This window comes from Hibiscus syriacus, unplaced genomic scaffold (genome assembly GCF_006381635.1).
Source record: "Hibiscus syriacus cultivar Baekdansim isolate YM2019G1 unplaced genomic scaffold, ASM638163v2 tig00001120_pilon, whole genome shotgun sequence".
NCBI lineage: Eukaryota > Viridiplantae > Streptophyta > Magnoliopsida > Malvales > Malvaceae > Hibiscus > Hibiscus syriacus.
The window spans coordinates 567,945-710,277 of NW_024061845.1; the positions used below are offsets into that span (position 1 = coordinate 567,945).

The 142,333-nt window shown below is 35.1% G+C and overlaps 8 protein-coding genes, 1 long non-coding RNA gene and 2 pseudogenes across 12 annotated transcripts; 5 read left to right on the top strand and 6 right to left on the bottom strand.

Annotated features, from left to right (window-relative positions):
• Window positions 1–4,166: 4,166 nt before the first annotated feature.
• LOC120121622 lies at window positions 4,167–32,494 on the top strand (annotated as a pseudogene).
• LOC120121602 (chloride channel protein CLC-f-like) lies at window positions 16,992–28,651 on the top strand. The gene is made up of 9 exons (XM_039140927.1): window positions 16,992–17,687; window positions 18,183–18,582; window positions 19,408–19,602; window positions 26,173–26,627; window positions 26,736–26,840; window positions 27,272–27,457; window positions 27,604–27,816; window positions 27,906–28,138; window positions 28,254–28,651. Exons 1-9 carry the CDS (start codon window positions 17,277–17,279, stop codon window positions 28,339–28,341), a joined length of 2,286 nt encoding a protein of 761 aa, XP_038996858.1. The 5' UTR covers window positions 16,992–17,276; the 3' UTR covers window positions 28,342–28,651.
• Window positions 32,495–33,023: 529 nt separating the features above from the next.
• On the bottom strand, window positions 33,024–35,337 carry LOC120121612 (aspartic proteinase NANA, chloroplast-like). The gene is made up of 2 exons (XM_039140938.1): window positions 34,658–35,337; window positions 33,024–33,864 (listed from the first exon to the last, which is right to left on the bottom strand). Exons 1-2 carry the CDS (start codon window positions 35,263–35,265, stop codon window positions 33,045–33,047), a joined length of 1,428 nt encoding a protein of 475 aa, XP_038996869.1. The 5' UTR covers window positions 35,266–35,337; the 3' UTR covers window positions 33,024–33,044.
• Window positions 35,338–42,155: 6,818 nt separating this feature from the next.
• Window positions 42,156–46,169, bottom strand: LOC120121657 (annotated as a pseudogene).
• Window positions 46,170–48,286: 2,117 nt separating this feature from the next.
• Window positions 48,287–50,085, bottom strand: LOC120121649 (serine/threonine-protein kinase AGC1-7-like). The gene is made up of 3 exons (XM_039140968.1): window positions 50,026–50,085; window positions 49,333–49,949; window positions 48,287–49,232 (listed from the first exon to the last, which is right to left on the bottom strand). Exons 1-3 carry the CDS (start codon window positions 50,068–50,070, stop codon window positions 48,350–48,352), a joined length of 1,545 nt encoding a protein of 514 aa, XP_038996899.1. The 5' UTR covers window positions 50,071–50,085; the 3' UTR covers window positions 48,287–48,349.
• Window positions 50,086–52,090: 2,005 nt separating this feature from the next.
• On the bottom strand, window positions 52,091–56,928 carry LOC120121633 (CTP synthase-like). Of its 2 annotated transcripts, none has more exons than XM_039140959.1 (21): window positions 56,756–56,928; window positions 56,591–56,670; window positions 56,403–56,489; window positions 56,262–56,312; window positions 56,046–56,163; window positions 55,911–55,967; window positions 55,738–55,802; window positions 55,534–55,617; window positions 55,390–55,440; window positions 55,241–55,303; window positions 55,081–55,127; window positions 54,835–54,904; window positions 54,681–54,743; window positions 54,189–54,278; window positions 54,055–54,093; window positions 53,708–53,935; window positions 53,517–53,602; window positions 53,351–53,399; window positions 53,184–53,264; window positions 52,963–53,056; window positions 52,091–52,538 (listed from the first exon to the last, which is right to left on the bottom strand). In XM_039140959.1, exons 1-21 carry the CDS (start codon window positions 56,871–56,873, stop codon window positions 52,348–52,350), a joined length of 1,812 nt encoding a protein of 603 aa, XP_038996890.1. In that variant the 5' UTR covers window positions 56,874–56,928; the 3' UTR covers window positions 52,091–52,347. The 2 variants fall into 2 exon arrangements, with proteins under 2 accessions (XP_038996890.1, XP_038996884.1); XM_039140953.1 differs by having other exon boundaries at window positions 54,681–54,758; window positions 56,756–56,927.
• Window positions 56,929–67,530: 10,602 nt separating this feature from the next.
• Window positions 67,531–75,262, bottom strand: LOC120121669 (zinc finger CCCH domain-containing protein 37-like). 2 transcript variants are annotated; one of them, XM_039140988.1, is made up of 12 exons: window positions 74,972–75,262; window positions 74,000–74,247; window positions 72,371–72,430; window positions 72,198–72,275; window positions 72,051–72,113; window positions 71,776–71,970; window positions 70,277–70,314; window positions 70,139–70,185; window positions 69,880–70,031; window positions 68,505–68,558; window positions 68,105–68,236; window positions 67,531–67,905 (listed from the first exon to the last, which is right to left on the bottom strand). In XM_039140988.1, the coding sequence occupies exons 1-12, from the start codon at window positions 75,123–75,125 to the stop codon at window positions 67,804–67,806; spliced, it is 1,323 nt and encodes a 440-aa protein (XP_038996919.1). In that variant the 5' UTR covers window positions 75,126–75,262; the 3' UTR covers window positions 67,531–67,803. The 2 variants fall into 2 exon arrangements, with proteins under 2 accessions (XP_038996919.1, XP_038996913.1); XM_039140982.1 differs by having other exon boundaries at window positions 67,531–67,935; window positions 74,972–75,224.
• Window positions 75,263–78,585: 3,323 nt separating this feature from the next.
• Window positions 78,586–80,393, top strand: LOC120121687 (metacaspase-4-like). Its single transcript, XM_039140998.1, has 2 exons — window positions 78,586–79,002; window positions 79,438–80,393. The coding sequence occupies exons 1-2, from the start codon at window positions 78,657–78,659 to the stop codon at window positions 80,307–80,309; spliced, it is 1,218 nt and encodes a 405-aa protein (XP_038996929.1). The 5' UTR covers window positions 78,586–78,656; the 3' UTR covers window positions 80,310–80,393.
• A 92-nt stretch (window positions 80,394–80,485) lies between these two features.
• Window positions 80,486–115,123, bottom strand: LOC120121695 (protein FORGETTER 1-like). Its single transcript, XM_039141009.1, is given in 36 exon segments — window positions 80,486–80,510; window positions 83,642–83,999; window positions 84,173–84,284; window positions 84,870–84,998; window positions 85,964–86,066; window positions 86,156–86,209; window positions 86,421–86,539; window positions 86,624–86,701; window positions 86,775–86,898; window positions 86,978–87,089; window positions 87,229–87,349; window positions 87,431–87,518; window positions 94,967–95,062; window positions 95,527–95,633; window positions 95,775–95,910; window positions 95,997–96,094; window positions 96,501–96,594; window positions 96,727–96,899; window positions 96,976–97,046; window positions 97,507–97,638; window positions 97,722–97,821; window positions 97,928–98,071; window positions 98,214–98,342; window positions 98,848–98,929; window positions 99,011–99,071; window positions 101,365–101,497; window positions 110,661–110,738; window positions 110,895–110,970; window positions 110,972–111,074; window positions 112,087–112,163; window positions 112,302–112,432; window positions 112,512–112,668; window positions 112,670–112,683; window positions 112,814–112,879; window positions 114,501–114,862; window positions 114,865–115,123. Coding segments are annotated over 35 exon segments (3,759 nt in total). The 5' UTR covers window positions 114,932–115,123; the 3' UTR covers window positions 80,486–80,510; window positions 83,642–83,967.
• Window positions 115,124–116,438: 1,315 nt separating this feature from the next.
• LOC120120756 lies at window positions 116,439–117,125 on the top strand. The gene is made up of 4 exons (XR_005515931.1): window positions 116,439–116,531; window positions 116,631–116,756; window positions 116,847–116,975; window positions 117,065–117,125. It is a non-coding gene; the product is annotated as an uncharacterized LOC120120756 (long non-coding RNA).
• An 18,197-nt stretch (window positions 117,126–135,322) lies between these two features.
• On the top strand, window positions 135,323–138,038 carry LOC120120763 (NAC domain-containing protein 71-like). 2 transcript variants are annotated; one of them, XM_039140305.1, is made up of 4 exons: window positions 135,323–135,504; window positions 135,605–135,900; window positions 136,745–137,038; window positions 137,799–138,038. In XM_039140305.1, exons 1-4 carry the CDS (start codon window positions 135,351–135,353, stop codon window positions 138,036–138,038), a joined length of 984 nt encoding a protein of 327 aa, XP_038996236.1. In that variant the 5' UTR covers window positions 135,323–135,350. The 2 variants fall into 2 exon arrangements, with proteins under 2 accessions (XP_038996236.1, XP_038996231.1); XM_039140300.1 differs by having other exon boundaries at window positions 135,420–135,506; window positions 135,608–135,900.
• The last annotated feature ends 4,295 nt before the right edge of the window (window positions 138,039–142,333 follow it).

Sequence of the window (142,333 nt, forward strand, 5' to 3'; positions counted from 1 at the left end):
TGTTGAAGCCAAAAAAGACATGTTGAAGGTACACTTTCGCAAAGCGAAAGTCAAATTCGCGTTGCGATTTTCGGTTTGCGATTTCGCGTTTCGAATTTGGCTTTCGCAACAATCGAAATATAATAATCGCATTGCGAATTTGACTTTTGTGTTGCGAATTTGACTATCACAACACAAAAATTGCAATGCGAATTTGACTTTCGCATCAATCGCAACGTGAATTTGACTTTCGCTTTGCGAATTCAAGGAATACACCTTCAAAAAGATAACAAACAACAATCTCATAAGTGATAACAACTAAACAAATCATGGAAATGTTCAAACTCAAGTTACTAATGAATGTCTGTCTAACTGAAAATGTATGCATTCATACATAAAATACACACAATACAACGTTTGCATTTAAAAATCACCTAAGTTAATAAGTCCCAAAAGGTGAAGCCGGTTGTGATTGCGATTTTGATTTTGATTGCGATTTTGATTTCCTTTTGCTTGACACCATATGAGCTTTGGATTTTGATGAGGATCCATATTTTGGTAGAGGAAAAAATGATTGTGATGGCACTGGTGATCCACAGGTCAACCTTGTATGACCACTTTCCTTGCTCCGACTACATGTCGATATCCTCTTCTCTTCACCCTTATACGGTATACGATCGTGATTTTTTGGTCGGCCAGGTAGTCTGATGTCCATGACTGGTGGCAAAACTGTTTGTAAGTCATCTAGTATGTCCCACTCCGAAGGATGTGGAATAGGGTAGACAATCTCGGTATAAGTCTGTCGATATACTTCTATAGTATAGCAATCCATAGCGTATGCGCTTGAATCATCTTGGTTTAGATGAAGAGCAACTTTTATAACACGGTCACACGGATAATCAGATGTTTGCCATTTCATACAACTACACGTCTTTATATTTAGATCGACAAGCCCATTTAAGTTATTATCCAATACTTCAAACAAAGTGTTTGAACATGGTTCAACTCTCCATGATGTTGACTTCACAACACGTTTCGTTATCTTTTTTTTCAATCCATGGTGTAACACGACGTTCCAATGTTTCTGTAAATTTAAATAAATAATACTTAGTAAAATATATGATAAGTTACGAATTTAAAGAAATAATACCAGCATGGTTTCTTTTCTTGTAGTACCACTGTTGAATAGAGGCTCGAAAAAACTCCATTAACATAGTAATGGGTAATTTCCGGGAATGACAACTTAGAGCGTTGATTGATTCTGCACTATTAGACGTCATGAAACCATATCTTGCTCCAAGTTGATGTACTCTTGACCATCTTTCAAACTCGACATCTTCTAGTATTTGAGCACATTGAGGCAAAACACGTCTTAAACAATTTATATGCTTATTAAAATCCACTTCCCGATAAGCTTTTACAGCCTGCCAGTATGTCCATTTGTGATTTTTTATACCAGCAGACCTTGATTTTAGATTTCTGTACAAATAGACACCACAAAGTCCATGAAAAGCATATGTGAAACACCTTCTAACAGCGTTGTCAATTGAGTTTGCCCTATCGAATATGATTTTCAGATTGGTAATAGGACCTATACAATCCCTAAGATGCCCCATAAACCATGTCCATGAATCAGGAGGTTTCAGATTTGCCAACCCCATAAGCTATTGGCAGTATCCCATTGTTAGCATCCATGGCTACTGCTAATAAGTTTACTCCAAGGTATCGACCTTTCAAATGTGCTCCGTCAACTATAATAACTGGGCGCATGCAAGTAATAAACGAACGAATCTACAAAATAATATACACAAGACATATAATCATTTAAATGTGAAATGCATGTAACTAACAAAAATGAGTTAACAAAATTATATTGATTTACTAACCGCAGCACCAATTGCGATAAACAACAACTCAAAGCATCCATCTCTATCTGTTTTGATATGAGTTACCGACCCAGGATTTTTTAGCTTTAAATTGTGACAATAAGCCGTCAGTTGGGCAAACGTTGCTTCTGGAGACCCCCTCAACAATTCCAAGGCATAATATTTGGCTGTCCAAGCTTGAGAATATGAGATACTAATCTTGAACCGAGCATTCATGTCAGTCATAATTTAATGTCCCCGATATACTCTACCATTCAAAAATATTAACTCAGCCAGAAAACCACCCAACACCTTTTTGTTTGCATGTCTATGATGAGGAAAAACTTGGGTTCTTGAACATGTATGTTTATCAATAAAAGTCCTAACTTGAAACATTTCGTAATCTTTTATCCTCTTTGCAATCATACGCCACGTACAGTTTTTTTCAATCATACACTTTGTTTCGAAATGATCTTTGCTTGATTTGTTAACTTTTAGTTGATAGCCATCTTCCACGCATTTCGTATACAAAGTTATCTTCAAGTATTCCTTTGTATCAAAACAGTTATCTTTCTTGATACGAATAACTTTTGTGTAACAATCAACTGATATCTTTACCAATTATTCTTCCGGTATCTGAAGTAATTTTGGCATATTCCAGTTATAATCCCGTGGTATTTTCTTCTTTTTCTTTTCTTCGGGGACTTGTTCTTCTTTTTTTTCTTCTTCAGGGTTATATGAATTACATAATAGATGTTCAACATGTTCATTCATAGTCGTAATTTCCTCCTCATTATCATCAACAACATCTTCCTCAGCAGCGGCTGTTTCATCATCAAAATTCGGGTATTGACCAATATCAAAATCATTACACGCATGGTCTGTTTCTTCTTCTGAAACATCATCAAAATCTGAGTGTTGACCAAGATAAAAGTCCGGGTATTGACCAAGATCAAATTTCGAATACTGACTAGTACTCACAATTTTTTCTGTTGGCTCATAATCGTCTAACTGGTCAATACGAAAACCAGAATTTGGTGCTGAAAGTTGATTGGGATTTGGATTAGGAAAGGGTTGTGGGTTTTGAGATTGTGTTTGATATTGGAAATGTGGTGAAATAAAATTTTCTTGGTGATGAAATTGTGGTGGAACCATTAAATTTTGAGGTTGATAACAACGTTGTACATTGTGAGCACCATAAACTGGGGTTGAAGAACTTAGTTGATTACTACCCGCTACTGACCCAACTTCACTACTTATAGGTTCAACAACATACAATGTAACATCATCTTCTTGCGAAACACTAATGTAAGCAATGAATCATTCAACATCTTCATTGTCGGTTAACAAATAAACTTTACTTTTTCTCTGATAAGATAGCCTAAATCCACTTAGAGGCTCTAAATTCAATTTCTTTGCAACACGTAACATTAGAGTTTCATAAGTTAACTTTTTTAATGACAGTTTTAGTTGAAGATTCATGGGTAAAGGCACATATTGTAAAACACCATGAACATTCTCTCATGACCCTCCAAAACAAAAATCTATCCAAACATGATCAACATTAGATGATTTCATTCTACAAATTGTAAATTAATTTACTAAACAAACGAGCTATAAACTACATATCATCACTAACTTAGAGAAAATCATACCTTTATTAAGTTGATAGTCGATAATTTGGGAGAGAAATCATTGAAAAATTATATAGAAATAAAATTATGTAAAAAAAAAAATTAGAGATGGGGAAGGATGTCGTTGTATATAGGAACGAATGTCACCGGAGAGAGTGATAGATGGAGATGGAATGAGTTGCGATTTAGGGATTTAGGTTATGAGTTGCAGCTGTTGCGTAGTTATATGTTGCGAAACTAAAACCTGTTGCAAAATTAAATTTGTGTTGCGAATTCGAAAATCGAGTTGCGAATTTGAAATTCAGTGTTGCGAATTTGGCAAACGCATTGCGAATTTGACTTCTTTGTTGCGATTTTCTAAATTCGCGTTGCGAATTTGGAAACTGGGTTGCGAAATTGGAGTTCGCGTTGCGAATTTGTTGGTCATTTTCGCAAATCCAAAAAAAATTGGTTAAAATCGTATATTATAAGACATTTTTAGTCACTAAAGTTATTTTCTCTTAAAAATATTTATCAGAGATCTGATCATACAACATAGAATATACAAAGTGTATTTATATATTATATATATTGTTCTATGAGGCTAAATCTTTAGAGACATACATAAAAGTGATAAAAAAACTTATAAAATCTATAAAATAATTTCAACCATTAATTGCTCTTATAACACTATACAACTCATATTTAGTAACAAAGTTAAAAAAAAATCGCAACACATATTATATAAATTTAGATGACCTAATGCATTAAATAACCTAAGCCTTTATACGTATCTCAATATTTGTCGACATAGCCATAGCTATAGAATGTCAAAACTGTTTTCTAATGACCTTGTGGAAAATTTGACTCGTAAGCCAATTTAGTCCTTTCGAAATTGCATATGGTATTGGATGAGACAGGACAAAGCAAATTTGACTTTTATACATCTTTTCTGATCCAAAGGAAGATCCATGATTTTATATACAAAAAGAGACGTGGCATGGCAATACGACACTTCTTGAGTGTAACAAGGATCACTTTGGATCGATCCATAATTAAATAATTGAATCGACCAAACAAGTTAATAAGGATCACTTTGGATTGATCCATTATTTTGTATTAATATTGTTTTCAAAGAAAAGTTAGCTACACTTTAACTAATAATTACATGTTATAATTACATCAGAAGCTAACAGTCCACCTACTTTTTTTCCATACAATCTATCTATTAGTATAAGCTTAATTTAATTATTTACATTTTTATCATTAAAAAAAGATTAGGTTCTTTGCGCTAATCATTGGATTTTGAAATATTTGAATAAAACCATTGAATTAAATTTTAATACTCATCTCAGATTTCTGTTTAACGTGTGATCTATATAATATCATTTTCTAATTTATTATTTTTAAATATTCATAAAACTTGTTAGAATGATGAGTCAGCAACAATGGTGCCCATGCTATTGTGTATGCATACTTAGCTTGCATGGTTTTGTTAGTAAAGCAGTTAGGAGCTTCTTGAAGCTGTTAGTGGCAGTTAGGGTTGTTTAGTATCAGTTGTGAAGTCTGTTAAGCTTGTATTAGACATTAGAAGTTGTATATAAACAACAGAAGTTTTGTATTCCATACACAGTCCTTTACACAATCAATATACAAGTGTTATACTTTTACTGCATACTTGCTGCTATCTCTTCTTCATGCTCACCTTGCCATTGATGGCCCCTTTCTCACATGGTATCATTCACCAAAGATCCTGAGTATATACTGTTGTTACTGATAACTTCGTAAAAAGGTCATATTTGGGACCTTTTCACTTAAGTTATTGATTGTCTAAAAGCTCATTTAGGATCATATAGATGCATTTAGGAGCATATAGTTGCATGTGGTGAAATTTTGTTTGTTGCGATATTTTATTTTGTAATCAGTGTTGCATTATGGGGAAGGTGTTTTGTTTAATGATGTGCAGGATTTGGGAGCAAGGACAAGCAAAAAGGAAATGCCATGACATAAGGAGACTACTGAGCAAAATGCGATTGCCGCGACATCTTGGACGGCATTTCTGGGCAGAAAAAGTCAAAGAATATATTTTTAGTAAGAGTCATCTGTCATGGCATAAAAAGTGCTTTCTGCAATCAGCATTAAAGGAGGGGTCAGTTACCATCTTTGCACCAATTCGCGTATAAAAGGAATGAACTTTAGGGTGCAAGGGTAATTTTAACACAAAACCCTAGGTTCATTCTCCCCTATAAATAGAAGAAGAAGCCTGATTTTTTTATAAAAAAAAGGGATTTGGAGATTTTTAGACAACCGCCAAGAGCCTAAAAATTCGGAGAAAAAGTTCTCTCTTTTTCCCGTCAATCATTTTTGCCGTGGCATTCCTCCGTTGGCAGGCTATAGGGAGTGGCGAACTAGGCGTCCGAGAGGAGCTAGATCGCTGGGACTGTTCGTGGTGGCCGATGGAAGCTCCGGCAGTGCACGTCGAAGGCTTTTCCTCCTTCCTTTTGCTCTTTACTTTCGTTATTTATTATTTGGGTTGTAAGGAACAGATTAACTTGCTTTGTGCTTGCTTATTTCGAACCCCACCATGAACTAATCCTATTTGGTGGGAGTTTATTTTGGATATTTAAGATTTTCTTTAATGAATGATTATTTTTCTATGTTATAATTTGTTTTGCTTATGAATTTTAATGCCTTAAGGTTGTAGGAGCTATGAGAATAGCCATTCCTTAGGTGATTACTTAGTGTTCAAGAGAATGCCTAAGTAACATATCCTTAGTATTCGAGAGAAATTAGGGAGAAACCACATAAGCAAAGGGTTCTAGATAGTAACTAGGCCTAATCCACCTTAGAGATAAGGCTAGGATTTCATTCGACTAAAAGGAGTTGTGCATGAGCGATAGGTTAGATGTTAATGTTGCCGCAAAAAGGTATTGCCGAGACATATCCTATTATCTGGACCAATAGGATCCCTACAGTAGCTAACGCCAATCGATTTTGCCAAGGGCATCTTCAATCTGTCGAGTCTCTTAATTAGAGATAGCATAGGGCACCCTTAGTAAACTCTATCGGGCAGTTAAGGCATAAAAGTAAAACCATTCTGAGAAGTGGACTTATATTTTCCTAGGTAACTCCCATCACTCATTCTCATAGTAGATTGTCGTGTGAGGAGTCTAAAGTTCTTATAAGCAAATCCAGTATTTACAGTTTATTTTGCCTTTACATTTTTATTTGATCGCACTACACACAATCCATTTTGCCACAACATATTCATCTGCTACTACATTGCCATCGTTCCATTTCCATATCATCCATTTATTTTTCCACGACATCATCATTTGTATATATACCATCTCTAACTTTACTTAGGTGACAGAGTAAAGTGCTGTGACAAACTTATTTGATTTCCCCCAATCCCTGTGGAGAACGATACTCACTCATCACTTTATTACTTGTTCGATTGTGTATACTTGCACACATATCCGCACCATTTATAGTACTCACAAACAGCGAACAAGTTTTTGGCGCCGTTGCCGGGGATTGGCAACTGGAAGTTAAATTATTTTGTCATAGCATTATTATTTTACTTGTTTATTTATTTATTTAATTTTTTTAAATAATTTTACTTTTTATTTTCATTATCTTTTTTAGTTTTTTTGCGGTGTATGACCAGAAGATATTTGGACGAGTCATTAGAACCGGTTGAACCTGAGATCGAGAGGCTCTTTAGAAGAAGAAGACGTGATCAACGTGCAAATATGTATCAAATTGGAAATCAAGGAATTGGTCATGAGGATGATCAGAATGTCGAAGGCAATTCCAAATGCTGGGAATGCAGCCATCCCTCGTGTTATTCGTGATCACTTAAACCCGATCTTAGATGATTTAAATCCTGGAATTGTGGCACCAGAAATTCAGGCAGCCCACTTCGAGCTTAAACCTGTTATGTTCAATATATTGAACTCCATAGGGTAATTTGGGGGCATGCCAAATGAAGATGCCTGGCAGCACATTCGTAACTTCTTGGAGGTTTGTGATTCCTTTCGCCAACAAGGAGTGCACGAAGATGTCTTGAAATTAAAGCTATTTCCGTATTCTCTGCATGACCGGGCAAGGTCTTGGTTGAGTGGCGTTCCAGCGGGTTCAATGGAGTCTTGGACTGATCTGTGCAAAAAAAATTGCTGTAGTATAATCCTCCGAACATGAACACCCAATTGAGGAACGACATTGCTTCTTTTCGTCATGCTGATGACGAATCAATGTATGAGTGCTGGGATCGATACAAGGCATTGCTTCGCAAATGTTCAAATCATGGTTTTCAAGATTAGACACAAGTGGTGATGTTCTACAATGGAGTTAATGCACCTACGAGGATGATTCTAGATGCCTCGGCAAATGGGACGTTACTTGACAAATCACCAGCAGAGGCATTTGACATTCTGGATAGGATTGCCACCAACGATTACCAATTTCCATCCACAAGACTTTGACTTGGGCGAAAAACACATGGAGCTTTCGAGCTAGATTCTAAGGATATTGTTTCTTTGTTTACGGATTAATTGTTGATTTTAAGGTTGGGGTTTGACTATTAGATGATAACTAAGCTTAAGGAAAGCTTAAGTTATCTTAAATTCAACGTATGATGGAGTTAGGAGGGATTAAAGATTTGAGGTTCTTGGGTGAAATCTTGAAATACAGTTCATATCTAGAGTTGGAAGTTAAATTTGACTTGTCAAGGGTCTAGTTAAGAAGTTAGAAGCCATAGAATTGGAATCAAAACATATTCCAAAGTTGGTTTAATTCTTGAGTTACATATAAGGAATAGAATTTAAGTTAAAGATTGTCTATATGGATATAAATTGGTTTAAGAATGTGTATATGAGTTGAGAACATGAAAGGGGATGAAAGATGAAGCATTTGAGTTGATTTGAGTAGATTTTTGGGCTTAAAAATGAATTTTGGGTTATGTGCATCGAATGTGCACCGATGCATCAAGGGTAAATCTCCAGAAATTGTTCAGTGTGTATCGATACACAGGAAGTGCATCGATACACCTCTTAAAAATGGAAACATCGAATGCAATTAATGCATCGATGCACACGTTAAGGGATGCATCGATGCACTTCAAGGGGAATTTGAAATAAACCTTTCTTTTGGTCTAAGAAATAATAGATTAGCGTTTATCAATTGAATATTGATATGTAGCAATGTATGATTATATAGATATTGAGCACGAACAAGTTCCAGAACTATTATCAAGTTAAGATTCAATCGAAAGAGATGAAAACATAAAAGTGGATTGAAACTTAGTGAGGCCAATGTGAGTGCATATGCATTAGTATATGATGTGTGTGGAAAAGACTCGCGATGAGTCTACTTACAATATTTGATTACATGATTTTATGAATATTAATATGGGTGATATGATTATTATTTATGCATGAATATGATCATAAGTGTTATATGTGAACATGTAAATTATATGAAAAGTGATATGAATTACATGAAAAGAAGCTATATACGTGAAAGAAGCTATGAGCTTATATGAACAGGTGATATGAAAATGTATATGTGAAATGATATAAGTAAGAATGCCCGTGTTATGTGTAAAGAGAGCTAGAGGTATAGTTGGCATGCCAAGAGTCGAGGGTTCTACGTGGTCCTTCGGGACATATATGTATTCTTTGGAACATTTACAGGGTCTTATGAGACACATATGTGATCCATTGAAATATGTATATGGTTCTTAAGGAGTGGTCCTTCGGGACAAATACAATACATAGGTCCTTCGGGACAAAATTCATAGCCCCTAATGGGACCCCATACGAGTTGTGGTGACAGCATAGTGTATAACCTCAATAGACTCACATATCTACAGTTCTCACGGACATACATGGGCTAACAAAGAGATAATAATAAACATTTATATTACATATAAAGTATATGCTTTTGTGATATGAATTGTATTATATGATGGATATGATGAATGATGTGTATATGTGTACATTTGATTACATGAAATGCTATATTGTTTTGTGTGATAGCATGATATGATATGTTCATGCATGATTAAGTAGTTAGAGTTACTTTAATGTGTTTAATGCCTCACTAATTCATAGACTTAGCGTGTGAGTGTTTCACACGTAGGCTCTAGAAAGCAAAAAGAGAAGTTTAGAGAAGCAAGACAGGTCAGATTCTCCTTTCCACAATTCAGATCAGATATAGATTTAAATTATGTATTTTGTCATATGAAATGTAGTTGGCATGTAAGATAAAAGATTTGTACTGGAAACGCTCTGATCAATTTGTAAAATCATATGTTTTTATATAATATAAATTATTTGGGTTTTAGTGGAAATGTCTAATTGAATTTCATTGAATTTTTTCAAAGTAAACGTTTTGAGCGGTCAATGTGACACCTCGGACTCGTATTCGAGTCGGGTACGGATTGGGGGTGTTACATTTAATGGTATCAGAGCTAAGTTTTAGCCGATTCTAGGCTTAAACCAAAGTTAAATGAGGTTTAAAAATATGTACATACCAACTAAAAGTGAAAATTTCTGATCTGATAGTGTAAGGAGTATGCTATCTTGCTAATAAAATAAGATTTGTATGATGTAGTAGGAATTGATTATAGAAATTGTCAAAGTAAAGTAAATCAATATCTGACAAATCTGATAGTGATAGCAATTTACCTGCCCTGGCCAGGCAGGATGAAGAGCGGAAACCTCATAAAGTGTCTTATAAGATTAAAGGTTGATTTCAGAAAGATGAAATCATTTTAGAATAGTGATAGAAGATCTTTATTGTTTTGAATCAGAAAAGCGATATGGATTAGTTTGTTAGTATGTGAATAAGATAGAATATGGTGAACAAGTGTCACCATAAGAACGTTAAAAATATAAAATGATGTGGTGAGTACATATAAAAGAGCTCAAGAATAAGTGAATAAGTGACAAGCGTATAAGATGTATAAAGTCAGAGCTTATGAGTTTGAAACGAAGTGATAGCATTGAGCATAAAAAATAGTATGTTTATGAAAAGGGTTTGCAGTTAAGATGGAAAAAGTTAGCGTTGGCTAACAAGAATATGTGATATGAATGTACTGGAAGTATAAGATTGTAAGATATTCTCAGGTTATGATAACCAAACATGAAATGGATCTGGATACAGATGTATATTTGAATCATAGTGAGGATTTGTATAATTGAGTAAAGCTAAGGATTGATAAGAAGAGTTTAAGAATGAGTATATCGATGATTAGATTATAAGACAAAGGAAGTCAAAATGTTGAGTTTGAGCAACGGAAATTACATGATGTATATGATTGGTTGATTACGACTTGTGCCCTAGATTGGACAGATGTTATGGACTAGCTGTCATAGTAAAGGTGATAGAGTTATAAGTTTGAAGGAAAATATAAAGTTGAGTTCATTGATTATGATGTGAATCTGAGTATAGTTATGTATTCTGATCAGATAGCTATGATGTAGAAAATGAGATAAGTGTTTGTATGGAACCTTAAGGAAAGAAAATACAAGTATAAGAAATGATAAAGAATGAAGTCCTATATAAGAAATGGGTTATCAAAATTATGAGGATGCAATGAAGATTGGTACATAGAGATGAGTGTAGGTGATAAGATAAGAGTATGTGAACATGAAAGGAAAGATATGATTTGGGTATAAGGAATAAATAAAGGAATAATGGAATAAAGAAATGAAAGGGATGAGTTAAAGGATCAGATACGATAAAGGTTAGATGGAAGTGTATATGATAAGTGACAGTAAATAAATGTATAAAGGAAAAGGTAGTTGAAGAAATAAAGGAAGGAAATATTAAGAAAGGATGTAACATGAGAACAATAGAAGATATGTTCTTATTGATTTGTTCAGTGAAAATTCGAGGACGAATTTTCTTTAAAGGATGGGAGATTTGTAACATCCTAAATACCGGGTTAGTGACCAAATTGTAAAGTTTCAGAAATTGGTGATTAAAGTAGGATAATTGAATAGTTCAATGATTTATTAGAAATATGATGAAGGTTATTTAGTAATGATTGAATGAATTAAAGGGTAAAATGGTCAATTGACAAGTAAGATTTTTATATTCCTTTTATAAGATAAGCAACCACGTGGGAAAGGAGAGAATTATCCAGAGTTTTATTTCTTCTTCTTCCTCCTCCCGTATCTCCAAGCTCAAAGGTGAGTTTCTTTTGTTTATGGATTAATTGTTAATTTTAAGGTTGGGGTTTGATTGTTAGATGATAACTAAGCTTAAGGAAATCTTAAGTTATCTTAAAACCAAAGTATGATGGAGTTATGAGGGATTAAAGATTTGAGGTTCTTGGGTGAAATCTTGAAATAGAGTTCATATCTAGAGTTAGAAGTTAAATTTGAATTGTCAATGGTCTAATTAAGAAGTTAGAAGCCATAGAATTGGAATCAAAACATATTGTAAAGTTGGTTTAATTCTTGAGCTACATATAAGGAATAGAATTTTTAAGTTAAAGATGGTTTATATGGATATAAATTGGTTTAAGCATGTGTATATGAGTTGAGAACATGAAAGGGGATGAAAGATGAAGCATTAGCGTTGATTTGAGTAGATTTTCGGGTTTAAAAATGAATTCTGGGCTATGTCCATCGCTGCACATTCAATGTGCACCGATGCATCAAGGGTAAATCTCTAGAAATTTTTCAGTGTGTATCGATGCACCTCTTAAAAATGGAAATATCGAATGCAATTAATGCATCGATGCACATGTTAAGGGATGCATCGATACACGGTAGGATGTATCAATGCACTTCAAGTGGAAATTGAAATAAACCTTTCTTTTGGTCTAAGAAATAATAGATTAGCTTATATCAATTGAATACTGATATGGATCAATGTATGATTATATAGATATTGAGCACGAACAAGTTCCAGAACGATTATCAAGTTAAGATTCAATCGAAAGAGATGAAAGCATAAAAGTGGATTGAAACTTAGTGAGGCAAAGGTGAGTGCATATGTATTAGTATATGATGTGTGTGGAAAAGACTCGTGATGAGTCTACTTCCAACATTTGATTACATGATTTTATGAATATTAATATGGGTGATATTATTATTATTTATGCATGAATATAATCATAAGTGTTATATGTGAACATGTGAATTATATGAAAAGTGATATGAATTACATGAAAAGAAGCTATATGTCTACATGTATATGTGAAAGAATCTATGAGCTTATATGAACAAGTGGTATGAAAATGTATGTGTGAAATGATATAAGTGAAAATGCCCATGTTATGTGTAAGAAGAGCTAGAGGTATAGTTGGCATGCCAAGATTCGAGGGTTCTACGTGGTTCTTCGGGACATTTATGTATTCTTTGGAACATTTAAAGGGTCTTATGAGACACATATGTGATCCATTGAAATATGTATATGGTTCTTAAAGAGTGGTCCTTCGGAACAAATACAGTACATAGGTCCTTCGGGACAAAATTCATAGCCCCTAGTGGGACCCCATACGAGCTGTGGTGACAGCATAGTGCACAGCCTCAATAGACTCACATATCTACAGTTCTCACATATATACATGGGCTAACAAAGAGATAATAATAAACATTTATATTACATGTAAAGTATATGCTTTTGTGATATGAATTGTATTATATGATGGATATGATGAATGATGTGTATATGTGTACATTTGATTACATGAAATGCTATATTATTTTGTGTGATAGCATGATATGATATGTTCATGCATGATTAAGTAGTTAGAGTTACTTTAATGTGTTTAATGCCTCACTAAGTCATAGACTTAGCGTTAGAGGTGGGTATACGGGCTACCCGCCCGTTTAGCCCGCGGGTTTTGACGGTGCGTGCTTAAACGGAGCGGGCTAAAAAGCCCGCATTCATAAACGGTTTTGAATTTTAAGGCATGCGGCCCGTCCATTTAACCCACGGGCTAAACAGGCTTACCCGCGACCCGTTTAATAAAAATAATTTTAAATGCTTTAAATGCAATAAAAATAATGTTTTAACTTACTACACCTTTAAAAATGATCGAGCAACTTGAAAAGGAAGGTAACACCGCCAAAATAATAAATAATATTTAAATTTTATTTTAAATAGCCGGAAATGATTATAAAATAATATTTTTTTTAATATTTTAATCATTAATATATATATATATATAATGATATAATTACTTAAACTTAAATTAAAAAACAATATTCACTTATATCACCAAATTGAAAAACAAATAAACAATAAACACATTATACTTTTATAAAACACGATTATTCAAGGCTATAATATGAAGACACAGAAGTGTCTGAAAACAGAAATTCAAACATAAAAATTCAACAAAGTTAAACATTATACAAATCTAACAAGAAAGTTGTCAAGTGTTCCTAATAATTGTATTTTATGGATACTTTAGAGAAATACTAAAACATAATATGAAAATATAAAATAAAATACTTACAATATAAGAGTAAATTTGAAAGATACAGTTGAAAAGTATGTTTTCAATTTTTTCTTTTACTTTTCTTTCTTATTTTTAATCCAAATGTTACGTGTCATGTGATATATTATTAGAATATCATGTGACTTTTTATAATTAAAGAACAAAATGGATAACATACTTCACGAAAAAAATAAAGGTCAAAATTAAATAAAAAAATCTTTAAATACCAAAATGATAATGATGTATATTTAAATGAAAAAAATATCAAGCAACGGTAAAATTATGACAAACACCCTAATAAATTTAAGAACTACAATAGTTATAAGTATAATCATATTTATAGATAATTTTTTTTGTTTTTCTATAAAATTCTTTAAGTTTATTTTCTCTAAAATTTTATAAATTTTAAATTAAGCGGGCTTTAGCAGGTTTAACGGGTAGCCCGCGGTTATACCCATTAAACCCGCGGGTTTAACGGTCCGGGCTAAAAAGCCCGCAATTTAAACGATCTTCAATTTTGAGGCCCGAAGCCCGCATGGGTCGCAGGTTAAACGGGTAGCCCGCGGGCCTTAACCCATATACCCAGCTCTACTTAGCGTGTGAGTGTTTCACAGGTAGGTTCTGGAAAGCAAAAAGAGAAGTTTAGAGGAGCAAGACATGTCATATTCTCCTTTCCACAATTCAATCAGATATAGATTTAAATTATGTATTTTGTCATATGAAATGTAGTTGGCATGTAAGATAAAAGATTTGTACTGGAAACGCTCTGATCAATTTGTAAAATCATATGTTTTTATATAATAGAAATTATTTCGGTTTTAGTGGAAATGTCTAACTGAATTTCATTGAATTTTGTCAAAGTAAACGTTTTGAACGGTCAATGTGACACCTCAGACTCGTATTCGAGTCGGGTACGGGTTGGGGGTGTTACTCCTCCAGCACAACATGTGTGAGGACTGTTGTATATTGTTAGTTCCCATCTGTTGTTTTTCCTCTTCCTTTTCGATACACGAACCATCCAACTACATCCGTTTTCGCGTCGGGCACAGTAGCATACATATTTTTCGGTCATGGAGCGGTCGACTCTGGACTGAACAAAATTACAGATATTGTAATTTTTTATAGTCATCATCACTTCTTCCTTGCTTGAAAACTCCATGCCTAAAGATAACTCACCATTATTTATTGATGAGTAATATCTATAGTCACCGAGATGAGGCATATCCGCAAATTTTGGCCCGTACATTGCATCATAATTAGCTTCATACATGTGTGTTGGAGGGTCAGTTTGTGCCACATTTGTTGGAACTTCATCTACATCATCATCATCATCGGAGTTGAATTATGGTGATTCTGGGTGAATGAATAGTCCAGTCTCAGCACCATCCGCACCAGGCTCACGAAGCGGTTCTTCTGGTGGAGATGATGGTTCCTCCATGCTCTCCACATTTAGGTCGAAGAACCTACTACTGGCACGCCTTCCCCTTGAACTAGAAGGCATATCTGGATTTATATCGAAAAAGCTCGCAGTCGAATGCCTCCCCCTGGAGCTTGAAGCCATCATGTCAAATGGAAACTGCACAGATTGTTGCGTCGATGGCATCTTCATATTAAGGTCAAAGAAATTTGCAGATGAATGCATTCCCCTCGAACTGGACGCGATGTTGTCATACAGATTGTTTGTGGACCTACCTCGGTACATATCGTAAGGAGTTGCAGATGAATGTCTCCCCATTGAAGTTGATGTGCCGGCACCATGGTGTGGATTTCCCATTATGCATTAAAATCATTACACATTACTGTATCGGGCTGTCAACTTGTTCAGCCAGCCCATAGTGTGAGCTTAATGGCTGACCCCGAACATCACACACTTGAACAAACTTTGCATACATCTCAATATCGTCGTCTAAATAATTACTTTGAGAATCAACCATCATTTCAACATCATCATTGTTCGATAATTTGAACGTTGTATAAATTAATGGCAACAATGATGTTGGAAATCTGTACTGCAACGACGAGATTCTTCTACTACTTCCAACATGAACCTTCATCGAATCTTCGTTATCAGCTCCTCAAGAGTTATGTTTCTCTTGAATGATATTTTAACACGCTCATTTGATACGAATATAATGCCGGTTTCATCTTCTCGAATTTCTCTATCATAATAAACAATAACTGAAAGTCGCGTCATTCTTAGAGTTTAAAAGTACAACAATATTATATCTGCAAAAAAACAACGGAAACAAATCTGATTAAATAAATAATATATTACCAAAAATATAACAGAATAATTTTTTTACATATAAACGTAAATAATTTAAATAATATAATTTTATATTATTACATGCACCGTAAAAATATTTCGACGTATTCTCTCACTTTCTAATTCTACAAACACATAAATTAATTGAAAACAATTAGTATAATATTTTTTTAAATAATCATATATAAATATAAAATAAATATTATAACAAAATTACCTTATAACGAAAGATCGAACAAACTTCTTAATCAAATATAAGATGATTGTCGGATATTAATTACTTATTCAAATGATTGTTGGTGAGAGAGTTTACGGGAGACGGCTATTTATAGCCGAGAGATGATGCCTCAAAGGCGAGAAGTTTAGGAAAATAATGCAAGGCGTGGTCCTTGCACCGCGCCTTGCATGATGCATGTTTGTTAATTGAGATAATTGAATAGCGCGACTCTTGCCATGCGTTATATCTTACGTGGCATAAGGCACGACCTCTGCCCCGCGCCATACACACATGTATCTATGTCAGCATAGGGCGCACCTTACCCCACGTGACGTCAATTCAACGTATAGCGCGGCACAGGGACGCGCTTTACTGTAAAGGATGTTAGATCAAAAAATATAATATGACCGGTGCCTGATCAAAAATATTAAATCAAAAAGATGATTTTTCGATAAAAACACTTAAACAATGGATTGTAATTATAAAGTTAAACGGCAGGGCAAAGTCAATTTTTTATTTTTCTTTCTTTCTTGAACTATTTATTTTGTTTCTTTTTCTCTTTTGTTTGAAGGTTATATTTTTCTTGAGGTGTACGACCACGACCAGAGTCGTGTTACAGACTATATTTACGACATTGGGCATGTGTATCTGTCTGATCTGGTTCCAAACGCGAACGAGATCTGTTTGGTGCGGAGTCAAACGGCGCGCATATTGATGGTTGAAAATTGGGAATCAAATCAAATGAAATAAAAGGAGTTCCCATTTTCCTTATCAGAAAACACAAATTCGAACCGTGGAAAGGCAGGCCGAGGTTGGGATTCGGACGTAGAATCAGAAATTGGATTAGAAATTGAGAGAATTTGGGGTGGGAATGACGGGAGGAGGAGAATTCGGCGATCAGAGGCATCTCCTCGGATCCAACAGCCATACAGATGAAGAACATGACAATGAAGAAAAAATCGATGACTTGGAATCTCAAGTTACGTACAACAACAGCAATAGTAAGGGCATCAACGATCTGGTGAAGTATTTGGGGAGGGGGTTCTCCGGGAGGCGCCTCAGCTTCAAACGTCTCGATAGAGACAGAGATAGAGGAAGAGAACGCTCATCGCCGTCTTCCTTAGATCATCATCAACAACAACATCTTGGTCACCACCATTCTTACGCTGGAGATGCCGCTGATCCGCTGGGAGATAGCGCCCCTCCCGAATGGGCTTTGTTGCTTATCGGTTGCTTGCTTGGCGTCGCCTCCGGATTCTTCGTGGCAGCCTTTAATAAAGGAGTAAGTTTTTTGTCCTCTCCTCTTGAATTTTCTATCCAAAAGGGCTTAATTTTAGTTTCTGTTTTTCTCATTTACACGCTTAATTTTAGTTTCTGTTTTTCTCATTTACACTTCAATATTATCATTCTACAAATGTAATTCCTTCATTTTCTACCAAATGCATTTTTGGATTCTTATATCTCACCTTTGCAACTTTTGCTGAAATAAAAGCTTTGTCACATCGTCTATGAATTTGTGAAATTTGTATTTTTATTGATAGCTTACTAGGAACCATACTAGTTTTTTTTTTACCATATTGTTGAGAATGACATATATTTTACGTTTCCAACCATATATCTTTTGTTTCTTGAATCCAGCTCCTTCGCTACTTATATCCTTGCTATGTTACTGTAAACTGCCTCCTTTAAAAAGTATGGTATTTGTCAAAGTAGCCAATGCTGCTTCAGTTTTTGTGCTGAAATTGCTGTGTATTGATGTTTACTATTGCTCTACCAGGTTCACGTCATACATGAATGGGCATGGGCTGGGACTCCAAACGAGGGTGCTGCTTGGCTTCGTCTGCAGAGACTGGCTGATACTTGGCATCGGATTCTTTTGGTACCAGTTACTGGAGGTGTCATTGTTGGAATGATGCATGGTTTACTTGAGATATTGAACCAAATCCAGCAATCCAGTTCTCAACAACAAGGTTTCAGTTTGGTTGCTGGGGTATTCCCCACGGTAAAGGCTATCCAGGCTGCCATCACTCTAGGTACAGGTTGTTCTTTGGGTCCAGAAGGCCCCAGTGTAGACATTGGAAAGTCATGTGCCAATGGATTCTCATTATTGATGGAAAACAACCGAGAAAGGAAGATTGCTCTTGTGGCTGCTGGAGCGGCATCTGGGATTGCTTCTGGTACTCTGTGTTATTCAAAGTTTTCAATTTCTAAAGATTTATTTTACCCAGAATTTAGCCTTTTGATGAGAATGCCTTATCACTATGGTTTTTCACATTAGTCAATGGGTTTATTATTATTATTATTATTATTATTATTATTATTATTATTATTATTCAATGTTATTGAACAGTGAATGCTGTTTTCAAGTTTAACAGAACAGCTCAAAGTTATGTTGTGATCAGTCAAATTTGTTTAATTAGATACCTTATTTATGAGGTATGCACACAAGAAATTTATAGAGAAACTGAAATTTATACATATTCTTATGTTCATGTGATTTTCGTATTGTTAGTGCAGGTACTGTATTTCTTTAGTCTGCTGTCTGGAAGAGTTTGGTCCTGCGTACTTAATTATGTATGGCAATGCTTTGGAAGCCAATTAAACAGGAATTAGTTTCTTAATAGTCCAGGGTATCATGTCAATTGAAGGATGACCTAACTGAGTCATACTGTGGTAGAGTGTTGTATAACTCATTTACTGAAGTTTCTTACAGGCTACTGCCATTAGTCAAAGGAAATTTTCTCCTCTAATAATACTCTATGTGATATCAAGCAAAGCTAGATTTGATGACTTGGCCAAATTCATTTATTTTAGCAAAAAATAATATGGTCCATCTAGAGCATGCTAATCCAAACTTTGTTAAACTTCTATTTTTAGTTCTGGATTTGATTGGCATAAGCTTTTAAGCTTCCTTCCTATCTAATAATTTAATTTAGGGCATTTCTAGATTGATTGATAAAATGTTTAACTTTAACCTTTTGATTTTTCTCCCTTCTTTTTAGGTTTTAATGCTGCGGTCGCTGGTTGCTTCTTTGCTATTGAAACTGTATTAAGACCTCTCTGTGCTGAAAACTCGCCTCCTTTTACAACTGCGATGATTATTTTGGCCTCTGTTATCTCATCTACTGTATCAAATGCTTTACTTGGTACAGAATCAGCTTTCACCGTGCCATCATATGATTTGAAATCTGCTGCTGGTATTTCACCTTCCTGAAATGAAAATCTCTTTATTTTCTGGATTGCAGTTTTTTTTATGCTTGTATTATTATTTTTTTTGATAGGAAAGGTAGGCCTCTTTAAAAACCCCCTTCATGATTAAAGGATCACACGGTGCTCCTTAATCAGCGGAAGGAGGAAAAGAGTGCCTCAATAATTCATTGATAACCACAAGTTACAAAGACTTAAAACAACCATACAATCTATCATACAAATAAGCAACCCAAAACCTAATAGAAACCCAACTAAACAAAACAGAGATCTATCCAATACCAGCCTTAGCTAAACTATCAGCCTCAACATTGGTTGACCTAGCAACCCATCTAATACTACTATTCAGTCCACTAACCTTGCCAACAATAGCTGTCACAATGTCTAAGTAAACATAGGGACAACGGTCGATGTTCTTGACCCAATCCACTGCTAATTTACTGTCTGATTCAACAATTAACCTTTCCTTAAACCGCTGCTGAAACGAGTCAAAGAGCCCACCACCGAACCATCATGAACTCTAAGAATGCCCCCAACACCACTCTTCCTCCAATCTGCAGTCACAGCCGCATCCACATTCAGCTTAATAAATCCTTCTGGAGGATTAGACCAGGACACAGTTTTGATAATAGGAGAGCTTAATAAGGAGCAGCAATCCCCAAGTGAAGGGTCACAAATAAGAGAGTCCTTAGGGATAGATACAACCTTGTAGTAAGCTAAGAACCAAGCAGCCAGTCTACACCTTGCCAAAAAGAATAAATCAATCTGATCTACCTTCCCCCCCTCGAACACAATTGCATTCCTACCCTTCCACATTGTCCATAAAACCACCCCCGGAATGAAGGACCAAATTTTCGAATTAGGTACCAATTCATCCCAAGCGACCATAAAGCTGTGAGCATTGTCTTGAAAAACTGAAGAAACTCCCCAGAAAATCAAAAATTTATTCCATAAGGACCACACCACCGAGCAAGAAAAGAATAAATGTGCTGAGGTTTCATCCGCCTCTCCGCAAAAAGGGCAAGCAACATCCACAATAGTTGAAACTCCTTTCCTCTGTAGCTCAACTTTAACTGGCAGTCTTTGGTGCACGACCTGCCACAAGAAGACCTCCACTCTAGGAGGCACCGATCCCCTCCAAACATACTTCTTCCAAAAGGGATCAGTTATACCAACAGGCCTGCATGACTTAACACTCGAACTAACAGTATAGACACCTTCCCCATTGCCATACCAGACCAACCCATCCGATAACTCCTGAGAAAGAGGGATATTGTGGATTAGAGTCATTAAATCAGAGTACTGAACCAATTCCCATTCACTCAAATTCCTTCTCAAATTAACATGCCAAGACCAAACTGAAGATCGAAATTCCCCAAACTCATAAAGCTTCCCATACTTATTTATAGACAGCACATACAACCTCGGAAAAATCACTTTAAGAGGGGAATCATGTGCCCAACTATCCAACCAAAATCTAATGCTCCCTCCATCACCCACTCTGACTTTAAAGTTGCTACGAAACTTTGCTCCAAACTGATCATTTTTGAAATGGTTGAGGACCACCGATTTCCAAATCCAAGAAGCATGTGTAGGAAGTTTCTCGTTAAACAGCAGTAAACTGGGATCCAAATTTTATTTACAGCAAATAACCTTCTTCCACACTGAGTCTTTATCGTTAGCAAACCTCCAAGACCATCTCCCTAAGAGAGCTCTATTCATAAGACTTATATTCATAGCACCAAGACCTCCAACACTTTTATCGGAGCAAACTTTTGTCCAATTAACCCAATGGATTTTCCTAGCCTCCACTCCTCCTCCCCATAAGAATCTGGCCATGATGGAATTCAGCTTAACACTCACCGAAGAAGGCATCTTGAAAAGGGACATGAAATAGATAGGAAGGGAACCCAAAACTGCCTTCAGTAATACCAACCTCCCTGCCATTGATAGAGTCTTCGCCTTCCATCCGGCTAGCTTTGAATGAAACTTTTGAACTACCGGATCCCACAACATCATAGAGTTTCTCTTAGCACCAAGAGGCAGCCCCAAATATTCCGTAGGGAAATGTCCTACAGGACATCCAATAGCATTAGCCCACTGAAGAAGCTCTTCCTCATTAATATTAATCCCAAATAATCTGCTCTTAGACAGATTCAGTTCCAGACCAGTCATAATTTCGAACACCTGAAGGATCCTCTTAACATTAACAATCTGAGTCTTCGAAGCACTACAGAAAATGATTAGGTCGTCTGCAAATTGCAGATGAGATAAGTTGACTGAGGCCTCATCTTTACCAACCACCAGACCACTGAAAAGGCCCGAAGATACTGCTTTACGAAGCAGCAGGTTAAGCAGTTCTCCAACAAGGTTAAACAACAGAGAGGACAGGGAACAACCCTGCCGAAGGCCTCTAGCCATAGGAAATTCATCAGTAGGAACCCCATCTTCGCCATAACTTTAAATAAAATGTCCCAATCTACCGAATCATAAGCCTTTTTAAAGTCTACCTTAAATACACAACCCTTCAAGCCTCTCTTCCTCCATAAATCAATTCCTTCATTAGCAATAAAAGAGCAATCCAAAATTTGTCTCCCAGGAATGAAAGCAAATTGAGACTCACTGATTATATCATTGATGCAACATCTCAATCTTCTCGCGAGGCACTTAGATAGGATCTTATACATCCCACCTACAAGGGAAATAGGTCTGAAATCATCTAAACTCCCAACATTAGAACCTTTCGGGATGAGAGTTAAGAAGGAATGGTTAATAACATGCTCCCACTCCTTACCCAAATAGAAGTTGTGGAAGAATTTCAATATATCACCTTTCAAGCTAAGCCAGAAGTTCTTAAAAAAACCCATGTTCAACCCATCTGGCCCAGGGGCTTTATTACTATCACAAGAATTAATGGTCCCCCAAATCTCATCTTCCGTAAACTCCTTCTCTAGCAATAGGTTATGTTGCAGGGAAACTTTTGCGAAATCTAAGTTAATACCCTCCACTTCCATTGTTGAGCAACAATTAAAAGCTTTAAAGAAATGCTCCCTGACACTAGACTTGATAAGACCTGGATCTTTGGTGATGACACCATCAACATTTAAAGCATACAGAGAGTTCAACCTCCTCCTAATGGAAGCGCAAGTGTGAAAAAACTTTGAATTACGGTCACCACCTTTGACCCACTTCTCTCTAGACTTTTGTACCCAAATTTGCTCTTCGATTCTAAAAAGTCTCCAAAGTTCATTTCTCAAAAGCCTCAACTCTGTCGAAATGACAACATCATTGTAAGGAGGATGATGTTGCATCCCCTTTTCAATCTGATGAATTTTGTCCTCTAACATAGAGATGTCCATTCGAGGAAATTGATTTCTATCTCCAGACCAGCACTTAATGGCAGACTTTGTATTCCTAAGCATACTCAAAATTCCAACTCTTGAATTTTCTTCTTTGAACAGCTTAATAGACTCAACAACTATCTTCTCAAAACCATCCTCAGACAATAGATAATTGAACAGCCTAAAGGGTCTCTTACCCCAATTATCTACCCCCCTCTCCAGGAAAATTGCATTATGATCGGAGATAGATTTAGGCAAAAGAAACTGGTTGATACCGGAAAATTCTGCTGAGAAATTACAGTTCACCAGAAACCTATCTAGTCTTACAACCGTCGGCAAATCCCGATAACTGCTCCATGTGAAATTCCCCCCAACAAGAGGCAAATCAATAAGTCTCGTTTGCTGAATAAAGTGATTAAAAATTTCCAGTGAATTTCTGTTATGACCTCTGCCTAACTTCTCCTCTTCATTCAAATAGGCATTGAAATCCCCACCCACACACAAAGGGATACTGAACCCGTTTAAAAACAATTCCAGTTCATCAAAAAAAGCAACCTTCTCTTCCTCCACAGACGGACCATAAACGTTTATGAAGCCACACCTAAGGTGGTTAGACTTGATCTTTCCAAAAAGCAATAAACCTCCTATGAATAAACTGATCGTCAATCTCAAAAAAATTATCATCCCAACAACTTAACATACCACCAGATGAACCTATTGCTGGAGACTCAACGAACCCCTTCAACCCATTCAAACCACTCCTTAAAAAAGACATTGGTAATTTTTCAAGTTTTGTTTCTTGAAGAAAAAGAAACGACGGTTTTTTCTCAGAAACAAGTTTTTGCACAACTCTATGTTTCTCTTTTTTACCCAAACCCCTAACGTTCCAAGACAAGATACTTAGCTTAGTCATGATACTCAAATAAAAAGAACCCAGAAAGCCCACATACAAATCTCGAGGTCAAATAGCCCCACTCAACCCTTTCTCCAATTCAACAATCTTTTGTATAAAAGCTTCCTTCCCCTCCTTGAAAGATATCCCCAGCATCTTACTAATTTCCCATGTAGCAATTGCTTCCTCAACCAGCAAAGGAAAAGCTGATGAGGAAACAGTATCAACACTAGCATGATCAACAGCTTCCCTAAATAGAGACCTTTTAATTCTCCTGTATGGTCTGCTCACCCAAGAACTGTCCAATTCCTTTATCAAAAAACCAGCAGCCTCGGAAACATCAGAAAGACAACCTCTAGAAATTAAAGCTCTTACTGTCTCACCATTGAACACCCCTCGTGACTTTTCCTTACAATCCTGCACATTATTACAATTTTTCACAACCTGATTCCAGATCTTTCTAGACTTCGACCTACTATAAGTTTTCTTATGACTTCTGATGAATTTCCTTCCAACCGGAGCAGTCTTCATGGATAACGAACTTGCAGAGCAGGTTTGTGAACCATCTCTTAAACTTATCAGCTTTAAACCAACCGGAGCCCCTCCTCCAACTTTAACCCCTACTGAATCCTTAACTGTATCTGATGAAAAAGGACTACGGCCCATAGAGTTTAGGCAATTTTCTTGCTCTAGACCAGCCAACTGATGCCCTCCAAGGCCTGAATTAGGCCCACTCTCCCGGTCAACATTATCAAGCTTAAAAAGATCCCCCCCCATACTTTTCCCGCTTTTATTACTTTCAAAAAGATCTTCCGACTTTTCATGTGGAGAGGAGACAACTCTCTCGGAATCTGTGACATTACCACGTTGTGAGTCTGCAACCCACTCTAGCACCCTATTATGGATTTCTGACATTTCCTGACATCCCACGTGACCTCCATGCTGTGCCTGCCCATCCTCTGTGCTCCATCCGGAGGAGTTCTCCACTGAAGGATCCTCTGGAACAACCTCTTCAGCCAGATCTGAAAAATCAGGAAAGAAATCATCCCCCCCCATCAACCTTAATTTTTATCAGAAATTTCCTTCCATTCGTAGTAACTGAAGTATGATCAGGGATGTCAAAAGGGCTGACTACCCTAAGAAGCATCTGTGCAACTCTGCAGTCCACTCTCTGAGCAGTTTCATCTTTAATCTTCACTAACTTGCCCCACCTGGATACCACCCTAGTGAAGAACGGAACCGACCAGCAATTTAAAGGAACTCCTATCATGGAGATCGTACAAAAAGCTCGGGGAATGCTTTCCTCATCCAATACCGGCTCCAACCTTTCAAACCAGAAGGACAAAGCTTCCCATTTTCCTTCCATTGCTAAATTCTTCTCTTCCACCGATTGGAACACAACCAGGCACGCATTCTTAGAAAAACCCCACCTAACAACCTTTACGTTGATGCCCTCATTCCTTAACGCTTTCTGCACAACATGAAGTTCAAAAATATCTTTGAAGATACCAGTAAGAGACGATCTAAGCCAGACCCTATCCTCCACTGGGATGGAAACATCCTTAGTGTTATTCAGCTCCTTCGAATTAAAATGAATACCCTCTTGCACACCCTCTGGCTCTTTATACACCCCCACCACCGCCTCCTTGTAGGACCTCCCATCATGAAACTTATCCAGCATCTCCATCCTCCTCACCCTGTCAGCTTGAGAAGGCAATCTTCTACCCATTCCCCCACTGATACCAGCACTCTTAACTCCATCAACCCTCCCATCTTTCTGTCTCTTCGACCCATATATTTTCTCATATTTGGCTACAGCCACTGCATTACACAGATCCTCCTTACTTGCAAAATGGACGAAAGCAAACGTGCTTACCTTATACTTCGGTCTATTATTGATAAACGGAATGAACACCTTAATAACCTTACCAAAATGACTAAAACGAGAAGCTTCTGGTAGTCCTTTCAAAAGTAATTTGTTGTCTGGGGAGATTGATGATTGTGCTACTCCATTAAAGCTTTCTTCTTGTATGTGAATTGTCAATTGCTGCTACTTTATGTTTTGATTTCATGTCCTTATTACAATCTAAAATTAAAAAAAGGTCAAAAACCGCACCTGCCTTCAGATATTTGACAGTGAACGACCAATTTAGTGTGTAATTTCACTATGCATTATCATTTCCAGAGGCATGGACTTGTGGCTGTTTGGCTTTTTTACCTGAATAGATAAAACACGCTTCATGTGTGGTACTAGGAAAGATATGATTAGAAATGACTCCATATAAGTGATAAAATGACAATATTATGATAATAATTTTGCTTTGCAGAGCTACCTTTGTATCTGATCTTGGGGATGCTTTGTGGTGTCGTAAGTGTAGTCTTCACTCGCTTGGTTTCTTGGTTCACTGCAGCATTTGAGTATATCAAGGAGAAATTTGGACTTCCTGCTGTAATATGCCCCGCTTTAGGTGGTTTAGGAGCTGGAATAATAGCTCTTAACTATCCTGGAATACTATACTGGGGCTTTACAAACGTCAATGAAATCCTACATACCGGGAAGTCTGCATCAGCTCCTGGAATCTGGTTACTAACCCAACTAGCAGCGGCCAAAGTTGTCGCCACTGCTTTATGTAAGGGGTCTGGGCTTGTAGGTGGCCTTTATGCACCGAGTTTGATGATTGGTGCTGCTGTCGGTGCTGTATTTGGAGGCTCAGCTGCTGAACTTATTAATTCAGCTATTCCAGGCAATGTTGCCGTTGCACAACCACAAGCATATGCACTGGTAAACTTTCCATGGGGAGTTATTGCACAGTTATCTCTTGAACTTGGCAAACTACCTTTCAATTTTATTATCTAAGCTGATTTTGATACATTCAAGTTTCTACTCTAGGTTGGAATGGCTGCCACGTTAGCTTCAGTTTGTTCAGTTCCCTTAACTTCAGTTCTGCTTCTTTTTGAGCTGACAAAAGATTACAGGATCTTACTTCCTCTCATGGTAATGTTATATGTTATCTTGCTTGCTTTTTATATTTTTGTAATAAGCAATATATAGAATAGGGGAGTCCGCGAATATACTTTTTACTATTTTTTTATAGTCAGCCTGATTACTTCTGGCAAAAAGTAAAAGGGTCCAGTTTAACTGCAGTCCAGCTTTATTGGAATTAAGTAATTGTCCAGTTTTGTCTCCAACCAAGAATGTAAACATGTTATGCACTACTGCAAGTGGTTTAACTGAAGTCTGAATTATGGCCTTTGTTTTATGTTCTAATACAAGATTTCTATAGTATTTCCTGTTTTTGTTGGGATTAACTATTAAGGCTTTAAGGCTTTGCGTTATTCTTGAGCAATTTCTTTGGATGCCATGTCATGGGACAATTTCTAAATTTTTTGCACTTAATTTTAGTTCTTTGTCAATTTTTCGTACAGGGGGCTGTAGGATTAGCGATATGGGTTCCTTCTGTGGCTAAACAGCACAAGGAGACTGACACATCTGATTCGAGGAATTCAGCAAGAGGATATTCTTCTGTTTCTGCTGCTGAGGAACTCTCTGTCATAGAAAAGGCTTCTGACCTAGAAGCATTAGATGAAGATATGCTTCTTGAAGATCTTAGGGTATAGTTCTCTCTTATTTTGTTTTAGAGAAGCTTTTTCAAAATGATCAAGTTTCTTGTTTCAATTGATTGTTTGAGCTCCTCATTAGTATTCTCTTATTTTACTTTCCCGACTTGACGAATTCTATATCAATGTTTTTTTGTCAGGTTTCTAGGGCCATGTCAAAGAAGTTTTTGAAGGTGTCAATGGCTGTTACCATAAAAGAAGCAACGAAAAGCATGCATGAGGGTCATCATAGATGTGCGCTTGTGGTCGATGAAGATGATTTTCTGGAGGGGATTCTTACATTTGGTGATATTAGAAGGTGTCTGTCTAAGAAGCCTAGTGATTTCTCCAAGGGTGATTCAACAGCACTTGATGTATGGGGTGCCAAACTTCTTGCTCTTGCTCTCTTGCTTTTTTTCCCTCTCATGTTTTGAATAATAAGTCATTTAAGCCATGTCTACAGGTGAATGCATGTCTTGTTTCCTCTGTATGCACAAAAGGGATAAGCTACTGTGGGCAGGAGCGCGGAGTTCTAACATGCTTTCCAGACACAGACTTAGCAATTGCGAGGGAGTTGATGGAAGCTAGTGGAGTAAAACAATTGCCGGTGGTGAAACGTGGCAGAGAACCCCACAAAGGAAGGAAGCGGAGGGTCATTGCCATTCTTCATTACGACTCAATCTGGAACTGTGTCAGGTTCATATTTATGCTTCAATCTGTTGTACGATATGTAGTTAAATATAGAGAAAGAAGTACGAAAATGATTTCGATTTAAACGTTTATGTTTGTTGTCCGTGCCATTATCATGCAGAGAAGAGATAAATCACAGGAAGGCCATGTATCAACATGCCCACAGGAAGGATGATCAAGAGGAGATTGTAAATGCAAATGGCCATTAACAATGCATCTGTTTCTCTCCCTTGGCCTGCTGCCTGCAAACCTCATATATATATATAGATTAGAGCAAATTAGAAGCAAATTTTTTATGCTGTCATTAGAATTGTAATTAGTAATTATAATTAGCATTGGTTCACCAAATCTGGCACTGAGTGGGGATATTACGGAATGTTTTGCCGTGGATCCTTTTGATGTAATTTGCAGAACAAAATACACACAAACACATATCATCTATATGTGCTTTGTAATTGTGCTCGCAACAACAATCATATGCATTTTGTCTTCTTCACATTACTGAATACAGAGCAAAAATATTCCAATGTTATCTATTATCTACGCAGTGCAAAGAACATTTATATAATTTTTATTTTTTAATCAGTATACTATTTTTTTTTGTATTGAACCATAATACTACTCTATAGCTTACCTCGAGGTGACTCAATAGGTTCTATTCTTCAAAACTAAATATTGCTAATTTCTCTTATTTTTTAGTAATAAAATTGATATTTTAATTACGAAATAGACATGTACTACATCAAAAAGTATTTATAATGAGTTTCTAAAAAATTTGATCCGAAATAATCAATCAATAGATATGATATAGTTGATTAAATAAATATAAAAAAATCAGGTGTTTTCAAATACTCGGACCCATTTTTAGAATTGGTGAAGCCCATTTATATTTGTCGGAATGGGCTGGGGTTAATAGCTTTTAAGCCTGAGGAGAACGCCCATTGTATTAATTAAGTTCAAATCCAAAGCTGACTCCAACTGTATAAAATATAAATTAAGAAACCAAAGCAAAGCAAAGCTAAGCTAAGCAGAGGATAAAGAAACCAACGCATCGACTGAAACTGGTGAAGAATAAAACTTAGAAAGCACAGAATGGCGTCATCGTCGAGCAGCGGCCTAACCTTCAAGCTTCATCCGCTGGTAATCGTAAACATATCGGATCACTACACGCGAGTCAAGTCCCAGATGAACCCTCCGCTCGTCAGCTCCACCTCCGCCACCGTCAACGGTGTCGAACCCCAACAGCAAGCTCCTCGAATCTACGGATGTGTCGTAGGTGTCCAGAGGGGTCGCACCGTCGAGATCTTCAACAGCTTCGAGCTTCTCTATGATCCCTCCACCCACTCCCTCGACCGCCCTTTCCTCGAGAAGAAACAGGAGCTTTGTATGAACAACACTCTATTTCATTATTTTTCTTTCTTGTTTTATTGGTTTTATACTTTCAATTTATAATTTTGGCTATTGAATTTGTTTCCCCAGATAAGAAGGTTTTCCCCCATTTTTATATTCTTGGATGGTACTCCACTGGGAGCGATGCCCAGGAATCTGATATGCACATTCATAAAGCCGTATGTTTTCTCAACCCTCCCCATCCTCTCACAGTTATGTAGTATATATAATTACTTTGTGATCAATGAAAATATAGATATTTGATTTTGTTGCTTCTTGTTAATGTTTGATTGATACGGTTAGGGGTCTGTTTTTCCACTCCCATTTGTAACTTATATCTTCCAAAGGAACCATTATATTGAAATACTTGGTTGCCTCCTCTTTTCTTTGTATAACTCGTTTGGAATTGGATAATAGTTTCTCCTTGTTCATTTGTTGCAGTTGATGGATATTAATGAAAGCCCTCTGTATGTGCTTCTCAATCCTACAATCAATCCCGCCCAAAAGGATCTTCCAGTCACCATTTATGAAAGTGGTTTGTAGCCGTTTCGTCTTTATTTCATTCTTTTATATATTAATCAAATATCTATCCTCTCTTATTCTGTCTCTGAATTTTTGCAACAAGGTATCCTATGTGCCATTATAGGATATTTTTTTGTGTTCTATCTGATTGGTTTCCGTCTAATTTGTTCCTTCATTATTGTCAATGCATGCTTTGCTTTCCAACATAAGATATGCATTTTATATTTGCTAATTTTGTCATTTGTGTTAATGTTTCTTTATTTAAAGAAACCATTTTGGATGCTCAACTTGTTTTCTCGCTTGTAAGTAATTGCTGAGCATTTTTTGGTGATTAAACTGAGAATCTTGTGCAGTTTTACGTAGTTTTTACAACCTTTATAGTTCCTAATTATTCTTTGGTGATAACATTTCTATTTGTCCTCTTGTTGGTCATGTCAACATAAAAGAGCTGCACGTTATAGATGGGATTCCACAACTTATATTTGTCCGTTCAAGCTACACAATTGAGGTTCATAATCATACTTTCCAAGTTCCCATTCTTATCTACAGAGTTTTCTTTTAATTTTCACCAACTGGAATTTCTGAGATGGTTTCTCCCCCCTTTTCTTTTCTTTTCTTTTCTTTTCTTTTTCTGGGTGGGGGGTTGGATTAAAGACTGTTGAAGCTGAGAGGATCTCTGTGGATCATGTTGCCCATCTAAAGCCATCTGATGGTGGTTCAGCGGCAACTCAATGTAAGCCTGCATTCTTCTTTTCCCTGGGTTTTTCTGTGAAATGTGACAATCTTATTTGATGGAAGTCTTCTGTTTTCTCGTTTCTTTAATTGATTAGTACAACTATACTCTTTGTACTTATGATGCAGTGGCTGCTCATCTTACTGGTATACATAGTGCGATCAAGATGTTGAATAGCAGAATCAGTGTGCTTCATCACTATCTTGTCGGAATGCAAAAAGGTATGATCCCTTTCCTTCTGAGATTAATGCAAACTAAATTTATTATAATGCATGTGCATGTTTCAAGGTTGTTGCAGGAAACCTATATGTTTAGTGTAGAGTCTGGATAAAAGTTCAAACATGGAGAATACTTCAAAATAAATTATAAATTTTTATTTCTATTATAAATTTTAGGAAAAAAGTTGACAAGTAGTTATGCATGTAAACAGTTATAAACGCTACCATATTTTATAGTTTTTATGACATTTGATCAGTCATTTCCCATTTTTTTATTGGATGTTGTATATATTACTTGTATAGGATAGGCTGACCAAATCTGACTATTATTATTTGGGCTATTTGTGGATTACATACATGGCCATGAAGTAGTTTTAATATGTTCTCCATTTCAGGTGATATTCCTTGCGAAAATTCACTATTAAGGCAAGTATCAAGCCTCCTTAGAAGGTTACCTGCCATTGAATCAGAAAAATTTCAAGATGACTTTCTGATGGTGAGCTCCCTCTTTCTTATATATATTATAGGTTATTTAAGTTAGTGAAGATCCGTTTGTCACTTTATGTAGCCTAAAGTGGATGGATGTGTAATAGCACAATATACCACTTAAGATACTTAACCTTAAGAACTAAGAAAGTAGTGTTTTTTTCTGTTCTTTTGAGGATGATTTTTTTCTATTATATTTTTCATCGACACAATCAAAAGTTTGTTATTTTGAAATGAGCAACCATCCCCTCAATTTGTTACCTAAGTTTCGGATGTAAAGATTTGAAAACCCAACTTACCTGTAGAAAGTTGGTAAACATTGAGTCATGTTTTGGTAGGGTCTTCTAAAACTTATGATTTCATATTAGCTTGTTAGGAGACTTGAAGAAGATGTTTGTTGCGTGATAATTGTTCTGAGGCAACAGTGAAAATATAAAGATAGCTCCCGTTCTGGTTAGCAAGCATGATGGAAATAAAACCGGAGTAGATCTTGAGTCTGGGTGGTTCAAAATGCACTGATATTAGAATAATCATTGCCTGCTTAAAAAAACAGTGTTCTTTTGGATTTGGCAACCCTGTTTTTGAGGATTTGCCTGTCAATTGTTTAATCTGCTGAATTTTTCATTTTGAAATTATTCACAGGAATATAACGATACCATGTTGGTTACTTATCTTGCAATGTTCACCAACTGCTCGGGGTAAGGGTTATGTTTACTTTTGTTTACATAATATGCCTTCTTTGTCTAAAGTGATCTGATATTATTATTATCATCACGGTGATGACGATGGTGTTTACTTTACAGCACAATGAATGAACTAGTCGACAAATTCAACACTGCTTACGATAGGCATAGTCGAAGGGGGTGGACGGACTGCTTTCATCTAAATACGGTTATTGTTTAGTAGTAGGTTGGATTTTTGTTGGAGAGAATGGTGGTGGTGTTTGCAGTGTTTTAAAGCCTTCTTTGTCTAAGTACTCATATGGTATGAATAGGGATTTCAAATTCCAAGAGAGATGAATGAAAGTACTGCTTTCCCTTAGCTTTACTGGAAAAAAGACTTGATATAGTAACAACATTCTTATACATTCGGTGAAAGTACCTGTCGAGTCCCTCTATTTATAGGGCCTATATCAATTTAGTCCTTCTAGTTCAAATTAGCCCCTCTACTAAATTATCTTATTTAGTAATATAGTGTTATTTTAAAGACTAAATCGCTAAATTTATGATACTGAAACTCTCGGAAACTGGTCCATGAGAATAGGCGGGAAGCAGTGTAACAAAGACTTTCACTAACGTAAGAAGATACAAACCCAAACGGACAATTCACAATTCGGTTGATTCAGTCAGTTTTTCAATTAAACCGACTATAATTTACAAAAAAATTATCCAAGTGAATTTAAGACTTTAAATTGACAAAGTTAGTCGATTTATCGGTTAATCAATTAAATTTAAATATGTAATATTTTGGAATTATATTGAAAATATTTAATTGATTCAACCGAAAAAATCGACTATACAACCAAAAACCAATTAAACCGCTTTAAACGGATTAGTACTCTCACCTAACTGCATGCAGACGGAGCAAAGTTTAATTTTTTACCTATCAAATCGTATTCCCAGAAATAATTTTGTTGCATGATATTTCCAATAACAGAAACTCCGGGAACACGTGCAGGCAAAAACCCTAGGCACTTAACGCCTCCACCAGCAGTAATGACATAGCTATCCCAGTGCGGCTCGAATCGAGCTCCATCTTTGAAGTGAATGATGAATTTCGGCACCGAAATATCGCTGAAACCAGTAGAGTTGAAGCAATAATCCATCGGTACCGTATCCAACTTCACTCTCGGGTACTTTGATACCGACATCGTAAGGACTTCCATCACTGTCTGGTATGCTGGATCCGTCAGATACGTCAAGCTGCTGCCGGAGTCGAGGATCATCCCACCGCCTTGTGTCACATCCCACACTTTCATAGGTATCTCCAACATTTTATCATCAATGGAGATTCCCCTAACATTTACGCCATAAAATGGAACGAGGGAATGGAGTTCAAGCGTGGTGTGGCGAGCATTGCCCGAAAGTTTCACTTGGTTCCGATTCATGCCGAAGGTGACGTAACTAGCGGCACTTATATTGCTCAAATGATCAACGAGACAATAAGAAAATTTCCCACCAAATTTCTCAGCAGCATATGTTGCAAAAGAATGCTCTGTATTGCCCAACCCCAAGAGACCATCGACGTTGTCGAAAATTGTACCTTGGTACGAGTCACTGCACCCAATTAGCACGTTACGGAGCCTCGTTTTTCTACCGTTGGTAAGGCCAACAGTGACGGTCTCGTCAGCAAATACTCCCCTGGTAGCTGACCCATCCGCATAGCTGTTCCATGACAATTAAAATTAAGACAGACAAAAAATAGATAAAATCAAAAACCAATTCGCTAATCCAGATATTATTTATGTTCGGTTTAATTTTTAATTAATAAGTTCAAAAATTACGATTATTCGAATAGAGCAAAAAATCAAACACGTTTGTCCACTGCCACCAGGAATTGCTGGCTTTCCCAAAAGCAGGCCCCACGACAGGACTTAATGTCCTGTTTCGGTACCAAATTATTTTGGGTCATGTGAACTTTACCTACTAATAATAACTACCACTAATATCTTTGTGTTGGATGGAGTTAAGATAGCAATATATGGGTGATTGTATCTGCAGCCACCCAGCCTCATCTGCTAACTCTACCAGTTACCATTTATTCTCGGATCTACAAATAGTTTATATCTTGTATGTCTGTAATAACGATAAATACGATTTCAGCTACAAACGTGCTCCAAAGATCTCAATTTCCGAATCCATATTAATTATAGGTGGGGTTTAGCCTTGTCTAATGGTTGGTGCTCTGCATTTAAGCCAAACTACAAAAGAAGCCATAGACATAAATACCAGTGAGCCCTAAATGCAAGCTATTAACTCCCCCCAATAGCATTTACCTTCACCCATTTTGGAGGTTGTATTATTGTAAACCCAATATTCGAAATGTCCGGAAACATATACTTATATTCAGACACTCACCGGAATTAGGTGAATTATTACCAACATTGTATTCACTAATTCCATTTAATATGCATACAAAATCGGAAATTAATTTGACTTAAGATGAGAGATTAGGTACCCGTAATCATAAGCACAAGGAGTAAGTGGAGTAGGGCATATTGAAAGTGAGAAGAGAGTCATGAGCTCAACTTTACACCTCTCCGAGCTGCAAGGAACCGGGCTAAAGGAAGAAGATAAAGGAGCATGGAACACCCTCTTTCTGTTTATCCTCCCCTTTTTGGTACAATCACCGGAGCGTTTCGAGCATCGATACCGACATCGGACCGACGTCAAATCGCTTCCAGTGTCGACGATCACCCGGAACATCTGCGACGGTGTCCCGACTCTAAGCGTTGTAATGTACTGTCCAATCCCGAGATCACTACCAGCTTTAAGCGGCATTTCGACGGAAGCCGCGGGCGAAACGGCTTCTTCGGCGGCTCGTCTCCGGGTTCGCAGTCTGTGGGAGGTGATGTTGTGGCGGATAATGTCATGGTGGAGAAGGTCCTTGAGGCGTTCGTGCTGAGCTTTAGGCTTCCTGTCGTTGTTGAACTGATAAGCATGCCTGTGTATTAACTCCAATGAGAAGGAATTGGAATAGTGCTGCATTTCCTCCGCATAATGTTGAGCTTCAACAATGGCGACCAATACGATCAAAGGGAGCAAAATGATGAGTTTCCCCTTCATGACTTTATGCCGACTGAGAAACGGAAGGAAACAAACGAAAAGGAAAGATCGAGAGAGAAGGGAATAAAATTACAAAACAAAGGCTATTTTGATTCTCATTCATACATAATATATATATATATACACTAACAAACAAAAGAAGGCTATATATATTTGAGCCTCATATGGTTTAAATCTGGCATTAGGAGATTGATTAGGTTGTGCTTGCTTCTTGTAATAAATAACATATATATTGTTGTTGCTCGAAGCCTTCAGCCACACAGACATCCCATCCCACTTCTCGTTTCTATGTGGATTTTTCTCTCTAATTAATAATTGGTCAGTTTTTAGTTTTGGTCACTCTAGTACGTTAAAAATTATAATTTAATCTTTGTATTTTAATTTGACATAGTTTAATCCTCAATTCTTATAATTTTGCCACCGTTAACTATTCCTATTAATGAACTAGTTATGGATGGTATAGGGTCAAGTTTTACAGATGAAATTTGGATTTTGAGTGGAGTTAGGTTCGAGATTACGGAGAATTTACCCCATCATGAAGTAATTATGAAGATATCCCTTGTATGTATTTACATATTATTAGTCAGATTTTGGTAGAAGTATATGTAAAATATTAACATATTAGGTACTAGAATTTTGATATTAAATTACACTTTTACTTTAATTTTATATTATTAATTAATTAAATGATTATTTTATTTAATTGTTTTTTTCTTTTTTGATAAAATTTTATGTGAAAAATTAAAAATTATGTTAAATTACGTCGATTTAGAATTAAATTTCTAAATAAATTGTTAGTTTATATCTAGATAAATAAAAATGATTTTAAATTTGGGTCGAGGTCTAGTGTTATTATTATAATACCAAACTAAAGTCGACTAAAATTCTACACGAGTATCTGTTTAGAACTTTCTTAACCAATTGAAAACACGCAAACACATTAAACGCAATTGCTATGATCCAAGACCTTTAGGGAAAACAACATTTTCTTTTACAACTAAGGCTACTTGATGAGTTTAGTAACAAATGATTTTAAAAAAAATCATATGAGCAATTTAATTAGAATAATCTATGGTGATTACAAAGTAATATATGTTTAAAACTTTCTTAATCATTGATGACACACACTCGTAAAAGCAACTGTTTAAATTTATGATATTTAGGAAGAATAATATTCTTTTTAATCACCGAGGCCATTTGATGAATTTTAATTATAATAATTAATATGTTAATAATTTGAATCTACTAATAATATTATAAGCATATAGAATCAAACTAAATTAAATTAGAGTAAAAAGCAAAAACCTTAAATTTTAACATAATATAGGATCAAATTCAGAAAATTGAGCATTAGTTATTATGTAAATTATTCTGGCAAACTAACTAATTTCGAAAAGTTGAATTTATCTCATTATATACGCAACTACGCCGCCTGCCTGCCTTGTCTCGTTTATTATTGGTTGGATTCCAACGGCTGTCTCAAAATTCAACCCCCTCGCTGTTTACAGTAAATTATTGTATATTATGCTCAGATAATGGGATCATGGACAAGATCATAGAACAAGATAAATAAATAATTCTAAGATGACATGAAAAGGAAAATTGTAAATAAATAAAATAGAGTAAAAAGTCAGTAACGCGGCGGACTTTGCGAACGCACCGAGCTAGCTGGCTGCATTTGGACGGTTGCTCTTTCATTTACACCTCTTCCCTAATATAAAATTATTATTTCTGTCAAATTAAGTGTAACAAAATAATTGGATTATTTTAAGCTATCATTGTGATATAGTACATATATAAAAATTAGTAGACCATTATTCTCATATGTAATATGATAAGAAGAGGTAAGATAGTAGGATTCCCTTAACGTCAGGTTGAGAGTAGTTTCTGTGGGAGACCTCCAAATTATAAAATGCCCTTCGTGGAACTCGATCCCACGATCTCAAGGTTAAAAATTTTATGCTCTACCAACTAAACTAGATGGCCATTTTATGATATAGTACATATATGTGTATAATTAATCTCTTTACTATATGATTGAGTAATTTAAATTTCAGATGTCATTGCCCAAATATATGCATTCCTATGAGGGATTGCCATGTATATAACCTTAGAGTGTGTAATATTCAACTCGATTTGAAAATCTATCTTTTCAATTCGGTTCGATTTAATTCAAAAAAAATTGATTATAATTAATTTTTAGTTGTAATTTCATAAATTTGATTCGTTTTTTTTTAATTTGAGTCGAGTTATAAAATAGAACTCAAATAACTCAAACAATAATTTGAATAACTCAAAATTTATGGTAATTAATTGATTGATTTTCAAGTTTGAATTGAGTCCCTCGACTCTGAATGATATATATATTGCATATGGAAAATCTTTAACTGAATTAAAATAATGATTTCAGTAACAAAGTATGATATATTTCAAGGGACTCAAGTTCGAGTAATATTATTTGTAATATGTGTAAATTGTATTCAGATTTACACATATTATCATATAATAACATTAAAATGTTAAAAATGTTTTGTCTTCAATTAATCAATAAAATTAACAACTTTGTAACGTCTTTCGTTATAGGCGTATTACATTTGAAGAATGGATGTTAGAAGATTGTGCTAAATTAGGGACCTTTTTGAATGCGAGTGAATATTGGAAATTAATTATGAGAAATTTGAACTTTTACAGGGATGTATTATGTAAATTTCTCATTTGGAGTTAAGTTGTCCTTGTGCGTGTTGAGCCTTTCCTTTGTCATCTCTCCTGCAGCTCAATTTTGTGAAGAAAATAATGATCGAATGAGTTTTGAGTTTAAGTAAAACCCCAAAGTATATAAACACAAGAGAACAACAACAACAACAACAACAACAAAACCCAATTCCTATATGTATGGGGTAAGGGGAGGTAGGGTAGTAGGCTGCCCCCAACGCCAGGTTGAGAATAGCTTCCGTGAAAGACCTCCGGCAGTCAGAAAATTAAAAATATAGATAAAATGCAATGCATGTATAAATAATTACATAAATACATAGCTAAACAGTATTCATATGCAATCATTAATATCATATGTGCTTCTGTAATGGGGAGTAATCCCTGCAAAATAATCCCTGCGAAAGAATCTCTGCATATAGACAGAAACATAAGACCGACTAAATTTAACAGAGGAAACATGACGAGAATGATACACAGAAGACAATTATAGCAAGCCCAGTTCTAATCTTTCATAAATACCAATAACAGAAAAGTATAAAAAGTAAAAGTCATGGAAATTACTACAAATGCATTTAAAAGAAGACAAAGATGATACACCCTATAGATGTGACCCACACTACTCGTCTACCCTAGTCTTAAGCCTCCATAATTTCCTATCATAGGTCATGTATTCGGTAAGGCCTAAATCCATCAAATCAGATCTCAAGCAGTCTTCCCACTTCCGCCTTGGTCGTCCTTTCCTTCTGGCACCGTCGACTGTAATCGACTCTACCCTCCTGACCGCATCCGACGGTAGTCGCCTAAGGACATGCCCAAACCACCGTAGTCTTCCCTCCCTCAATTTTTCGGAAACAGACACCACCCCTAAGGACATCCTAATAGCAGAGTTTGTCGTCATATCCCACAGAGTCCTACCACATGTCCATCGAAGCATTCTCATTTCTGCGGCCTCTATCCTCCTTACGTGATCCTTCTTGGTTGCCCAACATTCTGATCCATACAACAGCGCTGGTCTTATTGCCATTCTATAAAATTTTCCCTTAAGTTTTAGAGGCACCTTCTTGTCACACAAAACTCCAGTAGCGGCTCTCCACTTTAGCCATCCCGCCTTTATACGGTGTGTAACGTCATCATCTACACCCCCATCTTTATGTATCATAGACCCTAAGTACTTGAAACAATCCTTTGAGGGAAGAACGTGTCCTTCTATGCATACTTCTACATCTTCATCGTTTTGGTTCCCATTGAAGTTTGAACATAAATACTCTGTCTTTTCAATATTGATCCTTAAACCTTTTTCTTCCAAAGCAGTCTTCCAGTGCGGATTTAGCGTAAGAGGTTTTGAGTTTAGGGATTCGTGTTTAATCTAATTGAGTTAAAAAATTAAATTTATAAAATTTAAGTCTAATTGAGTTATTTGAGTTTTATTTAAATTTAATTATAAATATTTAAAATATTATAATACTGTTTGATTCTAATTTAAACGATTTTGTATAATTATATACAATATATATATATATATCTTTGTTTTTTAAAAAAAAATTATGTTTAATTTTGTATAAAATATTATTTTTTACGTAAAAATCATTGAAGATCATCCAATATCAATTATAAATATCTAATATCATTGTCAAGATTAAATCAATAGTTTTGACAGTCTAGAGAGTTGATAACGTGGACACATGTGATTGAAGAGAGACAGAAGCAGAGAAAAAAAAGGAATATATATATTTCTAGTCTTTGGATTCCTTTATTTTTCTCTCAGTCTACAAATTTTGACAACGATGGTGATTACATTTAATATTATGCAGTTTCTTACCCCAACTAGAATGATATCATATCTGCTTATCATAAAAAACTGGTCGCATATATTTTGATTTATATAAATATTTTTTATCATTATTTTGTTACTTAACTTTTTTGGTTTAATTTATTTTCTGAAAATTTTGAATCGTGATATATATTATTTTAATTTATTTTTTTATTATAAAAATTTAGTGATACTTAAAAAACATACAACATGACATATAATATATAATTTTAAAAATATAAAAAACTCATATTTTTAATTTAATAAATGGATAATTCTTTTTCATTTTTAAGGTTTTCTTTTTTGAAAAAAATTCAAATTTAATATATATATATATTAAATGATAGTTTCATATAATGTCACATGAATTTTTTGTAGTATATATATATATATATATATATTGAAGTATCGTACATTATGATTAGAAGTTTTAGGGTCAAACTAAATTAAAAATTTCTTTAAATACTAAAATAATAAAAAAATACAACTGGATCAAAATATCATTTAACCTTAAACAATAAAAATAAAGCAATAAGATAATTTACGATATAATTATTTAATTTGATAATTATATTTTATACTCTATTGATATGGATCAAGAATGTTAAGTTTTCAGTAAAGTAAATACATTTGTTCTGTTCAATGTAAAAGTACTTTTTAATATTAAATATTTATTAAAAATATAACATGTATATAATATTAAGTTGATTTAAAATTTTAAATGAAAAACTTACAAGCAACCATATGTATATGGCAGAGTGCAAAGCTTGGAAGCAACTATAGGGAAAGCGTTCACCTAGAGTTCTCTTCATTACAAAACACCTGATTTATTTATTTATTTTTCGATTCGTTTCCTTGAATTATAAAATTAGATTTAAGTAGCAACTTTCTTCAGTATACATTTTTTTTATTTTACACCTTTTTCAGTTTATCTGTTAAAGAATCATTTTTATTTAATTTATATTAAAAATATCAACAAGAATATGATTAGAGATGCACAGAAGCCGGATTTCAATCCGATCCGGATCGGATAAAAACCGATCCGGTTTTTTCTCCCAATCCAAAAACCGGATTTTAAAAAAATCGGTTCGGATCCTAACCGGTTTGGAGGGTCGGATGGTGTAACCGGTGTAACCGGTTTCGGTTTGTAAAAAACCGGTTTTAAAAAAAAACCGGATTTTTTCGGTTAAAAAACCGGTTTTTTATCCGGTTTGAAAAAAACCGATTTTTAATCCGGTAAAAAAACCGGTCATTCAATTTTTTCTCAAACCGGTTATACTATCCGGTTTTTAAATATCTGATCCGGTTTTAAAAAAAAACCGGTTTTTTCAAAATCCGGTTTCGGATATTTTTTACCCAAAATCGGATATTCGGATTTTTTGTGCACCTCTAAATATGATACATAACATATATTTATTAAATGTTAATAACTTATAAAGATAAGATGAGATAAAATTAATAATTTAAAGGATAAATTGAGAAAAAAAAAGTAAGATATGAAATGAGAAAAAAATATGTTGAAGGAAAAATCATAAAATAAGTCATACAATTATTTTAAAAAATCAATATAGAAATGTAATCCAGTGATAATACAAATCAAGAAATTGGTATAAAAACTTAACTATAAGTTGCACAATAAAAATGCAATTTCAGTGACAAAATAATCATGCTAGTTCACTGTTAAAAAGAATTGGCAAACCTTTCATAATCTGAAGATTAATTATAGTGGAATAAAATTTATTACACAATCTGAATTACAGTTGATTAATTTTGGTGGAATAAAATTTATTACATAAATGTTCAGAATCTGAATTGATGGATACTTTAAAGTGCATGTTTTAGATTATCAATCCGCTGGGTGGTTGGGGACAAAAACTCGAGAGTACGGACCCCTTTTTGTTTATTTGGTTACCGAAATTTGATATTAAATTGGATAAAATCGTTATTATTATTTTTCTTTCATCCTTATCAAAATTTCTTTTATGGAATGTCGTTGTAAAGGACTTGCATTGCATTCACTCAAATCACATGAGATGATGAGAACTGGTTGAGCATATGCAACTCAACTAAAAACATGGAAAAGCATGATATGTCCCCCCCCCAAAGAAAAACAATACAAAACAGATGATTACACGAACCAACTAAAATGTAATAGTAGGGGATTTAATATTATTAATAAAAAACCGGTTAAAATTATGAATAGAATAAATTGAGTTAAAAGATTCATCTCCATAATAAGTCCTATAGTATGTGAATCTGGATTAGTCGATCAATGAGTTGAATATCAAATGATAATAATAAAAAACGTTATTAATCAAAAGCATTGGAATTTAAACAGATGATTTAGTTAAGTAATGCAAAGTCAAAAGATAGATCCAGCTGTTCAATCACCCTTAATTTTCTCAATATTCAAACTGCACCCAACCTAAAGTAAGGGAATTACCAACTCTTCTTCAGCATAAGTTATTGTTTGTCACGAAGTTTTTAGCAACGGTTTTCTTTTTTTAATTTATGAGAAAGTTGGACTTGTTTTAAAGTCAACATTTAATGAGTTGGCCCTCAATACACAATGATCAAGTTTCTAAGCAGGGAGTCTGACTTGGCCACTACAATGCAATATTTTGTAGCCAAAACAAGCTGCCTCCAGTCTGGACTGGAACCAGATGGTTTACTAATATTAAATACACAATAGTTTGATTCAGTCCAATGAAATGAGAAGTACTTAACTTTGAAGTTCTATGGCAGCTTCTTGAGCACAGCTTTAAGATGTGGCTGAAGAGCGGTAAGATTGGTAGCCATTTGAACAACATAATGTAGTTCTCCATTAACCATCTCGTAAACTCGACTTATATCCCTCACCTGCGATCAGCAAAAAGAAATGTTGAACTGCTTTTGGATTATTAGTTACGGTATTTTCTCTGCTTTGGATTGCAGTGGGTCCCACATGCAAACATGCACGCCTTTAACCGATGAAACCAAAGAGATAGGGCCGAATGAGATAATGCTTGAAATTTGAAGGGGGGGGAAGCAGTAACTTTAGTTTGTTCCATCACAGAAAACAAACACAGAGAAGAATCAAAAGGTGATAACAAAAAGGTGGGGCTGAATCAGATAATGTAACATGATCTGTCTAAACCTGAGAATGTTGAATCTATCCATTTGGAAACTAAATGGTCTAGTGAAGAGCTACCTTGTAAGGGTTCCGCCGATTTAATCTTCCTAATCTAACTAAGCTCATATCTATCACAGCAAATGAGGAATTTGGTGAAACGTTTTCAGTCAACTTCATTATTTGACATGTTTTCAAGAATTTAATGCCATCAGAAATTTACTATTGTTGATGCCATAGTTGCACCTTATGTATACTTGTTTATCCTCCACATCTTTGAGGTTTTCTCCATTGACATTCTCCAAGTCTAGCTTTCTCTATGTATCATAAGTCCTTCACCTCAACCATCCAAGTGTTTGAAAATTTCAATTTCCACTTGTTTGGGGCTGTCATTTACATTATTTCTCCATGTCTTTGAGCAATAGCATTTTCTATGTCTTGGAGGTCTTACCATTGTCCCTCTCCAAGTGTTCAAACAGTTTTGACAACTCCTTATTTTAGGATCCTATCATTGATTCCCCAAGTCTTCAAGATTATTTTGATAACCTTCTCTATGGATCAGAGGTCTTCGTATCATCCCTTCAAATGCTTAAAGTCTTTCAATAATGACCAGTTATCGTAAATGCTTAACGTCTTTCATAATGACTAATTATCGTTGATCCTCTCAACCTTTGAGGTTGTTTTGACAATTTCTTTCTGTATTGGGGGTCTTCACATCATCTCTCCAAGAGTTTGAAATGTTTTAGTACCTTTCTCCACTTGAAGGTCTTTTATATCATCTCTCAGGTGTTCAAGATGTTCTAGTAACATCCTCCAATTGATAAAACTTTATGTCATCCCTCAGTTGTTTAAGATATTTTAGTAACATCTTCCACTTAGAGGTTCTAGCGTCCTTAGGAATCTGTGTGGCTTCTTTGGGCCTTTCTTTTGCGTTATTACTCTCGTCAAAGTGGTTAAAGACTTAAAGTGTGTGCTTTCTTCCTCTTATGATGCAACGGCTAATGGCTTGCACTCTTTTCTCTGTGTGGTATTTTTGGCATCAATTTTGCAAGCCTTATGACATCAGGGACCTTACTCCTTCCTTCACAACATCAAATAAAGTCTTACAGCGGATTTGGCAGATGTTTCATGTAAGGATAGTGTCATCCCTCAGGCTTTTACTATTTGACTTGGTCGTCAATCCCCTTGCGTGGTGGAGTTGGTGTGCCACTTCATGTTTGCTACGGAGGAATTTACTTCATTTCATGTCTTTGCTCTTTTTATGACTTGGCACTTATTTGGTATAGACATGTAAGAGAATGCCTGATTTGTTGACATTTTCTAACATATCTTCTCTTTCCTCCCCATAGGATAAATGTGGTGGTCCAATGTGAAAAGATAAGTTTTTGCTTTCACCTTTTCTCTTTCTTCCTCGTGCAGAAGAGTAGGCTTGGTTGATTTAACTTTCTCTTTCGTCTTTATGTTGAATAGTTCAAGTCAATCAAAAGTAGCAACTTGAGCTTAGGCCCTGATCGTTACTATTAGAATCATAGCATGTGTCAGCATGATGCATGCTTCTGCACCATGCAGATTAGATCTTGGTCCAAAGAAATGGGCCTTGTTTGTGATCCGTGACACTTATAAGACTGTCTAAATTTTGGGTAGCAGGTATTTGAAATGCCAGCCTGCATCTGATATGAGTGTATGCAATAGAAGGGAATCCCCAAACGTGTGGCCCTCTAAATCTCTAGTCTCCCGATTTTCTACCCTTCTTCAACATTAATTTAAACAGCAAGTAACTCAAGATGAAGCAAAACAAGAAATTTAGAAGGAGAATTATTTGGGATAGAAGGGAATCCCCAAGTGTGTGGAATGTGCAGCAACATTCTCTAGAGAACAAAGTAAATTTCATCTGAATAAGTTCATCAAGATTAATTCCAAGTAAATGTAAATCATAGGCTGCAAGAAAAGAAAGAAAAAAAAAAGAGAGAGAAAATTGGTGGAACTAATAAATCCAAAGAGAAAGGACAAAGTTGCTTCTTGCATCAAGTACAAGTATATGGAAATGCAGATAACAAAACATGTAAAACATGGTGAAGACTCACGCATTATCGTGAAGCATATGTAAGAAATTACAACCTGAAATTTGAATAAGAAAAGGGAAGCTACCTTCAGATTCGATTATATTCTATCAAAGTTGTTATATCAGAAAATGAACCAACAAAGAATATTTAGCTACTATTTCTGTTAAGTAATTACATCACATCACAGCACATCATCTAATTTTCTGTATTCATGCCTTATCAACAATTTGCTATTCGCAAGCGCATAGATGGTTCAAGTTAGACCTAGCTTCAACAAGAACTCAAACCGCATAACTTCAACAGTCAAATTACTTGGATTATTCATGCAGAAAAGGAAAAAGAATTGGTATTCTAAGCTCAACACTCAAACATTCCAAATGCCTCGTACTATTGACAATGCATCTAGTCCAACAAAATAAGAGCGTCAGTAGAAAATATTTAAAGATATGAAAGCTTCACAAAGGAAAATCCCCTACTATCAACAGTTCCTATATCTAACTTACCACTCACTAGCAAATATCATAAATTCATTACTAGGACTGACAGCTTTGACCGAAATCTACAGATAAAAATGGAAAAAGGAAATCAACATGATAACAGAACATGCAGCTAGGAATTGACCAAAAACAGAAAATATTGGGTTTGGTTACAAAATTTACCTTGGAAGCGTTGGCAACAACTTCACTTTGAAGCTTGACGACTTTGTCCTCTGTGCTGTATGTTCCCTGCTGAGATGGAAAAAAGAAAACATTCGTTAAGTAAAAGAAGATAAAGGAAGGTTAGATACAGGAAAAGAGAGAAAGGGCAAGGATATTACGAGAACTTCAGCAAGGCCAGTGCTCTGAGCAATAACAACTTCAATGGAGGCATCAGGTTTAGGGCGCCAATAGCCAGACTCAGAGTGCATAGGCATGCCAGAATCGAGTTTCCAGGTCTTGTGAGAGTAGGCTATGACGGGCTTCCCAGACGCAGGATGGGAGAAGTTAAGCTCTTCGCCATAGCGGAAGGAGTTGATGATGGGTATCCTCCTTCGCCTTCGCCTTTCCATTTTCCCAACAAGAAGGACAGTGGCGCAACCGCTGGGTGAATTGCGCTACTCTCTTCCTTCTTCTCATTCTCCTTATCCATGGCTTTTCAAACTCTTTCACTGTAATTCTCGATGGGTGGGGATTGAGGATGATGAATTTGGCCCACCGCTCTGTTTTACCCGCCCTCTTTTTTTGTCTCACACGCGTCTCCATTTTTCTCTCTTTCTTTGGTAAACTCCACTATATCAAGAAATTAAACCATTCAATTAAAAATACTGTAAAATAAATTATTAAACTTTTAATTTAATTTTAATCAAATTATTTAGGAAAGGAAAATTATATAACGCACCTCACATATTAAAATGTATTACTAAAGCACCGTACCGAATATACTACAAATAAATTTGTCCTTATTATATAAATATTAAAAATATAAAGATTTATTTATAATTAATTTATTTAAAATTAATCATTTATTAAAATTAATTATAATTTAAACTTATATAACTTTAAAATCCTAATTCTAAACAAAATAAATTATAATTTTTTTTTATTAATTTAAGTAATTTAATTTGTTTAGAATTAGGATTTTTAAGCTATATAAGTTAGAACTGGCTATCAGTATCAGTCATCATCGGTGACCACCTTAACTCGTTGAAAAACTAACTGCAACAACATCCAGCGCTTCCGTTTGTTGTCGCCCAACATTCGATCATCTCGAAGGAGAAGCTTTTCTATTTGGATCATCCGTTTTTTCCTTTTTTTATGCATGATGACCTTCGAAGAATCATCCCCGACCGTCGCCCATTCTAGCCAGACCAACCACGACTGTTGGCTCTCGTTCATCTATAATTGTATTGCAAGTTTTAAAAGTTGGGGACCCAAATGCAAGTGTCTGAAAAGTTCAGTGACCATATTGCAAACGTACTAACGACAGTGTAACGACGTCAAACGACCGGTTATGTCTGGGACCATATTGCAAACGGACTAAATGTTGGAGGATTGTATTACAAGTTTTAAAAGTTAGGGGACCTAAATGAAAGCTTTAGAAAAGTTCAGTGACCATTACTATATTTTACCTGTTTTTATTATAAAAAAGATAGAGGACACAAACGATCCCTAAATTATATAGATTATTATTTTATTGAGTCACCGACTATTAAAAATTATAAAATAGTTCCTCAATTATAGGGAGTTATTTAGTTGAGTTCGTCAACTATTAAAAGTCACAAAATGGTCACTTAACTATATAGTATCTTCCAAACTCATTTTTTTCCATTAAAAAATTAAGGGTCGTCTAAGTTGAATATGATAATCGTTTGAGATTATGAGATTATATTTTGTCATATCTTAGTCAATAAGTTAACGTCCAACTCAGACTGCTATTAATTATTTAAATAAAAAGAACTAGTTTGAAACATAATTAATAGTCAGATGACCATTTTATAATTTTTAATAATTGAATGATTCAACAAAATAACTCTCTAGAATTAAAGGAACATTTTATAATTTTTAAAATCAAATCACGACTCGATAAAATAATAGTCTATAATCAAGGGATTATTTGCATACTTTACCTATAAATATCACTAATAGAATAATTATTCACTAAACTAACTATTAACCCATGTAAGACAAATGTTGGATGTGTCTTCTGCTGTACACGACACGTTTCGTCAATATATTAATTTTATTTTGTTTATTAAAACGAAAGTCACTAAAATTTTAAATTTAAATCGAATTTTAAATACAAATTAAAATTTACACCATACGTCCCGTCAATATATGTTAATATATTTATTTATACCAAATTATTCATTCAAATATTAGAATTAAATGATCTTTGCGGTAAAAGAATTATTGTTATTTATTAAAATCTTATATTCGAACACCATATATGTTAATAATGTGAACGTTTAATATCAAATGGTTAAAAATTATTTTTAAACATATATTATTTTATATTTAACCAAATTAATAAAAGAAATTCATTGTACCGTCCGACAAAATAAAACATATTCTATGCAGACCGGTTATTATTATCATAATTCATCAAACCTTATTTGATTTTAAATAAAATAAATAAATTACAGAAGACAAATTTCCAAGTATTTCAAGTTTTTGAAAGAATCACATATTTAGAATGTGAGAAATTTTACACATTTCTAGTATAATGATAACAGGAGAGCTTGAAACAAAATCTAAAATCCTAAGCATACAACAATCTATATGTATGTATAGACTATATTATAATAATAATAATTAATTATCATAATTATAATTATAATCGCACATCGTAATCCATCGCATTTAGAATTAATTTTTGCAGTAGTGAAGTTAAAGGGAAGATATTAGTGCAGTGCTAAAAGTATTCAAATTGTATGTAGTCAGATGAATTGGATTTTTGAGCTGCTTGATTTCCAACAAGTTCGTTATGAAGATGATGATGACCGCCATGGCTGTTCTTCTTCTCTTCCTTCGCGACCAACTGCGAGAAATCCACCGGTTCCGGTACGTGTGGCGGCATTGCGCTCCTCACCAGTGCCCAATTCACTCCTTCGAAGAACGGGTGTTGCTTTATCTCCGTTGCTCCCCTTTTGCACGCGATGCGTTTGCTCGGTTCTTTGACCAGCAGACCTCGTATGAGGTCTCGAGCCACGAAGCTCACTTGTGGGGTTTCTGGGAATCTCAATGGCTGTCCTACTACGTTGAACAATGTGGCTCGGTTGCCTTGGCCTTTGAATGGGGTCGTCCCATGCAAGAGTTCGTATAAGAAGATGCCGAACGTCCACCAGTCAACTGCGCTGCCGTGCCCCTCGCCGCGGATGATTTCTGGCGCTAGATATTCGTGCGTACCGACGAACGACATCGACCGGACGTTGGTCGGTTCGGCCATTAACTCCGGCATGGAGCCTCCAACGCAGAGGCCAAAATCCGATTTGGATTTACGGTTCTTTTTGCCATGCAAGATGCGGGGGAAGAACGTGGAGGGCTGCATGCAACCTTGCCCGGGCACTTGCTCATTATCCAAGATGCCACCGTTACCGCCGCCGTTGCTTGCTTGATGCGTGGATGAAGATTTCACCAGGGTCGGATTGACGAAGCAACGGAGGGATAGGTCGAAATCCGAGAGCATTATATGACCTTCATCTCGTACCAAAACATTTTCTGGCTTCAAGTCCCTGTATACAATACCTAGCATATGCAAATACTCTAGTGCCAGCAACACCTCTGATGCAAAGAACCTAAAACCCCAAAAATGAATCATCAACATATATATTAACAAGATGAAAAGGAAAATTAATGCCGGATTGAATGATAAAGAGTTGGACAAAGTATACGAACCTTGCAGCTTCCTCAGTGAAATGCTTGTTGGGTTGCTTTTGGCGCAAGGAATGAAGATTGCCTCCACTGCAGAATTCCATGATTAGACAATAGAATTTTTCAGTCTCAAAGTAGGAATAAAGAGTAGGCAAGAAAGGGTGGTCGAGAAGGCCAAGAATCTCTCGTTCCGTTTGAGCTCTCAATAACTTGTTTCTACTCGCCAAAGATGCCTTGTCCATCACCTTCATAGCGAAAAAAGCATTGGTTCCTCTGAGCTCGACGAGGTACACACTCCCGATATCTCCATATCCGATGCGCTTGAGAAGCCGAAAGTTGCTGAGACTGATGGGGCCTTTAGCACTCACCGAATTAATAGCGTCCCACCGCACGTCGCCACCGGTGTGCGGCCTAAGCGGCGCGGTGGTGCTCTCCATGCTATCACTTCGACTGCTGTTTCTACTCCCCGAAAGATTTGTGTTCTTTGCATCAATTGGTTTCATGTCAGCTTCCAATGGCGTCCTGGGCATATTTGCAGGAGCCATGATTTTGGGGTCGTTTTCATTCACTGGATTGTTATGTTTATTGTTCTTTTTCTTGGATTGTGAATCTGTTGCTCCTCCCGATGACTTATCACCCACCTTCATCACCAGAACAAGATTTAAGAGCAATCATCATCGAAATTCAATTCAAAACAAAACCAAACAAAAATCCAACCTCTTTTTCAGAAGAGTTGACCATCTTATTAGTTTTTGACGACATAGACCTAATCCGAAAACCTCGACTGTTTTCCTAATCATCACATAAAAAGAAAATCACCATGTTGCATGCATATCTGTGTACGTATATATATATGAATGCAGGAAACAAAAACGGAAGGGTGAGGACTAAACAGAAAGAAATAGGGAATTAATGACTGTAAATTAGATTGTAAAAGAAGTTAAGGAAGCAGCCGGCTAAGAGGAGTTTGGTAGGAAATGAAGATGGAGGAGCAGCGGCAGCACCACCCATGATAGAGATGTAAAGAGGGTGAATTAGTGTGTTAATGATGCATGTTTTATTATTGTAATGGTGATGGGGAGAGAATTGGAGGGGATTAAACTAATTATAAGAGATAACTAAAAGCCTGAACAAACCCATCAGCTAATTCAAGTGTTTGAGGATTTATTGAATGATTCACCGTTTAACCCTCACTTTTGTAATGAAATACAAAATTTGTGGTTTAGTTCATGCCAGCACTGTTTCTCTGTTATCTATTGCTATTTGTAAACAACAAATGAAGTTGGTTTTGTTCTATTATCTATATTAATTTTTTAACTAATAACAACACTTGAATAAAAATATAATAATATTACAAAAATAATATATAAAATTAGAGTAAACATCTACATGAAAGAAATAAAAAAAATTAACCAAACAAAGTAGAAAAATGATGGATGCAAATAGACTTCATCAACACTAACATGAAAATACATATAAAAATGACGACATATTGATAAATTGATTTTATCACAATTCAATCGTAATCAATCTTTGATGATTGTGAAGGTGTACCGGTAAAAGAGAATAAGCTTAATGATCTAAAGCATGAGATAATCAAATAATTGTACAATACCATATCTAATTTTGGTAAAATAGAAGACATTACAAAGAACAAACAAATAGCATGCTTCAAGAGTAAATAAATAAATAAATAGAACATTCATCGTTTCATATAAAATTAATAAAATAAAATAATTTACTTCAATATACAAAATAAAAGTATGACAAATACTATGACAAAATCGATAGAATGAAAATAGAAAGAAGAGGAAAAATCAACAATCAACCATAAAATTAAAATTGATATATCATTATCGACAATAAAAGAGAAAAAGAGAGCAACAAATCTTAGGTTAAGATTCTTCGAAATAAATAGGGATGAGTGTTCGGTCGAGTCGAGTTAATTTTTATTTTATTCAAGTTGACAAATCTTGTTTTATAACTCAAACTTCATTTGTAAACTTTTTTAGTCGAATCAATTCGAGTTATTCGAGTTTCTGTTTAAATATAATTGTAAATATTATGTTACTATTTGATTTCAATTTCTATAACCATAAATACAATACAATACACATATATTAAAATTTTCATATATCATACAAAGCCCAAGAATTCAACTCAAACTTAAAAATCAATTCACTAATTACTAAAATTTTCGAGTTATTAGACCTATTATTAAAGTTATTTGAGTTCTATTTTATAACTCAATTTGAATTTAAATTTTTTTAAGTCGAATCATATTTATCAAATTACAACTCAAAATCAACTCAAATCGAGTTGAAAAGATCAATTTTTCTAGTCAATTTTTACTCCACCCTCCTCCAAAACTACTTTCAACATCACATACTGTGACCTTATATATTTATAATAATTAATGTAAACAAACATTAATTAATTATAATATACCAATCATTTTGATAATTCAAATATTACTGTATCAGAATAAATTCTGATCATAATTAAAATGTTTATACACTATTAATAAATAATGTATTATAAGCTAATATCCTTCCCTAAAAAATTGAGGTAAATAACTTGCATTCTTTTAACAAAAAATATAAAATTCCATGATAATAATAATACGAGAAATTTAAAGTCTTTAATCTAATATGCATCATCATCATCAGGCCAGTTTCTTTTACTGAAAACATAAAATGGCTTTTGCAGAGGAATGCTAGGTCTTCAATTGTTCACATAGGGCATTCTCTTCTTGCAATCAAAATGAATTAAAGCTAAAATCAAGTTCAACTTTGCTCCATATTTCTCTTAACCTGCTGCTGCTTCATGTATATCATTAAGCACAAAAAAACCTTCCTGGAAAACTATTGCCTGTCTCTCAATTGCTAAGCAACCCTACTCATACTCGACCACTGTACAGACAGATCCGAGTTCTATGAAAACTCTTGGAGAAACTTAAACCCAGTAATATATAGAGTTGTCCATCTAATGCTCTTGGAGACACTTAAAACGCAACACCGAAACGAGTTCTATCGAGGCTTAATGGTGCACACCGTTACCATTGCTGTACACACCGTTTAATGAACCGTTCGCGGACTTTAAACAGTTACCGTTTTGCCAGACCTTTGGAAGTGCTTTTCCGGTATTTATCCCGTTTGTCACTCCGTTGCTTACATGATCGGACTTGTTTAAAAGCAAATCCAATTGCCCACATGATGCTGCAATGAGTCCTGGAGATTTACAAGAACATATAAAGTGAATTCAACTGCCAAGGTTAAACGGGTTATTTTTCAGGCGTTACTTCATGAAATAAAAGGATCGTCATGAGATATAAAACAAGCATAAGTTATATGCTCATTTATAGCTGCTACCAAATGCGCAATGTTCCAAAATATTGTGGAAACATTTTTGTATTGAATGAGAATTAGTAGCAACAAGAACAGAAACACCATCACCTTCAATTATTGCAATTTACAAAATGATCTACATGCAGTAGCATCCTTAAATTTTAACTACCAGTTATAGTGGATTTTGAAGAAAATGCATCATTAAGCAAACTAGGCACATCATCGATTGAGATAGAATAATTTAATTACCAACCAACTATGCTGCAACCAATATACACACTTTATGCCAGATTTTATGGACAAGCACCTGAGAAAAGTGCAGAAGGTTTTCCTGGCCTCGACTTGAATTCAGGATGGAACTGAACACCGATAAAATATGGGTGGCTTGGTAGTTCTACAATCTGTACAAGCCAACATACAATGCTCATAACTATAAGTAACTAAATATAAGATTAATGATCAATGCAAATGTCGCGCAAAGTCTGGGTTTTCATAGTGATATGCTATGCTATACTGTATGTAACTTACCTCCATCCTCCTACCACTTTCATCTCTGCCAACAAATGAGAGACCAGCTGCTTCAAGTTTTGATATCATATCAGGGTTGACCTACAAAGGACAGACATCATTAAGAACTTGAAATAAACCATCATCATTATCATGACATCTAATAATCTCATGCATGAGTAGACTACCTCATATCTATGCCGATGCCGTTCATCAACAAAGGTTGCATCACCATACCTAGAATAAACAACTATTAAGATAAAGAAATGATGCATCTAATATTAACCCCGAACAATCTCAAGAAGTTTGTAACATTGCATTTATGGATAAAGTTTAAGAGAGCAGTGTTCTTACAACTTGGCAGATTTGCAGTCAGGAACCTTGAAGTAAGTCCTCCTTGATCCCAGGCGCATTGTTCCTCCCATATGAGTTTTCGAACCCTGTAAAATAAATCAAACAATACGTACTATTCACTTAATGGGACAAGACACGGATTATTTATTTATTTATTGGTTGGGGGATTCAAACATAATATGCTAACAAACCTCCGGCATAAATATAACGCAAGGATTTGATGTTTGAGGATCAAACTCTTCAGTGTTCGCATCATGCAAACCAAGAACTGAGCGTGCATACTCTATGACAGCTATCTGCATCCCGAGGCAGATGCCCAGGAAAGGAACTTTGCTTTCACGAGCATATTTTGCAGCAAGAATTTTCCCTTGTACTCCCCTGTCACCAAAACCTCCAGGAACTAAGATACCATCAGCACCCTACATTAGAAGACTTTTTAGAGGTTCTTTCGAAGGAAATAGCTCAAGAGAAACTGCAGGATACAAACACAAAGAGAAAAATAGATCATTCCACATCAAGAATGGTGGTGTGAAAAAACCTTCAAACGATTCCATGCTGCTTTGTAAGCGTCAGGATCCTGTAAGGTGTAAATTATAGACATTGTGAGCATTAACTACAAAAACTACCATTAAAAAATCCATGAAAAATAGTGCCAAAAAATTTAAAACCAACCTCTTTAGCAGTAATGTCTTCAAGGTGACTTGCTTCAACCCACTCTACAATTAGCTTCCTGCGGCAGCCAACAGATGCATGCAAAAGTGCCTATCACAATAAACCTAAAATATTAGAAGCCAATTTCACTACACGCCTATTTGCCTTCTAACTTTTAGAATTTCTTTCCAATTAGGGCCTTTATAGGATAGAGTGGGTACAAGTTGTTAGGAATTTACATAAAGCAACCCTAGTTGAAATGACTTGGTAGAAAAGGCAGAAATAAATAAATGAAGAATACAGAACGAGTTGTTACGAAATGTTAGGTATTTACATGTATAATGCATACCTAGTTTAAATGACTTGCTAAAAGAGGAAGAAATAAATAAATGAATAATACAGAGATTGCATTAACTGATTGAAATGACTTGGTAAAAGGGGCAGAAGTAAATAAATGAGTAACAATGCAACAACAAGATTTCTCATATTTTTCAGAACTAATAAAGCTTTTACCTTTAAAACAGAGAGGTAAGAATCTTTAAGCCCAATGTACTTTCCAACCATGGCAATTTTAACCTGAAATGTAAATGACTGCAAAGGAATTATAATTTCCACCATATGCAAAAAACGCAGACTACTCAACAATTTAGTGATTCTTGGCACCTACAGGTTCATGAAGCTTGTCATAAACTTTGGTCCTAGTAGTCCACTCTGTTAAATCAGGCTTCTTTGCAATCCTGTAATTCAGACAAGTGTAAATATACATACCAGAAAACTACAGCCAGAACTTGATACATAAATAAGTACTCACATCAGAGCCAAAACATAAAGAAAACACGGACAACAAAATGGAGACAGATCAACTAGATAAGAAAAAAATTAAAGGGTGGATTAGAGAGTTAATAGAGCAAACCCTAGAAGGTTCAGTCCTTTCAAGATTGCTTCATGTGCCTTTTGATCCTATTCGTGATCAGAAAAATAAACAAATGAATCAGATAACAGAAATTTTCATTTCTATCTTTGAACTAAGAATGTTAGACAAAAAACCAAACTCAAAAAAGTGAACTACTTACTCTTAGTAGTAAAGGAATGTGCCAAATATTTGGAACGTCATATAGAGTGACAATATTTTGAGCCTGGAAAAAGTCATATTGCTTAATAACAGTAGTAAATAATTTAGGAGACGAAGAGAAGTCAACTAAAAGCATTCATGTGTCATTACCGGAACATGACAAAACTGAGAGAGCTTTTGCTTGACATTATCATCAAGTGCCTGATGCAAAAAAAAAAATGGGTAAGTGAATGAATAAGAAATGCCAAATCAGCATTGGTAAATACAATTGAAAAAGAGAAATAAGGGTCGAACCATTGTACTGCGACAAGCAAGAATATTTGGTGTCAAGCCAAGTCCTCTAAGTCCCCGAACACTATGCTGGGTAGGCTTTGTTTTCTGTTATTTGACTCATCAAAGCAGAAAAGTTTATTTCATGCATCATGCTTCTCTCAGTTTCATGCATATTTGCTATGGAATACTGTACACAAGACAATATAATGAAGTATCAAGAGGTACCGGTTCACCAACAACATTGAGAACAGGAACAAGGCTGACATGAACCAAACAGAAATTGCCAGTGCCTAAGAAAATAAACAAAAAGAAGTGAAATTACCATCACACAAAAAGAACAATCGAAAAGAAATTAGCATAAACTAATTAGATAAGGAGGCACAAAAGAATATTCTTACCTACACGGTAGGAGAATTGACCAAGTGCCTCAATAAATGGCATAGATTCAATGTCTCCTGGATCCAGAAGAGTTACGAGTGAGAAACAGGGGGGAAAATAACGAATACAAACACAGACTGTTGGAGTGAATGTACCTATAGTTCCACCCAATTCAATGACACAAATATCAGCCGGACCTTCCTTTCCATCAACAGGTATCTTTGCTGCACGCTCTATCCACTCTTGTATCGCATCAGTGATGTGAGGAACAACCTAGAGCAAGAGAAAAAACATAAAATTTGGAAAATGTAAGTAGCATAACACATTTAGGGAATCTTTGTTGAGAGTATAACATAACTTTTAAAACAAACCTGAACAGTCTTTCCAAGATAATCTCCCCTTCTCTCCTTGTTAATAACAGACTATACAAATCAAAAGCATGAGGTTGAACAGAGCGTTCCAAAAGCTAAAAAAACGTGGACTGAAAGAAGAAAATGATATAAGAATCAGACCTGATAAATCTTTCCTGTTGTTATATTATTGTCACTGGTTAATGTAATGTCAAGAAACCGTTCATAGTTTCCAAGGTCCAGGTCCACCTTCAAATGCATAACAAGGTCAATTTACACCATCATTAACATTTGACCATGGATGCTTTGCTTTGATTATAAAGCACGAAAAAATAAACAAAAGATATTACCTCGCCGCCATCATTGAGGACAAAGACCTCACCATGCTCAAAAGGGGACATTGTACCAGCATCAGTGTTGAGATAAGGATCTGCAAACGACATCATAACAAAAAAAAAAGTTTATTCCAAAAGTGAAAGCATTGGGAATATGAGATTTCAAAAAAGAACAAGTACCAATTTTGATGGAAGTGACACGAAAGCCACAAGATTTAAGAAGAAGACCGATGCTGCTAGCGGTAACCCCTTTTCCCAACCCGCTAACAACGCCTCCGGTAACAAGAACGTACTTCATTTTTCTCTCCCGGTTTGCCTTCTTTGAAACTAAACGAAAATGGGGAAAGGAATGAGAAAAGAGAGACGTTATTTATAGCAGTAAAACAAAAAGCAGGAAAGCAGAAGGGGCAGGGTAGCAGTGAGCTTTGGTCTTGCTCTGATAAAACCAAAGTCCAAAGCCAAAGCCAAATCCAAGGCCAAACCCAAAGCCACGAATCAAAATAAATAAATAAAAAAGGACTGGTGACGGTGTTTACTATAAATTTCGCAGAATCAAAATGAGAATCTGAAAGTTGAGCGAATGTGGATAAGGGCAGCTGGCTCCCCTCTCTGTGTGCTTATGCGTCAATGCTTGGCCTTCAACTGGAAATTTTTAACTTCAACTTCAAGGCGGCGGGTGAGGGAAAGGGATGGGAGGAAAGGGTTTTCATATTTATTATATATATACACGCGCGCTGAAGACGAAGTCACAGTTATGGATCATAATAACAACACACTATTTAGGGTTGCATGTGGATTAACAACGATATTGTTATTTGATTCCATGCTCCTGAGATTTCAAACCAGAGGCCTACGGATCTCTTATGTTAAACCATAATCATTTATACAGTTTTTTTATTCAACAACAACAACAACAACAACAACAACAAAATCCAATTCCCATATATATGGGGCAAGGGGAGGTAGGGTAATAGGCTGCCCCCAACGTCAGGTTGAGGATAGCTTCCGTGAAAGACCTCCGACAGTCAGAAAATTAAAAATATAGATAAAATGCAATGCATGTATAAATAATTACATAAATACATAGCTAAACAGTATTCATATGCAGTCATTAATATCATATGTGCTTCTGTAATGGGGAGTAATCCCTGCAAAATAATCCCTGCGAAAGAATCTCTGCATATAGACAGAAACATAAGACCGGCTAAATTTAACAGAGGAAACATGACGAGAATGATACACAGAAGACAATTATAGCAAGCCCAGTTCTAATCTTTCATAAATACCAATAACAGAAAAGTATAAAAAGTAAAAGTCATGGAAATTACTACAAATGCATTTAAAAGAAGACAAAGATGATACACCCTATAGATGTGACCCACACTACTCGACTACCCTAATCTTAAGCCTCCATAATTTCCTATCATAGGTCATGTCTTCGGTAAGGCCTAAATCCATCAAATCAGATCTCAAGCAGTCTTCCCACTTCCGCCTTGGTCGTCCTTTCCTTCTGGCACCGTCGACTGTAATCGACTCTACCCTCCTGACCGCATCCGACGGTAGTCGCCTAAGGACATGCCCAAACCACCGTAGTCTTCCTCCCTCAATTTTCGGAAACAGGCACCACCCCTAAGGACATCCTAATAGCAGAGTTTGTCGTCATATCCCACAGAGTCCTACCACATGTCCATCGAAGCATTCTTATTTCTGCGGCCTCTATCCTCCTTACGTGATCCTTCTTGGTTGCCCAACATTCTGATCCATACAACAGCGCTGGTCTTATTGCCATTCTATAAAATTTTCCCTTAAGTTTTAGAGGCACCTTATTGTCACACAAAACTCCAGTAGCAGCCCTCCACTTTAGCCATCCCGCCTTTATACGGTGTGTAACGTCATCATCTACACCCCCATCTTTATGTATCATAGACCCTAAGTACTTGAAACAATCCTTTGAGGGAAGGACGTGTCCTTCTATGCATACTTCTACATCTTCATCGTTTTGGTTCCCATTGAAGTTTGAACATAAATACTCTGTCTTTTCAATATTGATCCTTAAACCTTTTTCTTCCAAAGCAGTCTTCCAGGTAGCCAGTCTACTATTCAACTCAGATTTTGTTTCAGCAACTAGAACAATGTCGTCAGCGAAAAACATACACCAAGGTACACCGTATGGTGTCGCACAATAGATGTCGTCCATAATCAAGGCGAAGATGTAAGGGCTAAGAGCCGACCCCCTGGTGGAGTCCGATTTCCACCGGGAATGCCTCGGTGTCGCCAACTGTAGTCCTGACGTAAGTAGTAGATCTACAGTACATATCACGAATCGCCCGGATATAAGCAGTTGGTATCCGTCTCGTTTCCAAAGTCTTCCAGATCGTATCGCGAGGAACGCTATCATAAGCCTTCTCAAGGTCAATGAACGCCATGTGAAGATCTCTAGACTTTTCCCTATATTTCTCCATAAGCCGTCGAAGTAGATGAATCGCTTATATTATGTTTGTGTTTAAGTTAATAACTAATAATTACAACTCAACTGATTTTTTTTAATTAATATCAATTTAAATCATCTTATATACCTAAATATTTTGAAACTATACGAACCGATTAACTCCCGAAATTTTTAGATTTTATTATTTTTAAGGTCTTTATTAAAATTTAATTAAATAAATTAATGTCCTCTATTTTTTCAGTTTAAATATTTGTTAAATTCCTATCGATTCTTATACTAGACAAAATAAGCAACATTCTCATCGTTCTCATTTAAAAATTTCTTAAATGCTGTCAATTTTAAATTAAATACAACCAACCTTAATTTTTATTTTAACTTAACTATTTTTGTTACTTCATCCCTATTATGAATGAAGTAGAATTTATAACATCAAAATCTTTTATTTGAAAAGATGGTTAAATCGAACTTATTTCATTTGCAGAATGTATGTATTATCAATTGATTAAGAATATTTTAAACAAATATCACTTTTTTATTCATAAAAAAAACTTTCCTAAAAAATTTAAACCACCTTAAATTATTTTATCAAGATATGTTGAAAAAAATTAGCCTGTGGATATGTATGATTTGAATAATTTTTTCCCAGCGCCACGATGCAGGGCATGAGGGGTGTGTGGATAAATTAGAGAGGTCGAAGGGTCATCATCTCAAAGGAATCTTTAAAGCCTGCCGTTGGTAGTTTCAATGAAACCAACTTTTTGGACTGTTTTTGAATAACCAAATTCAAACATAATAACCGAAAAAACCGAGTCATCATCCACCCCTCATTTTAGGCTTAGTATTACAAACAAACAAGAACAAGGAAGAAAAACGCAGCTAATCACTGACTAATCTAAAAGATAAGCCTAAGCCCTAAGCCATTGTCGTTGTCCTTGTCTTTGCTGTGCTCTCTTCGTGTTTTGTAATTAAATCAGTCATTTTTTACATTATCCCTTTCTTCGGTTACGCCTTTCCCTCCTTTTTTTTAACTTTACGCTGTTGACATCTTCCCCCGCATTTGCGCCTCTCGTGTAGGGTTTACTTTGGCCAGTAATTCAAATTAGATTCGGATCATAATGGAAAAGGCGGGAGACTCAATTACTCTGTTTATTTTATTCGTCCAATTCATTTCTCTTTTACCCAATGTTGGTGGTTATGTTATAACCGTTTACTTTTACATTACATTTATTCTATGTTAGCTTCATCCCACTTCTTTTTTTATTAATGCTTTTTCTAAATTTCTATTAAAACAAAAATAATGATTTTCTAAATTTAATACGGTGAATATAAATTTAAATATATATAATTTGTATATATGGAATGTTAAGTTCATGTTATTTCTATTTACATTTTAAATATGTTGATGGGTGAGATTACGGTAGATTCTGAGGGTTTATCTCTTTTGATTTAAACGAAAAGTTATAAATTATTGTTCGGAAAAATAGAGAATAGACAAGTTGACAAAGATTATAACCGTCGAGAAAGAGTGAGAGAGCATCCTTTCCTTTTTTTTCCAGCCTTGCATGATAATTTATATGTATATACTTATTGGTGTGATGACTATAATTATTTATAGTCGGCTAAAATAAATAGATATGATTGTCCTATAGTATATTTGATTGGTAAATTATGTAAATCTATCAATAGTCATGTCAATAGACTATAGATGACCGAATGACATAGAACTTTCGAAGGTTAGAAAAAATATGAGGTTCGTTAGGCAAAAGAAAAATAACGAAAATGTGATTTATCGAGTAGATCTAACAAAATAAATGCATAAAAGAGTATTGTATAAGAATTTTAATCAAATATTTTAATATTTATTATAATATTTTTATCCTTCTAAAACTTATTTTAAACTATCACGTTTGGACGGGACAAACAGTAATAAAACTCAACATTATTAATTGAGATATTTAAAAAGTTTTAAAGACCAATAATAAATTATATAATTATGTATTTTTTTAAGGAAATAAAGAACCGTTTTACCATTATTTTAACTTAAAATTTCTTAAATTTTAAATATTTTTGGGACCATCACCCCACAGATACCTTCTGCCTTCTGCCATTGGCTAAATAATATCTTTTCAGAAGGAAAAAATATCACCTAACCTCTTTCAGGGCAAATGGAAGTGAAATATTAAATAAAAGGTAAAATGGGACGAATGAGATGAGATTGTGTAGACCCCATTGCTGCCATGTTACCAACACATGGTTGTTAATGTGGTTGGGGGGAAAATGGTGGTACCCAATCGCACCAAAGTGCCATTTTCAATATTTGCTGTGGTAGTTGCTTAATTACATTGTGACCCTACCCTCGCAATTCATGTCAAAGTCATAAACATCTTTAGCACAAGTTTTTCAAACTATTATCGAGCGACACATGCCCTAATCAAAAGTACGTTTAGCTGCAGTTAAATTCATAAGAATTGAAGAATATAATCAAAACGTATAAATTATATACGAATGAAATTGATTGTCGGATTTCAAACACAGAGACAATGAATTACTGTATTCTTGGTAGTGCAAGGTTCTCCTGTGTGGATTCACGTTCCTGCTTAAATGGCAGTGAAAATAATGGTTTTTATTTGTTGTATTGAGGTGAAGTTAAGAATGACTGAAAACGATACATTTGAATGAAGCGGTGCATGTGAGTTGGTGATTGGGTATTGTGCAGTCCTGCAATTTTGAAGGCACATGGTTTTGCACCCCAAACTGCAATGGTAAGTTTAGCCTAACATGGACTTTGTCGGCTACTATCATGCCAATGTTTCTCTTTTTCTTTTTTCTTTTCCCTTGACAATATATTAGCGAGCTTTGTACGCCAATTTTGTTTGACTATGGTCGGGGTGCACAGATTTAACTAGAGGAAACTCGAATGGCACACTCTAGATATACGATATCTTTCGAGAGTTATATATATATATATATATATTATATAATGTAAAATTCTTTTAATTTATATATATTTAAGATAATTAAATGAGTAAAGATAATAAGCTATATACATATTAACTTGAATAAATAAATATTAAACAATATCTGTTAGATTTGTTTAAATTCTCATAATCGTCATTTACAATCACTTTACAGCTATTATCTCAAAACTAAAAGGATAATCTTTCTCTTCCTCCGACATAAAAGTTCTGTGATTTGTTCTCAACAAATCTAGAGGATTATATTGACTCTCCTTCTTCCATACTTAAGTACCTATATCGGCTCTCAAAATCTCATATATGAGTCTTTAAATTGTCATGACTAACATATTTCCATCCACTGTAGAAGGGTTAAATCGTCGATGACCACTATCATCTCTTGTAGCATCTCATTGATGTGATGAGTATAAAAACACTTCGATTTTCATATTATTCTGAAAAGCTTACTCATGAAGCAATCTTTTAAGATATAGATTTTTCAATTTCTTTCTAAAATATGATTTTTTTTCTTTTCAAAATGAATTGTCTTGTTCTTCTAAAATATGAAAGAAAAATGTTGTGAATATATATCATTGCATCACATGCACTTTGATCGATGTATTGGTGTATCTGAAAATACATTCGATAAGCCTATGTATATATATATATATATATATTATATAAGGTTAGAATCTACTTATATTTAGTGTAAAACTTTTTGTTTTATACCTTTATAGAATCGTTAGAGGAGAGAAAATCAAAGACTAATATTAATTCGATTTTTTTCGGTGAATATCTTCTTGTTTCCTATTGTTAATCTCAACCTTTGATTTCCCTCATCCAAAGGTCCTAAAAAATGTAAAATTAAAAGTTTTACACTAAATGTAATTGAATCATGTCCCATACATATATATATAATATAGAAGACAATATAAAAACCCAAACAAAGTATAACCATCATCCTCTGCGGGCATATGCACTGAAGTTGACATCAAATTTGGAACTCCAAAACAGTAAACTTTTGATTAAGGATTAAGTCCAGAGTCAATCTTCACTAAGTGAGGCCAATGTGTCAATTTTCACATAATGATTCCTGTAACCCCCTCAGACCGATGCAGGTAACCCGATCCGATCTGGGTTGTCACATTAGGGTCATCGGAGCGACCCACTGTAAAAATAGCAGAAAATTTAAAACTTTTTATCAGAACATGTAAACTTATAAAATCATTTGTCACTATTTAAAAATTAAACAGATTTTTAGACTCGTATATAAAACAAAATACAATTACATGCCCCCTAATCACATGTATCATACTCTGCAACAACGCCGGAAAAACTCCCTTACTGATGTCGATAGCTGCACTAGTACAATTCTTTTAACCTGCAATGTTGAGTAATAGAGTGAGCTTCGGAAAGCTCAGTAATACAGAACTACCAGATGATGCTGAAGAACTTGCAGATACAGATAAACATACATTTCCTTATTGGTTCAGATATCTACATATTTTTAGGCTGAGTTGAGGTCCATTGATATCGCAGGTAGTAACAGATAATATTCATTTCAGATGGAAATATTTCGGATGTTTAGGTTCAGGAGATCAGAATAGGTTTTCTAATGTGTTCCCGTAAAACTAGTAAGAAGATACAGATCTTTTAAAACATATATATATATATACTCCCATCCGTTCACATCATAAATGTGTAGGTTCCCCAGAACCATACACCTAACCGCACATGCCATTTAGACCCTGAGCACAAAGCCGAGGAGTCTGCAAATAATCTTCCTCCAACAATAAACCCCCAGATAAAACATTTTTCCGTCGGTAAACGGAGATATCAAAAACCAAAACATAATTAGATCATATATCAGAACAGAATCCATGTTAGGAATCAGAACAAATTTCAGATCAGATGTCAAAACAGAATTCAAATCAGAAATCAGATAAAATATTCATATAAGTAGGGAACACACTAGAGTTTCCAGATATTATTTAGAGATACAAGTTAATCTTATCGGGCAGAGAAACACAAATATTCAGTTTACCGATAGAATGCCGGAAATTAGAATCACTATTAGAAGAGTTTGTTAACTGACAAAATCATCAGTTATTCATAATATGCTTATCATGATCATCTTATTCAAACATTTATCGGAAGCTCTACGTAATAAGAAGGGTATTCAAAATTCTTTACATATGAGTTACTTATGTTTTCATACATGACCAGAGTGATTTGAGTTGATAAGGAATAACGAAGATTCAGGACCTTTAAAATCTATGTCGATTGATCAAATTATCGAACAACTCTAGATAAATAACTCACAGAACTAATACTTGTCAATTTGTCAAATTCATTAACCTTCCAGGGTATTTACTCTTTAATACCAAATATTCTTATCCATATATCACATTCTGAGTCATCAATGAACATATCTTAAGGTGACTAACAGATATTCTAATGGTCTTTATTTCATTTCCATGTGTCAACTATATCAGGAAATGCCGACGTACTTTATTTGTGGTTCATAATCCATAGGGGTAATACATCACGTAAGTTCATCAGAATTTTCATGCTTATTCCAATCTCTTACTTAATCCTCAGTCCTTGAGGTTACCTAGTTCATTTAGCAGTCAAGTCTATTCCAGCTACTTCAGAATTTTCCAGAGTAATTCCGGACATTTCTGAATTTTGGATACATATTGTACTTCCTTTCAGTTTAGTTCGGTATTCGTAGTTGATTTGTCGAACAAATATAAAATTCTTAGTATTGAATGCGATCTAGAGTTTTTGAGCTGAATATTTCCAAAATTATCATCGAACCAAACTTGAGAAGATGAACACGCGTTCGAATAATATCTATGTCGTTCAGGTACTGACATATCATTAAGGTTGATCAGCTCACTTAAGTTGTGATCCATAACTTTTAAAGGTAGTCCCACACCTCTGCTTATTTGGATTCCTTAATGAATCCAAGACATTTACTTAGTATATGCTATAAGGGCATTTTGGTAATTTTGGTATTTCGTTTTATTCCATTCATTTCAGAGCTCAAGGATATCCAATCATTCCTGAGCTTGGTGATATTCTTGGGTCATTTCCATTGCAGGGGTATTATGGTCATTCTACAGATCCGATGTATTTCAATAATTTCCTTCCATCCTATCTTATTATTTAATTCCAATTTATCATATATTTCAGTCCCTTCGAACAATTCTGATAAAAGAGCACCCTCCGATAAATTGTTCTTCATGTATTTACTCATAACTCGTATATTTTCGGGTCAAGTGCCTTCTCAGATTTTTACCAACGGAATATCAAGAATTCTTCTGCACTAAGTCGGATCTTAACAATCAAATTCGTACTTAATCAAATTAAGTACAAATCCTCAAAGTACTTTCTCATTCAGGGTCAACTCAGACTATTTTACCTCTCAAGGGCATTTTCATAATTTCTTAACCAGTTAATTTCGATATTAGCTCTTAACGAAAATAATTATAATTTAAAGATCCTATGGTCAATTGCTTTCCCGAACATTCTCTGATCTTGAAATTATTACTTAACAAACTTCTAACATCTTGCACAAACCCTTTTTTGGCGTTAAAAATCAGTTATCCAAATTTTCTAAACAAAACTATCATTTCTTATGCACATATGTAATTATATTATATCAATATGTCCTTTCAGAGTTATTAACCAACTTCCAGGGATAATTCTTGTAATCCTACAACATAAGGATATTTTCGTAATTTTACTCTACTAGAGTATTATCATAATTTCTCATCCAAGTACCTTTAACATTTAACCTTTGATGATATAAAATATAAGTTACAAATCCAGGCTGATTTCTTTATCAATAATAACAAATTTGTAATTTAATTCTAAAAATTCCTCAATCTCTTATATTAGTCATTCGATCTGTATTCAATTACAAAATTTCTACCACATTCATATTCAGTGTATAAATTATTCAACTCCACAAAAGTGACAAACATTATCTTATTCATGCATTTACCAATATCAACATATTCCATAAAGCATAAAGAGGTGGTAAAGTATTACATCGATTTCTGTGCCATACTGATCGACCATAAAAATTCCATTCGAATACCCTCAATCTTGAAATCATCTTCCAATATTTCCTCAGATCCATATCAATAGAAATTACATCAAAAACGGTGATTAATTATGAAAAACAGATCGAATCAGATGATAAATCAGTGAAAAACAGCTTATCGGATTCGAATTTGGCGAAACGGACTTCGGATTCGGATTCAGGACGTCAAAAGCATAAAATATGACTTTTCGAAAATTTGGAATTTTTCGGTCAAAATCAAAGTCAACGGGTTTGACTGGCAATTTCGAGGCCTTCGGGTCCGAATTTTGAAAAACGGACTACGAAACCGGATTTGGAACGTCGAAAAACGTCAGGATAGGTATATTCGGTCGAAGTCAAAGGTCGTTTAATGCCCGGTCAAAGTCGGTCAAAGTTCTGGTCAATTGCGGTCAAAGCCGACCAACGATCAACGGTCGACCATTTTACACAAATAACACCCTAACAGAAATTAATTACCAAATTAGCCACATTCTGCAAATATTTATTAAACTAACACCCAAATTTTACACAAATAGCACCCAAACAGAAATTAATTACAAAGTTATCACCCAGACGATGACCACTCTCGGGGGTGGCGCGTGCATCGCGTGAACAGTAATCCGGTGTCGGAAAATTCCTAAAAATTATTTTAAACGATTTTGAGGTACTTACAAAGCTCGGTTCACAATTTTGAACGACGGAGAGCTTGATTTCAAAACGTCGGAAACTTTGACGGTCTCACCCCTCCACGCGCCGGTGATAACGGAGAAACAGAGAACATCGGTGGACTCGGAACGATGCAAGGAACACGATGGTGCAGGAGGTGTCGTAAACGGATGACCGGATCGTCGTGAATCGACAAAAACCCAACTAAAACCGAGTTATTACCGACGATACTTCCGACTGAAATTAACGACGAACGACGACGATTCACAACGAAAGGTGTGAGGGGTTTTGTTCCTCGATCGACAACGAACACGATGGTGGTTTCGGTTCGTCGATCGGAGGTCGGACGACGAGTAAATCAGAGTTGAAAGAAGGGTTGTTGGGGAATAGAAAACTGAAAAATGCGGGGAATGGTTTATAATTCAACTCATAATAAAAATGAATAAACCAAGTGTTTAGTAACTGAACTTCCTGCACTTCTTAAAACGATCTACCAACTTTAAAATTTTATAATTTAATCCACCGTTTCTTTCAAAATACCAATTAAATCCTCCACTTTATAATTTCTTAAATTTAGCCAAAAATTGGGATGTTACAATTCCAATTGACACAATCAAAGGACAATTGGAATAAACTATATCCGACCATAACAAAATTTTAAAATCCAAACTCAGTAAGGTGATTGGCCAGCACCCTGTTCAATCGACTCAAAAGCAACCTACTACTATAAACCAAAATGGAATATCCCTAACTTTTCAAATGCAAGAAAACCCCAAAAAATCTGAAACTTTTACTCTGATAAAAATGACCCAACACCATTTTGATGATGGAGCACTCAATTTGTCTTTCAATCCAATACCTGAATTACAAACTGGAACAGAGAATTTTACCAAACTGCAATACAATTGCAAGCAACAATCCAACTACTAACATGGCTATGTCTTCTTGAAACTTAATCAACAGTCATACATTAAATTGACAAAATCCACCCTAGTAACATTCATGTTGCCCATCTAACTGATTATTTAAACATGCTTCTCCTAGCTGTGTTCTCACGTCATGTTTCTCATCCTGATGATGTTGCAGATGTTCCTTGTAATGAAGTCATGACCTCCCCAGGGGGAGGGTGATCAAATTTGCACGTTGCACCATACTTGCATGTCCCGGTCTTCATGTAGTACGGACAATGCACGGATCCCTGTCAATGTATCCCACGATTATTTCAATAGCATCGGCCAAAAACTACAATTTTATTCTTGAAGATGTATCCTAGACAAATATTAATTCTATGTACACATATATAAACAAAGAAAAAGAAAAAGATTATAATTAGTAGTAAAGATATTAGTAAATAAAATAAAATAAACCTCTCTCCTAGGTAATCCTGCAAGCGTGAGCTTAATAGCCTGCTGAGAAGCTTCATTGGTTGCTAACCTATCAACGGGGTGATGAAATCTGCATCTCTCTCCAAATTTACATTCTCCAGTTTTCATATAGTACTGCAATGTTAATAAATAAAATGGGGAGAAGTCATCAATAAGCATATGGATTCCTGCGATGCTTATCATCAAAAAGTGAGCCAAAAGTCTGTCCAAGGTAACTTGGATGCTTTATGTCACGAAAGAATTGTGCGGCTCTAATCCAAGATCAAATCATGTGTAAAATCTTGATAGTCATAAGAATATTGGGTAACAACTAGGAATTCAAAATAACAATTAAAAAACAAATATATGTTGAAACTTGGAACATAAATGGATTGATGCGCACATCACATTCAGTTTGTCCAGGTCTCTGAGGATACACAGTTGGAGTGCCTGCCAACTGCAATATGTAAACAAACAATATGCATCAACACTTAGGGAAACAATAAAAATTCAGAAACATCAAACAAAATACCTTCCCAGAGAAAAAAGCTCTTGCGTTATTGTACAGGATATTTTGGCAAACATGGGAAGAAAAGTTGAAGCTGAAAAGTAAAGATTACTCTAGATTTTGCAAAAAGGTATCTAAAAGCAGTCTGTCCAATGTGATCAAAGTGGCTACAGGAACTCATAACCACAGGCTGAGTGAAGCTTGGGAGATATGAATTTGAACAAAAGAATGTAGCATATGAGTGACTTAATAGCCCTTGGAAAAGAATGTAGCAATGAGATTGCCAAATCAAGCGGAATTGCTGTAAGATTGAAATTATCAACGGCCCCAATATGTCATAGAAAATAGAAACACTTGCAAACAAGTGACAATGTAGTTGGAAAATGACCTGACCCTCAAGAAAATATTACCTAAAATGTTGATTAATAAAATATTTACAAGTTTATTTTTCATCTTTTTGTTATTTGAAATCTTTGAAAAAATAAGATATGTTATTAGAATTAGCAAAGGTCTTTACTCAACAAAATTTAACCTGATCATTCGACCCAATGGTAAATGCAAGTATCCATTGCTCAAATAGCTGGCTTCAAGTCACCCCCTCCTCCAAATAGAAAAAAGACTAAGAAAATTATACTCGCTATTTCAAATTGAATAATTATGTTTAATTTCGTATGAAGGTTAAACAAAAAGTTCTTCAACTTTTTTCTAGCCACCCAAACTGATTTAAATTGCATAGGCTTAGAACATGCAACCATATTTGAATTAGACCAATGCCAATCTAGCTGGCCAAGGCTGAATCTAGTCATAGCAAGCCAAATTGCAATATGTAAGGCTGAATTTGGACTAAGATAGCTAGATGAGGGTTGTAGGTTTGGAGGTATGATAGAGAAGTAAAAAGAAAGGAGAAAAAAAGAAAAAAGAAAATAATAATTCCTTTTATTGTTTTAAATGAAAATTAGATTTTTGAAGATAAAATAAACAAAATTGTCAGAATTAATTTCATATTCAACAAAATTTTATAAGGAAAAAGCTTCTTGGGCAGGTTGGGCCTCTCCCATAAAAATGGGCAAAAAGTGGTTGGACATGCAACTAGAAATTCAATGGGCATTTACAGCCCTATCCATTTAAAAATTGACATACTAGCTCCAGGTCACCCATGTACCACTAATCATGCAGTTTGACATATGATAGGGACAGAAGAAGGAAGAGAGGTGGAGGGCTATCGTGAAACATAAAATTTTCCATGCAGAAACATAAAAACTCTCATTACCGTTGACAATGTTTGCTGTGCAAGAAGAGTTGTCTGACTTAATCTAGGGTCAAGAGTTTGATATATAGAAGCAGCTGGATTAACAACTCCAATGTTCATATTACTTGCAGATGCTACAAGCGAATGGCCTAATGCTGCAGGAGGAATAAATGCTGCACAAAAGCTCAACAGTAAAGTGTGAGGTGCAAATACTGAATGCAACATTTATAAACTTAAATGAATTATATCTTCAAAATTATAAACATCAAATTTGACATACCATTCCTATCAGGATGATTGTAGCGGCATGTAGAACCATACTTGCAACTAAAATTGAAAAGTTAGAAAATTTAGAAGTTTGAATCATACACCATAATTATTTGATTATAAATCAATTTGACAGATTACTAACATATACCTGCCAGTTTTCAGGTAGAATGGGCAATCTACTTCATCCTGTCAAAAACAAATATACATTATCTATGACCTTCATAAACTTGCTCTTAAGCTCATGGAAAATAAAGTACCTAACAACCAAGTAAAGTGAATACACAGACAAAGAAAACAATTATAAAGTTGATTAAATACTTTTGTCTAATATATCTATGAATAAACATTCTTATAAAGCTTGAAAAAAATGTCCAACATATATTTGGCACTCATAATTCGAAATGAAAGTTTAATCTGCCAACAGCCGAAAACATCCAGTTACCTAGCAGTTTACTGAAACATATAAAAGAGCATAACTTTGATCTAGATCTATGGTTGTCCCATTGTCAAAAAGAACAGAACACCTTTAATCAGTTATGTGGATGAAGCTCTAAAGAGGAGACTAGGAACCAACAATTGCCTAGTCCAAATTCAGTAAATGAAGCTTACTATTGACCTTTAGTTGCAGAGAGATTACTAGGACTATTTCCTAACGTTGGACTTACTTTCCATTAGACAGGCATGATCAATCTAGAGAAGTCTTTATTCCCATTACTTGAAAATAATAGCAGTACACTGAATATTAAACTTTCTTCATTTAATCCAGCAGCTGGTCATAAAGCATTGCAGCAGCTCCTCAATTCAGTGTTCTAGAGCTCATTGTAAAGGCCACACAGCTTAGAACGACAGGAAGACCACAATGAATACCACAGACCAAGACTTTGAGGAACCTTTAGATAGAAATGTTCAGACAGTGGATCCCATTTAATATCTAAGGATGCACTTCACCTTGTAAAGCATAGTATAGTTCATCAAATTACTATGGTAAGTTATTTGGATGCTAAAGATAGCTTAGAGGGTCATAATGGGAATGAGATCATCATCAACAATGATGTTGTGCCTACTTACTGTACACGTTAATTGCATTTAGAGTGTTATTAATCAACTATGAGATTGGCAATTGTGATTTGAAGCTGATTGTGGTAGGGTTGATCCTACGTTTAACCACAAATTTCCTGACAAGAGTTCACTGCCCTGCCTCCTCGAAATCAATACCAGATGCCTCTTGATTTTATACTTCTCACAACACTTTTCATTTTAATCTATTCAGATTCTTTCCCAACACATATTTACATTATGGGATTAGATAAAATAAATAAATGCAAATTTATACGGATTTAATTTTACCAAGACAAGAGTGATAGTACTAAAACATTTCACGTCACTGATGGAGTTATACTTGACCGGTTCACTAAATTGAGTGCCAGTCCATTTACCCACATTTCTTCCTCCCATTACTTAAACTTAATGCCTATATATTGCCCCTTATAACTTGAATGTTAAGTCAATTTTTTCATGTCAAAAGTACAGTTGCTTATTAGGATGCCATACTTCCCTACTTATTCTAAGTCACTTACTTATTCTAAGTCACTGACGCACCAACTATTTATTAAAAAGGAAAAACAAATGCATGCACAGATACATTACCGGTCTCATTGGAAGTCCTTTGGAATTGTGATATAGTGCCGGCTTAATGTCTCCTGTTATTCCACCAATATTCGAGACTGTATCATTCTGCTCGTAGTTGGCATTGTTTTGTATGGATAACTGTATTTGGATATCTTTTGGGTGGTTGAATTTGCAAGTAGCCCCAAACTTACAGTTTCCAGTCTTCATGTAGAACTGCAAAAGTTATAAGATCAAAGATCACAAATTTAAAGTCACATTTGGTACTAGTCAACCATAGGAGGTAAATATCTTACAGCACAAGGGGGTTCAGAGGGCCTTTCTGGTAAACCAGATGCCTGTACATTCTTGGAATCACCCTGAGAAAAGAATCATGACGTTACCATAAAGAGTCAAATGAAAATAACTGCAAAGTAAGGGAACCCTGGATGAATGGACCATACAGAAGGATCCAGTTCATCTTTTGGGTGATTGAACTTGCACTTCGAACCAAATTTGCATCTCTGAGTTTTCATAAAATACTGCAAAATCAATCAGGCAATAGAATGGAATATTTTAAGAACTAGTCTTCAACTTATCAAATAAACTAAAAGCATAAAAATAAATCATAGCTTACAGGACAATCTGGCTCTCCCGGTCTCTCAGGGAGGGATTCACCAGCAGGAACCACTGGAGCCTAAAGGAAAGAAGCAAATCAAACTGTATCATAATACAGTAGCCTAACTTTCTGTTTTGGCAATAACAGTGTAAAATTTCTAATATAGAAAACAAATATGAGTAATAAGCACATTCTTGTGTCCTCATGAGAAATAAACAGCTTTTAAAAAATGTAGAACAGATTGCAATGTATCTTTAATTGGAACAACCATGTAATTCTTGTCCAGACAGTGTGCAAGTCAAACAAAAATAACAATTTGATGATCCCAATTATTACATATGCACAGAGGGGGGAAATGAAGTAACAAAAGTAGATATTAATGCGATCCTTTCAGAAATTAAGAACCACAAGCTATGACAAAATAGACCATCAAACTTAGCCAAACAACTGAGAGAAGAAATGTTATTAACCCTAGGGTGTATCATTTTCACCCTCCACTGCATTGAAACCGTCTAGCAGGAGAAACTGACAGCAATACACATTCCTAGAAAGGCACTGACATGCACCAATTGTAGGAGATTGGAGAGCTGCCCCTTTTACCACATTTTTCTCAGGCTGAAGTCAGACAATGTCTCAGCTTCCTTAAAGAAGATGCCAGAAATTCTTGAGGCAAGGCCTTAAGGAGAAACCCGTGTTCTGCATACCATCATTCTAGGTTGCTCTTATTAGCAGTTACCCCCAAACACCAACTCCTATACGCATGCCCTAGAAGAGCCACCAAAAGTAGACATATTGCTTTCTTCTATCCTCATTTTTTGCAAAGGTTGAGAGAGAGAAAATACTCTTGCGTAGTTGTGTCCCTCTTTTGACTCCAGAAAGGGGGGAATTCCATTAGGAATATAAGTTCATTGCGATAGAAGGGTGAAATTTTAGACATACTTTAGAATTTGTAAACTTTAAGTAAATAATGGAACTCCCAAATTCCTTTCTATTAAAACTATTATATTAAAAAAAAATTCTAAACAACTATTATGAAGATATATATACATAAGCATGGAATTTGAATCTTACAAAACAAGACCATCATCTAACAAAAGCATACATCTAGGCCTGAAGAATGTTCAGGAACTTGGGTGTTCCAAAGAAATAACAAGAAATCGGATTAATATGATATTAATTAAATGGTATCTATATATAAATAATATTAATAATTATTATACAATAATAACAGGAACATAAAATTCAAAGAGAGGGTGAATTTTGGGAACCACTATAGAAAATGGACCATTTCTCTATTTCCTAGTTACTAGATATCATTTAGAATAGTAATTGGGTTTCATAAAATATTCAAGCATAATGCTATAGTAGTACAAATTAAAAAATCTTTTGAATACCAATAAAATTATAGAATAACCAGACAAGCCTCGCAAATATGCTTATCCATGCAGAAAAGCAGCAATCATATACTTTATAGGCCACAAATAGTATTTAGATAATAGTACTTCTTAAAATAAAATTTATGCATTTGAAAATAAAATTCCATTTGGATAGTAATGCTTATATTTTACCCAAGGAAAAGTAATTTCTATAGGCATAGTCTAATAAGATTCATTATCATTTGCGCAAAAGATGGCAATAAACGGTCACCTCTTTCCAATATGGGATTCCACCTTCGGGAACCCAAATAGGATGGTCAAACTTGCAGCTATCTCCAAACTTACAGGTTCTTGTGAGCATATAATGAGCACAATCCTTTTCTCCTGGCCTCTGAGGATATATAGGTAAATTGCTCGCACTCTCCAATCTAGGTCGCTTGACTAAAGAGCTAGCGGAGTACCAAGCTTCAAGCTGCCCAAGTGTGTTTTGGGTATCCAAAACATTCTGATGATAGAGAACTATAGTACATAGTAGTTATATGCAACAAAAACAGGAAATATATATGTTAATAATATAAGTTCGACATAAAATGTGCTTTTATATAAAGAAGATATAATGGCTTGGGAATTATACATCAAATAACTGTGTCAAAAAATTACAAATACTTTAAATTTTTAATTTAAAAATATGACTGAATTCTAGATATATAGTTAGACTAGATACAAAGCTAATTACCGTCATAGGGAGATACCCAAAGTTGCTAACAGTTAAATAAGGATCAAGATGACTTACAATACTAGTACAAAAAATATACATACACAAAATGGGGTCAAATTTTGAACAAGCTGATCCCAGGTTGCATTAAACCTCAATGTTAGTACAGAATAAGCTCAATAACAATATCATCACTGCACTGACGATGAAAAACCCCACAAGCATGAAGACATCAGAATTAAGTTGTTTGGTCTGATAATAACGGCATCATAACCATTTACTATAAAGAACAAGAGTTGATCTAAAAGTTCGAAAGGCAGCAAGTAAAGGTTAATGCTAAAGCTCACCCTTAGCATCAATATTTAGATCAAATAGCGAGCATCTAAGACGGCAGTTTCGTAACAAGAAAAAAACGTTCAAAACACAATAAAGAAGAAATAAATAAAAATGGTAATCTGATTTGTATATGGAATCCTTGAAACTAAAAGAAGCAGTTGATATAATATGTTATGAGGGTAGCTCGCTTACCTTGAGAGGGGCGTTTGATGAGTGCGGCGGCGGATGGGTGGAACTGATGAAGCAAATGAGACTGAGACTGAGTGGTGGTATCGGCGTCGATATAGCGTTGGAGAGTGGAGGCGGAAGGTGATGGGGAAGAGTAACCGTAAAATTGGTTGGCCATTTTGGCCACTGCTACTAACCCTAATTCACGAAAATTTTAATTATGCCCTTCTCTCTCTCTCTCGCTGCTAAATTAGATGTCTGAAGAAGTAATATTTTCTTGGTTTTTTAGATTCTTTTCATTTTTATTGATTATCGAAGCCAACCCCGGAACCAGCAGTGGCGCCGCTCGGTAGGTCAGGTACCACTACAATGCTCTCAACAAATTATTTATCAGAAACCAAATAAATTTTACAACTCTTTTCTTGGAATTAGAAAAATAATATTTGTATGTAAATATTGATTTTAAATACTAAATTTTAAATAAATTATAATTGTGGTTCATGACTGGATTGTTTGTCTTCAAATGTTCAATTTATCTATAGAGACGTAATAAATAAAGCATTCAATAAATTTACCCAAAAAATAAAGCATTTGCTAAAATGTTTATAAATTGTTTGTATAAGGTTTGTTTATTAAATTAAATAAACGAGTATGAATATAATTTTTTATGTTTATTTAATAAATGAGAAAACACGAACAAACATGTATTCAGTTCGATCATGTTTGCGTTCTGATTCGTTTGAAAACTCATTTATTGATTTGTGTATTTTATTTTTTTTATTTTTTACATTTTAAATATTGATAAATGTATGAACTAAATTGAATACATAATCGCCCATTGTGAAGGGTTGCAACATGATCAACATCGAAAACATGATTACCACATACAATAAAAAAAATCACAAAACTCCTTAATAGATGAAATGTATGCTCGCACGACCATCTGACCTTTACTAATAGATGTAAATTTATAGTGAACATAATGGACCTACTATTATTGACGAATTTTCAAATCACACATGACGTTTAAACATCTATAAAACTGTGGAAGCAAGTGATGAGCGATAATAGACAAGAGCCATAGGGTTATGGTATTGTCTTGAGCAACATAGAGCTCATACTCTTGGTTTTCGATCTCAACACAAACATCAAATATGACTGTTGAAGATGGAGTAGAGACATTGCTTTCAAGAAACTTTTCAATGCGATAACTACAAGGAGACTACAAGATGGGTTGTTTCCATAATAAAGAATTGATATCATCAAGAATAATACTTATTCATAAACGTCGTCATCATCAGACGAAGATGATTAAGGTTCGATCGTTGGACCTTTTTATGGCCCAATAGTCCTTAACAGAAAGAGAACTGCATAAGTTCAACATGTTATACAAAGATAACATGCTTAACTAATCAAAATTGAATTCAGATACAACCACCACATATCACATGGCTTAGTGAACGTTAGTTACAATAACTATAACAACCAAAACAACATCCTAAACTAATGTTGAGTTAATCGATCGACGGAATCGGCCAAGAGGGGGTGAATTGGCAATTAAAATTTTGGTGGAAGCTTTTGCAGAAAATTGAAAGTAATTGTACGGCGATTTAGAGTGGTTCGACTTTCTCAATCAAAGTCTACGTCCACTACCTTAGCTATTCACACTAAGATTTTCCAACAAATTCACTAATTTGTTTTTCTTTTGAGGCCAAAGAGATAACCTTACAACTCCCTCAAGAATATACCCCAATTCTTGAGAACACTCTTTCTCAAAGAGAAGATTACAAATTTGCAAACTTACAAGGAAATTCTCACAAGGTAGATTGTTTGCACAATTCTAGAACAAAGAAAAGAATACTCAAAAAATGAATACAATTGAGTACGAGTAGTGTTCTTGAAATCAAAATGAATATTGAATGAAAAATAGGCTTGAAATGCTCAAACTTGAGGTTTGATGCTTTCTCTTTGATTCTCTCTTGATTCTTGTTGATTGTTGTTTCTTGTTTTTATCAATAGCTTCTAAGCTTGTTTAAATACACCTTCAAATGATTATGAACGTTGGGGATGCTTAGTGGAGTTAATAGAGCCGTTTAAGTGTGAAAACAATTAATTAAAGCAGTTGGGAGCGTCAGTGCATCGATTCATACCCATGGTGCATCGGTGCATCAGTGTAAAATTCAAATATTGTGACTGTTGGACCCTTAGTGCATCAGTGCACTAAGAGTGCATCAATGCATCAAGTGCATTCGATGTTTCAAAATAGCCAGAGTGCATCGATGCATCAAATGTATTCGATGTTTTCATAAAATCCTCAGTGCATCGATGCATGGTATGTTCATCGATGCATGAAATGCATTCGATGTTCAATTTAATTCATGGTGCATCAATGCATGGATTGGTGCATCGGTGCATCACTTTGATAAATTGATTTTAGGCATGATTTTGGTTCAAAATACTTTATGAAAATTGTTTCAAAAATAGTTTAAGTATAAAACAATTTTACACATTTAGTAAGGTTTGAATTTGAACTTGAAAGACTTGGAGTAATAATTTGATATTCGATTAATTAAATCAAATATACTTAGAAAATCATTTGTAAAATCTTAAAATTCATTTAAACTTAATTTATTATATCGAAACACAAAAATGTTTTCAACAACTAATATTATAGACAACCCAACAATTAACAAATTAATAATTTATAAATGATACAGACGTCAAAATATAATTAAAATATGTCAACCTAATATAATAATAAATAAATATCCTTAAATATGCTAATAAAGAAAACACTAGAAAAAATAAGCTTTCTACATACTACATCGTCAAAAAAATTTTTTATCTATAACAAAAAAAGAGAGAAACTTCATGGAAGTCGAAATATGAAGAAATATATGCCTATATATTTTATTTTATAGATAAAGGTCTAATTTATGAAAGAAGCATCGTAAATATCAATTAACGAGGTTTTGAACCGATACAATGAATAAAAACTACTTATTTATATCATGATATGAAATAAAAATTAAAAATTAACTTATGTAATAAAATTGATCCCCCAAGTTATTGAATCATCTACCATCTACAAAAAGACAAAACTACCCTCAAACAAATTAACTCTTGGTTAAACAACTTTTTTTTTTAAATGCAATAGTTAAAATTTAAGAATAAGCATTATAACCTCTAAGAAAATTAAAAGTTACAAAATAAAAAATCATATGAAATAAATTCAAAGTGCAGTAATATTTTAATTGTATTTTTTATTCTAAATAATATTTTATAATTTACTTTCAATATTTTAATATTACTCAATCATATATAAAAAATAATAATTTCACCTTAAAATCAATACAAATATTATGAATTGTAATAATGCAAACCGAGTTATATAGTTTTAGACCAATCTTCCTGTATATGCCAACCAAGACTGCAAAAATATATTATATTATTTCAATAAATTAAAAAATAAATATATAAAATCATTATTTGCACATGTGAGATTAGCAATAAAATAACCATAAAAAGAGAAGGGATTTAATTAATTAATTAATTAATAATTTATAAATGATACAAACAGCAAAAATAATTAAATTTTGTCAGCCATTAGTCTGTGGTTTACCATCTACAAAAACACAATTGATTTGCCATCATTCTGATCAGAGCTAAAACAACCAGAATTCTGCGAAGAAATTAGAGATTTGATTCAATGGGGAAGAAGGCGGTGTTGATAGGAATCAACTACCCAGGCACAAAGGCGGAGCTGAAAGGGTGCATAAACGATGTGAAGAGAATGTACAAATGCCTTTTAGAACGCTACGGATTCTCCAATGAGGACATAAAGGTGTTGATAGACACCGATGATAGTTATGCTCGGCCCACGGGGAAGAACATCAGAAGGGCTTTGAATAGCCTGGTGAGATCGGCTAATCCTGGGGATTATCTGTTTGTGCATTACAGTGGGCATGGGACAAGGCTTCCTGCTGAGACTGGGGACGATGATGATACTGGCTACGATGAGTGCATTGTGCCCTGCGATATGAATCTCATCACCGGTTCTTCTTCCCTTTCACTTTTTGTTTCTTTTGATCCGTTGCTATATATGCTATAGATTATAGACATGCGTTTCTCATGATCGGATTTAGTTTTGTTCTCGGGAATTCAATTCTACTGTGATAACGTATTCTGAAAGTTTCTATATGGTCCGTACTTTTTGCAGTCACGGCTGAAATCTGATTTTGTTATCTGAAATCTGAATGGATGGCTTCTATACTGATTTGATTGATGCCAGATAATCTTTTTTTATTTACATGGTTTGTTTATAGTTGTAGATGTGATTTGGCATGGTTTAACAGGAAAATTTTAAATTCTTACATAATTTATATATATTTTTATATTTTTTATTGATAATTTTATTAGTTGGTCCTTAGAATTGTATAAGCCCTTGACATAAAATCATGCCCGTAATTTATGTGTTTGATTGTGCACAGATGATGATTTCAGAGACTTGGTGGATAAAGTCCCAGCAGGTTGCCGCTTAACAATCGTTTCGGATTCATGCCACAGTGGGGGGCTAATTGATGAGGCCAAAGAGCAAATTGGTGAGAGCTTCAAGGATTCAGAATCAGGATCTGGGTTCATGAACTTCTTCCACCGAACTGTGGAAGGCGTTGAGTCTCGTGGAATTCATATCCCTTCTAAATTTCGCCACCACCATAACGAGGACAAGGTGGATGACGAAATAGAGGTGGACTACGATGATGGTGCCTATGTGACAAGCAGATCTTTGCCCCTCCCGACTCTAATTGAAATGCTCAAGCAGAAAACTGGCCAAGATGACATTGATGTCGGGAAGCTGAGGCCAACTCTTTTCGATGCATTTGGGGAAGATGCAACCCCTAAAGTGAAAAAGTTCATGAAGATCATTATGACCAAACTACAAGGTAATGATGATGGTGAGAGTGGTGGGTTCATGGGGAAGGTTGGTGGTGCACTACAGTTCCTTAAAACAAAGATGGATCATGACGAAGGATACGGAAAACCGGCACTCGAGACCAAAGTGAGAAGTGCGAAAGATGCGTATGCAGGAGCATCTAAACACTCTCTTCCCGACAGTGGGATTCTTATCAGCGGCTGCCAGACTGACCAAACTTCGGCAGACGCCACCCCGTCGGGAAATCCAAGCCAAGCTTATGGAGCACTTAGCAATGCCATTCAAGTCATAATTGCAGCTTCAGATGGCAGAGTTACTAATAAAGAGCTTGTGCTGAAGGCAAGGCAGATGCTTAAAAAACAGGGTTTCACTCAGCGCCCTGGCCTTTACTGCAGCGACCATTATGTTGAAGCTCCATTTGTCTGCTGATAGTTTTAAAAATAATCTTCTGTTGCTATTGCTACAGATACAAATAATTCCCATGGTTTGCTCAGATAATCGTGGTTGATGAAATTGAATTGACTGTCTTGCACTGTTTGATTTATCAATCTTTTATCAATTTATTTACCGTTTGTGTTTTTCAGTTCAATGAATGAATTTTAAACAAAAAAAATGAATAATGTATTGCAGCTATAATGTAACATCCTTAATACCGGATTAGTGACTAAATTGTAAAATTTTAGAATTTAGTGATAAAAGTAGAATAGTTCAATGATTTATTTGGAAATATTTCCTGAAAGTTATTAGTAATTATCAAATGAATTAAAGGGCAAAATGATCTTTTTATCTAAAAGATAATTATCTTATCTCTTTATTAAGAGATAAGCATGTGGGGAGAGTTATCTGGAAAACTCTTCTCCTTTCTTCTTCCTCCTCCCGTGAAAGCTTAAGGCAAAGTTAATATTTTTTTGTTGTTGATTATTAGCTGAAATTTAAGTTGGGTTTTGATCATTAAGTGATACTTAAGCTTAAGGAAAGCTTAAGTTGTCTTAAAATCAAAAGATGAAGAAGTTATGAAAGATTAAAGAGAATGAGTTTTTAAGTGAATTCTGGAAAATAGTTGATAAGTTGAATTTGAAACTAAATTTGACTTGTCATCAACCTAATTAAGGAATATGGAGTGATAGAATTGGATTTAGAACATCTTGGAAATTTGGTATGATTATTGATTTCTATATGGAGAATGAAAATTTTGAAGTTTAAGATGTAATACATGAGTATAAGTTGGTTTAAGTATATGTATGTGAGTTAAGAATATAAAAGGGGATGAAACATGAAGAATTGAAGCTGGAAATAGTGAATTTTTGTGTTTGAATAGTGATTTATAGGCAAAATTTACATATTTAAACAAGGGTATCGATACCCTAAGAAGGGAATCGATACCTCAGTTAGGGGTGTACCGATACCTCAATTAGGGGTGTACCGGTACCCTATAAAGGGTACCGATACCTACGTTAAACAAGAATGAAAGTAATATTTCCTTTAGTTTAAGAAAGGAAAGATTAGAGTATATCAATTGGAATATTGATATGGATCTATGTATTGTTATGTAGATATAGAATGTAAGCTTATCCCGGAACAATCAAAGAATTAGGATCGAATCAAAGCAAGACCAAGGTGAGTGCAAATTTAATTTGTACTTATATTATCGAATAAACATTGGCTTGCGATGAGCTAGTGACGGAGTTACTATAATAAGAAGTGACTCCGAAAATGTTATTTGATTTACAATGCATGCATAAGTTATATGTGTTTACATGATTCGATAAATGATACATGATTTATATGTATGAATGAGTATATGTGTTAACATATTATTATATATGTGATTTGTATAAGTATATGTTAGTGTGATAAGTCATGTGAAACAATACAAATGATCTATATGATGGTATAAGAATATGAAATAAGTTATGTGATAAAGGCATAAGGAATGAAATGAACATGTGAATATAAGATGACCAGGTATAATTTATACTATATGGTATAAGTGAGTACACGAGAAAGGTTATGAAATTCTAGGAGAACAATATTTAAGTTAGGAGACATAGACATAAGTGATTATATGAATATGTAAGATAAGTTATATGGTAAAATTTATGTGCTTAAATGAAACAACGATATGAGATAGATGGTAAATATCTATGAAGACTTATGAAAAAAATATATGAGCTATGTGTAACTGAACTAAGTAAATGAATTATATATATATAAAAGAAATAATATAAGTGATATGTGTTTATAAGTATGACATAGGTTACATGATTTAGGTGAGTATAAAAGAAGAAAGCATAAGCTATATAAAATGATATGAGTTAGTATATACCTATATGATATATGTTATTAAATATGATATATTTGATTATGAGAAGAAGATTATAAATCATGTGAATGTAAGTTTATAAAATAATATATATGTCTATGATAAGTCATAAGAATAAAATATGAATCAAATGATATGAGTTATATGAGAAATATATGTGAACGAGATATGATATATATGTTCATGTGAAACCATGCAAAGTGATATAAGCTATGTGACATATGAATAAGAAATCATATGAAAAGTGACATGAATTACATGAAAGTAAACTACATGATTATATGCACATGTGATATGTGACAAAGAGAAGAAATATGTGATCATAAGAGCAATGATATGAGTACATGAATATATGAAGCATAAGAAAAAATGCCCATGTTATATGATACGAGAGCTATAGATATAATTGTCATGCCAAGAGTCGAGGGTCTACGCGGTCCTTCGGGACATATACAGTATACAGTGGTCATTCGGGACAAATACATAGGTCCTCGGGACAAATTTCACATGCCCCTAATAGAACCCCATACGAGCTGTGGTGACAACATATGTGCACAACCTCTATGTACTCACATATATTTAGTTCTCATAAGTGTACCATGGGCTCATAAAAAGATAATAACAAATACAATATATGTGATGGATATACTTTTGGTGATATTAAATGTGTTATATGAATTATATGATGTTATGTATGCATTGATTATACAATGGGAGATATGCTTTTATATGATATGATAATATTAATTGTTTATGTAATGATATGAGTAGAGTAATATCATATGTTTTCATGTCTCACTAAGTCAACAACTTAGCGTGTGATTGTTTCACACGTAGGTTCCGAGAAGAGGAAGACTGATAAAAGTTAAGCAAGACATGTCAGTTTCTCCTTTCCAAAAATCAGATCAGAAAAGAAATGAATAGTTTGTTTTTGTAATACTAATTGTGGTTGGCATGTAAATAAAAGTTTGAATCCGATATGTTATAATCGGTTTTGTAAAATCATATGATCGAGTTTTGTAATGTTTTAAAACGTATATATGTAAATGGTAATCTTTATGGTGATGAAAGTTTAATTTTTATGAGTTTTATATAAGTGGACCGAAATTACTGTAACAAGGGTATCGATAAACTGTAGCAGGATATCGATAACCCTGCATCATTTTAAAAAATTTAGCATTCGGTACTGTTCACGGTACTGTTCACTACTGTTCATGGTATTGTACATTAATGTTTACAATACTGTTCATACCGTATAATAGTATTCATAAAAACGTTTCTTTCCTTAAATTTGTTATGACTAACATAATTCAACAGTATATTATCGTATTTTTTAATATAAGTCCAAACGTTTTGTTTTTTGTAAGAATATTGTATGAATAAGTAAATATAATATCTCAGACTCGTATCTGGGTCGGATACGGGTTGGGGGTGTTACATATAACTTGAATAAGCATTTGGTTACAGGTTAGTATTCAAGTTATTTCAGGTTTTGCTACAATGAATACACAACCTAGGGATCTATTTAGTCTGTTTGCCCTTTCAGAAAATATTGATATACAAAATTATAGCAAAAAAAAAAATCAGTATGAATAAGGCTGCACGATCCCAAATTATGGTGCATGGCAAATTTTTCTTCTTCCACTATGAAGCTTAGCAAAGGATAACACTGATTTCTCAGTCTCTTTGACTATGCTCCTTTCGTTCTTCAAAAAGTTGTCACAAAACTCAAAAACCTTGGAGAAGAACGACCGCTACTAGCTCTTAATCTTCAATATCTTGAACCCATGTCAAATCTGCATCCAAAGAGTTCAGAAATCGTGGTTTTGTATATTCACGTTATTTAAAAGATGGGGTGGATCTAGATTTGAAGATTTGTCAATTCAATTTGCTTGATCAAAAGAACTGAGAGTTTTCAACAGTGAAGTAAACGAATAATATCCACAAAGGTGAGAGATTGAGAAAGAACCTTGCAGTACAGTTTCGACCGCCGCATTTGGAACAAGAAGGCCAACAATTCGCTGGTTATCAGCAGTGGTTTCTAGCCGTACAACACGAAGTCGCCTATGGCTGAGACGGGCCTGAAAATATAACGGTAAGTTTGGTTCACGGAAAGTAATTAATATAATGATAAATAAACGATCATCATAAAGCTTTCAAGTCATACATAGGAAAAAAAGGGTCACAAAACAAGCTGGGAATGACAGATATTCACGCACCAGCTTGAGAGGAAGTATCAGAAGGAACCGTGTAGTAGTAATAGTAATCTCATTTGATTAGGAGTCTTTTATGATAAGAAAGATGAGTCTTTGTAATCTATATAGAAGTTTATCTTTAAAGTCCTATCAGAAGTCAGCTACTCCTAATAAAATTTTAAATAAAAAATCAATAGAAAAAAGAATTCTAATCGACTTCTTTCTACAATTGCCTTTGCAAGCAATGATAGAATGTTATAGTTATCCCAGCAATGCAATGCCATGAAACATAAATTGTGAAGTACATCAGAATAAGATACCTTTTACATCATGTCATTAAAAAAAGACAAAATTCAGATTTTAGAAGCGGATTAGGTTTGGAAAAGAAATTTCCTCATGAACACTTTGGTACTACAGATTATCCAACTGCCAAGGAATTATTACTAAACAGCAGACCGCTCATAAAGTCACCTGCTTAGAAAGGGCCTTCTCAATCGTGCCCCAAACTGGAAGAATGAGACCGCCCAGAACATTTACTTCCTGTATTCTTCTACCGACTGTACAGAAATTACCAAGCTTACAATTGGGGCCATGCATGCACTGCACATAGAGAAACAATAATCCATGGGAAAATCATGATGTCAGCAAAACAGAGTTTAACAATATAACTAAAAGAACAGGTTGGTCGATAAAGATGGATATAAAATTAGATTTTATCCATGAAGGAAAGAAGGAAATTAATATTAGGTATTGTAAGCAAAACACTCTATCCTTCAAAAGAGACCATCTCGGAAGCATCGACATACATGCAATACAGGTGATATGATGACATAATTCTATTTTGGACTTTAGTATGCAAATCAGATGATAAAAGAATCTTTTTTATATTGATTTATTTTACAAAATATTCAATATAATGTAAACATTGATAATTTTCATTACCATACTATCAATTTTTTCACATTTCTTATCATTAAATTTTTTACCACCAAAAGGAGTTTCAATTAATGAGTCCTATGTTGTAAAAAAATAAGAGGTCAAACGCCCTATCCAAAGCGGAGCCCAAATTATCTCAATCTGTATTCAGAAGCTTGCAATGCACGATTATAACGTGCCAGTGCTTATAAAACTTTACACAAGCCAGAGGATAATTTTAAAAGTTAACACATTCAAGGAAAAAAACTACAAAGAGGAACTTCTAAGTAGATCTTAATAAGGAAAGTTGAAACTGATTTAATGTGTCATTGGGTTTTAAAATATTGATTTTAATGATGGGTTGTCAGGGTTTTTGTGCTCATTGTGGGTTCCTTTTTCTTTTTAGCCGAAACTGTACATTCCATATTTAGAAGACCAAAAGAAAAAACCTCCAGCCATATCCCTTCCGTGCTGGGGACCTGTTGACCTTATCCAAACTTATTTTTCTATTTTTGCAGCATCCATGCATATCATTATCATACATGTTCTGTGACACCAATACAAAGTGGAAAATGCCAAACCAATGCTTCATAGCACACCATTGAATTGCATTTGTTTCTTTTTCTAATTACGACATTTTTTAAGTGTACCTGTTTAGATGAAACTTCATATTCATCTTCCCATCCACAACGAGCTTTCTCTAGCAATGAAATTCTTCTGTATTTGTTTTTCAGTTCTGCCAAAGACATTTCCCTGAAGTTGAAGTCAAAGTGGTTAAGTGCACAAATTCTAGTACAAAGTTTGATTTGAGACTCAGGTTCAATTTAGCTTTAAAGGAATACCTTACTGACTCTCCAACAGCTGGACGGACTATCTTAAACATTCCAGAAGCAGAACTGAAACAGAATTTAGTGAGAAAAATATAGTAGTAACTGAAGTGGGAAAGTTCAACCAATGTTTACAACATACTACAATTAAAAGAACCATCTACTGAATAATGATAATACTATTTTTGAATACCTGTGCATTATCCCTATGACTTTTGTTATTAATACTCATAACTCTAAATGTTACATGAGTAAGTCTTGCAAGAAGGAAGACAAGTACCTTTCAAATGCTAGAACAAAATGCCGTCTCCCTAACCATTCCCTTTTTGATTCATAGAATCCATCACTGGCTGAACCAAGTCCATCCTTCTTCTTCTCATCAAGCATGGTACTTGCAGACTATCACAATTAAATCGCAGTGCTATGAACATCGGAATTGTCGAAACAAACCAGTCATGAACCAAGTGCAAGAAAGAAAAGTACCTCCCACATGATTCCACGATCCAAAGTGAAAGTAAAAAGCACTGTTGATGCCCCAGACATTTGATCAACATGGACAGTCTGTTGGAAGACGATAGTTAGCTTAATCTAATTACATGAAGTAAATCACTAAATCTGGCAAAAAAAAATTAACCTTTGGGTTTCCTTGTAATTCAATGATGTTAGCTTTCATGTCAACAATCCCAGAATCAAGATTTCCTTCGATTCTTGCATTCTGAATCAGGAGATCCAAGATACTTATGAACAACTCGAAAAGCCTGCATTTCAATTGCATGTATTCAGCATACTAAATGTAACCTAACAACAACAAGAATGTGTATTTAGCCAACAAGATACCTATTCTGAATATCAGGTGGCAGTCCTAACAGGCGATTTAGGAAACGACCAACATCATGCATGTCGGAATCAACTATTCGGCCAGAGAATTTTCCAATATCCTTCCCATTACCTATAACAAATAAATGTTAAAAAGTATAAATAACACAGATGAAGTCAATCATTGACTGTATTTTTTGTAGAGGTCAACAGAAAGTGAGATAAATGATTAACAAATGTTTTACTCATTTCAGCTGTGAAAAGATTATTACCAAGAACTGTATCCCTAACAATTCCAACAGAAACAAGAGCGGCTTTTGCCTTCGTGATAAAATCCTGAATTGTTTCTGGTTTTTCTGATGAACATCCAGGAGGCACAACAGGCAGATTATCCTGGAAACCACAACAATAGTTATTCCCCCCTGATTATTTTTCTTTGTACATGAAATACTACAGAAAAAAAATTACAAGAACCTGCTCCATAATCCCTCTATACATAACCATCAATGCCTTTTTACCATAAGCACTATCATAGTTGTAAGCACTCAAAGAAAGCCCAGCCCTGCAAATCATCAGTCATATCATAAGAAAAAAAATCAAGGAGACCATAATATTATAAAAGTTGCATTTCATATCCTAAAGACCAAAGGCTGAAGCCAGCAGACATATTTAGGTTATAGAATGATTTAAGGAGCTTCATACCATAGAGCAGGAAGAACTTAAAAAAAGAAGTGCATGTTGATAAAGCACTGAAAATGAGAATTTCCAAGTGTCAATTATAAAATGTTTACAATCTTTAGCTGAAAGATTCATAATAAATTCAATCAATCTTATCAAGGAAAATTGCTATTTAATTACACTATTATATTCTTTCTTTAACTTTTTTTCTTTTTTCAGTTTAACTTTTATTTATGTTAAAATATTTGATTAAAAAATCAACAAAACACCAATTAAAATACTCAAGTAAAATAGTTAATTTTCAGTAGAATACCAAACATTTTTTTCCAAAAATAAAAATCAAATACTTAAGATGTTGAACTCTTGTCCTTTGTGTAAAAGAGAGATTGAATCTATTCCTCATCTATTTTTCTCTTGCACGGCGGCATGGTCCCTATGGAATAAGTTTTTGAATTTTGGAATATTAGTTCGGTCCTTCATGGAAATGCACAAGGCTTTTTGCTTGCTTGGAATGACATGATGTTTTCTTCTTCTATTTGGTCCTTAATTCCGGGGGTGGTGCTTTGGACCATTTGGAAATTTAGGAATGCCGTGGTGTTTGAAGGAAGGTCCTTGGATCACATTGAGTTATTTTTCATGGCTAGGCTAAGGCTTGTGTTATGTTTTTAGGATAAAATGGTAGAAGAATTTAGAGATTTCAGAGAATAGAAGAAAAGCAATAGATACAAAAAACGTGTATTCTTCTTTCATAAGATCCCTTACAGATTTCTGGTACAATTATATATCTAACAAATACCAGCTGTCTAACAAAATAACTGCTTAGGTGCTGACTCACCAACCCAACCTCTGTCCAGATATTATCTTAACAGACTCAAGCCCAAACGAAAAGCCCACATGTGAATTAAAAGGGTTAAGTCTGGATAAGCCCAACTATTTTACTCCATCCGCCTGCCTTCCTTTCATTCCCAATTCCTCATATGATTTCTCAATCCCTAAATTCGCACGATCCTCCCCCATTTCTGCTGATTCATCCCCAATCCCTCTCTTCGATATTTTCCCCAAATCAATACCTTCAAAACCCTAACCCACCTTCCATCGTAACAATACCCCCTCCATCAGACGATCCTTGTCCCCAAGGATCAAAATCGGGAAACTGATTCTTCAGTACTGCTACATCCTCCCAAGTGGCATCGGAGGAAACCATGTTCGTCCATTGGATAAGAAACTGTTGGACTGTCTGATTGTTTCGTTTCACTACTCGTCGATTCAAAACCATGGCTGGGTAAACTTTTAGTTGGCCATCCGATGTAACCTCTGGAGGATTTATCAAGGTAAACCCCTGTGTCCCTACTTTTTTCTTAAGTAAACTGACATGAAACACTGGATGCAACTTTGACTCTGGTGGTAGTTCAAGTTTATATGCAACTTGACCTATTCTTTTCTGTATCTTGTAAGGACCAAAAAACCGAGCAGTCAGTTTGAGATTCTTCCTCAATGCCAGAGATGTTTGTCTATAAGGTTGAAGTTTCAGGTAAACCTCATCTCCTACCTGAAATTCCCTGTCAGTGCGATTTTTGTCCACCATTTGCTTCATTCGATTGCTTGCTTTGAGTAATTGGTCTCGTAGAAATAGATTCAATTGATCCCTATGTTGCATCATATTCTGTACTGCATCTACCCGTGACTCACCTGACCAGTTCAGACTAGGAGGTTTATATCCATATAATGCCTCAAATGGAGTCATCTGTAAAGCTGTGTGGTAATTAGTGTTATACCACAACTCAGCCTGTGGTAGCAACTTTGACCAAGAATTTGGCTTTAGAAAACACATACTCCTTAGATATTGCTCCAAACACTGGTTGAGTCTTTCAGTCTGACCATCTGTTTCTGGATGATAGGCATACTAAAATAAGTAGTTGTCCCCAGTTGCTTCAGTAACTCTTGCCAAAATAAACTGGTGAAAGACTTATCTCTGTCAGAAATAGCAACCTTAGGAGGACAATGCAATTTATAAACCTGATCAAGATACTCTCTAGCAACCTCCACCACTGTGTAGGGATGAGATAAAGGCAAAAAATGAGCATATTTAGTAAATTTGTCAATTACCACCAGGATACACTTGTACTTTGTTGAAGGTGATAACCCTTAATAAAGTCCATTGTTATCACCTCCCAAGCATTATTTGGAACTGGAATAGGCTGTAATAGCCCAGGTTTAGGAATATGCTCAATTTTAGTCCTTTGACAAATATCACACTGCTTAATATGTTCTTGAGTCATAATCTTCATTCTTGGCCAGAAAAAATAAGATTTAATTCTCTAATATGTAGCTTGAATACCTGAATGTCCTTTGTGGGGAATCATATAAAGCCAAAATTATCTTCTGTCTAAGGTCTCCTGTGCTGCCAACATAAATCCTGTGTTTAAAATATAAAACTCCTTTAGTTAACTTCCAATCTCCTATACTGTCTGGTTGAAGAACCAGAATGGGAATTTTTTCTTGAGCTATGACATCAGCTTCATAACTTTCTTCAATTTCATTTACCCAAGTAGGAGTGATAATTGTGACCCCCAGCTGTAAAAATTCTCCAGAATCAATCTGCTACCTAGAAAGTGCATCTGCCACCTTATTAGATTTACCCTTCCTTTACTGAATGGTATAATCAAGCCCAAGTACCTTTGTAAGACCCTTCTTCTGTATAGCTGTAGTTAATTTCTGCTCTAGAAGATGTTTTAAGGGTTCATGATCTGTTTTGATTACAAAAGACCCACTCTCCAAATAATGTCTCCAGTGTGATACTGCCATTAGGATAGCCAAATATTCCTTTTCATAAATAGAAAGATCTGCATGTTTAGGGCCCAAAGCCTTACTCAAGTAAGCTATAGGTCTGCCTGCCTGAGATAGGACAGCCCCAATTCCCTTTGAACTAGCATCAGTCTCCAAAAAAAATTTTTGTTCAAAATTGGGCAAAGCCAAAACTGGAGCTTCACACATAACAGCCTTTAATTTCTCAAAAGCTATTTTGGCTTCAGTAGACCAATGAAATCCTTCTTTTTTCAGCATGTTTGTTAAGGGTTTACTCAATTCTCCATACCCTTCTATAAATTTTCTATAGTACCCTGTGAGACCCAAAAATCCTCTCAAAGCTTTTAGGTTCTTAGGAAGAGGCCATTGTTGCATAGCTTTAATTTTAGTAGGATCAGTTGCCACTCCTTTAACTGAAATGAGATGCCCCAAATACTCCACTTGTTGCTACCCAAAAAAACATTTACTCTTTTTGGCATATAACTGATTCTTCAACAAAATCTCTAACACAATTCTCAAATGTTGTTTGTGTTCTGCCATACTAGCACTGTAAACCAGAATATCATCAAAAAATACAAGAACAAACCTCCTTAAATAAGATCCAAATAGATCATTCATCAAAGTTTGAAAAGTAGCTGGAGCATTAGTAAGTCCAAAAGGCATAACCTTAAATTCATAATGCCCTTGGTGAGTCCTAAAAGCAGTTTTAGGAATATCCTCATCTTTAATCCTGATTTGCCAATAACCAGATCTCAAATCAATCTTTGAAAAGAAAGTAGCTCCATGTAGCTCATCTAATAGCTCCTCTACTATAGGAATAGGAAATTTATTTTTAACTGTAGCAGAATTAAGTTGTCTATAGTCTACACAGAATCTCCAAGTTCCATCCTTCTTTTTAATAAGCAGGCAAGGAGAAGCAAAAGGACTTTTACTTACTTGTATGATAGAAGAGGATAACATCTCAGCAATCTGCTTTTCCACTTCAGTTTTATGATGATAAGGAAATCTATAGGGTCTTAAATTGACTGGTTGTGTTCCTTGTTTCAAAACAATTGCATGATCATGTTTTCTCCTAGGAGGCATCCCTTTTGGTTCCTCAAATACCTTCTTAAACTCTGCCAATAATTCTTGCAAAGGTAGAGGAATTAGACTATCTTGTATTTCAGCACTTAACAAATACATTTCTCTAGTCAATTCAACATCTTTTTCCACCAATTTCTGAAATTTTTCACATGTTATGGGTCTGATTAGTGGTAATTTTTGAGTACCTCTAATCACAACAGACTTCCCATCCTTCTCAAAACTAATAGTTTTTGCCTTAAAATCCATCAGTATAGGGCTAAACTCCTCCATCCAGTCCACCCCCAATACCATATCACTGCCTCCCAATGACAATACTCTGAAATCATGCTGAAATTCATATCCTTGCATCTTCCAACTCACCTTATTGCTTCTGGCAGTACTAAACAATTTTTCACCATTAGCTACTGTAATAACTAGTGGCTGAGTATTAACTACCTCTATTCCTTCTTTAGCCCATTTAGGAGTCACAAAACTGTGAGTGCTGCCACTGTCAATCAACACACTAATAGGTTTGCCTCTGATGGAACCTTGAATTCTCAAAGTAGTATGCCCCACATTTCCTGTAATAGCATTAATAGAAATTTCCAAGGCTTCCTTTGTGCTTCTTCCACTTCCCCAGATTCTCCTTCAATCAATTCCTGTTCAGCAAATTCTTCTGCTTCTTCAATACAGTTCAATTGTCTATCCTTGCACTGGTGCCCAGGAATAAACTTTTCCCCACATTTGAAACACAAATTATGTGCCCTCCTATATTCCACCAAACTCTGCTTTGTATTGATATTAGGAGGAATTGTCCTGGGTAGGAAACCTCTATTTCCACTGCCTTGTTGACTACTTGAAGGGGTGTAAAAAAAATTTTGTTAGAAATTTTATACTTCTTCCCTTCAATCTCATTGGCTAGCTCATACAATTTTGCTTGTCTGTAGGCTTCAGATAGTTTCTTGGGCTCTAACACCTTCACTTTATGTTTTAATTCTTCTTTGAGACCACTGATGAAACTGGAAACAAAGTAATCTTCTCCCAAATGCATATTCTGTTGCAGTAAGTAGGGTCTTAGCTCCTCAAACTTTTCTTGATATTCCTCTACACTTCCCTTCTGCATCAACTTATTAAATTCTTCAATGATATCTGAATAGTTTCTGTCACAAAATCTATGACACAAATCAGCTTCAAATTCATGCCAAGTTACTCTATGCTTTTGCATAATATAGCCATCAAACCAGACCTCAGCCTTTCCCATTAAATACATTGCAGCCACATCTAATTTTTGTTCTTCAGGAACTCCCAAAAGATTAAAATATTTTTGGCATTTTCTAACCCATCCTCTAGGATTACTGCCATCAAACATCTGCATCTCTAATTTAGGTCGAGGTAAAATAGGCCCTGAACTTCCAAATAAACCCTTACTGTCCACTTTAACCTCACTAGAACTGCCCATAACATTTTCTTCTTGCAATTTCTGATTAAAAGTTAAAGGACCAGTAAACCCTACAGGTTTAGAGGCTAATATCCCCGTTTCATTAGGTTGAAAAGTATACTTCTCACGCTCACTAAGAACCGTAATCAAACATGGTTGTTTACCTCCATTTTTGTTCTGTTTTTCAGCTACTGTTGGTTGACTCTTCACTGACTGAGGTGAATCTTTCTCCTCAACTGCTTGATTGACCAACTGTAGGATCCTCTGTAAATACCCCATGTTTTCAGTCATTCCATCCTCCAATGCTTGAATCCTCCCTTCCAGCTCTTCTTTCTGCCCCACCCACCAAGAAGGTAACGTCTCCTCCTTAACCTCCACTGCTGATTGTTCTGGTACTTCTGTGATTCCAGTTTTTTTTCATTTTTCTCGTCTTTCCCAGCGTGAAAATTGATTTTGGATCACTAAAACTCAGCTCTGATTACCAATTTGTTATGTTTTTAGGATAAAATGGTAGAAGAATTTAGAGATTTCAGAGAATAGAAGAAAAGCAATAGATACAGAAAACGTGTATTCTTCTTTCATAAGATCCCTTACAGATTTATGGTACAATTATATATCTAACAAATACCAGCTGTCTAACAAAATAACTGCTTAGGTGCTGACTCACCAACCCAACTCTGTCCAGATATTATCTTAACAGACTCAAGCCCAAACGAAAAGCCCACATGTGAATTAAAAGGGTTAAGTCTGGATAAGCCCAACTATTTTACTCCATCCACCTGCCTTCCTTTCATTCCCAATTCCTCATATGATTTCTCAATCCCTAACCTCCTTGCAATCCCTAAATTCGCACGATCCTCCCCCATTTCTGCTGATTCATCCCCAATCCCTCTCTTCGATATTTTCCCCAAATCAATACCTTCAAACCCTAACCCACCTTCCATCGTAACAGCTTGCTTATTGGTTGTTAGCTATGTTCAATGAGGTTACTATTTCTAAAGATTCCCTGATAAGTGACCCTTCTATTGCAGATTTCTAGTCTTCTTCCAGAAATTCGGCTACTAATATTGTGTCATGGATTCCTCCTCCAAAGGGTTATCTAAAACTGAATGTAGATGCAGCAGTTTGCAATGATTGGCGAAAGAGTGGTGTGGGTGGTCTACTAAGAGATGAGGCTGGTAAGATTTTGGGTTCTTTTAAAGAATCTGCAGATCCTGGACCTCCAACTTTGCTGGAGCTTGTTGCCATCAAGAGGGGTGTACTCTTCTTTGAGCATGACCTTCAGAGGTTTAAGAATCGGTGGATTGTTGAATCTGATAGCAAGCTTGCTGTGGATTGGGTTAAGAATTTAGATAGTTGTCCTAGTGTTTTCCTTCATATTGTTAAAGATATTGTTGCCATGATAAGAGTTTGGGAAGGAGCTATCAAATGGATTGACAGAACGACAAACATAGAAGCCGATAGCTTAGCTAAGGCTGGTATTGGATAGTTATTGTTTGATGGGTTGGGATTTGTTTTATTGAGCGTAAGAGGTGTTCTTGTTGTGTTTCGGGTTTTTTGTAAGGGGCTTGTTAGTTTTAAAAATTACGTATTTTTCTACTTATTAATGAATTATGAGGAACTCTTTTCCTCCTTCCGCTGATTAAGGAACACCAATCGGTGTTCCGTTAATCATGAAGGGGGTTTTTAACGAGGCCTTAACTTCCTATAAAAAAAAAAAGATGTTGAACTCTTCCAGTTTGTCAAACGTCGCCAAAATTAAAATTCTCCTACTGAAAATTGAAAAACTAGTTAATTTTTCCATAAGTTCACGGATTATTGAAATGCGACTTGAATATTAAAGTGGAAGAATTTGGCATATCAATTTATTCCAAGACAGTATTTGACCAATAATGAACCTTAACAAGTAACAGGGACTTAAGGGGAAGCCAAACCGCAGAGCATCTATTCCCATGACTTGAGTTATTCTAATGAAAAATACCTCAAAGAACATGTCAGCAAAAAAAATTTAAAAAAATTGAACTCACCTGCGATCTCCCTGTGTCAAGGCTCCAAGAGATTCTAATCTCTTGGCAACAATTGATGCAAAACGCCGTTCTCCACCAAGATTGGTAAAAAGTAGTCTGCAGAGCAAATTAGAACAAATCTAGTCAAACAATAGTAACAAATATATACCTTTTGACTTGTCGAGATGACAGAATTTAAGAGTGTCATCAAAGATTAATCCAACAGATCAGTTCATGGAATTAAAAGCAAAGGTACTAAATTTCAAAAGTTTGAAGAGTACAGGGAGTGGAGGCATAATTAAACCGGATTTCATGGTCATTCATCTTTTACATATCTACACTCAAATTTCTTGACATCATTTTGACATGCCTCAATTTAACGATGTGATTCTAGATTGCACAAAAAACCATCAAGAAAAAGATGATACTAAGTAAATTTAGATTTACATATTAAGAGATTAAAGAATTAAAATACAACGTTAAAGTCAAAAAAAAAAGCTGATACTATCATAGGCTACTTTTCACATTCAACGGAGATAAATATTTTTCCATTCTTATCGAAGGCAAAATTCCTAGCCCACCTGTATTCAGGTGCAGAAGCTTGATTAGAACGATGAGTTCTTCCAAACTGTTGAATTGCTCGGTCAGCACTCCAAGGAAGTTCCAACGTTAAATGAACCCTTCTTTTCTGTAGAAACGTGTCACTTAAGCGGCAACAAGACTAGGAGACTAAACCAAACTGTACATGCTCTTTAAAGATCACTCTAGTCTACAAATCAAGTGCAGTACGGCATGAAAACAAAAGTGAGAATTTTTTTACTAAAAATACCTGATTCACTGCTCTTCTATCTGCCTGCAATGATACACCAGCTGATCCAGCCTCAGATATGATGGCAACCAACTTCTTCCCATCCATAAAGAGCTGCTTCTCATGCATATTGACCATTTCCATTGTAACTTCCTTTCTAAAAATACGTGGGAGAAACGGCACGTTAGATAACCTTCAGTATAAGTGAACTAAAGCAGAGAAGTAAAGAAATACTAAACTCACGTGTTTCGTGCCTGGTAAGTCACACCTTTCCCACTTGAAGCCCTTACAAGCATGCCTCGCCTCCCTGTCATCTCCGCAACTTTATCAGGACCTCCAAGCTGCAAACTCATTGAAGACATAGTTAAAAAGGACAGAAATATCAGAGGAAAAGGCGTAGACACAATAGTTTTATGACAAATTATCACAAACGAATACATATCACGGAACAAAAGCAGGCAATCAGAACAATAATAATATGCAAAAGCAACAACTGAGACTATCGCTTGGACATTTTGCAAAGAGAAAGTACAAGAAAATAATGCTAACAGAAAATGTTCAAAGAATTTTGGAAGCAAAAACATAAATCACGCGAGAAAGGAGGCTATGCCTTGGCTTTAAACTTTCATCTGACATAGTAAATGATGAGCAATGTAAACTAGAATTCTCAAAGGCAAAAGCAGCCCAAAATGATATAAATTATTAGCGTATCTTAAACACCATTTGACTTTTGAGAAGAGAACCAACCTGATCAATAATGTCATCCAAGGGATTGTTTGGAAGATCCAAAGAGCGAATTATATCCAAAATTTTTGACTTGCGCTGCAAAGCTTGTTCATACCTGAGCTAAAGTTTATAGGAAATTTGTTAATTCATCTCTAAAGAAACTGCAACCTCATCCACACTACTTAGAGAATATCAAATGAGACTAAAAGAAAATTATTCAAGAAAGAAACATTCAAAATACAAAAACCTCTTTAAAAGTTCTTCTATATAGGCACGCCTTGCTTGCATGTATTCATCTGTTTTCTCCTTGCATGAGTAACATGACCACTTTTCAGGGACTAAATCTGTAATAGGTGGAACTAAACAAGCCGGATGCACAAGTTTCCCACAACAGGAACACTGGAGCAATTTCTTCCTCCCCTGGATTAATGATAGCACAACAGATGTGAAGAATTGCAGATAGTCAAAGCATAATCGAGTAAAAAAAAGAAATTACCTCTTCATTACTGCATATCTCACAAATCTGAAACTCATCATCAGATTCAGTAGACTCAGGCCCAGAATCAGCTGCATTGATGAAGCCGAGACTTAGCTATCAGAACACATAATTAGCAGTTTTTCGTAATATTGAGGTACAAATATTTAAATACAGATAGCTTGGAAAAAATTTGACCGAACGAGTAGAGGAACATTTTCCGATGTCGTTTCCATACAAGTAAAGAAATTACAACTACAAATCACATCATAGTTTCAAAAAGAAAGCGCATCTAGTTATGCTCTAAAGAACATTAAAGATCTGTACTGCGAGAGCAACTATAAGTGAAATAGGAAGTAATGACTAAAAAGAGATAAGAGATCTAAATTGCAAGCAAATATATATAAAAAATGTAAACAGAAATCAATAAATCTTCTCCTTCACTTGTTCTTTTCTCCTTCGGTCTAGTAGTGGTGTTTGTTATTTACAACACAAGGTCCCTAAATTGCAGATTCAATACTATTCACTTTATGTTGGTTTAGAAAATTTTACTATCGGATTCTTCATCGCTTTCACCATCACTGGCAGGTTCCCATTTTGCAACTTTCCTAACTCTTCCTTTTAGTGAAACACCAGGTGTTGCAGAGTGCCTCTTTCGTTGAAGTTCCTTCACACTTTCATCTCCTAATAGAAGATTAGCAAATAATCAATGATTCAATCAGCAACGAGAGTGAAACAGCCAGCCTAGAAACACAGACACATCATACCTTGAAGAGGTTCGGGCTTTTCAGGTAACGGATAGTTTTCTTCAACAAATTTCAGCAACAATTCTCGGGGTCCCGAAACAAAATCATCAAGTTCAAGACCCTATTTTCAGGGGGTGAATAACTTTTTTTAAAAAAAAAAACATAACTGAAACAGAAAGAAGAACACATATAAACATAGATCATTGGATAGAAACTAGAATACATACATATTTTGTCACAGCTTCCTCAGTCCGTGCTTCCCCAGTACTCTGAAGGCCTATAACCACACACTTATCTTCTTTTAGTGCTTGCTTAGCAAGCCTCACCGTATCAGGCACCTTAGCTGACATACACATATGTCTAAAAAAACGCTACAACACCAAATGGGGAACAATTGCAACCGTATGAATGAAAAATAAATGAATAAATATGAAAGATCACAATTGACAAAGAATACAGAAAATGAGACAACACTTGGCATGCTCAACACAGAAACCCAGAAAATTCTTATACCTGATGGTTTGACCAATACATTCTCCACAACTGACTGGGGTTAGGCTTATCATTACTATGAAAAGCACTTGCTGACAGTAATTCCACTCGAAGCTCTGCCCAAAGCTCTGCTGCTTTTTTATACATTGCCTAAGAAAAAATATATGATCAGATATTGGCAAGACTATCAGACATTTTTCAAGTCCAGGTGGGCAAGACAAGATTCTAGTAGCAAATAGGTAGGAGATTCTAGTTGATAGCAGTAGCAGCTTTACAACAATACTAGCTCAAAAGGCAGCAAGAAACAAAAAAGCAGAAAATATTTAGAACAGCATAAAAAATAAGAACCAGTAGTTCTGACTTTTCTCATAAACACCATTAGTCTTTTACCATCAATAATGACGATGTGGCCCTTATGTGAATGTTTTCAAAGGAAAAAAATTGGAATTAGATGTTCAAAACTACATTAAGTAAGTTGAATCGAATTCAATATTATTTTTCCAATAATTAAAAATTGATAGGTATGACACTTTTTTTGGGGGGGTTGGGGGGGAGGGATTGACCTAGAAAGGATAGCAGACATAGGCTTGATATTAAACATCCAGGAAAGAGAGAGAGAGAGTTATTAAAGGAGTGTTTCAATAAACTTACATACCTCCATTTCAGCTTCTAATGGTGCTTCAATAACCTCAAATTCTACTCCCTTATAACTCAGGGTGCGACATAAATACATTCCCCTGAAATGCGGAAGAAGATTGCATATGAAACAAAGAATATATCTAGTAACTATTTTATAGAGATATTGCAACTATTTTTACCTTGCTTTCATTTCCATTGCAACAAGTTCCAATGCCCCAACGCCTCCCTTCTCTAAAGCAACTGTGAAAATATTCATTTTACAAAAAAGTTCAGCAAAAATTCTAACCAGTGGGAAACATCTCAAGCAGGCAGATATGATGTGATAAATCATCAACTGAGGTTGGAGATAACTAGAGGTTTACAATGACCAAGAAATACATATACAAGTATTGATTTGTTATTCAGTTGCAGCCTATAATTAAACAATGCCAAAAACTTATTTCTACGTTTAAATACGCTATATGTTCATAGTATAACCTTCTATGTAGGTTATATGGAGTAATAGTGATTTTAGATTGCAGCAGGCAATTTTTTTCTTATCATAAATAAGTTGAGATAAACTACTTCCAGAAAATGTGCATATGATAATATCTGTTTAAATGATGCAGAAATAATAAACACAATCATCAATACAATCATTCAAGAAAAAGTTAAAAAATTAAGGATAAAAACTAAAAATTTAAAATTCACAAGGAATTCAGAAATAGAAGAAAAAAGAATGTGTGTGACAGTACATATTCAAAATAATAACCGCAAACTCAAGAGAAAAAGAGAGAGGACAGAAAGATTGGAAATCCAAAACATCATATGCAAAAACAGGTCAAAGTAATATAAGAGATTTGTGTGGGAAAACTTCATCAGTAAATTATTGGTAGGGCTGTAAATGAACCAAGCTTGAACAAACTTACCTCTACTCATGTTTGTGTGTTCATTTTTAAGCCTGTTCGTGTTCACTTCATGTTCATTTAAAATTTCAAAATTGTGTTCATGTTTGTTTATTTAAAATTATATGTGTTTTTGTCTGTTTATTTAATGTTCGTGAAAATTTTCGCAAATATGTTCATGAACATATAACTGAACATGTACACGAACAATTAAAAATCAATTTATGAATAATAAACAATCAAACCGTAAATAAAAATGTTTTTTATTTTTTAATTTGATAATCAAACATAAACATTAATAATTATATCAGAAATTAACAAAATAAACATAAATAGTTTTTAGTATCGTTAATAGGAAAAATATAAACTTTAAATAAACGAATTTTTTCGTGAAAATAAACAAACTTGTTTGTAAACATAACGAACAGAACAAACCTCTACTCAAACTTGTTTGTTTAATAAACAAACATATTTCTTTCTTCATACTTTTTTTATTTAGCTTAACAAAAGAACATAAACAAACAATAGAGAAACAGTTAATAAGTAGCTCGTCGAACATTCTATTCATTTACAGCCCTAAGTATTGCTTGAACTATGCTGGCAGAATTGTGGTAAAGCAACTAGCATTCAATAAAATCTTTGATTATTGTGTCTAATTGCAATGTTACATAAGATATTTATTTAACTGATTTTCTAGTGCTTAAAATTTGATGTTCAGCAATGTACATGGACTCTTGCCTTTAGCCCCGTTTTGATCAACAAAATTGCTGACATTGATCATACATGTGTGACAAAGACTCTTGAGGACTTCAATATCATACAGGTGTGACATTGATCAACAAAATTAAGGGTGAAAATCATAAACCCCCTCTCAAGAACACTAAAAGACACTAACCACCTGGGTGCCTCAAATTGCTGACTTTTCCAACCTGACTTGCCTCAAAATACCTTGATCAAATTTCTCAATGTATCTACTACACTCAGACAATCAATTTGCAATTATCAAAGACAACTAAAATTAATTCAGGAAAAAAAGAGCAGGGATAACTGATTCGAATATCATGAATCAATTGACAAGTTCAAAGACACTGTAACAGAGATATCATAAGGCATTTGCATAGGTACGATGAAGTCCATAATTTCTCTTGCTTTATAGACATAAGCAATGGCTTTGCAATGCTAAAATGTATATATTGTATTACTTAATATTGAATAATATCAGTGACAGGTGAAGTGGAGTGGAGTTTCCAAAACTGAAAGTATTCGATAAGCTAAGGTTCAATAGTTTAATATTTGGCTGGCCCTCAAGGCTTAAAATTTACAGGTTCCCTATAGCTACTTCTGAATTTTATTTATAAAAAAATTATGAAATTTTAGAACTACATCAGAAATATCATGAAAAGATACAGAATAAGCGATAAATTATTTCCCAACAGACCTAGATTTAGAGCGACCGAAAAACAATCACCTTTCCTAGCCTTCATTTTATTTTATTCCTCACCATCACCCTTCTATTGTTTCTGACACACCATAACCTTAATTAATAGTACTAATTTTCGTGGTTGTAGAACGTATATGACTGCAAGATGAAAATGTATAAAAAATGGAAGAGGGAACAAAATTGTCACTGTAGGGGACAAAGATTAAACCTAAAAAATTCTGGAAATCAGGAAAACATGTTCCAGCTCCCCAAAGACCAAGCCTGATCATATATCCCATATTGCGTGGTTCAGATGCACCAGTTGCAGAGCAATAAATAACCCGTGCTTCAGGAAGTCGAGCCTGTAATTTTAGCAAATGGAAAGCAACAGTTAAGGAATTTTCAGGAAGACAATTTTCCATTGTTAGAAGCTAGAGCTATCCTACATAACAGGATTTCAAAAGTTCTAGCTAATATGGAACTACTCCACATCACAATCACATTACGATGATATGCACAATGTTCTATAGCTGTTCATTCTTCATAATAATCATCCAATACTAAACTAATTGCTCCTAGTTAAGACAATTAATTATCCAACATAAACGAGTTGGATAAATGTAATGAACCACAACTTGAAATAAAGCTACAACAGATCTTAATTAGACTGCATCACTTACCACAACCCTTTATGTACAAACCAAATATGAACTAAAACATACCTATCAATGTGGCAAGTGATTATGGACTACAAGCCTAAAAAAACTAATAATATAAATTAACACATGTTAACCTAAAAGGAATGGGTAATAATGCCAACTAAAGACCTAATGCAAGTTTAAGGTCACAACTAACTCTAAACTTAGTGAAGATGATATACACAACTAAGCCACAACCACTACTCCCCCCCCCAAAAAAAAACCAACATTTTTTTACGTACTTTTTTTCCTCTGTTTAAAATTGTGGAATCACAATCTGAACAATTGCTTCTCCTACCTAATCAAAATAACCAAAAATTTAATTATATAGCTAGACATAACTTCGAATATTTCCACTAGCCCATCCATTGGTAGTACTAAAGTAATATGACAAAAGCATCCTCTGAATTCTTCTTTATAAGATTCCCTTCCATTAAAGTGGAGCATAAAACTTCCCCTGTAGTTGTTTTATAGGGGTTTCATACCAATAGCTGCCTCCAAGCTTTTTCAATAAGGTAATATTTAGTACGTTTTTTTCGTTCAGAAAAGGATTCTTGGTGGAAGAGGGTGGTGTGTTGTGTACAACTTGGATCCGAACTCCAAAATGATTGGGAATACTTGGACAGCACGTGCCTCTTGGATTTGGAGAGGAGTTGTTAAAAACTTCTTTTCTACTGATGGTTTTGGGGATTGTCTTAGGAAAAATATGCATTTGAAAACTGGAAATGGAGTATCTGTGGAGTTTTGGCATAATGTATGGTTGGGAGAAGTTCCCCTTAAAGATCAGTTTCCAAGACTCTTTGCTCTTTCAAATAATAAAATGGGTAAAGTTGTAGAGTTTAGGGTGAACAATGCTTCAGGCTGGGTGTGGGATATTCAAATGAGAAGAAATTTGGTGGATTGGGAGGTTGAACAATGGCTATAGCTGATTTCTCTGTTGAATAATATCACTCTGTCACTTTATGAGGAAGATTGTTGGATATGGTTAAGGAATGGAGAGGGTTGTTTTTCAGCCAAATCATATATCAAGAATTTCTTTGATCAGACTGGTATTGAGGGGAAGGAAGACATATTTGGTAGGGTTGGCACCTCCCCGTGTGGAAACTTTTGTTTGGCAAGTTGCACATCAGAGAGTGGCGGCTAAGGAGGAATTGTTGAAGCGAGGAGTGGCTGGGATTGATGATCCCTTATGTCCGCTGTGTGGTAGGTATGTGGAAACAATTTCACATCTTTTTTTGCATTGTGAGGTAGTATGGGGTATGTGGTCTAGATTTTTGAATTTTTGGAATGTTTCTTTTGTGACTCCAAAGAACATCATTGATTTTATCATTTTGTGGGATGATCTACTTTCGAAATCCATTATTTGGAAATTTATTCCAAGGGCAGTGTTGTGGACGGTTTGGAAATGCAGGAATGAGGTTATTTTTCAGAAAGGGAAGGTGGATGTGGTGATGTTGTTCTTTATTGTCCGATTTAGAATAGCTTCTTGGTTTGCTGCTAGATTTAATGATGTGCATATCCCTTTCGACTCCCTAATGGGTGATTTAAAACTAGTTGATTCGGTGGGAAGACAGAAAAAGGGTGATTCTAGAATCGGATTCAAGTAATGCACTGAAGTGGATTAAAAATATGGATTTATGCACCCCTATGTTTCAGTCCTTGGTGAAGGATATTGTCTCTAGTATGGAAGGAAAGGATATTACTACAAGGCATATCTTGTGGGTTGCCACTGGGAAGCGGACAAATTAGCTAAAGATGGTATAGGTTGATTAATAGGCTATGTGTTTGGTGTGTTAAGGTGTAGGAAATGTTTCCATTAATGTAGGGAGTTTGTTTTCAGTCTTATGTAATTAGTGTTATGGTGTAACACAGACGTTTGGTACTGTTAGTGTATTATTGTTCAGATTAATAAAGTCATAGGCACTCTTTTCCTCCTTCCAATGTCTTTCATGTTACTAACGTAACATGGAGGGTATGAAGGGTTTTTTAATGAGGCCTAATATTCTATAAAAATATATATATATTAGTACTTTGCAATTTGTTGCACATTTGGATTTAGTTATAGATTTTTTTTTGGATAGAAATGTAAGGCCTCATTAAAACCCCCTTCTTGATTTAAGGAACTTGAAGAAAGCTCCTTAGTCAGCGGAAGGAGGAAAAGAGTGCCTTCGAACTTTTATAAATAAAGAAGAATTACATAATATTTAACAAAAAACACTAAAATGCATTACATAGACTTAAACACTCCTCCCGTCATAAAAACCTACACACTGGACCAGAAAAACCACAATAGAACTCTTACAATCAACCTATCCTTTGCTTTGCTAAACTATCTGCCTCGCCATTACACTCCCTTGGAATCCACCTTAGTAAATGAACCTTGTCTGAGATAAGACTCGAAATCTGATAAACAATTGGCGAGAAAAAAATGGTGCCAAACCTGACTGGATCCAATCCACTGCGGACGAACAATCACATTCAACGATCAACCTACCTACTGATACCCACCGTGATGACAAAAAAATTTCAATGCCTCTTTTTATAGCTTTTAATTCAGCAAGTGGAGAAATTCCTTGACCAATATTCTCTGAAAAAGTCAAAAGGGTGCAACCATTCCAATCTCTTAATATACCTCCAATTCCTCCCCCCGAACCGTTAGCCTAACAGCTCCATCGGCATTCATCTTTAGGAAATCTACTGGGGGGTATCCATCGAATGACAAGATGATCTTTAACTTTACAAGGTGAAAAACCATCTGCAAGAGATGGATTACCAATCAACACATCCTCTTGTATAGCAATTTTAGGGAATTTGGCATGGAACCATTTAGCAAGCCTGAATCTAACAATGAAGAACAAAGACAATCTGTCTAAAGGAGTTCCTTCAAAAACCATCGCGTTCCTAACTTTCCAGATTGGCCAAAAGATGACTCCCGGTATAAACTTCCAAATCGTCGAGTTTACCCTTAACTCACCCCAGGAACAAAAAGCGAAGGGGATCTTGTGGTAAAACCAAAGAAATCCCCAGAAACTTGCTACTTTATTCCATAGTTCCCAAAAACATAACAAGAAATGAATAGATGCTACACTGATTCCTCATGTTTCTTACAAAAAGGACATAGGATATCGTCTCCTAGTGATAAACCTCTTTTAACCAACTCAGCTTTGACTGCTACTTTCTGATGAGTAAGCTGCCAAAGGAAAGCTTCTACCCGAGGTGGAGTATAACCCAGCCAGACCCCTTTAGTCCACACAGCAGTACCCCCAAACTCATTACCAAGAGACTTTCTGCAAGATTTAATTGAAAACAGTCCATCTCCACTAGCAGTCCACGAAAGATAATCGTCCACCAGATCTGATAGTTGAATATCCTTCAATTTAGACATCAACTCCATCCATTGAACCAATTCTCAATCACACAAATTCCTCCTAGTCTGGACATTCCACACCCAACCGCTCGGTTCAGATCTGCCAAACAACGCAACCTTCCCCTCTTTATTATTAGAGAGCACAAAGATTCTAGGGAAAAGGAATTTTAAAGAACACTCATCAGCCCAAACGTCATTCCAAAAAGAAATGGATTTGCCATTTCCCACTTTCAATTTCGAATTTTATCTGAGACAATCTCCATCAGAATCATTCTTCAGGTAGTTATTAGATATTCCTCTCAAAATCCAAGAAGATTGAGGAAAGAAACCTCCCCAATAGACATTGAATTACAACTAACCTTATGTTTACTGCACAACACGCATTTCCATAGGAAATTTTTATCATTGGCAAATTTCCACACCCATTTGCTCAGTAGAGCCCGGTTAGTGAGATTCAGATCAAGAACACCTAGACCACCTCAATTCAATGGCTTGCAAACTGTACTCCAGTTCACCCATGGATTCTCCTCTTTTCCTCTTTATCGCCCCATAGAAATTAGCCATTAAAGAATTTAACTTCTTACCAATTTTGCATGGCATTTTGAACATAGATAAGAAAAATTTGGTAAGGAAGTTAACATCGACTTCAATAATACTGTTGATGAGACAACTTCGTAAATTTTCAGTTTTCCAAACAAACCCTTGGAACACCCTTGTCAACTGCTTTAGTAAGCATCAAATGGAGTAACTCGCCAACCATGTTGAACAGGAGCGGAGAGAGGCTACAACCTTGTCTAAACCCTTGGCCATAGGAAACTCTTCCAAAGGAGACCCGTTCACAAGAATCGAAATCGACTTAGATCCACATGGACCATTTTTACCAAAACCCATCTCTGACATCGCTCTAAATAAAATAGGCCATTCCACAGAATCGTAGGCTCTACGAAAATCAACTTTTAGAACAACTCCACGCAACCCTTGTTTTCTCCAGTAGTCAATTCCTTCATTCGCAATAAAGGCGCAATCCAACAACTGTCTCCCCGGTATAAAAGCAAACTGGATTGACTGATGATATTTCCTACACAGCAGCTCAATCTCTTAGATAAAACTTTAGATAGGATCTTGTAAAGACTGCCCACAAGACTAATTGGTCTAAAGTCGTCCACACTATCCGGATTTAGCTTCTTCGGAATGAGCGTAATAACGCATGATTAACCCCATGTTCCCAATCCCTGCCAAGTAAAAATCCTGAAAAAATCTCATTACATTCCTTCAAGACGGCCAGCATTTCTGAAGAAGCCCATTGTGAAGCCATCCGGGCCAGAGCTTTAGAACTATCCGATGAGGCTATCGCTTGCCAGATTTCCTGATAAAAAAACTGCTCCTCTAGTTTTGTAGCTTGGCCTCTGTTAGCTTAGCAAAATCCAAAGATAAAACATCCACCTCCATAGTAACTTATAATTGTAGGCATTCTTAAATTTGCAATATGCACCTTTATCGAATGCGATCTGAAACAACAGAGCCATTGATCTTCAACTTGTAATTTCATTTCTTTTACTCGTTTAGCGCAGACAGATGAAAGAATCTTATATTTCTATCCCATCCTTAATCCATTTTGCCCTTGACTTCTGGAACCAAATGCTTTCTTCAACCCTATACAGCCTCCAAAGATTCGATCTGAACTGTGACAACTGTTCCCACTCCTGTTGGAGAGAACACCACCTGTGCTTTAAATTCAATGGCATGAATATTCAATTCCAAATCGAAATAGACTCAGAAATCCCTTGAAACTTACTGCCAGACCAATTTCTGATTGATTTTTTTTGTTCCTTGTAAAAAACTGAAGAAACCCCTTCTTCCTACTCACCCTCCAATTTCCAATGACGATTTAGCCAACTCAAATCCTTCCTCTAAAAGATATTAAAAAATCTGAACGGTTTAAGACCCCAATCTACTGATTTTTCTCCAATGAAACATGATTGTGATCAGATAAAGACCTAGGTAGTAAGCTCTGCACAATATTCGGAAAACATATCAAAAACTCCCAGAAATAAGGAACCTATCAAGTCTGACCCAAGTAGAAGTTTCTCTATTGTTACACCATGTAAACCTTCCCCTACCATAGGAAGACGATTAAGTTGTTTGATTCAGGAAATTTCTCAAAATATCAATAGAGCCAATTTTGAGACCTTCCCAATTTCTCAGTGGATCAAGGTTCACATTTAAATCACCTCCAATACAAACTGGCCCGGTTTGAGCAGCAACAAAATCCGATAACTCCCTGAAAAATTCAGCCTTTTCAGAATCAATGGAAGGACCGTACACATTAATGATCACGCAGTCTTCAGTTGAGTTCTTAAACTTCCCAAACACTGCAATGAATCTGCCACTTAAGTGGCAATTGGAGACTTCAAATCCTTATCATCCACAAAAACCATTAATCACCTGCAGACCCCACCACTGGAACCAAAGTTCCTCCATTAAGAATACTACCTCCTAACCTCCTCTAAGAGCCTGAGAACAGGATTCCAGCTTGTTTCCTGAATGAGAAGAATGTACGGTTTGAACTTCTTAACCATATTGATATAGCTCTGATTTCTCTTTTTTCCCCAAACCCCTTACATTCCATGAGATAATCTTAATCTTTATCATGAAGACTTGTCTAAAACCAAACCTCAAGACTAAAGAACTATCAGCAATCTAAACTCCCGAGTCCAGCACCTCCCTACTATCCACCAAACCCTCCTCAAAATTTATAATTTTTTCCAAAATGGCCTTCTTCCCCTCCTTGAAAGAAATCCCCAAAATATTACTTACATCCCATGTAGCCACTCTAAGAGCCTGAGAACAGGATTCCAGCTTTGTTTCCTGAATGAGAAGACTGTACGGTTTGAACTTCTTAACCATATTTGATATCTCTTGATTTCTCTTTTTTTTCCCCAAACCCCTTACATTCCATGAGATAATCTTAATCTTTATCATGAAGACTTGTCTAAAACCAAAACCTCAAGACTAAAGAACTATCACAATCTAAACTCCCGAGTCCAGCACCTCCCTACTATCCACCAAACCTCCTCAAAATTTAATTTTTTCCAAAATGGCCTTCTTCCCCTCCTTGAAAGAAATCCCCAAATATTACTTACATCCCATGTAGCCAACGCCTCTTCCAAAAATACCGAGAAATTTGAAGAAGACACAGTAGGAAAACTGACTAGATCTTCTACACTCTAGAAGTAGAGCCTTTTTTCCACCTTCCTATCGATGCATTTCTGAAATACAAGCTTCTGGATAAATGATCCGATGGACACCAACTCCTAAAACCCTTTGCAAGAGACTTCTTATTAGGTCCTAGCCCCTGGTAACTACCCATATGAACTTGCCTTGCTTCCTTTTCCACCTCTGTTGCAACCGCACTGCAAACTTCTTTATCCATGACAAAAACTTCCTCTGACCTTTCCTCATTTGACTTATTTGAATACCCTCTATCTAGGCCCCACCAGGCAACGCAATGGAGTTTAAATCTGACGAAACAGAAGCCAAATTCTGCCTTTTTGATTCCTCCGAACCAGGTTGCTGCTGAACTCCTTCCATCTCCACTCCACCGACTCCAAACGGTTACCATAACCCAAATTTAATAAATTGACAGCTGGCCCAGACGGGGAAATTCTATTAATATTTGAGTTGGGCTCACTCAAGTCCTCTTGGTGGGCTTTATCACATTCATTAATAAAACATTCCTTAGACCAAGGCCCCTGCAATCCTCTTTAAAATTCAAATCTTCTTCAGGAAAATCTGACACCTTAGCACTACTAGGTTGACCTTCTCCTTTCTTTAGCATTAAATGCTTACTTCCACTGCCGCCTGCCACTGTTTTACAGACCTCCCTACCAACCATCTGTCTACTGTGTCCCTAGAGTCCTCAGCTAGCAATTGTGGGCTGCCTACCCCGCCTGAACTTCGGTCTTGTTCTCCGCTGATGAAACTTCATCTAAACTCACCCTCTCCGGCCACCGTAAAATTTTCTACATAAGAGTTTTCTGTTTTGTACTAACCGAACCCACACTGATTTTTACCTTATAGGATCTCCATATGAACCCAATATAACAGTTTCCTGTATATCAAAAGGACTTGTCACCCTCAACAAAGCCCTTGCCACCGCCAAATCCTCTCTTCTGACCGTGGAAACACACCAGTTTCCCCCACCTTGAGAAAGCTTTTCCAGAAAAGGAACATTCCAACATAGTAAGGGGATTCCAACCAACTCCACCGAGCAAAATGCCATCGGGACTCCATCTACACTCATAAGTGGATCAAGCCAATTAAACCAAAAGGACACTTCCTCCCTTCTGCTCGCCCACACCTCCTCGAACTCTTCCTTCGAACCAAAAGATATGATACAAGAATTCCATGAATATCCACATTTAGCTCCCTTCACCTTGATCCCTTCACTAGCCAGCCCCTTCACTACTAACTCCAAATCGAACTAGGATTTGATGATCCCAGTTAATGATATTTCACCCAATCATATTCATTTGAGGGAATATGCATTTCCCACAAATTCCTCAGCCCTGCATCCTTGTTTTGATGTCCCTCCCGAATCTCTTAGTCGCCGGACCTTCCCTCCGCCCATCATAAGAAGTTAGCACAACCTTATAAGATCTCTCATCCCTCAATCGACTATATGACTCAGGACCACCTCTTGTACTCCGATTCACATCCTTTTTCCACTCTTCATCCCTTCTGCCGTTGCTACTAACAGCTTGCTTGAATCTCTGCTTCTGGTACTTAGCAACTCCTACTGAGATTTTCTTGCCATCTATCCAATACCATTGACATTTGCTATCGCTTTCTTCAGCCCATCCTCCTTTGCGAACTGAACGAAAGCAAAAGTATAATTTCTATAGTTCGGCTTGTTAGATTTACTCTGAATGTAAACACGTAGAACATTCCCCTGTTGTTGAAAATTTCCTTGACTTTTTTCTAAGATACCCTTTTACTCAGATTATCAACGAAGACCGTCCAATCCTCGCCGGAGGACTGACCACCTAAAACCCTCTCTCTCTCTCTCCGCTCTCTCTCTGACACTCTCTCTCATCACAGGTGAATAGTTTAGTTTCAATTAGCTTTTGGATTGCGCATTAGTATTTTTCTCCCTTTCTTCTTTTCTTTCTTTATTTCTTCCTTCTTTTTTTCTTTTCTTTTCTACTTTTCTCTACCAACTCTTCAGCTTCTTCCCTCATTTCCTCATCTACCCTAATTCTTTATTGTCAATCTCTAATTTTAACTTTAAATTTTTTTTCCATCTCTTTCTTCTACTTGTTTCAAGTAAGAAATGTTCCTCAAATGCAATGTTCCTCAAATGCTCATTTTACTAACATGTGAAAGAACATGACTGCAATGAAAAAGGGGTAGGACCTCAAAAGAAGAATAAAAAAGGCAAGAACGGAGAAAAGCAGCAACCTGAATTTCTAGAACTGCTTCACCTGTGCGAGTTGGCTGACTTCCAGCTTCAGGCACTAAGTTTTTGGCTTTGTGGCACTACAATGAAGCCATTGGCCCTTAGCAATAAAAAATAGAAAAATATATTGAAACCAAAGAACACTATCTTATGATGTAATGGTAAAAAGAATTTTTTTTAAAGAAACTAATGAAGCAACAACGGAGGTTTCATAAGTTTCAAGAAGAATAGTGTACCTCATCAAATATGATAAGCCCATCAAATCCTGATCCACACCACTGCACAAGCTGCTGCAGACGAGAACGTCCTTTCAGAAGACGCAATGAGACTACTATATGTCAAAAATACAACTCCCTGATTGATCCCAACTGACTTTGAATCAAGCTTTGAATAAGGCAACTTGTTCAAAGCATGAACTGCATAAAGAAACAAATATTTACATATCTCACATAAATCCAACCCATACAACAACATAGCTATTTTTTTCTTCTTTTTCTTAACAATCAAATTTTGAAACACAACATTAACTTAAGTAGACATTGCGGATTCTCCTGACACGGTACAATTGCTCTTTCTTGGTATAAGAATGATGTGTCCTCTCCAAATGATGAATGCATAAACAAACTCAATTCGTGCAGCCTTAATTACAAACTACCTAATGCATTTCGACCAAAAGAACTTGCAACCAGAGAGCAGACAGCCAGAGAAGATATACTCATAATATTGATTGATGGAAAAGAATAACTCAATTTATAAAGTTAATAAATCATAGCACTGGAGACTACAATAATTTCATATAACTTTGCTGATATGTTTGAGAGAGAGTTAAGGTAAGTCCCCCACCAAGGTTAAACCTCAGAACTTCCATATAGCATTGATCTCGAGTATTGATAGCTATAATGACTTTTAAGTAGTAAACATTTATGGGGGAGAAGATAATTTTAGTTTCAAACGAGTTCTACATAATCACCTTTGTGTAGATAAACAAATGTTCTAGATCTTCCACTAAATAACCCCACAACATTAAAATAACTTCACCGTCGAAAGTGGTGTTTTTGTAATTATATACCTTTTTTTCCAATAGATGTGCTAGGATCATGATTACCCACCATTTTTGTAAGTTTGCAAATCAAATTGATTAATAAGAGGTTATTAGAAAATTTTTTAAATACTGAAACATAGCATGCGCACAGAAGCCTAACAATTATCTAAAAGGGGAAAATATAAGTAATTTTTCCAAACTCCAAAGTAAGAAAAATCAATAACAGTAAAAAAAACTTTTGCATATGTTAAACCCATCCCTTCATTTCGTATTTTTGTCATAAGCAGTAGTGCAAATGAGCACCCAAACTTTTTAGAAGATACATTCAAGGAGGAGCAACTTTAGCATGCATTAGCTTATAATATTTCAGCATTTTAGCTATTTACCTTCAACGCAAGCAGCTCCAACATCATCCAAGTCTCTTCTTGAATCGAACTTCAAATCAGAACCAACAGAAATCCATCTGTATAAAATCATCATAGAGAGAACAAGAAAGAAATATGTTAGTGTACGTGAAATAAATTACAATATATCCAGCATACAGTAAAAACTATCTTGGAAGCAAACTGCGTGTCTACACATGCTGCAACCTAAAACTTACACTGCTTTTCTCCTTGCATGGTGCCAATTCTCCCATATTAACCCTGCAATTGTTCGACCTTTACCAACACCTGCTCCATCTCCAACAAAGAATCCTGCCCTAGCACCACTTGGCAGGTGCTGCAGATGTCTCTGTGAAGAGATCAAAATGAGGTTACAACAGATACAACAGATTTACAATTGTTAACCATATTTCTGTCATAAAAGATACCTGACAAGCATAGACCAATGTCTCAATCTGCAAACAGGACAAGGCATTTGAACTTTCCAAATCATCCTTGATTCTTAGATCATATGAGGGCTCAGGTGGCTGCACTGCAGATAAAGAAGATGTCTCCACAACAGGATCCGGGTGAGGCGGGCCGATACAGTTTTGGAGGGCGCTGCCACATAAATTTCGTATGAGTTAACAATTCCAGAGGGTTCAAATGAAAAGTCATGAAAATAAATAAATTAAATGGAAAGATGATAATAGAAAACTTGTGAAATGCAGTCCTCTAAAATGAAACTTACATAGTCGGTAAAAGTTTCTCCTACTGACCCACCTTCATCTTCTTCTCGCTCCACTTCAATTGCTACCTGAAAAGTTTCAATAACATATGGAAAACAGAGAGCAGAGAATAAGAACAGAAAATCTTCTCACGAGTACAATACATACTAACAGAAGAACCACTAGAAGAGGAAAGTACTACAGTTTCCTTTTAGTCTGAAGATATGGGATGGTAAAGAAGGTTGGCATATCCATTTGTAAAAGCTGAAGGAAATGGTTTGGGCATGGATGCTCCAATCCCACAATGGAGACCAACTAAAAGCTGATCTCCTGGCATTGAAAAAGACATGGTAATCTACTATGATATCCAATTCGTTCTACATAGTTTCTTTCAATCAAGATAATTTTTTTAAAACACTTTATAGTTCTTTTATCTTCATGAAGGAGTTCTCTTCCTATGTTAACATCATTTCTATCAATTATTTAGTCTTACTAAAAGTAGATGCCCTCAATATACTTTACCCTATTGGGATTGGACTAAAAACAGGGAAAAGGAAAAGGAAAGGAAAGTAGAGGAAAGTAAGTACCTTTCCCTTATTTGGATAAACATTTTTTTATTAAGAAAGGGAAAGTAATGGACATCAAATATCCCTTGGTTTCCCTTTAAACACTCCATTTTTACATACCCCAAACTTATGGCCAACAGATACGAAAGAATATTGACATCCCCTCATCTTCATTGACTCCAAAACCCCTACTCATCCATGCTATGAGTAGGATGCCAATACCATTATTTCTAGTAGGCATTTGGATGACATGGAACTGCTCATGCTTACCAATTTGCATTAATGCGACAATTAGAACCTAAAAGCACTGTGTATGACAATTTGTTCAAGACCAATCTCCTATAAATGGAAAGAATTTTTGGTTTTTATGTTATGAATACTCGTCACTATGTATCCTAAGAATATAAGACAATGTATTCCTAACAGAAACAATTATTTAATTCTCTAAACTAAAAATTCAGCCAATGAATTGCTCACATCGAGGGGTATATTTCATGAAAGCTTCACTAACTTGGTCATGTTTTCACATGTCAAATTATAATTAACAGCACTAGTTGCAAAAATATCAACATAGTCATTATAATTCAGACCTCACATACTTACAATAGCTAGAACATTCCTCTATGGCACAGTAAAAGTTAGCATTTGATAACATATATAAACTGTAAGTACATAACCACAAAGAAAGGGGAAAAATAGCAGTCAAACAATTATTACATTAACAAACACGATTAATTGTCATAGATCACTAAGTTTCTGTCTTTTCTTTTCTTTTCTGTTTAGATTTCGCTTCCTGAAAACAATTTGATAAAAAGCACAAGTAAATACTAAAAAGCAATGTTGTAACTTGTAACTAAATTAAAAACGATGAATTGACCAACTTGCTATACTAATTCTAATATAATTGTTCTAAACAAGAGTATGACCATATAGTTCAAAACAGAAAATCACATTTCACTTTTTTAAATACTCAAAAGTGCCATTCATTTTGCATTGGAAGCACTGTGAGACTTCTATTTCCACGAGCTAAAATAAAGAAGCAAAAGTAGCAATCAAACTCAACTTAGCTTGTATAATTCAATAAGCAACCGTGAACAATTGTGTTAAAACAACATTTTAAAATTATAAATAAATAAAATAAAACCTCGTTGACTTCCTCAGGAGGAAGAGGTGGACGGGGCAGCGGAGGCGGAAATAGTTGTTTCATCTTGTTCAAATCGACAGCCAAGTCGACTCCACACTGAGGGCAAGAAAACCTAGCCAGTCCATACGGCACGTTGAGGATAGCCTTGCAATTAGCGCATGGGAGCTGGATCTTGGTCGGATCGATTCCATGTGCCGGCACCGATGACTGATTAGGCGGCGGATTGTTAATGCGAGCCCTAGTCATGAGCTCCGGCGGTAGCATTTGGGGCAGCTGGCAAGTGGGACAAACGAATTCGGTGACGCCAGGGCCCACAGTGAGGATCATTCGACATCCGGCGCAGCGCACCTGGACACCCGGAACGGCTGAGCGGCGGAGGCCGGGGCTGGTTGTTGAACGAGAGGCGGTGGAGGGATTGAAGGTTGGGGCATGATGATGTGTTGGAGAATTGTTTGATGGAACGAGAGATATAAAGTGATTGAGAGTTTGGGTTTTGAGAGAGAAAATTGAAATTAGGGCGCCAACAGCCAACAACAGCCGAAGAGCCCAGCTACTTCACTCGAACCAACCCGACTAGGGATTGGAGTTTTTGGGAATTTTCTGTTTTAAGTAGCTTTTATTTTTTGATGAATTTTAATTTTAATTTCACTTAAAAACTCAACTTCAAAGCCTCGTCGAGCCGTCGTCTCGCCGCTTCCAATTTTATTGGGTTACATTGGCTCTTAGGCGCGTCATACACTTCGTTTACAATGCCCGCCAGTCATAGACAGTTCCGATATTTGGACAATAACCATAGCTTTACCGCGTTATTATTATATTTAATTAATAATATGTTTCATGTACGCATTTTTTTATTGATCCAGATAATTATAATACGATCTATTAGGATCATCTATATACTTTTTTATAAGTGAATTTTAATACTATTATACATTTATTTAATATTAAAGTTTAGAGTTGTCAATTTTTGGTTTAAAATTTCTTAAGGGGTTAAAATTTAATATTAAAGATTATAATCTTAAATAAACACATCATTATTAAAATTTTTGTTTTTGAAAGAAACACCGTCAATACATAAAATAATCTTTTAATTAATAGATCAATTTAATTTAATTTTATTAATTTTTTTTTTTACTTATGATATTTGAATGTGTTGTTTAGATTGAAAATCAGTTTATATTATTTTATCAATAATTTTTAATGTATTAATTATTATTGTATATTGTGTATGACTTATTTATAAATTAAGTATTATTATGAATAGTGATTAATGAAAATCAAGTAGATATTAAACAATAATAGTGAGAAAAAACAATAAATAAAAACTATTATTTAAGTTGTAGAATTTTGAGGGCTCAAATTTGAGTCTCACAATGTGTATATACCATTTATGAATTTTGTCTGTAAGTTTAGCATTATATTAATATGTTTCCAACTTGTTTGGTATAATAGATATTTATATTTTTGGATATAATTAGATATTTAATTTTAAAATGCTGTTGATATCGTGGAAAACAGTAGTGGCCAATTCCATGTGTTAGTTATCGTTGCAGATGGCCAGGCCCTCTATCTCATGCCTGTTTTTTCTCCTGTATGAGCAATTTTGCCTTTATTTTTCATTCTCCCTCACTCGCACTCAATGTATCTCCGAATTCGTTTTCTTTTGGTGTCGATGATGGTCACACAAAGTATCAATACAAGTGACAGAGATCTGAGTCCACAAGAAGAGACCATCGGTACAACTGTTAATGCAAGGTAGGATAAACGGTGCAAACTTCTATCCCTGCAAATGCTAGACCATAAGAATACAAACAATTAAGGCGTAGTCAATAATTATTGCTTGTTGAAGAAGGCATAGATTCAATTGTGTGAAACAAGAGGATTTGTTTTTTGTTTTTGTTTTCATTCACGCATTCCAGCTTATACCCACTGTCGATTGTTTTGGTTGGTGTTGGTGATGGTGATGGACCTTGGGATAATATGAAGAAATTCGATGATATGATTCCGTCGCGTGACGTCGACAACTTCCAGGTTTCAATCGTGCTAGAGGCAAAACTTGTCTGATAATCCATCAAACTAATTTATCTGATGACATCCGAGTTGGTTTTTATCTCTAATATTTATGTGCAGTTTGTTAACTTCACTGGGATTATGACAAAGAAATCAAGTCAAAAGAGAAGGAAACTGCCTTTGCTCTTGCTGCTCTCATGGAGATCCCTTACAGTACACAGCATACATGGAACTTGGCATTCTTGGGTGAGTTAATCTTCGGTAATCAACTTAGTTCATTCTCATATTTGTAGTCACGCATTAATTACTTTATGAATTTGCATTGAACAAATCAAGACAACGGACCGGAAAAGCGAAGAAAGTAGTTCCACGGCCTCCTCCGGTTTCCTACCGTAGACCTGCTCTGCCTGAACGCTACCAAGCAATGCCTCGGCATCACCGGCGATTGCATCAGATGATCAGCAGGTATGTGTGTATTTATGTAAGTATGATCAAATGAAATGTGCATGCTTTCCTCGTTACTAATTTTGTTTGCCATTGCAATATAAATGTAGTCTGTATGCCCAATATGCCTTACGAATACAAAGGACTTGGCCTTTAATTGTGGGCATATGGTGAGTAATTCTTTTATAAAAAATGTTCTTTTTTTTAATTGAAAGAGTTAAAATAATTAAAAATGTATTATGATATCATACTTGCAGGTAATGTGGGCAGAGAGTGTCTAATTGTCCAATCTGCTGCCAAGGATTACTAATCGCCTTAGGCTGTTCACTTAATCCCCATATTACAATCTTTCAAGGGTTGATTTCAGAGTCGTCTTCTGTTGAGTTTGGTAATTTCTTTGCCCTCGTACAATTTCAGAATGTTAATTTCTACAAAATTATTAATATAAATGTATGTATATTAGTAGTTTGTTTTCAATAATCGATAGTAATTACTTTGATTTCTTCTTGATTCTTGAAAACTCTAATTGTTTTCCTAATTTTGCAGTTGGTTAACCACAATAAATCATAATTATTATTGATGGGATTGGTTTTAATTTATTTATTCGTTTAAATTGAGTTGATTATTTAATTTAATTATTATAATGATTAATCTTGTTTGAAATTGTTGATATATTATACCTTTAACTTATTTTTGTATTATATTTAGTATTGGACTTAAAAGAGAAAAAATTATTGAAGATTCGTTAATTTCATTTTCAATTTTACTATATATAAACATAGTAAGTATATAGACATAGACCCTAAAAGTTGAAAGTTCATAAAGCTCCCTTTAAATCTTTTTAAAAATCTACTTATAATAGAATTCGTTAAGCGGTCTCTTTGGTAAAAGAAAATATTATTTTCTTTAGAGATTTCGAGTTCGAACACTTATGTTTATTTGTCATTTGACAAATAAATTTTAAATATACTACCTTATAATCATCTCATACTAATAAAAAATAATCTACATATAATAATTGATATTTTCATCAAATATTTTAATATTGTGTGAGTGTAGTGCAATGTATATTTATTTTATCGAGGTTTATTTAAAAATAAAAATTTAATTATAAAATTTGTAGTGCTTAATTTTTTCTAATTAAAGTAAGTAATTTTTTTCATTTCGTAACCATTTTATTGATGGGTTCCTCAAGTTCTATATTTTTTTTTACCTAATTCACCGTTAAAAGTGAAATCAAATTGTTTTGAAAGTAAATTTTTAGAATTGAAGTTTTTATTTCACAATCAAAGTGTTATTGAATATATTTTTTTGGAATTGGGTTTTGATTCCGCAAAGATAAAAAATGAAAAGATATGAGTCAAAATTGATGTACTAGAAAAACATAAATTTTCAAGATCAAATGTAGGGGACTTGAGATTGTTCTATTTTTCAATAACAAATCATTTTTTATCTGAAAAATAAAGGGACAAGAAGAAGTTAAACAGATATCACACATCGTATATTCATTGGACTTTCTTTTATAAAGGGACTTGAGATTGAAAAATAGTTAATGGAATAAACGTTAGATTTGACAAAAAAAAATACAAATTATTATTCATTATTTATTTATGAAGGATAACTGTTGGGAAATAACGAGTAACAAGTAATTTTCCTATAACCAGATGAGAATGTGAATATAAGCGGAAAAATAATACCCGAATTTGATAACGGAGTTTAGCCAATTGTGCCTACGTCTCCGGACTGCTGCAGATCTTTTACTAAGAGAAAATTTACAGGTGTTTACAAAACACTCACTACTCACAAGAAAATTCTCTAGTAATAGGAGAAAGAAAATGATTTTTGGGATTTTGGATGATTTTGAAGCTAAATGAACTAGAGTATTTATAGTTGAAGCTTAGGGACTAATCTTGTAATTACCCTAAAAATACAATGGCTAAATGTATGATTTATCCATTACCATTTTCAACAATGTTGGCTGCCCACTTTGAATTTAAATTGTCGTCCAATTTGAAGAAATTCAGCTGGCCATCTAGAAAGCCAACAACATGTCAACTTTCAACAATCTCCCACTTGAAGATTGATTTTAATCTGTCTTCACACTCGATCAATGCAACAGCTTTTCAAGTCTTGTTACTCTAGCATGCCAACTGAAGTTGAACACAACTTCAGTTTTTCCGTGGTCACCGTCTTTGTCAACATGTCTGCCGGATTTTGAGCTCCACTGATCTTTTCAAGTTTCAAAATTCTATCTTCTAGAAGAGATCGGATAAAATGATATTGTAATTGTATGTGTTTCGTCCTGGAATGAAAAGGCGGATTCTTCGCTAGATATATAGCACTTTGACTGTCGCAATACAAAACATTGTTCTCTTGTTTCTTGCGTAACTTCCAAGAAACTTTGGAACTAGACTATCTCCTTGCTGGCTTCTGTAACAGCGATATATTCTGTTTCAGTTGTGGAGAGAGCAACTATCTTCTGTAGTTGAGAAACTCAACTCACTGCAATACCTCCTAGAGTATAGACATACCAGTAATGCTCCTTCTGATATTAACATTTTCGGCTAAGTCAACATATATAGTCTGTCAGTATCGTATCTCTACCTTTGAAACAAAATGATTTGTTTGTAGTACCCCAGATATCTGAGGATCCATTTGACTGCTTCCCAGTGTACCTTGCCGGATTATTCATGTACCTACTAACAGCTCCTATTGCATGAGCAATATCTGGTCTAGTACAAACCATGGCATACATCAGACTTCCAATTGCTGAGGCATACGACACCTTCACCATGTGTGCACGTTTTCCTCCGTCTTTGGGACTGTTCTTTGGAGAGTCTAAGATGAACACCTAAAGGTGTACTTACTGGTTAGCATCTTGCATGTTAAACCTGGATAGTACTTTGTTGATATACTCAACCTGTGATAACATCAAAGTCCCCCTTTGTGTCTCTCTTAATCATTATCCAAGAATCTGCTTTGCAGTGCCCAGATCTTTCATTGCAAACTGTTTCGACAATTTTGCTTCAAGTTTATAATCTCTTGCATGTTTGACCCTGCACGAGCATGTCATCAACGTACAATAATAAAATAATGAAGTTGTTGTCGAACCTCTTGATGTAGCAACAATGATCTGCTTGGCAACTAGTAAAACCATGCTATTCATGAAACTATCGAACTTTTTGTACCACTGTCTAGGAGCTTGTTTTAAACCATACAACTCTTCTTCAACTTGCATACCAGATTTTTCTTGTATGCTCTATGAAGCTTTTGGCTGCCTCATATAGATTTCTTCCTCCAAATCACCATGAAGGAAAGTTGTCTTTACATCTAACTGCTCAATATGTAAATTCTCTGCAACTATAATTTTCAACACCAGTCTGATTGTAGACAATTTTACGACTGGAGAGAAAATTTCATTGTAGTCAATACATTCTTTTTGTTGAAAACCTTTGAGAACCAATCTTGCTTTGTAGAGTTTGCTCCCATCATGCTCTTCTTTGATCCTGTAAATCCACTTGTTGTGGAGCACTTTCTTGTCTAGTGGTAATTCAGCTAATTCCCACGTCTGATTTGACATAAGCGAGTCCATCTCATCTTTCATGGAAGGCTTCCACTTGACTGAATCCTCAACTTGCATTGCTTCATCATAGCATTCTGGTTCACCATTGTCAGTCAGCAACAAGTAGTGCAAGAATGAGAATATCGTTGGGTTGGTTTAGGAATTATGGAGGAGCGTCTTAGTTCTGGTGTGCCTGGCTCTTTTTGAACTGCTTCAGGATTGATTTAAACATCATTTCTAGAAATCTCCTCAAACTCAGCAATTCCTTTGTTTCAGCTTTAGTATTGGAGCTACTTGATTATATGGTTGCTATGTCTTTGTACATCACATTCTCATTGAAAATGACATCTTTGCTTCTGATGATCTTCCGATTTTCATAGTCCCAAAATCGGTAACCAAACTCATCACCACCATAACCAACAAGACACATTTGTTGGACTTGGCATCAAGTTTACTTATTTCAGCAGAATCTATGTGTACATAAGAAATACAACCAAACACTCTTAAGTGTGAAAGGTTTATTTCTTTCTTGCTCCAACTTTCTATGTATTATGCCATCTAAAGGAACTGAGGGGCCACGGTTGATCAAGTAAGTGCATTGTTGATAACTTCATCCCATAGAAATTTGGGTAATCCGACATGTATCCTCATGCTTCTGACACGTTCATTTAGAGTTCTGTTCATGCGCTCTGCTAATGTCTTTGTACATCACATTCTCATTGAAAATGACATCTTTGCTTCTGATGATCTTCCGATTTTTATAGTCCCAAAATCGGTAACCAAACTCATCACCACCATAACCAACAAAGACACATTTGTTGGACTTGGCATCAAGTTTACTTATTTCAGCAGAATCTATGTGTACATAAGAAATACAACCAACACTCTTAAGTGTGAAAGGTTTATTTCTTTCTTGCTCTAAACTTCCTATGTATTCTGCCATCTAAAGGAACTGAGGGGCCACGGTTGATCAAGTAAGCTGCATTGTTGATAACTTCATCCCATAGAAATTTGGGTAATCCGACATGTATCCTCATGCTTCTGACACGTTCATTTAGAGTTATGTTCATGCGCTCTGCTACGCCATTCTGCTACGGTGTCATGAGAACTATTGTCTCCATCTTGATCCCATTGTTTGCGCAGAAATCTCTGAATCTATGATTTCTGTACTCTCTTCCATTGTCAGACCTCAACCGCTTGACTTTCAGACCAGCCTCATTTTCCACCATGGCCTTCCATTTCTAAATGTATCAAAGACTTCTGATTTTTCTTCAGAAAATAAAAGACTTCTGATTTTTTCTTCAGAAAATAAACCCACACCTTCCTTGTAGAATCATCGATGAACGTGACATAATATAATGAGCCATAGGTTTGATTTTCCATCAGCATCTGCTGCAGCAATGATATTCTCTAAGTTTGAGGTTACATAGAGAGTACCAGTCTTCTTACCATGAGCAATGACGAGTGCTCCTTTGTAATCTTCCATTCACAGTCTGAAAAAGTTGTACTATAACCTTCTCCATCAAGCTATCATGCAGAAATCAGATTTTTTTTAGGCCATGAATATGTCTCACTCCTTTCAGCGTCCAGGTGGTCTGGTTTGGAAACTTTAGTCGGATGTCTCCTTTTTCGACGATCTTCAAGGTTTCATCATCAGCTAGATGAACCTTCCCAAAATCACCAGTTCTTCATGATTTCTCGGCATGGGGTGGAGTGGAAAGATGCCCCTGAATCCAAGATCTATGATTCAATCGGACTGTTAACGCTTAGAATCATAACATCACCTGTCTCATCTGTCACGTTTGCAGATTCCTGTGTGCTGGTATCTTTCTTCGGTGCTCGACAATCTCTTTTAAAGTGACCCTTTTTGCCACAATTATAACAGGTATAATCTTTCTTTCCCGTTCTGGATTTTCACCGTCTTGATTTTGATCTACCATGATTTGAATTTCTTTCTGAAGTTCTTCCTCTAGACTCTGTGTGTAAGGCTGAGGAGGTTGATGCTTCACCCGATTCTATCCGTCGAATTTCTTCACTAAATACCAGATCCCGAACATCGTCGAATTTCAATTTGCTATTTCTCGATGAGCTGCTAACTGCTGTAACAGTAGCATCCCAACTGTCTGGTAGACATGATAAGAGAATTAAAGCTCGAACTTCATCATCGAATTTAATTTCCACGGAACTCAACTAGGTTGTGATTGTGTTGAGTTCATTCAAGTCTTGAGCCACTGATGCCCCTTCTGCCATCCGTAAATTGAATAATCGCCTCATCAAGTGCATTTTGTTTGAGGTCGATGGCTTTTCATACATACTGGAGAGAGCCGCCATAAGATCCGTTGTGGTCTTTTCCTTTGCTATGTTGAAAGCAACATTGCGGGATAACGTCAGTCGGATAACTCCGAGGGCTTGTCTGTCGAGAAAAGCCCAGTCTTCATTCTTCATGCCCTCTGGTTGCTTTCCTGAGAGAGGTTGATATAGATTTTTCTGGTACAAAAAATCTTCAATCTGCATCTTCCAAAACCCAAAGTCTGCACCATCGAACTTTTCAATTTTCACCTTCCCTTCGTCTGCAGCCATCGCTCCCACTCGAATCTGGCTTCGTTTGGATCGTTTCTGACAATTCTTGTGAATCACCGTGTATTAGAACACCTCCGTCGATAAATTCATATCGCCGACAAAATTTTACTATTCACGTAATTCACTATTCATGTGAATAGTAATGAATAGTAACCTCGCAAAAAAATTAACAAAATTCACAACCAAAAGATCTGATTACCAGTTGTTGGGAAATAAACGAGTAATAAATAATTTCCCTATAACCAGATTAGTGAGAATGCAAAATAAAGCGGAAAAATAATACCCGAAATTGATAACGGAGTTCAGCCAATTGTGCCTACGTCTCCAGACTGCTGCAGATCTTTTACTAAGAGAGAAAATGTACATGTGTTTACAAAACACTCACTACTCACAAGAAAGCTCTCTAGTAATGGGAGAATAAATGATTTTTGGAATTTTGGGATGATTTTGAAGCTAAATGAGCTAGGGTATTTATAGTTGAAGCTTAGAGACTAATATGTAATTATCCTAAAATACAATGGCTAAATGTATGATTTATCCATTACCATTTTCAACAAATGTTGGCTGCCCACTTTGAATTCAAAATTGCCGTCCAATTTACAATCCAATTTGAAGAAATTCAGCCGGCCATCTAGAAAGCCAGCAACAATTGTCAACTTTCAACAATAACAATTTTATTTATGAAACACAATATCATTATAAGTATAGTTAGAAGTAATCTTAGAATCCAAGTATACTTTTGTTTGGATCCGATTAGGGAAAAAGAAAAGAAGAGGTTATGCTTTAAATCACTTTATTCTATGTTAAACATTGCGCAAGACGATTGCTAAAAGATAATAATAAAAGGGGTCTTTCGACAAAGCTAACTACGTCTCTTATCCAATTCCATAATTTTTTTGAAATAAATATAATACAAGTGCAACAGGATTATACCATATAAATAAATAATATTTTAAATATGATTACTATATGTAAAAGTACATAAATATAGTTTAAGGATACTGATTACTGCACAAGCTCAGCCTCGTAACTTACGGTGCAAAAGCCATGCACGTAAAGGAATCCATCCACTAACTGAAAACCAAGAAACTATGCCTGAATATACTGGTTTATGCGGTGATCAACTGCATATATAATTTAATCTGAAAAGTCAGATACTCTAATCATATATACATACATATATATATATAAAAGATCGCAAGATTTTATTTTAAGAATGTTATTCTTTCTTGAAATCCTAACTCGAGCAGTTGTGTCTATATGGTGTGTTTATGTTGTCAATGATTAAAAAAATCTTATATTAACTCTAATATAAAGTTGTGTCTACGTGATGTGTCTGTGATGTATAAGATAATATTCATTCATAATTTTTTTAATCATTGACAACATAAACACATCATGTAGACACAACTACTCGAATTCAAATCTCAAGAGAGATAACATTCATTTTAACTAATTTTAACTACTAAATTACTTGATAAGTTTAATACTTCTAACATATTTGTGTTTATAATTTTAAAATGATTAATAATTTATTTGTTTGTGTTTGCTCTTATATTCATACTATGCATATAACAAAAGAGCGTTAAGATAGTGAAGCCTGTAAGCACTGGCAGAGCCAGTGTATTACAAGGGTGTGAAATGACACCCCACAATTTTTTGAAAATTGATTTTTTTTATAAATTTAATATGAAAATATTTAAAAATAAAATTAAATAATATATTTTTAGAAAAAATATGGGCTCCTTTAAATATAAACTGACACCTATTATTTATTTTTATCCATTTTAATTTTTTTATATAATTTATAATTTTGACACCTTAAAACAAATTTCCTATTTCTGCTCCGACCTGTAAAGTTTCAAAAAAATTAAGATAGAATATTTTTAATAAAAAATAATTAAATCTCCTGCTGACATAATGGTTAGGTTGGATATTAGATAATTTCCATGGGGGCACCGAGGGCGTTAGTGGAGGTTTGGAGAGATTGGGAGAGAGTCTGACAAGATAATTAAAAATTGTGGAGAGTTTTGGGCCTTTTTTACTATTGGAGGGATCATGTTTTATGTGCATCCTGAAATATTATAGTCAAACGTAAGATTTCTTATTATACGAGTAAATTTATAGAATTCTAAATAAAAATAAATTTTAAAATTTTCAGTAGATAATTACTCTCATTCATCATTATATGTCCATCGTTATGAATATTATCATGTATGTAATGTGTATATTATTACGAGTCGGACTAGGTTAGATTTAAGTTAAAATTATATATACAATATTTAGATTAATTTAAATTTAATATAATTTCAAATATTAATATTAAATTATATAAATATAATATACCTTTTAAAAAATAATTAACTAAAGCTTGTTTTACCTCACTCATATTATATTATTATCTAAAAGTGTTTATATCTTCTAATTTAATATTCAATTATTATTTTTTTTCTTATTTTATTTTTTTATTTTAAACATATACAACTTAATGTATTTCTTAATGTTTACATTCTAATTTTATTTATTATTGATGATTTATATAATTAATTATTTATAATTTACATAAATTATGTCTTTTTGAGTATTCTAAATATGTCTTTTTTTCTTTCAAGGTCACTTTCATTCATGTTATATTTTTTTTTGACTTTTTCTCTAAACTATAATTTTATCGTTATTCTTTCACTTACTGGATTTTGAACCTTTTGAAATTCTTCGAAATTTTTAGAGTTTTATATCCTTTCATTATATACAATCCTTTAGTATGACAACTGATAGATTATATGATTATGATATATCAACTAAATTTATTATTTAACAATAAGATTTATTCACCGTACCAACTTATAAATAATCGTCATCATCCTAGACCTGACACTAGTACTAAAAGTTTGTATATAAATTATCATACAAAGTTAAAGAATGAATGACACTCTTTCTCTCTATATATATTATTAATCATTTTCTCTAGTTCGTCCACTCTCCCTTTCTATTCCATTGAACAATTGTGTGCGACTCTCAATTTAAATTAGGTGGGACAAATCGCAAAAAATTACAACACTATTTTCCAATCAACAGTTGGTACATTTAACGTGAACCATCTCCCAACCAAAAAGAACTAGTCAAGTTGAATCTCCAAGTGTAAAATTATCGCTCATATTCTTCTCTAATATCTTTTGATGTCCTTATTTTTCTGTCCGATAACAATAAATTATGTACTACTCGACCTTCTCTATATATTTTAATTAAATTTTAATAATATATATATATTAGCATTTGAAGAACTAAAATTATGATATTAGATTAAATTAAAATTTAATTTTATGTTATTAAATTAAATGAATTATTATTTTATTATACAAATAAACTATATTTAAATTCGGATGGAGTGAATAAAAAATCCATCCCATTATTATTCCTATGCGACGGTAACATATTTTGATGGAATGTCCCATGAGAGAAAAATCGGACGACATAACAAAAACATGAGTCGAAGGATTTTGACGGTGAAAAGTTGATATTGAATATCGTTAACAAATACATTAAATGAGTTAATGAATTTAAGCCTTAAAAGCTTCATTGAATTTTTTAATCTGTTGTTAAAATATTCTAAAGTCCTCCCCAAGGTAAAAACAGTGGCCAAGATGTTTATAATAGAGAATCAAATTATATATTTAAACTGTACTTATCTCATTCTCCTAAAATATAGGATATTCAGTTCATATCTAAACAATATTGATATATTCTTATTATTCTTTAGTTATTAGTTTAGTATATCTTTCTGTTGTAACAAACTGATTCTCTGTAAGCTTATTTATATCTCCTAACATTAATGAAAAGATTATGTCATTATTCATTCACTCTTACTTTTCTATATGGTATCACGTTGAAGTCGGTCTCAACCTTCTCACCACTCTTCCGCCAATCCTACCAACATCACCATGGCTACTGAACCTCAACTTATTACCATCCCCAACCCAGAAAATCCTACCCAAACTATTCAACTCATAAACATCTCCCATCCATCCATCATCAAATTAACCTCCTCAAATTATCTTGCTTGGAAACTCCAGATTGAAGCCATTCTCATCGGCTATGACCTCTATAAATATATTGACAACACTCATCCATGTCCTCCTCGCACCATCACTACCAACAATGTTGAAGCTCCCAACCTGGCTTTCCTCCCATGGATTCGACAAGACAAATTGTTGTTTGGTGCACTTGTCGATTCTATCTCATCATCTCTCATTCCACTCATCCAACAATCGGCCACCTCCCGCGAAGCATGGCAAATTCTAGCCAACACTTATGCCTGCCCGACTCGTGGTCACATAAAGTAAATCAAGGACCAGATCAAGAGAACCATGAAGGGATCTCAGTCCATCTCAGACTACATGCAGAATATCAAGTGCGAACTGATCAACTTACTGCACTCGGCAACCGATGGACCATGAAGAAATCATTGAAAGATCTTAGAGGGTCTCGATGATGACTATAATCACATTACAGATATAGTGGAAGGTAGGGACACTCCCATCTCAATTGATGAGCTTCATGAGAAACTCATCAACAGGGAACTGACTATTCAGCAATCGCAATTTGCTTCCTTCCCGCATCCCGTCACAGCAAATGCTGCCTCGACCAGGTCCAATCGTTCACACCGCTTTTCGTCGAACCGGACGCAACCTTCACACTCTACTCCTCGACAACAACCATCTCAGCCTCCGCAGGCCACGACTCGCCAGCCAAGGCCATACCTCGGCAAGTGTTAAGGATGTCGCCAACAGGGTCACACTGTTGCTCAGTGTTCCCTCTTTCAATTAGTACCAGCCCCCTCGTACAGTGCTACTCGTTCCTAACCCACTGGATCTCAGTGGCACCCAAGGACGCATGTCGCCACAACCTCAGGTGTCGAAACCCCAGCCTGGCTTCTCAATAGTGGTGCCTCTCACCATGTCACGGCTGACCTCGGCAACCTCTCGCTTCATACTCCTTACGACGGGTTTAATGACATCGAAATCGATGATGGCACTGGGTTACACGTTTCCAAAACTGGTTATACTTCTATTAAAACACCCTCTCACACTTTTCAATTACATGATGTTTTATTTGTTCCTGCCATGAAAAGAAACCTGATCTCCATATCTCAGTTTTGCAAAACCAATAATACTTCGATTGAGTTCTTAGTTTCTTACCATATTCTTTTCGTGTGAAGGATCTACTAACATGGGCCACATTGGTGGAAGGACAACCTAAAGGTGGTGTGTATGAATTACCGATTTCGCACCTAACTTCTCGTCCTTCAGTCTTCACCAGTACCAAAGTGTCCTCTTGTGCCTGGCATCGTCGTCTTGATCACCCATCCAAGTCAATCCAACGTCATATCATCTCTAAGTTTGGTTTACCTTCCGATTTCTCTAGCTCTAAGCATTTACATTGTAAAGATTGTTTCTGCAATAAAAGTCACAAATTACCTTTTTCTCAGTCATCTATTGTCTACCTCTCCAACATATTTATTCTTATGTGTGGACCTCGCCTATTTGTTTTGTTGATGGTTACAAATACTATGCCATTTTTGTGGATCACTTCACGCACTACATATGGCTTTACCCCCTCAAACGTAAATATGATGTTGCCACTATTTTTCCTCATTTTAAAGCACTTGTTGAAAATTTCTTCCAAAAGAAAATAGTCACATTTTACTCTTATAATGGGGGGGAATACATGGGTCTCGCCAAATCCACTGGTCTTGCCACATACCTATCCACACATGGCATTTCGCACCTCACATCGCCACCTCACACTCCAGAACATAATGGTTTCTCGGAACGTAGACATCGTCATATTGTTGAAACATGTATTTATCTTCTCTCTCAAGCTTCCTTACCACTAACCTTCTGGTCATATGCCTTCTCCACCGTCGCCTATCTCATAAATCGCCTTTCAACACCCATTCTTCATATGATCTCTCCCTATCATAAACTCTTTGAGTCGCCACCTAACTATTCCAAGCTTCAAGCATTTGGCTGTCTGTGATATCCTTGGCTTCGTCCTTATTCTCCCCACAAACTTGCCAGTTGCTCCACACCTTGTGTCTTTCTTGGTTTTTCTCTCACTCAGAGTGTTTATCTATGTCTTGATCCAAGTACTCAAAAGGTCTACATCTCACATCATGTTCGATTTGTTGAATCTGAGTTTCCCATGTCTAAAGTTGATCCACATCTTCCTCGTCCTGATGAGTTGACATGTGACACATGGCTTCCTCGACATGTTATTCTCCTGGTTTCATATACATCATCCGAAGTTAGTTTCATTGGCTCTTTGTCAGTCGACTCCAACACACAAACGGATATGGTAGATCAACAAGACTTGCCTCTACCCCTCTATCTTCCCTCTCCAGACCCACCTCACACTTCACCTACTTCTCCAAACACCGTACCACCCCTACTACCCACCCCAACACCTGCACATACACCTGCTCCTAACATGTCTCTACCTGTCCCTTTGGCTTTACCCCCACCTGTTCCTAATCAAATCTCAAAAATCCCATCACTCCCACCCTTCGTCCGCACCTCACCTATCGTCACCCGTTCCCGAAATAATATCCACAAACCAATCACCAAACTCAGTCTCTCGGCCCAACTTACCTCCGAAATTGAACCCACATGTATAACTCAGTCTCTCGGAGGAATTTGATGCCTTGGTTCGAAATGGCACTTGGGAACTGGTTCCTCCCAATGGTGTGCAAAATATTGTGGGATGCAAATGGATTTTTTTGAATTAAACGTTTACCTGATGGTTCTATTGCTAGGTATAAGGCTCGCCTAGTGACAAAGGGGTTTCACCAACGGCTCGGAGTGGACTACCATGAGACGTTTAGTACAGTTGTAAAACCAACCACAGTTCGTGTTGTCCTCTCACTTGTTGTCAGCCAAGGTTGGGTTCTTCGACAACTCGATGTCAACAATGTCTTTCTCCAAGGCACACTCACTGAAGATGTCTTCATGACCCAACCTCAAGGTTTTGTTGATGCTGATCATCCACACCATGTCTGCAAATTACGGAAGGCAATATATGGTTTCAAACAAGCTCCTAGAGTTTGGTATAATGAATTTCGCCAGTTTATACTTGAATCTCACTTCTTGAACTCAGTTGCCGACACCTCTTTGTTCATTCTTAATGACAAAGGTATAACTATCATGTTACTTGTTTATGTTGACGACATCATCATCACAGGTAACAATGCCACATCATTCCAGGACTTCATCTCGGTCCTTGCTCGTCGCTTCTTGCTTAAAGACCTCAGCACTCTTCACTACTTTCTTGGTGTTGAAGTTGTTCCTCGCCCTTAGGGTCTTCTTCTCTCACAACGAAGATACATTTCCGACTTGCTGGCTCGAACAAAGATGACTGATGCTCGACCAGTCGCCACTCCGCTTTCCACCTCTCCCATCCTCACTCTTCAGTCTGAGACAACACTTACTAACCCAACTGAATTTCGAGTTATATAGTCTTCAATATCTCTCACTTACTCGTCCAGACATTGCCTATGTAGTCAACAAACTATCTCAATACATGCATCGTCCAACTACCGAACACTGGAATGCTGTCAAGCGACTTCTTCGATATTTGTGCGGCACCATTGATCATGGCATCATGTTACATTGCCAGTCGCCTCTAGCCCTACATGCTTATTCAGATGCGGACTGGGCTATTAACAAAGATGACTTCACCTCCACCAGTGCTTATATTGTCTACATAGGACGAAACTCGATATCCTGGAGTTCAAAGAAGCAACGAACCGTAGCTCGCTCCTCGACTAAAGCCGAGTATCGATCTGTTGCATCAACAGCTGCTGAGGTGAGATTGATAACATCTCTTCTTAGTGAACTTGGATTTTCATCCTCACAACAACCGGTAATCTATTGTGATAATGTGGGTGCAACAAACCTCTGCTCCAATCCGGTCTTCCATTATCGCATGAAACATGTGGCTCTTGACTTTCACTTCATTCGCGAACAAGTTCAAGATGGCATCTTACGAGTCACTCATGTCTCTTCAATGGATCAACTTGCCGATGCACTCACCAAACCATTACCCCGCACGCGTTTTCATGACTTATTGAACAAGATTGGTCTCACCTCAAGGTGCTCCAACTTGCGGGGGCATAATAGAGAATCAAATTAATATATTTAAAACTGTACTTATCTCATTCTCCTAAAATATAGGATATTCAATTCATATCTAAACAATATTGATATATTCTTATTATTCTTTAGTTAGTTTAATATAGAAATATTTTTGTTGTAACAAACTGATTCTCTGTAAGCTTATTTATATATCCTAACATTAATGAAAAGATTATGCTATTATTCATTCACTCTTACTTTTCTATAGTTTAAACAGTATGGGGAAAGCAATTATGATGAAAAGGGTTAGTATATCATTACCCATATGAAAATCATATTTTAAGTAAAGTAAAGGGCACCATCAAACACAGTAAAGATAAAGTTGTACAAGTCATTGCAAAGTGAATGACAATGCCACTCTCTAGACCAAAGAAAAAGCACAGCGTGACGGTGTTCCAGGTAGATTTGTTTTTTTCAGATGGCTGGTGGGTCCTTTCCTTTAACTCCTCTTTAATCGCTAAATTCCTTTAACAGTTTCCATTTTATATAAAATTTGTGGGACCATATCAAGCTTCCGTTTATTTTATATATATGCGACCGATTTAATTACTAATTTTACATTACATATTTACTGTTGATTTAAATGGGTTCAAAATATAACTATTTTTAGTAACAAAAAAGGTTATATACATATTTTAATTATCAGCTTGATTGTATATAGTAAATACTCTGATTTTATGGCTAATTATAATCAAAACTTCGTAAAGGGGAAATTTTAGCCTACAAGTTCAAACATCTGGTAAAGGTTGATTTTACCATCTGGGGTTCCTTTTGCTTGGGAAAATCTTCTCAAAAATTTTGAACATTGTAGGTTTTTTAGAGCTAGGATTTTGTTCTTTTTTCAATGATACATCTCTAAGACGGAAATTTGGACTGCTTTGGGAAAGGATTTATGGAGTTTAGTGCTTCAAATCCCTTTCCCTTTTAGTCATAAAACAACCATTCATCTTTATATTATTCTTAATTTCAACATCATAATTGAATCCAATGAGTGCCTCGTTAATAAAGAAGATATATTTTTATTATATTTCGAATAATATTATTGATAAATATAGATTATTTAGACTAAAAACAAATATCGATACTATTATATAATTCCATTAGAATGCTAAACAAATTACTATAATTAAATGATATAAATATCAGGTTTAATTTAATAGCTATGAACCACCGGATTTAGTAGATAATAAAATAATATATATAGTTTATTTGCAATAAAAGAAAAAAGCGGGTGCCTCAATAACCCTAGTCTTGAAATGTACGTAGAAGCATAGGAGGGGGCACATGGTATACGCCAGCGTCAAGGAAAAGTAAAACATCACAATCTTAATTATATGCCCTAAATTCTTAAAGTGCAATCCCATGCATTGTTTAAGCCACCAATTATTATTATTATTATTATAATACAAATCGGATAACATTTGTTTATGTTTTAATTTATTTAATTAATCGTGTCTGAACGTATACTTTAATACCCTTTCATCGTTATATATACTTGCTATTCTTATAGAATACAAGTTGGCTTTATCGATACCCCTGACATAAAGCTTTATTTTATTTTAATTACAACAGTAATCTTGCGATTTGAGTCAGATTAATCTCAGCTACTCATCACTTTGTTTCTCCTTTTTTTACATTAAAGCTGTAACTGTCAATAACTGAAATGTCCACATGCTTAAAATTGCGTACATATTATTAGTTTAATTTTCAAATTCAGAATTTATCTGTTGCATATTATAAATGGAAATTTTTATTGCATAAACAATTGAAAATTAATCTGCTGAATTATACAATGACATATATATATTATGTAATTTATGATTATCCATGACATATATTAACAAAATGATCATATATCGTTATTTTTTTAATTACTAAGATTGCATTACTTTTCCATCAAAGATTTGCTAAATCATACATCAATAAAACATGATAGAGTGGGTCTCGTTTTGTCCTATTGTTTAATGTGAAAAAACATCACATGTCGATAGAACCAAATTTAATAAGCATTTAACAAAGCGTATTATTATTGATGTCAGAGTTTAAGGTTTTAATGAGTTGTCAATTGCTTTAATTAATATCTTCTGTATCAATGTATGTATGTTCATACCATATACGGTAATCATATTCTTTGAGCATGAAATGACCGTCTAGCTCAGTTGGTAGAGCGCAAGGTTATTAACTTTGAGGTCGGGGGATCAAGACCCACGGAGGGCATTTCATAATTCGGAGGTCTCCCATGAAAGCTGCTCTCAACCTAACGTTGGAGGCAGCCTACTATCTTACCTCCCCTTACCCCATTACATATGGGAATAAGGGTCAGCTAATTTTTTATATTCTTTGAGTATCAAAAGAATAATGAATGATGTGCCAAGAGTACAAGGAAAGCATAATATTTCACAATACACATTAGAACATTGAAATTAGAATGAATATTATTATATAATATTAAAATACAAAACGGATACAAACGGATACAAACAATAACAATAATAGGAATACAATAATTCTAATTAATTGTTATGGTTTAACATACCAAGTGGTCTAGTGATAAAAGAGAATATTGTTCTACTTAGAGGTTTTAGGTTTGAGTAACTGTGTGTGTATATGGGGTAGATGCGTTATTAATTGGTTAATAAAATTTGAACATATATTACTTTATAATCACCATAGATTATTCAAAAACAAATTAATTGTTATGATAAACAATCATCCTATATAGGGCTGTAAAAAACGAGACAAATGACGAGTTATTCGAGTTCAAGATGGTTAAAGTTTGGTCAAGACTCGAATCAAATAAAATTGATTCATGTTCTCAATGATTCAAAGCGAATTACTTGATATTTAATTCGAAAAAATAATATATTAATTTGTTTAGTTAAACTATTAAAAATAACATTTATATGATTTTTTATAAATATAATATAAGATTTTCATGTACTTAAGGTTCTAGTTCGAACTCAAACTCGAGTTTAAACTTCAATCGAGCTAAATCTAAGAATGTTCCGAGTTTAAGTTTTTTTCGAGATTGGGTTTAGTTTTAATTCGATCTTAACAATTTTAAACTCGCGAGCCTTCAAGTTGAGCTTCAATTTATTTTCAAGTTCAAGTCTAGCTTAATAATTTTAAATCAAATCAAACTTAACTTTAAATTTTTAAAATCGAATCATATTTAATAATATTCTAACTAAATTCAACTCGTTGAAGACCATAGTCCTATTATCATTTTTTAAAAATAAACATAGATAATTTGAAAAACTACTCTTAAAATACACATTAAAAGAAAGTATAATAATAATAATAGGTGTAGGTAGAGATACAGGGCAGAGGTTTAGTATTGCGTGTGGGAAGATGTGGAAGGGGTTAGTGGCCCACATGGCCTTTTTAGAGGAACCCTGTTTTTGTTAGTTTGTGAGCAGACAAAAGCAGAAGCTTCTTTATCCCTCCCGATTGCCTTTTGCCCTTTTCCATCAAATCCTAATTCCTTATTTCTCGTATTTATTCTCCTTGTTCCATCCCTATAATTTATCACCTTTTTAATTGATAAAATCAAACCATACATATTTTTTATCAGGATTAAAATAACAAATTTTAAAAAAATAATTGGAGTCATTTATTATTTTTATATGTTTTATGATAATAGAATAGTCAACATCAATAGCGATAATTAATATAATTATTTAATAAATAAGTAATTATGATATGAAAATTAAATCTCGGATCTCATGATAAATTGAATGAAATAGACAACCATCTGATCACTGCCCATTATTACAATGTGGATCTAGGCATATTTAATTATGGAATAACTTTATTTTTTTAATTACTAAAACTGGCAGCTGTAATGGCAAAGTATGTAATTATAAGGAATTTATAAGGTCAAGTTGTTTAGCCTTATTCATTGTATTTTTTAGCGGAAGCCTCTGTATATAAAGTTGGATTTCGAAGCTAGTTGAATAGTGCATGATCCATTCTATTTCATTCCAAGAAAATCTTTCTGATTTTCCCTCTTTTTTCGTTTTCTTTAATTTCCGTCTCCTCTCTCTCTGTCGGAGCAGAACCGCCATGGCTCCCAAGACTCTACCTCCCGGTTTCAGGTTTCACCCAACTGACGAAGAGCTCGTCGCTTACTATCTCGATAGGAAAATAAGCGGTCGTACGATCGAGCTCGAGATTATCCCAGAGGTCGATCTCTACAAATGCGAGCCTTGGGATTACCAGGTATCAATTTTATAATCATTCATTGATGATTAGCTTCTTCTTACTATCCTATTACTGGGTTGGTGAACGTTGGTCTTTCACTGTGGAATTTAAACAAACAGATAAGTCGTTTCTTCCGAGCAAAGACATGGAGTGGTACTTCTACAGCCCAAGGGACAAGAAATACCCGAACGGGTCGAGAACCAACAGGGCGACACGCGGCGGATACTGGAAAGCCACGGGGAAGGATAGGACGGTGCAAACGTCGGGGTCTCAGAAGAGGGCGGTGGTTGGTATGAAGAAAACTTTGGTTTACTACAGAGGTAGGGCTCCCCACGGCATCAGAACTAATTGGGTCATGCACGAGTATCGCTTACTCCACTCCGCTTCTCCCACTGCTCCTTCCAGTTTAAAGGTACACCGCCCATTGTAATCTCTCTCTCTCTCTCTCTCTCTCTCTCTATATATATATATATATATATATATATATATATATGTATCGTGTGATTTTATATCGGTTTCATGTAGGCATCCAGACAACGAATCTCTTTGCATAAAATTAGACTATTAGTCTTAGTATTGTTCATTAGGGTTTGAGTTCACTGGTTATAAAATTAGATCTACTTCTCAACCTGTTTGTTAAAACAAAATAAAATTATTCCAAAGATAACTAGGGTTTAGAGAAAACAATAATATGATGCATGATTTTCTTTTGTACTAAATTATTATGAATGTTTCAATAAATTCCGTTAGTAAATACTGATTAAACAAACTTAAATGCCGCAAGGAAAATAATTCCTGAAACTTAATTTATTGAGTTATTTGATAAATCAAAGAATTTTCTTTGAAAGAGAATAAATCAAAGAAATTAAACATCATACATCGACTATAATCTCATCTAAATGAGTTGTTGTATATATGGTGAATAGTAAGAGAACATCTGATGTCCTCAATCATTACTTACATTACATACTGCTAATATATATTACTCCATATCTATGGTTCCAATTTTATTTTCTTTTGAAAAAGTAGATCACATGAATAAATTTTTTTTTTTGAAAGACTCTTTGGTTTTAATCTTCCATGCTTTATAGGTGTATAGCTGGTGATCTTCCTTTCTTTTTCTTTTTACCTCTTTCTAATATTCTTTTAAACACTTTGCATTTTACTGTTTAATTTTCTAAATATCTATATTTGATTCATTGAGAGAAATAAAATAAAGGGATTGGTGTTAATAACTAATCTTGCAAATTAAGCAGGACTCATATTCTTTATGTCGCATCTTCAAGAAAAACATACAAATTCCTAAAACAAAAGCAGAAGCAACTATTGTGAATAATCAGTCGTTTGATAAAGAAATTTCAAGAGAGAGAGAAGCTGAACGTGATGTTGAAGATGAGAATTTCATTACTTCTTCCTCGGATGTCACTCAAGGAACTCCCAATGAAACCGGCATTGTTGATGAATTCCAAGCTCCATTCACATCAGACGAAGCTAATAGTTCAGTTGATTTGAGTTTCCTCGACCCAAATTTCTCCTCCGACCTAAATCAGGTACGATATAACATGAATATGATAAGAATATAAGCATCATTATTATTTCAAATAAAATAAAAGAAAGTATTAAATAGAACGTAGGAGTAGAAACATCATGTGTAAGATGTGCAGTGTGCATGCCTTGGGAGATTTTATAATGGGCCATACCATGATTCTTAAAAATAATAATAAATCTGCTTTAGACATCTTTTTATGTTGAAGACATGATTATATACTTTGCCAAAATTGGATTTTTTTTACAGCAATATTCTGCTTTATTGCCCTGCTTTTATCACCACCAAAGGCTTCAAAATCACTCTCAGTCTTCCCCCTTCCCCCTTCCCATCCCAACTCTTGAAAGTACAATCAGCTGATCAGATGTGGGTTGGAAAATTGGCCCACCAAACACCCCACTTTGAGTTGGCTTTTCATCTTAAACTAAACAAAAAAGTTGGGACCAAATGAAACTCTTCACTCTCTTTTCCTAAAGCTCTATCACTCATCTCTATGGCTTTGTTGACTATCTTACACAACTTCTTTTGACTGACCTAAACATCTTTCTCTTAGCCAGAATTTGCACAATTTTTTTCCATTCAAAAACCCACTTTCTTTTTCACCTTATCAACACACCAACTTTGGGACCTTTCAAACTCTTTTCAATTTGGACTTTGAATCATGTCACTTCATAAAAATACTCAGAACATTTACTTCCTTTACTCCTTCAGTCTTTCCTGGATTAAGCTCATCTGATTCACATGTGTGTTTATGTCCGTTTTAGGAAATGCAGATTCCGGGTTACACAAATCTTCATTATCAAGCTCCATATCCACCGTTGGAGCTCGAAGATTTCCCGCAGATAAATATCATATCAGAGACGAAGGCGTCCAAGGCTGAGATAATCGATGAGTACATGATGCATGACAAGTACAAGGACTACATGAACGGATCATTAGAAGATATCTTCTCACTGTGTGCCTCCCAGGACAATTCCATTCCCCCTCTCTCAATGCATGATTGAAAACACACTAACAAAAACATCAGTATTAACAACGTTAATATACTTATAATATCATTTTTCTTTTAACTTATTTTCGAATACTATAATCTTTTATTATTATTATTTATAACACAAAAGGTAAAAGGTTGTGTTAGGGCAAATGATCGAAATTGGAAGATTATTTTGCCAAGCACAAGATGATAAGGTTACATAGTCTTGGTTTCCTTCTTTCTTTCATATTGTGGTTGAAAAAGCTGTTGGGTCAATTTTGAATGGGAAGTGGATAAATCGTTTTGTAATTTCTATTGATCAGCCAATTAATGCTTCAATTGTCTATATTTATTGCGGCAAAACTTTCGAGATAATGTTCTGGAAAAAATTAATTCACGAGATAAAACACTCCCAAGATTAATTGCTCAAATAAGGTGAAATCCACAGTGTTGGTCGTAGGTCGCCATGCCTTCCGGGCGACCTACTAGGTCGCCATGTCTTCCCGGCGAGCTACAAGAGATTGCATGTGCCATGCACGTCCCAACACGCTGGGCATCCGAGGCCATCCGACCAGGCCATCCGACCAAGGCAATCCGAGAGCATCCGACCGAGCTATGCGAGGGCAACTGAGCGAGCTATGCGAGGGAATCCGAGGGCAACCGAGCGAGGGTAGGTCGCCCGGAGGGCATGGCGACCTACAAGGTCGCCCGGAAGGCATGGCGACCTACGACCAACACTGTGGTTTTCACCCTATTTGAGCAATTAATCTTGGGAGTGCATTAGCTCGTGAATTAATTTCTTTCAGAACATTATCTCGAAAGTTTTGCCTATTTATTGCTATCAAAATTTTAAATTATGCCCCTTTTACCTAAGTTTTCAAACATTGTTTGAGATAAGGTAAAGACTACATTGCCAAGAAAAATGCAAGTCACCAATTTAATTTATTCGTTCTTGCCTTAGTTATTCATTGGTGGATGCATGTCGGAGACTTGCAAGGTACTTGACGATGTCCACCACTTCATTCACTGTACTGGGATTACTTTGAATTTGTTTCTATATCCATGAATCTACCTCCAACACATGAACATATGGAAGGAAAGCTTACCAAATTTCAAAATATTACTTTCATCAATTGTGTTGTAGCTATAAGCATTGCAATATCAGGGTATAAACCCATGGAATTATATTAAATCATATTATCAATATTATGGATGAGGAGGAGCCTATCCAAATCCAAGCGGGGAAAAAGAAAACCGAATCTTAAAAAATAATTTTCTGAATAATCTGATAAACCCCACTTTGACAGTAAAAAAAACAATTCTATCTGAAAATCAAAAGAATGAAATGAATGATGCTTTAGATCTTACGTCTGCTAATAATCGTAATGTACCCTCCCCACATGAAATTAATTGACAATTCATTTTAAATTAGTTCAATCTCATCAATAATTCATTTAATTCATTAGTAGTGTGATTTAAATGAATTATCGATGAGATGGAACTAATAATAAAAATGGATTATTATTATGTCACGAATATGGTTCAAATAATTATAAATGTCTTATTTTTTATTTGATTATATATTATCGTGTAAATTTTAATTTTAGTTATTGTATGTTTTCGATTTTGATTGTTTTTGTTGAAAGTAAAAAATAATAATGGGGTGGCTGTGGAAAATTGGTTTTGGGCGGCTAATGTTGTAACACCCCCAACCCGTACCCGATCCGGATAAGAGTCAGAGATATTACATTAACTTTTAAAACACGACTCTTAACCAATAATAGCAAAATATTTGAATTTATATTAAGAAAATACGATAATATACATATTGTAACATAAGTTTACCAAAATATTCAGAGCATACACAACTTAACCCTTTAATTACATGCCAACTGCCATTTACATAACAAAATGACATACTGATTAAGTTGCTTCTGATCTGGGGGTTGCAGGAGTAATACTATCAAGCTGCTTCACCTGTCTCGTCTATTTTCTCGGACCCTACGTGTGAAACACTCACACGCTAAATCATCGACTTAGTGAGGCAATAATAATAACAAGGCAATGTAATGAAAATGTCATGATCATATGAGATGAGATGCAAACATGTACTTAATCAATGTAATATACATCATCAATATCCATACCTGTAAGCGTATGACTGTAACATTCATGAATCTGTATTAATAAGTTTATTGGCCCATGATAGCATATTGAGAACCTAAGGTATCTGAGTAATATGAGGTTGTGCACTATGCTGTCACCACAACTCGTATAAATGCACCGAAGTGCCGCGTAGAATTGCACCATAGTGCCATATAATGATGTCCATAAGGACCACATATAATTCCTTAAGAATCATATACATATACTAGGGATCAAGTATGTGTCTTTCCAAGACTTCACACATGTTCCACAGAATATATATATATCCCGAAGGACCGCGTAGAATTGCACCGTAGTGCCATATAATGATGTCCATAAGGACCACATAGAATTCCTTAAGAATCATATACATATACTAAGGATCAAGTATATGTCTTTTAAGACTTCACACATGTTCCAAAGAATATACATATGTCCCGAAGGACCGCGTAGACCCTCTACCCTTGGCATGCCAACTATACCTATAGTTCTCATCTACATAACATGGGCTTTTACATTTCACGTAGTCCTTATCGCGTAGACATGTAAATTCTTACCTCTTCACATAGCTCATAACTTTTCTCACATAGTCATGTCATAAAATGCATTTTATATGAACTCATGTCATGTCTCATAATACAAAATATGCTCATGTACCAAGATATAAAATCTAGACTTATCACAAGTCTAGAATGAAGTATATTTCTATAATCATGCTATGCATATGCACTCACCTATACTTCTTTGCCTTTTCCTCGATCGATCCTACTTGTAGATTGTTCCCGAACTCGTGTAGGCTCGGTATCTACATAAACAAAATTTTCAAGATGATCATCAGATGTATATGTCTTGAAATTAAGCTTTAATAGCTTACTAATTTAAGGAATTAATAGCTTAGTCTTTCTTTCTTTTCTTTTCTTTTTTCTCATGGGGGAATCGGTTCCCCCCCTGGGGGTATCGATTCCCCTCTAGCATTCTGGAAATTCATATTCGTTGAGGGGGTATCGGTTCCCCTTGAATGGGTACCGATTCCCCTAGCCCAAAAATCCTATTTTGAGCTCGAAAATCATCTCCTTTCAGCTCAAATATACATATTTCACTCCCTTTAATACTCTTAGCTTCCATACACTTACTTAAACTAATTATTATCCATTCTATACCTCTAAAACTAAAGAAACTAATCATCCATATAGAATTGAAGAATCTTACTCCAATTCCAACTTGTTCTAATTTCAATTCTATTACCTCATACTTCTTAATTAACTTATTGACAAGTCAAAAATCTTATTCAAACTTCAAAAACTCATCCATATCAAAATTTCATCTAAAAACTCATTTTCCAAATCTATCTCTAAAACACTTATCTTGTTGTTTTAATGTCATATAAGCTTTCCTTTAGCTTATATAACATCCAAACTTCAATTTCCAAGCTAAAAATCAAAGAAACTACCAAGGTTCAGATTCTTACCTTTACTTGCAAGCTTCACGTTTGGAGAAGGAATAGAAGAAGATAAGGAAGAAGGAAGAAGAAATGAGAGGATTCTGGAATACTAATGCCCCACGTGATTTATAATATCACCCTATAACATTTTTTTTAATTATAATTTTTCCTTACAAATGACCATTTGGTCCTTACATTCATTTCATATTTACTAACCATTCTTTTTAAACTATATAATTATTCTACTTTAATCACCAAATGTTGAAACTTTGCAAATTAATCACTAACCCGACATGGAGGATGTTACAAATGTAATCAAAATTAGGTAACAAAATTGTTGAAATTAAATGGGATAACTACAACATTTAATCCCTAAATTTTAAGATATTTATAAGATTAGTCCTTAAGCTTCAACTATAAATACCCTAGCTCATTTAGCTTCAAAACCATCCCAAAGCATTCTAGCTTTCTTCCAATACTAGAGAATTTAGAGAGTTTCTTGAGAGTTGTTTTCTCCTTTTTATCAAGAGAGAATTATCATTGTTTTCTCCTAGGTAGATAGAGAGAAGTTATAATTTCTATTTTCTCATAGTGAAATTCTTCTACCGTTGCCCGTGGTTTTTTACTCTATATTATTTAGGGGTTTTCCACGTAAATTTTGTGTCTCTTTTATCCTCATTTTTATTTTCTCAAATTATCAGTTGCGATTTTGCTCTATCCGATAGCCGTCTTTCGCAACA

Coding starts and splice junctions, on each gene's coding strand:
- LOC120121612 (XM_039140938.1), bottom strand. CDS start 35,265: ATGAAGGGGAAACTCATCATTTTGCTCCCTTTGATCGTATTGGTCGCC. Junction 33,865..34,657: donor CCTTGTGCTTATGATTACGG/GTACCTAATCTC, acceptor GTCATGGAACAG/CTATGCGGATGGGTCAGCTA.
- LOC120121649 (XM_039140968.1), bottom strand. CDS start 50,070: ATGTCGTCAAAAACTAATAAGATGGTCAACTCTTCTGAAAAAGAG. Junction 49,950..50,025: donor TCAACTCTTCTGAAAAAGAG/GTTGGATTTTTG, acceptor CTGGTGATGAAG/GTGGGTGATAAGTCATCGGG. Junction 49,233..49,332: donor TTCACTGAGGAAGCTGCAAG/GTTCGTATACTT, acceptor TTGGGGTTTTAG/GTTCTTTGCATCAGAGGTGT.
- LOC120121669 (XM_039140982.1), bottom strand. CDS start 75,125: ATGGCCAACCAATTTTACGGTTACTCTTCCCCATCACCTTCCGCCTCC. Junction 72,114..72,197: donor AAGATGAACTGGATCCTTCT/GTATGGTCCATT, acceptor TTCTTTTCTCAG/GGTGATTCCAAGAATGTACA. Junction 68,559..69,879: donor CACAGCAAACATTGTCAACG/GTAATGAGAGTT, acceptor TACATATTGCAG/TTGGCAGGCACTCCAACTGT.
- LOC120121687 (XM_039140998.1), top strand. CDS start 78,657: ATGGGGAAGAAGGCGGTGTTGATAGGAATCAACTACCCAGGCACAAAG. Junction 79,003..79,437: donor CGATATGAATCTCATCACCG/GTTCTTCTTCCC, acceptor GATTGTGCACAG/ATGATGATTTCAGAGACTTG.
- LOC120121602 (XM_039140927.1), top strand. CDS start 17,277: ATGACGGGAGGAGGAGAATTCGGCGATCAGAGGCATCTCCTCGGATCC. Junction 17,688..18,182: donor TGGCAGCCTTTAATAAAGGA/GTAAGTTTTTTG, acceptor TTGCTCTACCAG/GTTCACGTCATACATGAATG. Junction 28,139..28,253: donor TCAATCTGGAACTGTGTCAG/GTTCATATTTAT, acceptor ATTATCATGCAG/AGAAGAGATAAATCACAGGA.
- LOC120121633 (XM_039140953.1), bottom strand. CDS start 56,873: ATGAAGTACGTTCTTGTTACCGGAGGCGTTGTTAGCGGGTTGGGAAAA. Junction 54,905..55,080: donor AAAGGACTGAACCTTCTAGG/GTTTGCTCTATT, acceptor TCTGAATTACAG/GATTGCAAAGAAGCCTGATT. Junction 54,094..54,188: donor AAGACATTACTGCTAAAGAG/GTTGGTTTTAAA, acceptor TACACCTTACAG/GATCCTGACGCTTACAAAGC.
- LOC120120763 (XM_039140305.1), top strand. CDS start 135,351: ATGGCTCCCAAGACTCTACCTCCCGGTTTCAGGTTTCACCCAACTGAC. Junction 135,901..136,744: donor CTGCTCCTTCCAGTTTAAAG/GTACACCGCCCA, acceptor CAAATTAAGCAG/GACTCATATTCTTTATGTCG. Junction 137,039..137,798: donor TCTCCTCCGACCTAAATCAG/GTACGATATAAC, acceptor TGTCCGTTTTAG/GAAATGCAGATTCCGGGTTA.